The sequence below is a fragment of the Esox lucius genome, chromosome 13 (assembly GCF_011004845.1).
Source record: "Esox lucius isolate fEsoLuc1 chromosome 13, fEsoLuc1.pri, whole genome shotgun sequence".
In the NCBI taxonomy this organism is placed as follows: Eukaryota; Metazoa; Chordata; class Actinopteri; order Esociformes; family Esocidae; genus Esox; species Esox lucius.
In genome coordinates this window covers 36,332,195-36,464,171 of record NC_047581.1, presented here as the reverse complement: position 1 = coordinate 36,464,171, position 131,977 = coordinate 36,332,195, and the positions used below count along the sequence as shown (strand labels likewise).

Genomic DNA, 131,977 nt, shown 5'->3' with positions numbered 1-131,977 from the left:
GGCCTCTACATGCTTTGTTAGTGGGAAAACCTGCAAAATCGGCAGTATATCAAATACTTGTTCTCCCCACTGTACATAAGCTTTATTCAGGAATTGTATATACAGTAATGTAGTGTGTTAAAATACATTAAAGTTAAGATCCATTAAAGTTGCTTCATACATTTATATGTATATATAATTGATAGTTATATGAATATGTATATATAAGCCCTATGATTCTTGAAGAATATGACTTAAAAATGCCTCATGAGCTTTGCTCAACTATATACCCAATCAAAACCCCAAATATAAGCTTATTTTACTCTGCTTGTACATGGTAACACTGTAATTGTTAACACACTTTCAAGCCTCAAAATATGCTTAAAACCATAATGTTGATATCTGAATGGTCAAAATATGGTTAAACTATAATGTTGATATCTGGATGGTCAAAACATGGTTAAACTATAATGTTGATATCTGGATGGTCAAAACATGGTTAAACTATAATGTTGATATCTGGATGGTCAAAACATGGTTAAACTATAATGTTGATATCTGGATGGTATGTCCTTGCTTTTAGAGCTTAAAATTAATTTTAGATTAGTTACACATCTGTAGTCATAACATTTTTCTCCAGACCCATCCCTCATCAATTGACCAAAAAGACTGGTGGATTGATAACATGTTCAAATTGTGTTAAAGATCCCTGCTTAAAACGTAAGTATCACTGAAGGAAGAGGATGCAGAGTTTTAAAAATGTAAATCTGTTAATGCATTATTTGTTGGGTTTATGCAGGGGAGTGGGGAGGGGGCCACTATGTTCTGGCCTGTTCCACTGCTGCCCTTGAGAAGAAAAAGGGTGCAACTGCAAATGGAATGTCTGGTGTCCCTGGGGAATCTCCAGCAGTCAAGCCTATCACAGAATAAACAGGCGTGATTGGAGATGCTTCTGGACTCACGCTAAAGGGTGGTAAAACACTATTGAATGTGGCAGCATGGAGTCTCATGCAGCCAGTCAGCCTAAAGTGTGTGTATGTGTGTTTCGGAGGGAACACCCACAAATTCATGACAGTCACTCTTGTGAGTCTCCTAGCACTCTTCCTGAGGCACATTGGAACTGGTCCATTAGCGCTACTGTAGCCTGGGGGGCTACAGTAGAGAACCAAAAGGTAGGTGATTCTCACGCCTACGCATATTACATAGAGCTACAAACTGCCTGTCTCAGAGTGACCATTAAAGTGCATTTTCAGCAGGATTTTACTTTCCCACGAGGTCAAAGGGAAAAGGCTCTGGAGAAACATAATCAATATTTCCATTAATGTGACTACGTTCAGGCATATACTGTATAAACTAAAGCAATAGAAATGACCGTTGAGCTCTGAAGCGGACAGGGTTTTTCCTCCAACTTCATGACCAATTCTGAATAATGCCACAAACAAACTTGGGTGACTGTGACCTTTCAGCTGCACCCCATGTCAATGATTTCCAACCACCACAGAGGTTTTAGCTCAGCTGGTTGGTAGAGGCAATTTTCCTTGGTTTGAATCCAGTGCGGTCACATTGGCCTTCACATTTCAATCACTCTGCCTCTCAACTTTGGATTGCAGGGAAGAAAGTACAGAGAGAAAAAAAAACATCAGGACATTTCTACGTCTTTGCACTTAAGATGTACTGTTTCTTTTTTGTTGAAGTGGAATTCCTGAAATAAAAATGCAAAGAAAAAAAATATTGTAGTGGCTTTAGCTAAACATATCAATACTTAATAACAGAATGTATTTTGTTTTATTTATTTGCTCACAAGAGAGATGGCTACCCATGGATTGGTTGGAGAAGCCACTTTACCTTCTGTTTGAAGCTTTGCAAAGGGGAGCAGCAGTTGTCTCTAAAACTCAGCCCTGATGGGAACAGTCAGGGATGTGCAGAGAGTGTAGGCAGAAGTGGAGACTTAGCAGTGCCAGTAGGCTCAGAGATGGATGGTGTTTTGACCACAACACTTTTTACTTGTATTCATCTATCAAAAGCTTCACGTATCTTGGCTGTCTCCCCGGTCACAGATGTATTAAACACATGCATATTTCATGTTGCCATTTAATTTGATCCTCTAACACTTCATTCAGAATAATCAAACTCATGCTAATCATGCCGCAAAATCCTAAGCGATTTGACGAACGGCTGCTTATTAAGAACGGTAATGGAAATAAATATCTTAATTTGCATTGACAAAAACGTTCGTATCACTTTTTTTTAAAAATCTTTTTTTCATCGAGTGTTTCATGATCTTGATATGGGAGATTATGTGTGTGAACACGTCTAGCCTGATGCACAGGTCCTTTCACTTGACAAACCGGACCCAGCCCAGGACCACTGTCATCCTGTCAACTGAGACAGACAGTTGGGTCCATAGTCATGCACATGAACAGTACTGTAGTCTATCAGAAGCGTCTTTAAAGATGCCGTCCACAATTTTTGCCCACTGGTTGTAAATGCAGCACTGTTGAGCCAAAAAAAGGTCCCCCGGAAATAGTTTTGATTCGCACCCCATTTGGTCAAAACCACTCGCTTTTTAAATTGGGATATTTGTAGTGGATTTATTGAGCTGAGGTGAGCAGAGGTGAGCAGAGTTTGAGGGCAGTATAGTGCAGCTGCTGTATGTAGTTCATGGACTGGAAGTGGCTTAAGGATTGTCTTATTAGTCACTCTGGGAAAAATGGGCCACAGAGCAAGGAAAGAAACCCTTGAAATCTTGTTCAGGTGGCAAGATTTTTTTGGTCATTATTGTCTCTGTACATCCCCACTACCTGACGGAGGACCATTTGTAAGCGGGTGATCACGTGGGAGGGGTCATGCTTCCTTGCCATGGAGTCATTACATGTAGTACACAACAATGCAGGCCATGGGTGAGGAACCAGCCTATACAGGGCGAATGGCTAGATAACACAGTTGTTTCCACAATTATCTCCTAAAGCAGGATTCAGCAGTTCATACAAAAACAAAGTTATCTTTCTGTAAAAAGCAAAAAGATGGGGTTAAAAGATTTTGCCACTCTAAAATCTTTGGAGCTATGGATGCAACCAGTGACCATCCAGATTTCTAATTGATTATGTTAAGTAGCTGTTCTGTTTACATTTACTTTACGCTTTGTAAAATTGTGACAGTAAGCATGTTTGCCTTTTTTGGCTCCTCGTTCCAAAATGTTCCAAGATATCAATTTTAAGTTACGATGAGGTTAAAGTGTAGATTCTCAACTTTTTATTTGAGAGTATTTGAGGGCATATTGGTTTCACCATTTAGAAATTCACTGGGACTGGGGGTGCATGGCTTGCTAACTAAAGCTGTTGTGGACTGCATTACTTTCTACCAACAATTTCGCTCCACAGTAGCCTCAAGTACCCCTCAGCAAAAGTAGCTAACAACCTGTCTGAGTTTTCTTGCTGGTCAGCCTAACAGTTTGCATTGACTTATACTTTCATCATTCTTGCTTTAGACACTCGCAGTACAATACCCAAGACAAGGCAAGGCAAGTTAATTTGTATAGCACATTACATACACAGGGTCATTCAAAGTGCTTTCCATTACAAAGCATCACATTTAAAACAGCTAAAAGATTATATTTTTTTTTAGAAAAGGCGGAAGAAAACATTAAGGTTTTTAGCTTACATTTTGAAGTGGCCAATGTTGAAGCAAGTCTAAGATATTCTGGAAATTTGTTCCAACTCTGTGCAGCATCGTGACGCTGCCTCATCAGCCTTTGTCCTTACTCTCGGAACGATTAGCAGATCCAGAACCTGATGACCAGAACCACCCTGGAGTAGCTTATGCTATTCCAGTCTCGTTCAGTTTGGGAAGAAAAGAGAGACAAGAATTCTGGAAAATCTGAAAATGAATCGATCTGAAACAGAAAAAAAGCTGTAAAACATCGGTAAAGTCAGACATTTTACAGTGGACAACTAAAGAATACTTACCACAATGAAGACAAAAACCTATCATCTGCAGGAGACTTCAATGGCAGAACTACAGTATGCTACACCGTAAGGTGCAAAGTTATTAACAGTCAGTAATAGCAGGGCCTAAAATGTACCAAAAAGACTCTTATGGACAGATCAGACAAGTATTTACATATACCAGAGTGATGGCAAAAGGAACATTTGGAGAAAAAAACGAACTGGCTTTCCACTTCATCTGTGAAATATGTTGGGAGGATGTTACAGATTGTGCATGTATGGCTGCCACTGAAACGGTCTCACTTGTTTCCTCTAATGAAGTACAAGCAAATGTCTCCAAACATGTTGGATGTCTCTCCATCTCACAGCGAGACAATAACCCCGAACGTACTGAAATAGCAACTAAGACATTTTATAGCCAACAAGTGGAATGTGCTTGTCTAGCTAGGTTAATATGCAATTTAATGTCCATTTGAACATGTCTGTAATTTGGTGAAGATCAGACTTCAATGGGAAATTCACAACAGTTCACCAACAAAATGTCCTAATTACTAATGTTAGTAATGAATAAGTTACGTCATTAAAATACAATGTCTCTTCAATATATTCTATAATATTTGCAGTAGAATCCGGAACTATGACCTTCTTCAGTATTCTTCTGTTTGTAAAATTCCAGCATTTCCAAAGGTCCAGCATTTATAGTGAACATAGTTACAACTTCCCTAAAATAATGGCAAAATCAGAATGCATAAGAATACTGAAATGCAAACCTTTGAAAACAACAGTTGTTTTTGAAAGATCAACATTATTCTTGCCCATGTGGTGTTCGGCTCATGCCTATAGTAATTACAAGCAAGCATGAAAATGTGCTCCTTCCTAAGCTTAAGTTATATTCTTCACAAATCTAACTCCAGAGTGGTGCTTTAATTACATAATGATATGATATGCATGCATGCTGTTATTAATTAACACTGGCTGTCATAACTGTCCCTCCAATAGTTTCTTAGAATGCCAATACTCTACATGAAGTTAGTCAATGAAGCTGAAGTTGTTTTTAAAATGAATTTTCATTATCAAAAAGTTGCCAAGCACTTGGTATCATTTTCCAACTCTGGAACTCCACTACAAAGGTATTTCTAAATTACCATTGACCAACTGCTTAGTAAAATGTTGATCCATGAATCTTCGCAGAATCAGAGGTCTTTGAGGCTTTATGAGTTGATGACAGAATGCAAACCACAGTGGCAAACAAGCTACTGTAGACCCAGATCTGCTGGTGACTGCTGCACTGTTCATTTCTAAAAATGTTTTTGTTATCCAAAACTAATTTCAGGCTGCCACTACATACGCTTGTGAATACTACCAACCTTGATAACTATGGACCTCTAAATTGTCTTTCCTTGCTAAACTTCTCCAGTCATTGTTTAATAAATAGTAGCCTAGATTTTTATCTGACAACTTCATTCAGAAAATATACTAGTCTGATTTTGAATTGGGCACGGTGCTATTACAGCTACTTCATTGGTTGTAAATGATGCAGCCAAAGCCTTGCAAAAAAGTTCAAATGTGTTGCTCTATTTATTGACCTGTCAAAATCAATCAATACAGTGGATAAACTCTGAATTGAAACTGAACTCTTCATTTGTGACAATGAGCACTTGCTTAAAATGTCCTTAGTAATTAGTTCCTTAGAACTCAGGCTACCATAACGGACAGATTCAAATGTACATGCCTTGATGTTCAAAAAATAGTTTCTGTGGGTTAAAGTTTGGATCCTTTCCTGTTCGCTCTAAAATGTAATGATGCCTGTAACTTTGTGAGACTATCCCACCACCCAAATAATTTCTGTCTTCTCAGCATTGAGATTAAATTCTGCAAGGCCCTTTTATGTCCATCGCGCAGCTTTGCGTTTCATTATTGATGCAGACTTTTGCAAACACCAGTGCCCACAGGCACTTTGGTTGGCCCGGATTTCAGATGGGCCAGCTGATGTTTGTATATAAGGCTTCTCAGCAAAGACGTCTGAATAATCTCACCTGATAAATTCTGTGTTTTCTTTCTGGGGTAATTCCTTAAGTATGGAAAACCGGCAATTTTCTTACACTGCTTAACAGTCTCATGCCTTAACTCCAATGTCATTGGGAAAATTGCCATTTGTACTTGCATTTGCATTATTGCACATCTATTGACTTCCCACTTGTACATGCATATACTTAATTCTGGTAAATTCTCTGCCCTCCCCTATTTGCCTTCATTGCTCCTTTAGAATTGCCATTTTGCAGAGTTTTTGCCATCATTGCACATTTATACATTCCACTTAACATACACTATACTTAATACTTGTAATACTACATTTCCTGCCCTCTTTGCACTTCTGGTTTGATGCTAACTGCACTTTGTTGTACTATACTTGTACTGTTCAATGACAATAAAGTTGAATCTAATCTAATAATTTACAGTTGAATTCATTTTCAGCAACTAGAACATGCACTTACAGGACTCACAGTCGTGGAGATAGTGTACCGCCATCCAAAAACTGTTTTTTTGCAGAATGATAATAAGTTGGAAGCCCTGGTGTCTTTAAGGCAGTGTAAATGTCTGAAAAATCACAGTTTCATGGCCAATTGTGATTGCTTTTTCTTAACTGTGTGTGTTCCATGACTGTGTATTTTGTGTGTGTTTTATTACTGTAACAGAGGACTCTATGTAGGAAGAGAGACGGAAACACAGTCCTGGCTGAGACCGTGCAGGCAGCTTTATTCTGTCCCACTGTGTTGTCACCTTATCCAATAATTAAGTTACAATTGAAACAAACAGTAAACCGTAATAGAGCTGAAAGTAAAGTCTTGCTTTTTTGCAGCCGTATTTTCCATGGCGTTACGCTACAACTGCCACCCAGCAGAACAGTCTATTTCAGTTTGCCAACAGTCATAAGCTGTACTAATTTCATTGCATTCGGTACGTGGCTGCATCTCACCTGGTAGGGGATTTGAGTCTCAATGCAATCTAGTTCTTAATCAAAACATTGTGTTTAGGGGATAAGCCCACAGTGATTTGTAAAGTTTAGGAGAAGAAACCTATGACAATCAAATGTGAAATGTGCACGTAGTTCTGTGGAGTAGGAATCAGACAACCGTATGCAGAACACTGGGAGTGTCTATAGGTTCTGGTTTAATGCATAAATCGAACCTATAGCATGGGAGCAAAGAAGCTATGACAGGTGACGTTCAGCCGTCCATAATCTGGGAAATTAAGTCAACTGTCACCCTCTAATGACCATACAGCCACAAAGACGGATGTAAATCACACAGCCATGTGAAGGGTTAAGTGACCTTTCTGGTTGTGTGATTAGAAAGGCCTGTGTTTTCCACATTAATCACGGCGATGGCTGCAGATTAATTAACTTAGAGACATTGCTTTAGAAGGGGGGAAGTCCCTGTGTAAACCCACATCTGTGATTACATCTCCTGGCCTGAAACTCAAACTGACAGCCCTGATCGGATCCTGTCCTGGCTGGCCCAATTCAGCTAAGTCTTCCTGAGGGAAAGCCTGTTGACCCTGGGCTTCCAGTCCTGTTGTCCGTGTGAAGGTGTTGGACCTAGGGCTCTGGCCCGGCCAGACGGTCACGTCAGACTGGACAAAACATGTCAGCACAAGTCGTTTAATTGCTTCTGACTTGGACTGTGTGTTGGAGGTGTGAGTGTAGGGGCTGGCGCTAACCATTTACAGAACATGTTTGTGGCTTAACATCTAATGCTTATGATGGTCAATGTTCATTCCCTGCAATACGGATGGTTAAGAAAATGTTGCATTTATAAAAGGACATTTTACACAATTGCCATTGGGTGGAGATTCATTATTAAAGCAAGTGTTCCTACAAGTCTACTCATTTTGCCATGACCTACGCTTTGTTAATAAGGCAAGAGTCACAATAACTGAGAAAGTCTGCGGTGGCAGTCTCAGAGTGAGGAACACTGGACATGGGACCTGCCTGCCCAGGCAGAGTTGGGCAGAGTAGGATCAGGCCCAGTTCAGAAAGTTAGGCTAGCCAGATATATAAAAACGTACTTTCTGACTTACTAGAATGACAGCTGATGGACACCCATGTGTTAATTACACACGCAGTGTTTGACTGTTAATAGTAAGCAGAGTTCCTGTATACTGGAAATCTGTATTGTGATGTAGTGAGCTCAGAGTCTGTGTGTGTGTCTGGGGTTGTGTTGTCCAGCACAGCTGCCGTGTTAATTCTAACAACTGAGAAAAGGAGCTTTAACCTAGCTGGCTCTTCTTAGAAAGGCCTACTGATTAAGATCGAGTAATCTGCCAGTGAGGAATAACCAGTGACAGGGGCCTTCCCAGGCTAAACCTCAGCAGAATGAGAGGAATAACTGGTGACAGAGGCCTTCCCAGGCTAAACCCTGGCAGAGTGTGAGGATAGCGTGGACACCCAGCCTGTGCCCACAAAGTACCCAGAGATATGAAAGCGATCTGGTTGACTGAAATAGAAGACACAGACTATTCCTTTCTCACCTGTGTTCAGCCTGAAAGCCATGCGAAACATGTCATTCATGTGCGCACACAACGAAATATATCTTTTTTTCCATTTAGGTTGCAATTGCATACAAAAGTTGAATACAATGACAGCATGCAGGGACTGGGCGTGTTTAACTGTTAGATCCGTTGAATGTTCAGCAAAGGTCTGACAACATTGCGTCGTCGCCAACCTGTCGTCTAAGCCAATTCCAAACGTGACATTTAGACAACAGCCTCTAGCAGAGTGCCATTTGTTTTCTCATTCATTGACAAATAAATAAATAATCTCTCTGTTATCAGGGCACATGAGTGCACATTGTAATGGTGTTTTCGCTTGAATGTATGTTTGTGTATCATTTAGTGAATGTATATAGGCTCCCAGGGTCAGACACTGTGATAAGTAATGTTCCCTGTCAGGATAAGTGAGCTGAGAGGATTACAGAGCACCGCAAAATCAGAGAGAGCATTAACACCAACGACAGACGCCATCCGCCAACAGCTTTTAACGCATAGGATTTAAGCAAAGGATAAACAGTCAAGTGTGCGGTTGAAGTAATCCTATGTAAAATGTGTGTGCGTGAGTGTGTGCGCGAGTGTGTGTGTGCGAGTATGCGTGCGAGTGTGTGCGCGAGTGTGTGTATCCCGTTCCAAACTCAGTTGGTGCCTTTCACATTCATTGCAATGGCGTTGACCCAACAAGGTGCCAGAGGAGATCGGGTAGAAGTCAGGGTGCCGTTAGCACGGCGCTTCCAAGTGCCACTGAGGCGTCCTGGCGGTCAGTCAAGCGGGCTTGTTGGACTCTGTATCCATTATTGTCTCAACATCCACTTGAAATGTTTATCAACAAAACTGTGAAAATTCCAGATTCTGGCGAGACTAAAGAGAATTGGAAACCGCGGAAACCGTAAGGAAAGCATTCCCCTACTGCAGCAAACATCCTCTCACGGTGCTTTGATAAGCCCTTGTGCTCCTGACTCATACAAACACAGCAGGGTGCTCAGGTGCCTCATTCTGGACCTCAACAATTCAGCACATTCCTCTCCAGTGTACCGGGGTCTTGGTCCCAACCAGCTGCTTGTGAGAGAGGATGTGACAGAACTGTAATCTAGATTAGATTTCTAACTCTCACTTTCCCCGGCACAGACTAGGAGACTAAGAGGGGACACCCTGATCTCTGTGTGATCACCATCAACGTAATTGTGCATGCTGACCAGCTCCTAATAACAAACAACTGCTTTCTGATGGAGTCATTTATGTCATGCAGAGAGCATACATAGATAAAACATGCGGAACGTTTTATCTGTATAACGTGCAGAGATATTGCAACCCCCTGCCTTGCAGAACTGATGCATTCAAGCATAATCCTGAGTTAAATTTTTTTCAGTACAATTGTGAACGCTTTGAGCCTGCGCTGCTATAGTGAATCATGTAGACCTACTGTGTAAGTGTTGTCATTAACAGCATTTGAAAGTCATTTGCTTTAGGACGGCATTAACATGTATGCACCACATCTGCCACCAGGTGTTTTCTTGAATTCTGACTCTATAATCCAGTTAAGTTGTTGTGGCCAGGGGTTGCAGCCTGCTGACGGAGCCCTGGGATTCCTTCAGAAGGTACAGTAGTTAAAATTGACACAGCTGGGTGGATGTCAATAGATGCTTGACAGAGCGACTTGGTGAGATGTGCATCGGAGGACAAATCTTGAGCTTCAACTCTCCTGAACCTGCTATAGATTTGTTGCCATGAGGCACATTTAACAATATGTTCTCCTCATAGGCACTGGGGATGCTTATCTTTATCTGAACGCACATCTTTTCTGAAATCCCTCTTTTTATGTTATTTATTAAGCTCTATTTATGACTCATCTCACCGCAGAACCCAGTTCTGATGGCGCTTTGCATCTCCAGACGCTGATGTTTATATCTTGATGAGAGTGATGTTTCTTCTGGCAGAACATCCAAAGAGCTTGTTTTCATGGGTGTGCCATCGTTTAGTGACTCCAAAATTCCGCAAAAGTTTTCATTTCTCCAAAAGTGATCATTTTCCCCTCCTCAAACCACCTATCTCACCATGCATAGAAACAAAATGTATACATTCTGCCTCATCAGACTTTGACAATCTGACCTTTCATTGTCGTACTATAAACCAATTTGAAAACTGCACTGCAAATGAATTCACTCCAGTGTAATATACCACCAAGCATACCCAGATCTGTTCCAGCTCATAAGCTTGGACTAATTATCAACTTGGGGAATAAAAATACAATTTCTGTAATTAGCAGAAGATAATAACAAAAGCTCAATCCTAATTGACATGACAGAGGATGCTTTTGTTAAGTAATAGGTTTAGCTCAACAGCGACGTTGTTTGCCCAGTAGTATAGTACATTCGTAAATACATTGTAAGTGGAAAAACTGAAATACTACTTTAAGGTATTAACAGGTGCACATAACAATGTTTGCACAAAGGTCTTGTGAAGGACTCGTAGCAGAGCGGGTTGTGATTTCTCTTGGCCTTCCTGACACTTCCTCTAAAACCCATCCATAAATGTGACTATTGAGCAGGCCCTGCCAGCTGGGTAATTGCAGAGTAAACAAACGGAGCAACAAGCTGCAGTGAAGGTTGCGTCTGCCGCAGCGACGAGCCAAGTCAATGTTGGTTCTGTTCTCCACACTGAGCTAATATGTACACAAGTTACACACCGTTACCAGCATAATAGAACACTGTACATACACTCTACTAGAACTGGAAATCACACTTTGAACAAGAGCTATATTTGATATTATCTGGTGTTACATTCCCATAATATGTGCGAGTACCCAGTGTGGAATTTGTGGTTAGGGCAAGGGGGGATTTTAATACATCTATTCAATCAACAGACTAAAGCATATGCAAAACAGCTGTCTGTATTCATTTAGTTTTTTTGCTTTAGTGCTGAGTGGCCAGATGTGAATAGCCAATCAGAGGACACTGTCTGAAATTCACCAGAAGACATTTAGTGGGTTCTGCTGGCTGGGTCAGAGGACACTGTCTGAAATTCACCAGAAGACATTTAGTGGGTTCTGCTGGCTGGGTCAGAGGACACTGTCTGAAATTCACCAGAAGACATTTAGTGGGTTCTGCTGGCTGGGTCAGAGGACACTGTCTGAAATTCACCAGAAGACATTTAGTGGGTTCTGCTGGCTGGGTCAGAGGACACTGTCTGAAATTCACCAGAAGACATTTAGTGGGTTCTGCTGGCTGGGTCAGAGGACACTGTCTGAAATTCATCAGAAGACATTTAGTGGGTTCTGCTGGCTGGGTCAGAGGACACTGTCTGAAATTCATCAGAAGACATTCAGTAGGTTCTGCTGGCTGGGTCAGAGGACAAGGCGGGGCTTAATTGTTCTGAGGATCCTTTTGTCACAAAAGAAGATTTGCATTCCGTTATATTTTCTGTATGTTTTTGCTAAGACCTGAACTAGTGTTTGTACAGATACCACACTGTAAATGGCAACTTAGTACCTTAATACATTCCATTTTTGTCCAAACAAATCACATGTATTTTCACATAAGGGTCTTGAATATGCTTTTGTACTCATCTTTTCCAGTCTATTGAGGGTGTGCTGAACTCAATCAACAGCTGCATAATAACAAGGGTGATTTACCCCAAACAAAAGCAATGTTGACTAAACGCAAACTACCTCTTGTATTTTTCTATTAGATAGGATTCAATTCAATTCATTTGAACAGATCTGGAATCCCCATTCAAGTCAATGATTTGTCAGGTAGGCAAATCATTTGTCAGGTACTGTATACCTGATTTGTCAGGTCTTCCATTCTAAAATCAAGATGGGTGACTTGGAAAAACCCTTATTGATGACTTTTTCTCTTAGTAAAAGTTTGTTTAATGCCAACATGTCTTTTATACAGACACACATACATACGTACATACAATTTTTATCATAGGTACACTTAAACTGTGAGAGACTGAATCTAAAACAAAAATCCAGAAAATCACATTGTATGATTTTTAAATAATTAATTTGCATTTCATTGCATGACATAAGTATTTGATCACCTACCAACCAGTAAGAATTTCGGCTCTCACAAACCTGTTAGTTTTTCTTTAAGAAGCCCTCCTGTTCTCCACTCATTACCTGTATTAACTGCACCTGTTTGAACTCGTTACCTGTATAAAAGACACCTGTCCACACACTCAATCAAACAGACTCCAACCTCTCCACAATGGCCAAGAGCAGACAGCTGTGTAAGGACATTAGGGATAAAATTGTAGACCTGCACAAGGCTGGGATGGGCTACAGGACAATAGGCAAGCAGCATGGTGAGGAGGCAACAACTGTTGGCGCAATTATTAGATAATAGAAGAAGTTCAAGATGATGGTCAATCTCCCTCGGTCTGGGGCTCCATGCACTATCTCACCTCATGGGGCATCAATGATCATGAGGAAGGTGAGGGATCAGCCCAGAACTACAAAGCAGGACCTGGTCAATGACCTGAAGAGAGCTGGGACCACAGTCTCAAAGAAAACCATTAGTAACACACTACGCCGTCATGGATTAAAATCCTGCAGCGCACACAAGTTCCCCCTGCTCTAGGCCAGCGCATGTCCAGGCCCGTCTGAAGTTTGCCAATGACCATCTGGATGATCCAGAGGAGGAATGGGAGAAGGTCTGATGAGACAAAAATAGAGCTTTTTGGTCTAAACTCCACTTGCCGTGTTTGGAGGAAGAAGGATGAGTACAACCCCAAGAACACCATGCCAACCATGAAGCATGGAGGTGGAAACATCATTCTTTGGGGATGCTTTTCTGCAAAGGGGACAGGACGACTGCACCGTATTGAGGGGAGGATGGATGGGGCCATGTATCGCGAGATCTTGGCCAACAGCCTCCCGCCCTCAATAAGAGCATTGAAGATAGGTCGTGGCTGGGTCTTCCAGCATGACAATGACCCGAAACACACAGCCAGGGCAACTAAGGAATGGCTCCGTAAGAAGCATCTCAAGGTCCTGGAGTGGCCTAGCCAATCTCCAGACCTGTAACCAATAGAAAATCTTTGGAGGGAGCTGAAAGTCTGTATTGCCCAGCAACAGCCCTGAAACCTGAAGGATCTGGAGAAGGTCTGTATGGAGGAGTGGGCCAAAATCCCTGCTGCAGTGTGTGCAAACCTGGTCAAGAACTACAGGAAACGTATGATCTCTGTAATTGCAAACAGAGGTTTCTGTACCAAATATTAAGTTCTGCTTTTCTGATGTATCAAATACTTATGTCATGCAATAAAATGCAAATTAAAAATCATACAATGTGTTTTTTGGATTTTTGTTTTAGATTCAGTCACTCTCAGTTGAAGTGTACCTATGATAAAAATTACAGACTTCTACATGCTTTGTAAGTGGGAAAACCTGCAAAATTGGCAGTGTATCAAATACTTGTTCTCCCCACTGTACATAAAAAAGATACTAATCCATGTTATTTACCAGTCATTCATAAACATCTATCAACAAAAAACACAAAACAATTGAAGAAAAGAAACAAATTGTAAAGAAATATTCACATTAATTGATCACACAGTAAAAATACATCAAAGATCAAGGGTTGTAATCCTTGAGAACAGAGGAAGTTATTATTTTAGTGCATTGTGTAAACTGGACTTCATAAACTTCCCCTTTTCTCACACACACGTAGAGAGAATAATGAAGACTTTTGGAAATCAGGGAATGACATCAATTCCTACATTGCATGTTTGCTCCAGTAACAAAATCAAGGGAGAATAACAGTATTCCCATGTGGGAAGCGGTAGGATAAAGGCCTAACGTTTTTGATTTAATGTAGCCCTGGGTGACAATTAAACTCCTCCAGCCAGTCCAGAGAGAGCAAGATGTGAACTGGGACATGTCTCTTTGAGACGTACTGTATTTGCATCGCATTCCCAAATACGCTATAATAAAAATAAAAATAAAGTGTTGTGTATTAATTCAAATGAAATGAAATCAAGGAAAATATAGACTTTGACCATCTGGCTCCTTTACAAACAATCTTAAGACAGAGGGTTCCTGACATGAAGGACTGTAGTACAATAAAGAAATGTCTTTGTACTTCAGGAAGAATATGGGGTGCAGAGGGAATGTGGATCAGTCAGCCTCCAACAGACCTGATGTAATGTTAATCAGATTTCGATCACCCCATCGGGACCAATTGCTTCTAGATCAAACCAGACAACAAACCTGTGGAGGTAGTCTGCCCCACCAGCATGCCGTGCTGAGCACACTCAGAGCCGATGAGACTGAACACAGCTGAGGTGTAATGCAACTCAATGTCTTGTGGGGATTTTCCTAGGAGTTCCTTGGCATGAGTACTACTCCAGTATGTTCTATTGTAATGTATGAGTTATGGTTTAAATGTTCCAGGTACATTTTAGAATTGTGTGCTGGGGCCTGGGTCAAACAAAAAGATAATTGAGCCCAAATGGTCCCCTTTGTTTGTTTTTTTACAATGGTTCGTGGCAGTTTCTGTTTTGTTTTCTTTTTTGTTAGGCCAAGTTCTTGGAGAATTACTTAATTAATCTTCTGGAATACTTAGGAATGCCAGAGCTATGAGTCATTACATTAGACTTTTGTTTGTATTGGATTGGTATGTTAAACTCGTTTGATGTACTGCACATTTATAGATGAACAATTACAGTATAAATTGAATTTCTTTGAAATATAGAGGCAATTTATATCTCATAATCTTTGATTTAATCTTTTCATTTAATCAACATCAGCCTTATTTTTTTAAATGTCCACGTAGGATCACATATGTCCAGTTTCCAGACTTTTTCACCTCTACTTCCATTATAGAGGATTACTGGTGACTGAATTGTTGCTAAAGTATGTCTAGTTACTCAATCTGGACTGAAATGTTATGGTACGGAAATTATTAATATAATATAGGCATTATGAATCTGATTTATTTAGGTAGATAACAAGATAATAGTTCCACCCAAATATTTTTCTGTAACAAGGACTGAACAAACATCCCTATCTTTTATTTGATTTTTATTCTTACACTGATCACATGAATAACGTAAAAATAATAAATAATAATGTAGTGCTGGACATGGACATACCATTACACTATTCAAGTCACAAGGCCCTGGGGCCTCATTTGTTGTGTATCTCGTATTAACAGAGATATTTGTGGAAAATGTTCTATTTGACCTGTTAAGAGGTGTTGGAGGGTGTGGCCTAGAGTGTTAGCTGCTGTTTCAGCTGCTTCTTCTAGCTCACGTATTGCTGCACCGCGTAGTGTTGAATCCAACCCACTGCTCTCTCAGCAGCAACTTTGTCCTCTAACAATGTATGAAATATTCAAAAATATTCCCGTAAAAAAATTTATAAAAGCTTTCTGGGTCTTGTGTTTTATGTCAGACAGGAATGCATTTTTTAATTCCTCACTTCACTTTAGCGCACATGAAACTTGGGCTACAGCTGCTGACATTCTGAGCTAACTGAGATTTTACAATGATTGCCTTCACCGTTATTTAATGAGCAATCAATACCCATACAACCAATGCAATAGCATGTGTCACCTTTGATGCAGAAAGGCAAATTTTTTGCACAGTCAAAATTTTATAGAAAAGAGAGAGAGAGAGACAGGGAAGGTAGCGAGAGAAGGAGGCAAACACAGAAAGGAGAAGAGAGAGAGACAGGCAGAGAAGGAAGAGGAGAGAGAGACAGACAGAGAAGGGAGAGGAGAGAGAGACAGGCACAGAAGGGAGAGGAGCGACAGACAGACACAGAGGGAGGGGAGAGAGAGACAGACAGAGAAGGGAGAGGAGCGACAGACAGACACAGAGGGAGGGGAGAGAGAGACAGACAGAGAAGGGAGAGGAGCGACAGACAGACACAGAGGGAGGGGAGAGAGAGACAGACAGAGAAGGGAGAGGAACAAGCAGGTAGAGATACAGAGAGATGGAATAGGGGAGAGAAAGAAAGTAAAACACTACACATTGGTGTAAGAAATTACTCTATATTGCGCACCAAAACAAATTATTGTGGAAACAACTTATTTAAATGCAGATTACTCTTTGAAACTGTATACTGCATTGGGTTAAGAAAGTATTTTAGTTTGGACAATAACATGGAACATTTTAATGGAACTACCAAGCCACTGACTAATTAAGATTTTGTGTCTTGATTGTACAGCAAATGGTGTATGCCAATACTTTGGTAACTGATTGACAGACATTTTACTAGATATTCCTCTGGTGGGAGTCAAAGTAAAGGGGCTTAATTTGTTGCATTTTATTTGATGCCAAACATTGGAAATGGCAGGACCCCCCCAAATAACACACCTAAATCAGAAAACCTCAGTAAGTAAAGTCTCTCAAAAAGTAATGTATGGCCCAGTTAAATATGCAAAGCGGAAGAAGATTTGAGCATTCTGACTGTTCTATTTTTGCTAGGGGCTGACGTGCTGTTGAAATGGCTTTAGCCATGCACAGAGACTATATACATCCCCCTAGTAAATATGACAGCAAGGGCAGAGGAAGAGTGAACACAAGTAATTTACTTCCAGATTAGTCATAAGAAAGCTCCACTATAGGGTATCTGAGGATGCTGGGAGGACTAATAAATGGTATTGATCTCCCTTGTCTATGACAACAACAAGCCCCCAGAATTGTCTCAGCAAGAGTGCAGGCAGCATTTTCTCTCCATCGAATTTCTAATGCCAACAAAGCTTTCTGAAAGGAGACAGCCACGCACATTATTTCTATATGGGACAGAACCCGGTCACCAGGGCTTTAATTGTCCCCCCGCAACATAGCTCCAGAGACATCACCAAGGACAAGACCGCAGCTCATCCTTCATGTAGTTTCCTGGGACCGGTAACCTGAATGTAACTGCAACATAACACGTTGAAAATATTCTCCATATATCCATGGCACAGTGGTGGATTGAGAGATGTACGGAAAACACCTATTCATTTCCAGAATATCTGTGGCAGCTGCAGAGTGTGTGAACAACTGAGTCTGGACCACAGAACTCGGTGCGGGACATTCGTTTGGCAAATGACCGAAACAGACCAGAGCTGGTTTGGCCATGTTTAGTCACCAAGGGGTTCAACAGACAGGGACAAATAAAGAACCGGTGTCTTGCAGTAGTCTGTTGACTCACTCTAAATTATTCCAGTGCTCTGTCGTTTCGCTACAGTGCATATTTCAGTCTGAGACTGCTTCAGCTGAAGTGCACGGTAAAAAAAACGACTATTCAGCAGAGAGATCGTCCCTAGACAATCCAAAGTCAGTGCACATTTTCATACGGCCACGTTACCTTTATGTTCTGGCTCTTCAAACGGAAACGTTACCTTTTTGTTCTGGCTCTTCATACGGAAACGTTACCTTTATGTTCTGGCTCTTCATATGGAAACGTTACCTTTATGTTCTGGCTCTTCATACGGAAACGTTACCTTTATGTTCTGGCTCTTCATACGGAAACGTTACCTTTATGTTCTGGCTCTTCATACGGAAACGTTACCTTTATGTTCTGGCTCTTGCATATCTGGTTAAACCCATTGTGTTCTCTAAATGTATTTATGGACCTCACTAAGGAGAAGAAACAAATACTCATGGGTGTTGCTTAGCATTTAGTTTGTGTACACCAACCCTACTCATTGATGTAGTGATAAAAAAGCATGGGATTTTATTTATAAACTATCAACTCCAGGCGTTAAGAAGAACAATCATCATTCACAGTGAAATACTGTCCCAGGCCCTGTATAGAGACCAGTGAAAGGTCTGCCTCTGCTGAACAGAAGTTATTTGTCATTAGAATTCATGCAGGGATGTTTAACAGAAGGGCATTGCTACAGTATGATAGCTCAGAGAACTATTAACTCCTTCTCTACTCATCTTTCCAAGGCCATGTATAGCCATGTATAGCCATGTATAGGTCACAGTGTTCTCTCCCATTGCACCAGCCTGAGGGGGGCGGGGGGGCGGTATAAAAACAAACAGAAAGATCTCAGTGACTCAACCCCACTCACGTTGAGCAAGGGCGAAAAGCCTGGCGTGACGCGATGCACCCTCTTAAGCACATCATTGGAAAGCTCAAGTAGGCCAGTGACTCAGCCTCCACGGGGTCAGTGGCTCGACTGTCCCAGTGGAGAGAGGGGAGCCTGCCAGGGTTGATACCGCAGAGGTGATCCGTCAATACGGTGACCTTCACAAACCTGGGTCAGACAACACTGAAACATGGACGCTACTGAAGAGATGACTCCTCAGAAGTCACTTACAGAGTGTGTGTGTGTGTTTCACATGGATAGGCAGATCATTACACAAACATTGATTTGTCTAAAATACCCAATAATGGATCATTTACATATGTAAAGGTTTAACTGATGGTTTCAGTACCATGATGGAGTTTAAAACCAGACCGGAGAATTTGAAACTAAAAAACATCTTCAGGAAGGCATTTGGAATAGGATAATTGCTTTTTAGTTAGATATTTGAAAATGGCCAATATGTATGTTGCTCTCGATACGAGTGTCTGCTTAATAATTAAAATGTGAATGTAAAATGATTTATTTTTCCATGGCAGGGATTGGTGTTTTATGAGAGACTTTATTATTGCCATTTAAAGAGTTAGGTATAGTGTGGAATATTTTTTCCCCTTTCAGATTCTCTTTTTCTGCATGTTTTATTTTACACTGGATATTTTCAGCTTTTAAACCAAAACCAAAAATAAAAAACGGCTGTTGAAGTAACAAATAACTTATACTTATTTCATTTATCAGAAATACACAACTTTATCAATGCACTGTATTTCCAAATGATAGGGAGCCATTTATAATTTAACATAGTTGGGTCAAGCACATGAAGCAGATCCTCCTGTAGTTTAGTTGGAATAGGAACCAGTAGACAGCTGGCAGGTTTAGAGGCCATTACTATTTAGCAAATGTGTCAAGCAACACAGGGTAAAAACATTAAAATTAAATTGTGTCTCCATTTACCCCAGGTCCTGTCAGTTCTGCATGTACTCAGGACAAAGGGAGGAGTACGCAATCATTTTTTTTATGACAGTCAAATAAGTGAATGGTTTTGAAGTTAGGCCAACTTCTCCTGAAGAATTATGCTTTTTAGTTAGCTTTGTGACTGTAAAGTAAATGGTGGATTATGCTCCTCAGTCATGGGATTGGGACAACTCTATTGTTTACATTGCACCTGAGAATGTCAATCAACTGCATCTAAAGCATCTGAAAGAAAATAGATTTCAATCATTATTATAGGATTATCTACCACTAGACAGTCATTTACACATATTGAAACAGGGCTTCTCAGGGTTGTTAGAGATGTGATTTGTGAATTGTTGATTATAAATGAGTGGAAGAGTGAACAGATGCAACTGGGAAGAAAGAAAAGACTGAAACATTTAGTCACTGGAGTGCCGGTTGAGGCAACTGATTGCCTTTGCCTTGCAGATGTGTGTTTGTGAGCTAACACAGGCTGCCTTTAATCTTACACCAGGAAAATGTTTGAGTGCAAAAGTCTTTGCATTACTGGCGATATGATTAAATGCGTATACAGTATCATCTATCCCTTAGTCAGAGATTTGATTTATGTAGATACTTTGCAGGCAGTGCCTTTACCATATGAATGAGTGTGATCTCACAAACACCATGAGCTCCAAAAAAATACATGGATTCATATTGACCAGGGAACTAAGTACTCAAGATATACATGCACTTCCTGTTTGCCCGCCTGGGTGAGAGAAAAACTACTGTACATTGCAGATTCCTGTATGTATGTATGTACAGTGGGGAGAACAAGTATTTGATACACTGCCGATTTTTGCAGGTTTTCCTACTTACATAGCATGTAGAGGTCTGTAATTAAATCAAAAATCCAGAAAATCACATGGTATGATTTTTTTATCATTAATTTGCATTTTATTGCATGACATAAGTATTTGATCACCTACCAACCAGTAAGAATTCCGGCTCCCACAGACCTGTTAGTTTTTCTTTAAGAAGCCCTCCTGTTCGCCACTCATTAACTGTATTAACTGCCCCTGTTTGAACTCGTTACCTGTATAAAAGACACCTGTCCACACACTCAAACAGACTCCAACCTCTTCACAATGGCCAAGAAAAGAGAGCTGTGTAAGGACATCAGGGATAAAATTGTAGACCTGTACAAGGCTGGGATGGGCTACAGGACAATAGGCAAGCAGCTTGGTGAGGAGGCAACAACTATTATTAGAAAATGGAAGAAGTTCAAGATGACGGTCAATCTCCCTCGGTCTGGGGCTCCATGCACTATCTCACCTCATGGGGCATCAATGATCATGAGGAAGGTGAGGGATCAGCCCAGAACTACAAAGCAGGACCTGGTCAATGACCTGAAGAGAGCTCGGACCACACTCTCAAAGAAAACCATTAGTAACACACTACGCCGTCATGGATTAAAATCCTGCAGCGCACGCAAGGTCCCCCTGCTCAAGCCAGCGCATGTCCAGGCCCGTCTGAAGTTTGCCAATGACCATCTGGATGATCCAGAGGAGTAATGGGAGAAGGTCATGTGGTCTGATGAGACAAAAATATAGCTTTTTGGCCTAAACTCCACTCGCCGTGTTTGGAGGAAGAAGGATGAGTACAACCCCAAGAACACCATCCCAACCGTGAAGCATGGACTGTATGGAGGAGTGGGCCAAAATCCCTGCTGCAGTGTTTGTAAACCTGATCAAGAACTACAGGAAATGTATGATCTCTGTAATTCCAAACAATGGTTTCTGTACCAAATATTAAGTTCTGCTTTTCTGATGTATCAAATACGTATGTCATGCAAAAAATGCAAATTAATTACTTATATATATTATATTATTCATTATATTATTCATATATATATATTATTCATCAGTACTATGGTTCAATTTAAGATGCATACAATACTCCCACAGTGCATGGATTTGCCTCTTATCTGTTGTTTCTTTTCAGTGTACCATAGTCATAATCATATTGCATGAAATGACTCTCTCTTTACTTGACAGGACTAGATTATTCCTGGTACCATTGGCCCACAGTAAATAGCATCATTATTCCATTGCTCATTCAGCCAACTCTGATCAAATAAGGGCAACAATAAACATCTTATTCATCAATTGACGCACCCGCCCCTCTGTGCCAATCAGTGTCATTTGGAAAATGACAAATCTTTATTCACCCAAGTTTAGTCAGAACCATACCAGAGTCCCTGAGGGTGTGTGCCAAATTTCGTAACTCTTGAGTAAGATGAAGAAATGTGGACAATATGAATATTATTGCAATGGTTTGAGTCAGAGGCGTCGCTAGGATCACAATACATTCGAGCTTAACCCACCCTCCCACCCTGCCTGGGACAGAAAGTGCAGAGTTTTGAATGTACCTGCGAAAAATGTCGATGTACACTGTAGCGGCCTACACGTCTACATCGTCATAATGCGCGATTGGAATTATAGATGGATAGATCAGGGGCTATTTTTTTATTATTATTATTTTTGTTCCATTTTATTCATAAAATATTCAGGGCTACAGCCCCGGACGCCCCAGGCCCTAACGATGCCACTGATTTGAGTAAATGCATTTATATCGCAAAACATTTGATGTGAATTTTTAGTTCATTAACATACATTTTCTTTTAATTGTTTATGTGAAAAATAAATATAAAAATAAATGTTTTGTTCCGATAATTTGGTGTCAGAAAACAAGAATTTAAATGTTTTTTACAAAATGTGAAACGCCAAATATAATATCTAAGGTAACACTTAAATCACACATCGGGTCTCAACGAACAAAATATATTAAAGATACAAATCTTTATCGTACATTGGGTAATTTGTTGAGAACACAATATGGCCAATTGAGGGCTGGATTGAAACTCACACCGAAAATGTCAGTGAATCACAGGCTGTTCCAACTAGTGTGGATTTCAGTGAACCTGTTGCACTGTTGCACTTTCATTTGCACCAAAACAGGTATCACTGATTCACAATCGCTTCTGCTTCCTAACTGGACATATTGGTATCCCTGAGGTTTAATTGACTTGGTGTTATACTGTGATGATTACGTGTTCAGTTCGGAAATATTTGTCCACTGACACAATTTTCATAATTTTGGGTCTGTATGCCACCACAATGGATTTGAAATGAAACATCTGAGATGCAGTTGAAGTGCAGACTTTCAGCTGGACTGTGGCAAAGTGAAAAAGTGTTCTGTGGTCAGACAAATCAACATTTGAAGTTCATTTTGGAAAACTGGGACGCCATATGTCATCCGGACTAAAGAGAACAAGGACAACCCAAGTTGTTATCAGCGCTCAGTTCAGAAGCCTGCATCTCTGATGGTATGGGGTTGCATGAGTGCATATGGCATGGGCAGCCTACAAATCTGGAAAGGCACCATCAATGCTGACAGTTATATCCAAGTTCTAGAACAACATATGCTCCCATCCAGACGTTATCTCTTTCAGGGAAGACCTTGCATTTTCCAACATGACAATGACAGACCACATACTGCATCAATCACAATGTCATGGCTGCATAGAAGAAGGATCCGGGTACTGAAATGGCCAGCCTGCAGTCCAGATCTTTCACCCAAAGAAAACATTTGGCGCATCATAAAGAGGAAGGTGCGACAAAGAAGACCTAAGACAGATTAGCAACTAGAAGCCTGTATTAGACAAGAATGGGACAACATTCCTATTCATAAACTTGTCTCCTCAGTCCCCAGACGTTTGCAGTCTGTTATAAAACGTGGCCTTGTCCCAACTTTTTTGAGATGTGTTGATGCCATTAAATTTAATATCAACTTATTTCTTCCTTAAAGTGATACATTTTCTCAGTTTAAACATTTGATATGTCATATATGTTGTATTCTGAATAAAATATTGAAATTTGAAACTTCCACATCATTGCATTCTGTTTTTATTCACAATTGTACAGTGTCCCAACTTCTTTGGAATCGGGTTTGTATTACACTTCTTTGCCTTAAAAAACTTCAGAGTTGTTTTCGCAGTATGTTTTTGGGTAATTGTCCATCTGTTAAATGAAGAGCTGTCAAATCAACTTTGCTGAATCTGAGCAATATATCCCTATACACTCCAGAATTCATTTAGCTGCTTCTGTCTTTGGTCACATCATCAATAAACATTAGAGACCCAGTGCATGCCCATGCCATCCCACTGCCTCCACCGTGTTTTACAGATGATGTGGTATGCTTTGGATCATGAGCTGTTCCAAGCCTTCTACATACTTTTTGCCAGACCACGTAAGCAGAGCCTACCAAGAAGGTCAAATGTCTCTTACTGACTGACTACACCTTGTTAAATAGGGTAGTGGTTAGAGAAGCGGTAAATAGGCTTTATCGAAACCCCTTGGGCAGTAAAATAGCAGGGGTTTCCACGATTCTCTCGTCTTTTCTCTTGACGAAAAAGTCAGTTATAATCAGCTATGTTGATAGTTATTGTAATAATGTCATTCACAAATGATAGAAAAACTGTTTTTGTGCCATGAAATGAAATAGCTCTGGCAGGGAAAAGTTCATCTTCAGTCTTGCTAGCAATCGCTCAATTCTTATGACTATTCCAAGTAGTAAGTTAGTAGATACTAGTAAGCCTATTACTGGCTAATAAGCTGTTCAAAGGCCAGTGGCAAAAAGCCATACTGTTCATAGATGCTATTTGTGGTGGAAGTAAACTTAATAAGAAACGTTAGACAGTTTAACACAATCCTCAATGTGTCTAGCGACTGAACAAATGTATTGCACTGTGGCGTAGTGTTTCAAGACAATACCTTTCACTTGGGAGACCAGGATTTGAAAGTGCAACAACATTTATCACTTCTAATTGCGGGCTGGCTGTACTAGGCTTGCCTGGTCTAATCAGGCCTTTCTTTTCCTGAGGTTTATGAATGGTTTGCACCTTGTGGTGAACCCTCTGCATATGCTATCGAGAAGTCTTCTCTTCTTGGTAGACTGGGGTAATGATATCCCTGCCTCCTGGAGAGTGGCTGGATGGATGTTCTGAAGGTGTTTTTCTTCACCATGTAAAGGATCCTACGATCATCCCCCACTGTTGTCTTCCGTGGACGTCCAGGCCTTTTTGTGTTGCAGAGCTCACCAGTGTGTTCTTTTTATCTTAGAATGTACCAAACTGTTGATTTGGCCACTCCTAATGTTCCTGCTATCTCTCTGATGGATTTTTATGTTTGCAGTGTAAGGATGACCTGTTTCACTTGCATTGAGAGCTCCTTTGACCGCATGTTGGGGGTTCACAGCAACAGCTTACAAATGTGAATGCCACACCTGGACACTGTAACTGCTAAATTGATGAAGAAATAACGAAGGAATAGCCCACACCTGTCCATGAAACAGCTTTTGAGTTAATTGTCCCATTACTTTTGGTCCCTTGAAACCAAGGGGGCTACATATTAAAGAGCTGTAATTCCTCAACCCTTCCTCCAATTTGGATATGAATACCCTCAAATTAAAGCTGACAGACTGCACTTTAAGCCCATATTCATTATGTTACTGTAACTTGAATATATTTTGGTCAACAGCCAAAATAACAATGCTTGTGTCAGTGAAAGGGCCTGTGAACCAAATGTCATGACCTTTCATGACTTAGGTTATTTTCATAGCTGTCTTTATATTGACGTGAAGTGTTTGTTATTATATCTCTGAACAGGGAGGAAAGTTGCTAAACGTTGTGCCACGTTTCCCACTGCTGTTGACTGTTACTGCATGCTCAAGCTCCATAGCAACCTCACCCTGAATCTGGGCTGAATTCAGCCTACAGCTGTATTTGTTTAAATAACCATTATAAAAGCTTATCATGTGCATGCTTAGTACACAATCAAGGGTTTACAGATTCAGAAAACAACCTGTTTTCTGTCAAGATAGGCATGTGTATAAATTCTATGGACTCTTCTTACTAAGTGGGGAAACAAATATATTCCTTGATATCATCAAACCATCCGTTCTATCAATAAAAAATAGTTTTTCTCCAGGTAGTGGCACTAAAATTACTACAAGTTCCTATAAAACAACCTTGGTGATGCCATCGTGTTTGGGAAAGAAATGCAATGATCTAAATTAATTGGGACCTCCTGGAGAAAAACTGATTTATTGAGTAGGTTTGTGTATCGTCTCCACCTACAGTATGTAGCAACGCACAACTGAAGATGTCGACATGTAATTATCTGATCATTAATACAGAGACAAATCCTTAGTTGCCAATGGAGCTTGAGTGGAAGGTGTGGACAGTACCCTGTCAGGAATTTCCATACATTCTACTAACAACTAACATTTTCACAGAAATACCTATTACTGACAATGCACAATCATCAAGACTAATATGAACACAGGAATGTGACTATTCATAAAAGCAAACATGTAGATAAAATGACAGGCTAATGTACCTTGATTCCCAGTATTCAAATTATTTCAGAGGTCCTCAGATTACCACGTGCATAGCACCATCTAGTGGTTCTAGAGTATTATAGCTTGTGGTCCAGCATGTTGTCAGACATTTACTGTAGAATAGCCCTCCCTTTGTTGGTTGAAAACAACACACAAAGGATAAGGGCATTCCCACATCACAGTAAGATTGAGTGCCATGTTGATTCAGGGATAGGAACCAAAACGCCAAGCATTAGGATCCCTGTCCGACCAATGTTATCACATGGATGTTATCACATGGATGTTATCACATGGATGTTATCACATGGGTGTTTATTTATTTCAAACATCACTACTTCCATGGAGAGTAAATTGTCATTTCAGAACGTTGCTTCTTATGCTGATCCCAAGAACTGCCTATTCAGTTCAATATGGTGGAATGGCAGGGTCAGGAATCTTTCACAATCTCTGATTGCTTTCCAACCTCCTCTCAGAATGATGGCAATCGTAAAATATAGATCCAAATATCCTGAAAATTGTATTTGCTGAATAATTAAAACGAACAGGGCAAGTCCCCATTTGAATACATTTCATTTACAAATGCACATATTTAAACTTATGCACATACTCATATAAAGCACATCCTTAAAGTTTCATTACACTGCAGTCCACAACAAGTCCATCAACAGATGCTTATACTGGAACTATATAGTATTTCCAGGCACACATTGGCCCTCATTTATCAAAAGTGCGTACATCAAATTTCCAGCGTACACCTGGCGTACACCCAAAACCACGGTGACTTTGAGATTTATCAATATGGACGTTGGCCTACGGCACTCTCAAATTCTACGCCAGCTCAGGAGGTGGTGTACGCACGTTTTGAGTTAGTGCGGAAATGCGCATGTTGAGTTATATGTTCTCATCATTTATGTTATATTATGTTGTTTAATTATGATACTGACTGTTGTATACCCAAAATTATGCAAGAGTTAATTGTGCGCATGTGTGAAGAGACGGGACTTTTATTTTGACCTGTCTCAAGTAAAAAATGTGTAGCCGTATACTCAGCCCCTGCTGCAGTTCCCTCGTGCACTGATGTTATGCCAGTGCAGAGATGTAAACTGAAAATAAAACAGTATTAATAGTTATATTTGGAGTGATCTTTGGTGGATGGATGACAACAAAATATTGCACATGGACATGGCGGAGAGAAATGAAACCTTAACAGCGCAGAAAAGAAAATCCTAACGCACTGACAAACTAAAAGATGTGATATATTATGACCTACTGTAAAAATGACCTACTGTGTTTATTTTTGTGCAACATGGACTTCAAGGTTTCATTTGTGTGACTTTACCAAAGCATTTGACTTATATGTATTCCTTCAGATGCGAGTCTGTGCGCTTCACATGACGTTTCAGGGTTAGGCCCGGCAGTTGCGCATGGACTGGGTTCAGTAATAAAAGGCTTTGAATTACCAAAATATAATATAAAAATGACTTTCTTCTTCTTTTAGACAATAATAGAAATAATAATAATAACGACATTCTTCTTCTAAATAACAATAAACGTCATTGATAAATATCATGAAATAATAAGACGAATATTACAAATTGTCATGCAGTTATTAATGTGAATGAATGGTACTCCACATCACATCATCATCTTTTATTCCGCTTTTTAAACTGCCAAATGAAACAATTTTATTTCTTTCTACCTCCCTGGTGATCGTCTCAATCTCCACGTCAGAGAAGTTTCTCTTTTTTGCCGTCTTCCGTGTGTCCATGGCGTAAAATGAGGGCGTGGGGGAAGCGGAGACTTGAATATATAGGGGCGTGTTATTCTAATGACGATCGTTTTCATCCGCGGCATTTATCAAGGGAAGGTATTGCGTACACCTGGATTTTAAAGGTACGCACAGTTTCATAAATCAGGCGATGAGAGGAGTGTAAGCAAAATCTTACGCCAACATATACGCCCGTTTCTACGCAAGAATGATAAATGAGGGTCATTATGTCTCTTAATAAGCAACAGTATATGGACAATTGGCTTCACTACTGTCACTTCAGAAACAAGTGTGTTAGCATTTTAACTGCATGCACAAGAGAGGTGTTATTGTGTAGTCTTGATTCTGGGCTTTCCATTTGGAGTCCAGGAAGACCAAAGAAGTGCCAGTGCTGGCAATCATGATGCAGATAAATCATAATAAAACATTCATCATTCATCATCATCTTCTTCCGCTTATCCGGGGCCGGGTCGCGGGGGCAGCAGTCTAAGCAGGGATGCCCAGACTTCCCTCTCCCCAGACACTTCCTCCAGCTCTTCCGGGGGGACACCGAGGCGTTCCCAGGCCAGCCGGGAGACATAGTCCCTCCAGCGTGTCCTAGGTCTTCCCCGGGGTCTCCTCCCGGTGGGACGGGACCGGAACACCTTCCCAGGAAGGCGTTCCGGAGGCATCCGAAACAGATGCCCAAGCCACCTCAGCTGACCCCTCTCGATGTGGAGGAGCAGCGGCTCTACTCTGAGCTCCTCCCGGGTGACCAAGCTTCTCACCCTATCTCTAAGGGATCGCCCAGCCACCCTGCGGAGAAAGCTCATTTCGGCCGCCTGTATCCGGGATCTTGTCCTTTCGGTCATGACCCAAAGCTCATGACCATAGGTGAGATTAGGAACGTAGATTGACCGGTAAATCGAGAGCTTCGCCTTGCGGCTCAGCTCTTTCTTCACCACGACAGACCGATACATCAACCGCATTACTGCAGAAGCTGCACCGATCCGTCTGTCAATCTCCCGTTCCTTCCTTCCCTCACTCGTGAACAGGACCCCTAGATACTTAAACTCCTCCACTTGAGGCAGGCACTCTCCACCAACCTGAAGTGGGCAAGCCACCCTTTTCCGACTGAGGACCATGGCCTCGGATTTGGAGGTACTGATTTTCATCCCCACCGCTTCACACTCGGCTGCAAACCGTCCAAGTGCATGCTGAAGGTCCTGGCTTGAAGGGGCCAACACGACAACATCATCCTCAAAGAGCAGAGACGAAATCGTGTGGTCCCCAAACCTGACACCCTCCGGCCCCTGGCTGCGCCTAGAAATTCTGTCCATAAAAATTACGAACAGAACCGGTGACAAAGGGCAGCCCTGCCGGAGTCCAACATGCACAGGGAACAAGTCTGACTTACTGCCGGCAATGCGGACCAAGCTCCTGCTTCGGTCGTACAGGGACCTGACAGCCCTTAGCAACACTGGACCAGCTCTATACCCTCCACAGGATGCCGCGAGGGACACAGTCGAATGCCTTCTCCAAATCCACAAAACACATGTGGATTGGTTGGGCAAACTCCCATGAACCCTCCATCACCCTGTAGAGGGTATAAAGCTGGTCCAGTGTTCCACGGCCTGGACGAAAACCACACTGTTCCTCCTGAATCCGAGGTTCTACTATCGGCCGTATTCTCCTCTCCAGAACCCTGGCATAGACTTTCCCAGGGAGGCTGAGAAGTGTGATCCCCCTATAGTTGGAACACACCCTCCGGTCCCCCTTCTTAAAAAGAGGGACCACCACCCCGGTCTGCCATCCCAGAGGCACTGTCCCCGACTGCCACGCGATGTTGCACAGGCGTGTCAGCCAAGACAGCCCCACAACATCCAGAGACTTGAGGTACTCAGGGCGGATCTCATCCACCCCCGGTGCCTTGCCACCGAGGAGTTTCTTAACCACCTCTGTGACTTCAGCCCGGGTGATGGACGAGTCCACCTCTGAGCCCTCATCCTCTGCTTCCTCAATGGAAGACGTGACGGCGGGATTGAGGAGATCCTCGAAGTACTCCTTCCACCGCCCGACGACATCCCCAGTTGAGGTCAACAGCTGCCCACCTCTACTGTAAACAGCGTTGGTAGGGCACTGTTTCCCTCTCCTGAGGCGCCGGATGGTTTGCCAGAATCTCTTCGAGGCCAGCCGATAGTCCTTTTCCATGGCCTCACCGAACTCCTCCCAGGCCCGAGTTCTTGCCTCCACGACCACCCGGGCTGCAGTCCGCTTGGCCTGTCGGTACCCGTCAGCTGCCTCAGGAGTCCCACAAGCCAACCAGGCCTGATAGGACTCCTTCTTCAGCTTGACGGCATCCCTTACTTCCGGTGTCCACCACCGGGTTCGGGGATTGCCGCCTCGACAGGCACTGGAGACCTTACGGCCACAGCTCCGAGCGGCCGCTTCGACAATGGCGGTGGAGAACATGGTCCACTCGGACTCAATATCTCCAGCCTCCCTCGGGATCCAGTCGAAGCTCTTCCGGAGGTGGGAGTTAAAGATCTCTCTGACAAGAGACTCTGCCAGACGTTCCCAGCAGACCCTTACAGTACGCTTGGGCCTGCCGAGTCTGTCCAGCTTCCTCCCCCGCCATCGGATCCAACTCACAACCAGGTGGTGATCAGTTGACAGCTCCGCCCCTCTCTTCACCCGAGTGTCCAAGACATACGGCCGCAGGTCAGATGAAACGACAACAAAGTCGATCATCGACCTGCGGCCTAGGGTGTCCTGGTGCCACGTGCACTGATGGACACCCTTATGCTTGAACATGGTGTTAGTTATGGACAAACTGTGACTAGCACAGAAGTCCAAGAACTGAACACCGCTCGGGTTCAGATCAGGGGGGCCATTCCTCCCAATCACGCCCCTCCAGGTGTCACTGTCGTTGCCCACGTGGGCGTTGAAGTCCCCCAGTAGAACGATAGAGTCCCCAGTCGGAGCACTTTCCAGCACCCCTCCCAGAGACTCCAAGAAGGTCGGGTACTCTGCACTGCCGTTCGGCCCGTAGGCACAAACAACAGTGAGAGACCTATCCCCGACCCGTAGGCGCAGGGAAACGACCCTCTCGTTCACCGGGGTAAACTCCAACACATGGCGGCAGAGCTGGGGAGCTATAAGCAAACCCACACCAGCCCGCCGCCTCTCACCATGGGCAACTCCAGAGTGGTGAGGAGTCCATCCTCACGTCACAGGGCACAAAATATTTTCCATCATTAAGGGGTTTTTGAACCGCTCTTAGTCTGACCCGTCGCCTAGGACCTGTTTGCCTTGGGAGACCCTACCAGGGGCATATAGCCCCAGACAACATAGCTCCTAGGGTCACTCGGGTACTCAAACCCCTCCACCACGTTAAGGTGGCAGTTCAAGGAGGGGCATAATAAAACACTTCAGCAAAACATTTGGCATGTCAATGGCCCTCATTTATCATTCTTGCGTAGAAACGGGCGTATATGTTGGCGTAAGATTTTGCTTACACTCCTCTCATCGCCTGATTTATGAAACTGTGCGTACCTTTAAAATCCAGGTGTACGCAATACCTTCCCTTGATAAATGCCGCGGATGAAAACGATCGTCATTAGAATAACACGCCCCTATATATTCAAGTCTCCGCTTCCCCCACGCCCTCATTTTACGCCATGGACACACGGAAGACGGCAAAAAAGAGAAACTTCTCTGACGTGGGGATTGAGACGATCACCAGGGAGGTAGAAAGAAATAAAATTGTTTCATTTGGCAGTTTAAAAAGCGGAATAAAAGATGATGATGTGATGTGGAGTACCATTCATTCACATTAATAACTGCATGACAATTTGTAATATTCGTCTTATTATTTCATGATATTTATCAATGACGTTTATTGTTATTTAGAAGAAGAATGTCGTTATTATTATTATTTCTATTATTGTCTAAAAGAAGAAGAATGTCATTTTTATTATTTTGTCAGTCTGAATTATATTTTGGTAATTCAAAGCCTTTTATTACTGAACCCAGTCCATGCGCAACTGCCGGGCCTAACCCTGAAACGTCATGTAAAGCGCACAGACTCGCATCTGAAGGAATACATATAAGTCAAATGCTTTGGTAAAGTCACACAAATGAAACCTTGAAGTCCATGTTGCACAAAAATAAACACTGAAGTTTGTAATTATGTTGTTGTTGTTTTTACAGTAGGTCATAATATATCACATCTTTTAGTTTGTCAGTGCGTTAGGATTTTCTTTTCTGCGCTGTTAAGGTTTCATTTCTCTCCGCCATGTCCATGTGCAATATTTTGTTGTCATCCATCCACCAAAGATCACTCCAAATATAACTATTAATACTGTTTTATTTTCAGTTTACATCTCTGCACTGGCATAACATCAGTGCACGAGGGAACTGCAGCAGGGGCTGAGTATACGGCTACACATTTTTTACTTGAGACAGGTCAAAATAAAAGTCCCGTCTCTTCACACATGCGCACAATTAACTCTTGCACAATTTTGGGTATACAACAGTCAGTATCATAATTAAACAACATAATATAACATAAATGATGAGAACATATAACTCAACATGCGAATTTCCGCACTAACTCAAAACGTGCGTACACCACCTCCTGAGCTGGCGTAGGATTTGAGAGTGCTGTACGCCAACGTCCATATTGATAAATCTCAAAGTCACCGTGGTTTTGGGTGTACGCCAGGTGTACGCTGGAAATTTGGTGTACGCACTTTTGATAAATGAGGGCCAATATGTTTGGTAAATTAAGAAGAAAAAATACCTCTATGTTAGATGTCAAATTCTCACCATAATTCTCACCATAATGATGAACTTAAGGAGGTACAGTGGATATAAAAATTCTACACACCCTGTGAAAATGCCTGGTTTTTGTGATGTAAAAGAATGAGACTAAGATAAACCATGTCAGAACTTTTTCCAGTTTTAATGTGACCTATAATGTGAACAATTCAATTAAAAAACAAACTGAAAGGAAGAAAAATTTGAAATTAAAACCTTACAATAACCTGGTTGCATAAGGGTGCACACACTTAAACTAATAATTTGTTGAAGCACCATTTGATTTTATTACAGCAGTCAGTCTTTTTGGGTAGGAGTCTTGACATGGCAACTTGACATGGCAATATTTGCCCACTTTTCTTAGCAAAAGTGGGCAAATCTGTCAGATTGAGAGGACATCTCCTGTCCACAGCCCTCTTCAGATCACCCCACAGATGTTCAATTGGATTCTGGCTGGGCCATTCCAAAACGTTAATCTTTTTCTGGTGAAGACATGCTTTTGTGGATTTGGATCGTTGGGTCGTTGTCTAACGGACGCCTGAAGGTTTTGTGCCAAAATTGCCTGGTATTTGGAGCTGTTCATAATTGAGTGCCATCTTTTTATATCCACTGTATGTGTATTTGTGTCAACCTGCAACTACACAGGCTGGACTGCAAAGTCCAAAACACTAGCTAGCCTAAACAGCACAGTAGCCAAAAACATATTAAACAGAGCCTGCATTGTTCGGGAAAATGTATTATGGACAAATGAGACAAATATTAACATGTACCTGAGAGATGGCAAGTGTGGAGAAAAAAGGAACAGGTATAACTTATCTGTGAAATTAGGTGGTGGGGGTGTTACGTGTACATTTCTGTAAAAGATCATCTTCCCACTCACAGATTTTCCGAATTTCTCCAAATGTTGAAATATTTATTGTATTGATACCAAAGTTTTTTCAGGAAAATATCATACTACTCACTGAAATTTTTTTTGTTTGAGAAATTATTTTAAGTATTCAACCTTTTATGTTTGAGCCCAAAGTAATACTGAGTATTATTCTGCTGGCCTCTTTTGTCCCAGTGTTTGTGACTGAACCACCAAAGACATCGGGCAAAAACAAGATTCATGGCAAAGTAGCAAGGCAGATACATCGTTCACTAACATGAATTCTCATCTTTGCCAAAATTCTCAAGTTTGAAATAATTCCATTTATTTTATACCTCAGAATACCAGCATACCAACTCTTTTAACCACTGTGATTGTTGTGAATGCTCAGTTATGAAAGCCACCTGACATTTACTCCAGAGAGGTTTCTGTTTTTCACCATAAATATTTGAATATGTTAATGAATGATTTGGCCTAAAAAGGTCATGCCTGCATCTTTACTTGGCGCAGATAGAAGAGAACTGGCCAGGTTTCTTCCAAGGTTCCTGTCATACTACTGAGTTTTTCACAAGCACCACACTTTCAGCATCTTATTGCTCCTTTGAGTTTTAGGTTGGAAATCCGTATAAGCACTACTCAAGTAAAAAGGCCTTTATAAAATAAGGGTCTAAATTAGGCTGAATTAAACTTCATATGTAAACACAGTTATTATGCTAAATGTAATGTTAATCCTCCGTGGCTTTCTAATCTTTTTCCCCACCAAAAAGACTGTCAGAATGAAACAAGCCTAAAGAGGGAAGAATGTCAGTAGCAACTCGATTTTCCAGTAAAAAATAAACATAATGCCAAACAACTTGGAACTACAACATGGTTTGTAAAGAAATATCAAACAAATATTGTATTTTCAAGTCAGTATGTAATGTTCGGCCTGTTCCTGTTTTTTGTAAATGAAAATTCCTGTCTGGTGTTTGTGGAAATACCTAAAAGAGGAAGAATGATGTTCAAAACCTGAAAGGGAATTGAGCATACTAATTATGAAACTGGTTCATGGGTTGTGTTACTTTGACAGTCTGACCTCAATTCCTATGGCTCCACATATAGTTTTTGACAGGTATGCAGTAGACAGACCATTGTGTTTCAATAGATGCATTTATTTAATGTTAATTTACACTTTAAAATACATAAAATTACATGAACTATATTACAAAGATTGAAGCAACAATTAACTCATTGAATTCATCACCTGATTTAAAACAAAGTATGTGTGCTGACGTCAAGTGTCAATGCTCCGGTAACAAACATTATCCGTCAAGGATGGTGAATTTGCGTCCCGTCCTGAAATAGTTCTCAATCTCCTCCAGCGACCTGTTCCTGGTCTCCGGGACACACACGGCAGTAAATATAATGTTCACCACACACACCACGGAGAAGAACAGGAACGGCACAAACAGTCCATAGGCCTCCTGTAGAAAACATGTTCAACATCTCATTACAAAAGCCTAATTCTTTTTGTTCCACAGACAACCCCTTTGTATCAGAACAGAGGGTCGTGATTAGGATATTGTTAGGGGTTGATGAAACCCAAAGGGAATAAGGGGGGGGGGGGGGACATTTAAAATTGACAAACGACAAAAACCTTTTCCAAAATTGTTTGGCATTTTAAATATCAGTCACACAGTGCTCAGACAGAAAGGTGACTCACCACCACATGCATGAAGACATGAGTGAGGACAAAGGCAGTCAGCCAGCTGACCACCACACACAGGCCTGACGTGATCCCTCGTGCTCCCAGTGGTAAGATCTCAGACATCAGAAGCCAAGTGATTGGGCCCCATCCCATAGCATAACCTGAATGTGATCAGAGGAACGCGGGAAAACAAGGATTTCAGAGGGCCGTGGTTAGGTCACCTCAGAGGGGCTGGTATATTCATTGAAGCCTATTGCATTTCCTCATTGAAAAGTAAAAGATTTGGATTTACCAAATATAAAGACCATGGTGCTTATTAAAGGGATCAGGGTGATGGCGTGGAAGGCAGATGCCCCTGCGGGGTCTTGGGTCAGCATAGTGCCAGTCAGGTTGCCGGAGGGGCAGTGGCTGTTGTGCGAGTACATGTTCATCGTAAGAGTAGAGAGAAACATCAGGAAACCTACGAAGGAGTAGACAGATCAACAAATGGAGCCTTTGGAGGAGCTGTAAATCTGACTTGGGACAGAGTTCACTGCAAACACACCCACCTGAGGCATAGAGGAGGGCCTTCCGTCCGGCCTTGTCCATCAAAGTGGCAGCGATTCCCACTGACATCAGTCGAATTATTCCCACCAGCGCTGCGTCATATTTAGGTTCCTGGATAAAAGTGAGTGCATATTTTTTGGGATACTGGCCAAAGTAAAACAGATGTCCTTGATTCTTTCCAGATAACAGTATTGAGGTAAAGGCGCCATTTGCTGTTGAGATAAGAGTTAACTGTTTTTTTTTTAAAGCATTTCACAGCCGGTTTGAGAAACTATATTAGATGAGTAAATAGAGCGTCTCAGTGGTGCAAAAAGCCCCTGTAGTTGGTGGACAAAACAGACGTACCAGGAAAACATCTGTCTTGAGGAAGATGGGCTCCAAAAACACCAGGATGGGAGTTATGCCAGTCATCTGCTGAAGGAACCTCATCAAGGTTGAGATCAGGATGGGCTTGTAATAGAATGGTATTTTCAAATCGGACCACTGGATCTTCCCCTTGGGGAAAAGAGAAACTCCAGATGCATTTCAATGGAACATCTCCGGTAAGTCTGCCGGGGGCATTCGGACAAAAGTGCCGGCAACGTACCTGAGACGAGATGCTGAACTCGATTCTGCTGAACTCTGTCGTGAATTCCGAGTTCGGGCCCCGCAGCCACTCCAGGGCCTTGAGGGCCTTGTCCCGCTGGCCACAGCTGACCAGGTAGCGCGGCGAGTCGGGCATGAAGCACAGCAGCAGCAACATGAGCAGGGCCGGGAACTCCCCCACCACAGCCAGCCACCGCCATGGAAGCACCAGCCCTGCGCCAAACACAGCGGACGTGAACACGGCACACGGCACCACCATGTGGCTACCTGCAGTGTGCGCTGGCCGTGAAAGACACCAAAGAGAGGCTCGTTCTCACCCAGGACGTAGAGTGACAGGGCTCCGAAAACAGCAGTGACTTGAGGGCAGGACCCCAATGCTCCCCTCACTTTCGGGTGGGAGATCTCAGAGATGTACACCTGAATCAGCCAACAGAACGCATCAATGGGTTGTCACTCATGGGAGGCTCGGTGGTAATCCTGTTGTCTACAGGATGTCAGAAGCATCGCTGTACATGAGGTCCACTTATTTCCTAATGACATATTCTTGTGTCTTATCTTAGTGTCTTACTGGTCTAATTCTTGGATATTGGCTGAAGCTTCTAAAGAGCACACATTGCGATCTGTAGCAGACCTACAGGGATGGAAGCAGCAGTCATCCCCCCAGCGATTCCAGTCAGAAACCTGCCCAGGTGGAGCATCCATGTAACTTGTGCTGCTCCCATCACAATGTACCTGAAAGAGGTCGAAGGAGTGCATAAACCAACCTGTGTAATCTTGACTAATATGTCAAGGGTTTTGTTCTTGTGACGGAGGGACTGCAGCTCTGACGATTGCAGATTACGTTCTTTGCATGTTTTTCTGCCCCTCCCATCACATTTTATGACCCATTTCCACAAAATGTGTATTTTTCCTTGTGATTTTATCTGCATAATCTACATTACAGGTGTGTCTCTACTTCACATTTTACAATGACAAATTTAAATATGCCATTACATGTAATCTACATGTACGTTTTTGGTCGTGTTTGTGTTGTGCTTATTGTTTTAGTTCCAAATATCAACAGAAACGTTGTTGCCTACAATATGTATAGTAAGTCTGTATAGTAAGTACAAATAGAGATCTGTTTGAAATGTTTGTTTACATAGCGGTCTAACTAGTGGTAGATAACATTTAGAGACAGTACACACTGAGTTAACACAAAGTTTACATACATACTAAACAAACCACTGGGGACCATAAAACTATAAGCTAATGACACTATGATCGGTTGAGGTACAAAAATAAGTGGTTTTACAACTGATGGACACATTCGCGGGTTAGGTATGGCCAGTGATTATCTTTCCTGCACACTTATTGACACTCACTTGGATGCATACAACCTCGATACAGGGCCAGTGTCAGTCAATGAAGCTCTCTGCAGGCCTAACAATGTGAGGTTGTGGGAGATGATGGTTCCCAGGAATTTGAAAGTAATCGCCAAACATACTGTCTGGAAGGTGGAGGTGTGGGGGATGGGGGTCAACTACCACAGTCACATTTGAAGGTGTTAAGTTCTGGTGATATAAGTAAATATTGCCACGGGTCAGGATGCCATCAGGATTCATCTGGAGATGTTGATTGTTTTCAGTGGTAGTGCATCTACTGAGTGGCCTCTTGACAATCGTCCTGATGTTTTCCTCAAGCGTGAGGTTGTGGGAGACGATGGTAATATACGGCGAAAGCTTAGAGATCACTAGTGTCATTGTTGCTTTAAAAAATAAAATATATGTATAACCTCTCCGTTTTCTTTCTGTAAATACCTGGAAAATGTATAATCGCCATCTTGAAAATGTATAGCAATAAATGAAGCGTACATACCCAACTGTTGAAGGGACTGCCGACACCATGATGCTTATCTTCCGTCCAATCAGGTCGTTCAGAAGCATGGCGCCAAGGCCTCCTGCTGCAGCCCCCAATGTGAAAATAGACTGATAAAAAAGTAACTGTAGTTATACAGGCACATGGTTTAAACCAACCAAGGAATACATTATCATTTAGGGATTATCTTATTGGCTATCATAAGGTTCAGTCAATTAATGAGGCACACTGAGGGAAGGATCATGTCTTTGTGTCGTTCATCTCTCTGTCTCACTCACCCCAAACCAGGCTATCTGTTCTGTGTTCATCTTTAGTTGAGGATTATCACTGTTTTTGAGTTGAGGGATTACTGGGGAGGGGTACACCAAGGAATAGCCGAAACTGAAATTTCCCAGAACAGCAGAAAACACTGCGAGGTATAGCTTGGCATTGCTGCAAATAAAAACAAAGTCATTGTGAATTCACGTAAAACCACACAACTAAATTCAAAACATATTATAAAGAGACAGCATGCACTTGGTATTTATCCACTGAATTTAGAGCAATAAAGAGGTATTGTCTGTAGGAACTAAAGGCTGATGTTTCGGTGTGGCTAAAAAGTTTAGGAACTTTTAGAGGTCAGCCCTGAAAACCAGGGAAAACATTTCCTCTGATAAAAAAATTAAACATGCTTGGGATTTTATATTTTTATATATTAGAGATGTATTCCAGGATTTTTGGCCACTTGAAAAAGTTTCATTGTCAAGCCAAAACTGGTTCCAACAAAAAACAAAAATCTGCTGTATTTAATAAAAAAACACCTTTCCTCAATCACATCACATTTGGGGAGTGTATTAATTTTAGTAATGAATACAACCGCTCAAAGATAAATAAATCTAATTTCAATCCGTTTCTCACTCATAAATTTCCATGCACCCTGTTAGATTGTATGATACTGAAAATGAATCATGTTTCCTAGTTCTAAAATATGTTTGATAGAGAAGTTCAAATCCTGGTCAAGCGTTAATCAAAATTTTAATTTAATATTGCTCACTCACAGAACCATGACTAACTAAGGATCAAAATGGCCACTCTGTTTAGGAATATGCACTAACAGGGTGGCAATATTTTTAGAGAATAAATTAAATGAATTGCAGATTATCTATGGGGCTCAGGTCAGGCGAGTTGGCTGGCCAATCAAGCACAGTAATACCATAGGCAGCAAACCAGTTACCAGTCATTTTGGTACTGTGGGCAGGTGCCCATGTCCTGCTGGAAAAGGAAATCAGCATCTCCATAAAGCTTGTCAGCAGATGGAAGAATTAAGTGCGCTAATATGCCTTTGTAGACGGCTGCATTGATTCTGTACTTGATAAAACACAGTGAACCAACAACAGCAGATGACATGGCACCCCAAATCATCACTGACTGTGGAAACTTCACACTGGACTTCAAGCAACTTGGATTCTGTGCCTCTCCACTCTTCCTCCAGACTCTGGGACCTTGATTTCCAAATGAAATGCAAAATGTACTTTCATCTGAAGAGAGGACATGGGACCATTGAGCAATGGTCCAGTTCTTTTTCTCCTTCGCCCAGATAAGACGCTTCTGATGTTTTCTCTGGTTCGGGGGTGGCTTGACACTAGGCATGCGACACTTGTAGCCCATTTCCTGGACACGTCTGTACATGGTGGCTCTTGATGCACTGACTCCAGCCTCAGTCCACTCCTTGTGAAGCTCCCCCAACTTTTTGAACCGGCTTTGCTTGACAATCCTCTCAAGGCTGTGGTCATCTCTGTTGCTAGTCCACATTTTCCTTTCCCACTTTTCCCTTCCAGTCAACGTGCCATGAATATGCTTGAACAAAGCACTCTGCGAACAGCCAGCCCATTCAGCAATGACCTTCTGTGGCTTACCCTCCTCATGGAGAATGTCAATGAGTGTCTTCTGGACCACTATCAAGTCAGCAGTCCTCCCCATGATTGTGGTTGTGTGTACTAAGCCAGACTGAGAGATTGAAGGCTCTGGGAGATAATTAGCTGATTAGAGCTCTTCTCAGGTCGACAATTCTGTATTGTAAATCTTTTATTCTATTATTTTGAGATACTGGATTTTTGGTTTCCGTGAGCTGTAAGCCGTAATCATCAAGGCTTGAAATGTTTCACTTTATGTGTAATGAATCTAGAATATATGAAGGTGTCACTTTTTGATTTGAATTATGGAAAAACTGTTCCATGATATTCTACTTTTTTGGAAGCACTTGTAGATGTGTTGACCAAATAAAATGTAAATATTTTACTCAATATTAATATTTTAATAATTCAAAAGGATAAATTAAAAGGCATTTAATGTATTTGAAAATTTAAATCTAGACTAATAGGGACATTGTTAATGCTTCAGATTGTTATGTGTATGTCAGAGTAGAAATATCTCATGGTGAAACATCAACTGACAGTTATTATGATTGAAATGCCTGAAGTTTCTGGTGGTCAAACATCACCCTTCTCTGATAGCATATAAGAAAAGTTGAAAATATATTTCTTTGTTGACATCCAAAAGGCACCGTGTGGTAGGAATGACCCTATTGAGTTAAACAACTGTGCAACACTTGTGTTAAAGAAGCTTTGGTTTATAAAATGTTTTATTCAATTCAGTAAACTTCTTAATTGTCTTTTTTTATAGTTAGTCAATTTCTTAACTGTCTTTTTTTGGGAGTGTGAGGCCCAAGATATATGGGATATTGTAATCTATTTCCATAAGTGCGTTTTTGGGTAGGTTCTTCATTTTGGTTTCAGTTTGTTGTAGGTGGGGGCTGCATTTGAGCCTGTTGCACTCCATCTGTACTTGAAATGATGAATAACCTGTTTTGCCTGAAGAGAAGCATTTTCAATGGTAGGCAGAATTCTGAATATATAGAAAGCTTAACATCGACAGAACATAATAAATATGCTATTAGAAAGTTCTGGATTGACAAAAAGCATACCATTGGTATCATGTAAAGTTTTTCTATTTAAATTACATTGGTATCCGGTTTAAAATAGAAATTAGGCATTTGTGATAATTCACAAGTCAACAATCAGCTATTTTTCTATGATGACTGGCATAGCCTATGGTCTGTGCTTGTGATTTAGCAAGGACCTACATTACACTAGCTATTTTTTTTTTAAATCCCAGGAGCTTCCTAAATTTTCTATATTTGTGATATAGAAAACATCTTCTATAAAATACAAAATCAATGAACATGATTAACTTGAAATATTGAAAATAATGTTGCCCACCAAACATATGAAATAAGTCATTTTGATGTCATCTTTCTCTTAGATAGCCTCTATTTACTTATACTACCCAGAAACAGATCTGTCCAAATTCAAAGTGAAAACTGGAACAACTGTTTTAAATTACTGGCAAAAGATTACCTGATTAGTCAAAGACAATTGATTATTGAAAAATGACCCAATTCAAGCTGCTGGCATACATTGCGATTTAGGAATGTATTAAAAATAATGAAAGGTTGCCTACCTCGTACGTGATGTGTGTTTGACTAGTTCTGTTTTCTCATCCATTTTTATTGATAAAATGTGTCCAATGAAGTGCAAAACTAATTCTTACCCTATTTTCATTTTTTTTTTTACTTTAAGTGAAACAGTTTTGCAATAAGAGGAATTCCATTGGTTCATCAGAAGGAGAACAGAAACTCCTGTACTTCTCAGTCAGTGTTAGGCTATACTTGTCATTGTCAACCATGTTATATTTCCTTGGTTGAGCAACATCTTTTTTTTGTTACTCAGATATGTGCACATTCTGATTCTGAAGACAGGGGAATCCAGTGGGGAATGATACATGCACCCCAAGCACATTCAAGGCACATATGGTAAAGTATGCTATATTTGCCGTGGCCAGTCTGGTGAAATGCTCAGGTGAGTCAAATTATGTCTGAATACACAACTACCCCTTTTCCAATCCTGTTTAGAAATGGGACGCTGAGTAGAATGTTAAGAAAAACAGAATGCAATGATGAGCACATCTTTTAAACCCTATTTACAATATAATATAGTAACATCAAATTTAGAAATATTATAGTTTTTTGGGAAAAACATACAAGGAATTTGTTGCCATTAACATGTTTCAAAAAAGCTGGGACAGAGGCACCGAAAGACAGGAAATCTGTAATGTTAAAAAAAACTTAACCTGCTGGAATATCACACAACAAATTACTGTAGGTCAATTGGCAACAGATCAGTAACATGACTGGGTATAAAAGATCATCCCAGAGAGAATGGGTCTGTCAGAAGTGAGAATGGGGAGGGGTTCACCACTCTGTGAAAGACTGTTCAGGCAAATAGTGCCAGGATTCAAGAATAACATATCGCAGTGTAAAATTGTAAAGCGTTTTGGGATCTCATCATCTACAGTATACAATATAATTATAAGATTCATTGAATCTGGATTAATCTCTATACACAAGAGACAAGGCTGAAAACAAATATTGGATGGCCGTGATCTTCGGGTCCTCAGGTGGCACTGCATTAAAAACAGACACGATTCTGTAGTGGACATCACTGCCTGGGGTCAGAAACACTTTGGAAAAATATTGTCTGTGAACAAAGTGAGTTGCTGCATCCAGAAATGCAAGTTAAAACTCTACCATGCAAAGAACAAAACCAAATGTAAACAGCATCCAGAAATGCAAGTTAAAACTCTACCATGCAAAGAAGAAACCAGACATAAACAGCATCCAGAAATGCAAGTTAAAACACTACCATGCAAAGAAGAAAACCAAATGTAAACAGCATCTAGAAATGCAAGTTAAAACTCTACCATGCAAAGAAGAAACCAGACATAAACAGCATCCAGAAATGCCAGCATCTTCTCTGGGCCCGAGCTCATGTTAGATGGACTGAGGGGAAGTGGAAAACTGTCCTGTTGTCTGACAAATCAAAATGTGAGATTCTTTTTGGGAATCATGGACACTGAGTCCTCTGGGCTGAAAAGTAGAGGGACCATCCGGCTTCTTAGCAGCGCACAGGTCAAAAGCCAGCATCCTTGATGGTATGGGGGGGGGGGGGCATTAGTGCACATGGCATGGGTGACTTGCACATCTGTGAAGGCACCATTAATGCTGACAAATATTCATAGGTTTTGGAGCTTTTTCATGGAAGGCCTTGCTTATTTCAGCAGGACAATGCCAAACCACATTCTGCTAGTATCACAACAGCATGGCTTAGTAGTAAAAGATACCGGGTGCTGAACTGGCCTGCCTGCAGTCCAGACCTGTCACCCACTGAAAACATTTGGCGCATTATGAAATGAAAAATACGACAAAAGATTCCACTTTCAAAACTACAAATCTCCTCCATTCCGAAACACTTGCTGAGTGTTGTTAAAAGAAGAGGTGATCAAATTCAAAATGGGCATGTATTTTTTCAAAACAATAAGATTTCTCAGTTCCAACATTTGATATGTTGTCTTTGTACAATTTTCAAATAAACACAGGGATTAAATGATTTACACATCATTGCATTCTGTTTATATTTGCATTTTAAGCAGCGTCCCAACTACCAGCAATATTATCAAAACCACTGTGGTTTAAAACCCACTTCCCGTATTGCCAGTAGAGTGGGCGCTTCCAGGCATCTCATTGACCCCAATATAGGAAGTGGATTAGTTATTATCAAGGAAGCAAAAGTAAAACACCATGACAACCCAGAGATCATGGGGAACTTTAACCACCTTGGTGCCCTGGTTCACTATGGTTAGTGAGCACCCCTGTCCTTCAATATACTGTTATATACATGTTCAGAAGGCCACGTTATGAACCATAACCACTATATGAACCATAACCACTATATGAACCATAACCACTATATGAACCATAGCCACTATATGAACCATAACCACTATATGAACCATTGCCACGTTATGAACCATAAACACTATATGAACCATAGCCATTATATGAACCATAGCCACTATATGAACCATAGCCACTATATGAACCATAGCCACTATATGAACCATAGCCACTAGGCAGAGTTGCAAAGGAAAAGACATACCTCAGACCGGCCAATAAAAAGAAAAGATTAAGTTGGGTTAAAGAACACAGACACTGGACAGAGGAAGAACTCTGCCTAGAAGACCATTATCCCACTCGCCTCCTCACTGTTGACGTTGAGACTGGTGTTTTGCGGGTACTATTTAATGAAGCTGCCAGTTGACCTGTGAGTGACCGTTTCTCAAACTAGACACTCTAATGTATTTGTCCTCTTGCTCAGTTGTGCACTGGAGCCTCCCACACCTCTTTTTATTCAGGTTAGAGTCAGTTTGCGGTCTTCTGTGAAGGTAGTGGTACACAACATTGTACGAGATCTTCAGTTTCTTGGCAATTTCTTTCATTCTTCATTGTTATTGTTGTAATCTGGCTAAAAACGGAATTCGCATTTTACCTTATGGGTTGTGTAAACTACAGTGCCTTTGGAAATAGGTTTCTAAACCATTGCTTTTTACTTCAATATGATTGGGCTACATCTCTACATTACACACTAAAGGTATTCAGTCATTCCAATAAATCCAATAAACCTTTATCTTCCAGAATCTGACTTTTTATCTGAACATAACCCAAAATCAAATGAAACTTAAGCCTGTTCTGTTATTTGTGTTTTATTCATGTTTTTAATTGCTTTAAAACATTGTTGAAAAATAAATGGCAACTACTCAAAAAGGGTATTGACATTGTTGTATATAAAAATGAAGATATCCGTAGCTTTTCGCGCATAAACTAAATCTTCAGTATTCTGATGATTTGCTCAACAACTAACATTGTCAAAATTGTGCAGAAATCCCCGGCACGCGAATGCAAGTTTGCAATAGTGAACACCGCATAGAAATAAGATTTACCCGCGCGAACGTAACCTACATTTGTTATGACCACGAGTTATGGATATTCATAACGCAAATGAAAGAAATAAACTGTGATTATAAACCTGCACACTTAGCTTAAAGTAAATGACGTCAGCAGCCAATGATAACCAAGGAACACCATTTTCAGAGATGCAAAGCAAGCAGAAACTCATGGCCTACCTCTATGGACCGAGTTGATGTGGCCGCGTCAAAAGCAAATAATCATCCTTTGGCAGAGTGCTTCCCAACACACATTTTCTCCTCAAATGTCGTGGTAAATTCCATATAATGTTTCATCTTGAAGGCAGCACCAATTATAGCTATCAAACAAATAGGTGCCTAATCTATTAAACAATTCCTGTAAAATAAATTCGGTGATACTTGTCCTGGCTGTGTTGTTTGGTGCATTTGAAAAATAAACCTTGAAACTTGAAAAAGATATAACACCAGGTAGGCCTATTGCCTATCATTGTTCTGAGAAATATGCAGATAACTAAATAACATTTTATATGACTCAGCTAATATTATCGAAGATATACTCTGTTTTTACCAGCCAGCCAACCAACCAAAACCGGATAAATTTAAACTAGTGCTTCCTGCACTAAACTGGTTATGCATGTCCACCTTTGCGCACATGATGATCACATAAACAACTGATTATTTTGGTTTTAAATAATAAACTCAAACATACAACCTCTATTTCACGCACCTATTATTTTTCAATTGAAGTAATCCAAAAGTTATCATCATTTTTTGTGGGTAACGTAACTGATTACAGTTACTGTTTATTTGTAACGGATTACTTGTAATCAGTTCCTCCCCAGCTCTGCTTGGGTATGTATCTAGACAGACTCTCATCTACTATAGCGTAGAGTAATGCAAGTCTGAATTTCCAATATTCTTAATTGGAATAGGAAACTCAATCTCCTTTGCCTTGTGGGAAAAATAATTTGTGCTGCAGATATCCTGCAATTCATGTTTGCAAGTACAGCAGCTTATTGTTTCAATAATCACTTCTCCGACTATTCCAAAGCTAGGCTGTCCTCAACTAATTTTATTCATTCATCCATCAGAAGCGCTAGCGGACTACCTGGTGAGGAAAAGCTCTAGCAAAGATTCCTCTGTGAAGCGCGCGGCCGCGTGCTGTCATCGGGCTAGGCGGGTAGATGCCCCACATGTAGGAGCCGTAGACAAGCCAATATCTGACCGCCAAACACCTTGTTATCGCAGAATGCGTCGGTGAAAAACGATATAAACCGTGAGGGATCGTATGACAAACGTCTGTACTTCTATATAGACCTGAATAATACCATTGGACGCATGTATAGAAATCGTGGATCATTGGGAGGAAATTACATTGAAACCATGAGTTGCAGATGGGGGACGGAGCTGTGGGTACGTAGAACCGCGAAAGCACGACCGTGTGATAACGGCGCAAATGTTTTCGTTAATGAAACCATTTCCATCTTTCGCTGTTATCTTATGGACAATATATGATCTGTTGAGATTTAAGCTATATGTGTATGTCTTTGCAAGGTAGCGAGCTCAATGCTCCTGCTGCCATGATGCCACTCTGCGCGTGCATGCAGCCTTTATTATTGGAGGTATGTGGTGGATTGTATGTCCTACTGGACCGACTCGCTACAGTCTCTGCTTTTACTGTCATGGGTGGATATTTCTGTCTTTAACCTCAATATCAATCCTACAACGTTGTCTACGTGAGACGCTATGGTTGTTTACGTTATCCTATTAGCCTATTAGGCTACAATCACTAATCCACTGCAAACGGGGTCCATACTGTGCAGATAGAGAAGCTAAAGAGATTGTAGGTAGCGGCTCTTGTGGACATGTTCGTTCGATACATTGTCGCGAAAGCGGTAATTTAACGGTATTTGGAATAGTGTTTTACAATTGTCTTCTTTATTTCACCTTCTAATTTAAACTAAACCTACAATTATTATTTAGACTATAACAGCAAGGACCAACAGATTGAAAGGATTTATCCAGACACGACGTTTTCCTCTCACAAAAGGCTTATTTCAAAGCACGTTGTAGGGTGACGTTCGACATAACGCATTAAACATTTGCTCCGATTAGGGAATTCGTTTTTTTTTTATGGAATTGGAATACAGACCTGTAGTTGTTCTGGAGTAATTGTATTGTTTGAAGCGGCCTAGATGTGGCATTCTACACCATGTGCACAATGAGCTATTGTGGATATGCAAAAGTAACCCGCCACCACATTGTTCAATTAAGTGAAGAGCATAGGCCTACTTTATGGGCTAGTTAGTAATCCACCGCAACTAGTAAATGCCGGTGTTCTTCTGTGCTTACGGTATCTGTAGGGTATGTAGCGGAAAGTAGCATCAGAGTTATTCTAAGCATAATGCAACAAGGCCTATGTTGCTGCAATTCCTGTTGTAGACTACTCTGTTTAAACCATGATTGCTTAGATTTCGCTTATAAACATTGCCACATCCATGCAAAATAAATAAATCATCTTTAGAAAGAAAATGCATGGGTCAGAGTTCGTGTAACCTGGTCTAGCTTTTTGATTGTGAGTTTGATTTTTTTTCTTCTTTTTTTTTCTGTCTCCTCATACAGGACCAGTTTGACAACTTGGAAAAACACACCCACTGGGGCATTGAGTTTGTGGAGAGGTATACAAAATTTGTTAAGGAAAGATCTGAAATTGAAATCAGCTATGCAAAGCAAATAAGGTAAGACTGGGAAAACATTGCCTTCTTCCCTTCGAATCTTCATACTGTATGAGAACACTAGTACTGTATGTTTAGTTGATTTGAGTAATGTGATAAAAGACTACAAAGCCTGCGTTGACAACTGAGCCTATGTCATGCCACAATGAATTGCAAGTCAGGAGTTGGATGCAAAGACTGACAATTAACTCTGGCATCCACGTTTTTACACACATTTCCATACGCATGTTCCAGTTCAAGACGGGTCAGTACACAAATAAATATTGTATCAGTTGTTGCTCTGCTGTATTGTCCAGTCAGTTGGTTGTTAAAATATTGTTTCTCAGTGATAAAGTCTAGTCGCATTAAGTTTAAAAAACCAAAAACCTTTACTGTATGAATTACAGCCTGTTTTGAACTGATGGTCAGGTGAATTTAGCCCCACCTGATGTTGGTGGTTCATGCAGAGCCAAAGCGAGAGATGAACAAAGGCCCGGGCCTTTAATTCAGCACAATCGGAAGTGTAGGTCGCTTAGGCAACGCATTACCATGGTTACTAGGTTATCCATGGCAATGACCCACATTTGTTTTCCTCCAATGGCCTTGCCAGATTTCCAGTGTACAGTACAGGAGTTGTTGCCGGACGGTGATGGTGTCTGACAGAGTAGTCCCCGGGGACAGTGGATGACTTGCATCGCTGTCTGCCGTTCACTCACCAAGAAACACATCGTAGGTTGGCCCTGCATGAATAGTCACCCCATTTGGACATGACATCTGTAGTGCTGATATCAGCTCTGGACCGGACAATGGGTGGGTTTTGTTCTCCAGCCAGTATCATTAGCGGCGTCATTTTAGATGGCATATGAGTTTTTGTGACTTTTCGTTAGCAACCGTAGCACATTTAATACCGCTAGTTTATTGTATACATGGTTGGTGTGATCTATTGATTTAGGCAATAATAGACTGAGTGCATCACCCATAAGGGACAATTTTGATGTCCTTAATAAATGAATCAAAAAGACCCCAAGAAACAATCAATCAGGGGAGTAAATAGCCCTTAGGAGACAAAGCAGTCATTTTCCAAGTGCTAACATGAATATTGGGCTTGTGGGATTTACTCCGTGTGCTGTAGTGTCAGCATCCAGATTTGTCATGTGGCTGCGAGCGGACAAAAAAGGCAGCTGGTGTGCGGCACTCTGCCTAGCAACACACCAGAACCCTTGGTGTGGAGCGGAGCGCCGTGAGCGGAGGCCACCAGTGATTCGGAGGAGAAATGTTATTTTTACTGCAGTGTATGTTTCATGGTAGTGTCTGCATCTGCCACCCAGTAGATGGGAATTATACTCCGTCATTACGGCACACTTGGGTGTGGTATGTGGCCGACATACAGTGGACCGAGTTACTGTGTACCTTCCTGTACATGAGACTGGATCACTCCTACAGACCGTGAACAATGGCTGTGACCAGTCTAAGTAGGCAGACAGGCACCAGGGTTTTTAGTAGCTATTTGATTAATCATTTGAATGGGCCAAATGAGCGACCAATGATTGGTCACTTCCATTCGGGCTGATTTCTGTGTCTTGGAAATCGTATTTCGTGCATGACAGTGTCTGGGATTTAAGGCGAATGATGCAATGAATGACAAAAACATCCAATCAGCAGCCAGTACCGCGGGTTGATAAGCTTGTTGATAAGAGACGTCAAAGGGAAATGGCCACAATTGTGCGAGCTAACAGGCGGGCCACAAGTGGTGCAACACGACATTGGTGTGCAGGACCCCATCTCTGAAAGCACAGCTCGTCAGTCTTTGTAATGGCTGGGCTAGTGCAGCAGGAGGACACAGAGGCTTCCCCTCATACAAATCACAAGGAAAGCCTCCAGTGGACAGGAGCATCTCCGGCATGGGAGAAATCCTCGACACGTGCCACAAATCCCAGTTCGGAACGTAACGCCAAACCCCGACAGTTTATAATTCATTAAATAATTATCCTGAACCTGAAGTGTTACGATACCTACGGTTTTCACCGATTGGATGAAACATCTTTAAGAAATGACCAGCGGACGCTGCTTCTTCCTTGCTTATGCTCTTTCCTGTCCTGTCACTTGTTTTCTCTTGTTTATTATGGTGTTTATATGGATGCAGTATCTTAATTTGAGCCACTATCACACAGCAGGAAAAGTCTCATATGATTCATATGATTTCTAATTAATGGAGAAAATAGTCTTTAGGGCAAATCAAGACTGGAACACTTGAGTGGAAATCCAGAAGCATTCAAAGTCTTTTTTTAAGTTAGAATTTTTCTTTCTTTCAAATGAAGATACAGCATTAGTCCAGATGTAGTCCTACACAAGGGCTGAGGCCACAGACATATTTCTCAAAGGCTGCCAGTTCCAGTGTGCTGTATGTTTTCTGTACCTGTACTGAAAGCTGTACCCATTCTCCAACAGAAACCTCTCGAAAAAATATCAGCTAAAGAAAAACTCAAGAGAGGAAGATGAATACAAGTGAGTGGAAATTAAGTCTAGATTAATCTCCAGTCCTTAGTGGGTAACAATAGCTTTTTTGAATTCATGAATTTCATTGTTTGCAGGAAAACAGTCTGTATCTGCTTAATGCTCAGAGCTCACTGTGTAGCTTTGGTCAAGGATATTTCCAGAAGGATTTATATGTAAAGTTTTACCTACCTGGTCTGTGTATATATAGTCTGAAATGTAATGTTACTTTAAGAATCAGAAATGTCTGTGTAGCCTTTTCCTGATGAGACCTTTATCTGTGTCTGTTATTAACCCCTTTAGTAACAAATGTATGTTTAATCCTTTGTTTGGTTAGGAAATTATATGTTTTTATATTGACAGGACTATTTTCTCTTGAAACATTTTTTCCCCATTATTTCTAATGAAATTATACAAATACTGGATATTCCCTTATTATATCGAAAACTCTTAGACAACTTATTTAATGTACTCATTTAATGTACTTCTGTAGAAGTTTGACATTCTTGTTTTTTTCTATAATAAAGCTGGTGTTATTAGAATGATGTGAAATAGGTGAGTGTTTGTAATCTCTTCTTGTTACCAGGTATACATCCTGTCGAGCATTCCTGATGACTCTGAATGAGTTGAATGACTATGCAGGACAACACGAGGTCATCGCTGAGAATCTCACTACTCATATCATCTGTGAGCTGACACGCTACATCCAAGACCTGAAAGCAGAGAGAAAATCGGTAAAACATGGTATTTTGGCACATCCCCCATTTTGTAACTAGACTATCCGGAGGTGATTGATATTTCCTACATTATCTGAACCAAATCACGAGGTCAACTAGTTTGGTAAAAACAACAAACCAAGAGTCACAGAATCAAATCTACAAAAATGTGCAAATGGAATTACTAGACAGAGGCAGAATGGAATTGGAATGGAGTTGGTAACTTTCGTTCCTCTGTCCCACAGAGCTAGGGACCAAGCTGAGAATCTGTCATGTCATGTTGCCTATCCTTTTACACTGCATCCCATCCAGTACATCCCAAGGATGAACTGGGTCAAGTATCCGGGTCACTGTGTTAGAAGGTTGCCCCCTCTCCCATCATGCCTCTGTAGTAGTCTCCACTATGGATGGTGCTGTGGCCATGGCCTCTGTTTGGAACTGGTGGCTGGAACTAATATGACAGCGTATATATGGCTGATCTTTTCTTCTTCCCCCTACGCCACACACACACACCATTTTATAAGGCTTTATTTCAGGCCCTTTGTCTTACAGCATGCTCAGTGCAAGCAAGATTAATTTCTTTTGAAACTGTATTTAGTTTATCCTTTAGCCTGGTTTTGCCAAAAAGCTTTATTGTGGAGAAATGTAATTGCTCTCAAATTCATAGATAAGGCTCAAAGGTCAGTGTGATCATATCATTTAATTATGTTTGGAGGCTGACGTTTGTTTACATTTGTGTTGTTCAACTTAAAATAAATAAAATAAGCTCACGTTGGGGTCTGATGGGGTTGGTCTAAGCTAATGAGGCATCCATATTATATTCTGAAAGAATTTCCTCCAATTAACTGAAGATTCTGAAACCGGGGTTGTCCTACAGAACAGGCCAGGTGTACTCAAGCCAGCCAGCTTCAGTTACCTTCAAATCGCAGTTCTAGGCTTCATCCCACTATGAGGGTATGTTCCAATGAACGATATGAAGTCAAGGCTGCATGGGGATAAGCAGCACCTAAGTAGAGAGATGGGTGCACGTCGTTATGTGTGTTGCACTTCTTTAATGAGAGTGGAAGCAGGCCTAGTTCATACGGGTCAAAACGACAGCGGGCAACTGCACACTGACTGATCTACTCAGTGATTTAAGTTGCATCATCTATACATTTGCATTGGTACGGATAGATCGGTGAGTTTCAGTACCGTGATACTCTGAGGTTTTGGTTGGAGGCAGGGTATGAGGGGGAGGAGCCAAGTCATTTCATTTAGGATGAGTGGTGTTCATGTGGATGTGAGGAAAGATTAGTGGATGTGGACCGAAGCTAAGACCTCACAGAAAATCACGTTTTCATCAAAGGGCAAAGGATTGCATCTCAAAAGAATAACCAGCATTTAAACATGATATTGTCCTCTGGATTTGTGCATACTCAGCTATTTCAGAGGATTCCGTGCTATAGAAATGTAGCTGTCTAAAAGGTGAGCCAGTTTATCTACGGTCGAACTCCGACTCAACCACAGTTACCTCAGTAACTGATTCAGCAGATTTGTGCGATAACGCTCAGGCATTACACGTTAGCTGACAGCCAAACTGCCGTATAACAAAAACAGAAGTCCCTTTCAGTCATATGTGACACACTGTGAGTGTTCTTGCAGTTTCCTGTATGTGCTGTGTAATAAACCAGTCAAGATTCACATCAGGTAATCACATTCTTTAGTTTAGTTCTGTCTGTTTTTTTCCCATGCCAAAGCTAAGGGCCCAATGTATTATGTGTCTTTGTGTTGGGGATATTGAGCATTTTGGCTGGCAAATTTCATTCATAAATAATATTGTAAGAGATGTCATCAGATAAGTTGATGTCTCTTGACAATATTTTTAATAATACACTTAAAATGAAACTAATGAAATATTTGGGGGTGCTCCAATAACAATGTTGGGCCAGCATTTTTGTGTGACTTGCTGAGAAAACATTATTATGTTGTGCTAGTGGCATTGATGTGGCATGTTAATATCCAACATGTGTGTTTCTTGAACATCCTCTAGTGGGTGCTGTGTCTCAAATCTTTAGGTGTCTGGTATTATGTGCATTCTGTCTGGAGAGGCTTATTCATTTCACTGGTGGTTTTTGTTAAGTGGAATCTTAGGAAGTACTTAGGCCTTTTGTACTTTCTGACAGGTAAGTGTGGAAAATTCGACTAGAGGGGTTATGCTGAAAAAGAAGCTGCAGCTTAGACCAATGAACCAACCAAGGCCACTACAGTTAGTTCTCTCAGAAAAATATACCAACGTCACCCACATACTTGAATTGCTAGCTCATAGAGCCTGGTAAGAGCACATATATTTTGAAGTGATGTTCAAGTAGCTTATGCGTGTGACCAAACAAATCAGCAGAGACACCAAATACAAAATAAAAAGATATATATTGATCATGTGGTCTTGTCAAATTTGCTCTATTCTTTCTGCTGGCCCATCCAGAAGATAACCTCATCTAAAGTTTTTGTTGGTGAAAGCCTGTGGACATTTTCTAGAAATAGGAATTTGTCGTCTTTGCTGTTTGTCAATGAGTAACTCCCACTGAGGTCAAAAGCATTGTTCATATTTCAGTGCAGCACACAAAATCAATGTGTCAGTCTGGCATTGTCATGATGGTGTTTTGAAACGTGTTTCCAGCACTCGGCATCCCAGTGCTTGTTTGCAGTGAAAGCTAAGCAGGGTCAGGGCTGGTCTGTCCCAGGATGGGAGAACACTGGCTGCTTAAAGTGGTGCTTCAAAACACATTGAAAATTACAGGTTGAGAAATATTTTGTGTTGTTGTTTTCTTTCAGGTATTTCATGCTTTGAATTTAATGAAACAATATTTTCATTTTACAATTTTGTGTTGGTTGCCTCTACATATATGCCTGTTACTGTTAACTAGCTAGTTTAGGCAATACTGCACCTAAAATCAATTTGGGTAATTATTTTTTTTTTTTTTACAGCGTACTTAACTGTAAAGTGTTGAAGTTACAAATTATTCTACTTTTATTCATAAAGCGGTGTATATTTTAACACGTTTGTTTTTACATGTCTGTTTTTATTCAGCATTTCCATGATGGACGCAGAGCTCAGCAGCACATTGAGAACTCTTGGAAACAACTGGAATCTGTGAGTGCCCTTTTGTTTAGGGGGGAGGCAGTGTCTCACTGTAGCTGAGAACCAGCGCTTTCATGTCCTGCTGCCTCAGTGCCTGTTCATCTAATAGAATGTTATTTTTTAAAGTATTGTGGAGATCCTAAATATAAACCATGCAGGCACCCAGAATGAGTACCAGCACATATTTCAGTGCTAGTCAAGCAGCGGAGAGGAATCATTCAAGGTGTATGTTGCACGACGGAACCGTTCCATCTTGACGTGCGAATTGCCTCTCCTTAGAGTAAACGGAGGTTCGAGAGGGACTGCAAGGAAGCAGACCGAGCCCAGCAGTACTTCGACAAGATCGACGCTGACATCAATGTGACTAAAGCGGATGTAGAAAAGGTCAGTTATTGACTGATGTCGACGTGTTCACTCCGATCCCCCAGTGGCTTGACCTCATCACGTGTGTGTGCGTGCGTGCGTGTGTGCGTGCGTGTGTGTGTCGGGGGGACGTAGGTACTGTGTGCGTGTGTGTGTCGGTGGAGCTTAGGTACTGTGTGCGTGTGGGTGTCTATGTGGCTGCTCTTAGTCACTGCTCACCTACCCCCCATTGAGCTGTTAGCCTGGTGTGCGCGGCAGCAGCTTCACAGTCAAGAGACTGCTGTTGGAAGAGGAGTGGGAGCCATAAAGAACCACTGCATCACTGACTCCTGGCAGACATTGTGCTTCACAGAGCTTTAACTATGGGGATTTTTCATTGCTCCCCTAAATTCAGTGCCTCACATGCTACTCAAGCTGTGTGACTGTACCAGTGTGCCTTTGATCAGTATTGATTTCCCTAAACAGTGCTTTTTACGACATGTTTATACAGTGTATTAGGTGTCATATTTGTCCAGTGTAGGAACAGCTCCAGTAGGTCATTGTACTGTATAGTAGGGTTAGCAGGCTGTCATCCGGCAACAGCCCTCAGCTCAGGAAGGTTGACGCCCATGTTGCCCTGCCTGTCATGGACAACCTGCCTGGGATGTCAAATCATGGCCTGTAATTCAGATCTTACAGTTATCTGATTAGTCAATGGGCAAAACTGGACTGAAGTCCACGGTTTAGAGTTTAAATAACCACTGGGGTTGAATGGAACTGTTTCTGGTGGTATATGGACACTGCATGTAGCTGTAACAAGATAAAAAACAGTTTGTAAACCTCAGGAAATTGATGTCATGCAGTAAGGAATTGTAGAAAGCTTAAATGGACTAACATAAACAGAATAGATTATCACTAGATGTTAATATCATTTTGTGTGTCAGTTACTGATGTACAAAATATCTGAAAATATATTCGATATAGCTTAAGCCTTTTTGTAGTATATACAAATAAATGTTCACATAAATAGGACATGTAAAATCTGTCTGTAGTGCTCTGAAACTAACTCAGTGTTTTTGTTTTCTAACATGTCTTAAAGCGATGCTCTCTCAAGGTAGGTTTATAAGGTGTCTTTATGTTTGTAAGGATCTATGTTCAGTGTACCATCATATTCATATGGCTGCCTGTTTGGATCCCCAAAGATCTCCCACAACGTTAAAGGGACAATGTTAGGGTTTGGAATGGGTTCTTACAATAAGGAAATGCTGGGCTCTTAAAAATTCAGTTAGACTGCAGTCAATAGAAACAATTAAACATAATAAATGGGTAGTTCAGACATTTTTGCATATAGCCTTATTTATACTCTTTATGTGCTTCCAATTGATTGCCCAAAGGCTTTTTAAAAATGTATTATTGTTATAGTCTAAACATGCCATTGACTATGGTGCAATTTATACAATTTGTCTAAGCTTGTTTCCAAAACATTTGGGACGCTGCGTAAAATGCAAATAAAACAGAATGCAATGATGTGCAAATCATTTCATCCATATATTTAATTGAAAATAGTAAAAAGACAACTTTAAGTGTTAAACCAGAGAAATTTTATTGTTTTTGAAAAAATACAGGCCCTTTTTGAATTTGATACCAGCAACACGTTTCAAATAAGTTGTAACAGGGACATGTTTATTACTGTGTTGCATCTCCTCTTTTAACAATACTCCTTAAGTGTCTTGGAACTGAGGAGACCAATTGTGATATGTTTTTCCGTTCTTGCTTGATAGAGGATTTCAGCTTCTCAATAGTTGATGGTCTAATTTGTTGTATTTTTCGTTTCATAATGCATAATTCAATGGGTGACAGGTCTGTGCTGCAGGCAGGCCAGTTTAGCACCCAGACAGGTTTACTACGGAACCATGCTGTTGTAATACGTGCAGAATGTGGTTTGGCATTGTCTTGCTGAAATTAGCAAGGCCTTCCCTGAAAGAGACCCTGAATGACAGCATATATTGCTACAAAACCTGTATATATTGTTCACCATTAATGGTGCCTTTACAGATGTGCAAGTCACCCATGCCATGTGCACTAATCACCCCCATATTGTCACTTCTACTGGCTTCTGAATTGTGTGCTTATTACAAGCCAGATGGTCCCTTTCCTCTTTAGCCCGGAGGACACGGCGTCCATGATTCCCCAAAATAATTCAGCTTTTGATTTGTCAGACCACAGGACAGTCCACTTCGCCTTAGTCCATCTTATATGAGCTCCGGCCCGGAGAACACCGCAGCGTTTCTGGATCTTGTTTGTATCAGGTTTCTTCCTTGCATAGTAGAGTTTTAATTTGCATTTGTGGATTCGGTGACATATTGTGTTCACAGACAATGGATTTCGGCAGTGTTTCTGAGCCCACGCAGTGATTTCCACGAATCAATCAATCAAATGTATTTATAAAGCCCTTTTTACATCAGCAGTTGTCACAAAGTACTTTTAAAAAACACCCAGCCTTAAACCCCAAGGAGCAAACAATATTAGTGTTGAATTTCAGTTGCTAGGAAAAACTAGAGGAACCAGGCTCAGAGGGGTGACCAGTCCTCTTCTAGCTGTGACGGGTGAACATATTAAGAGTACAAACTGTAATAATTAATAAATGCATGTGGGCTGAGTCCAGAGTCTATTTAAACTTAGTCCAGGTCAGAAGCATGATCAGATGGATGAGGAGAGGGACAACACGGGGGAGGGGGAGGTGTCAGCACAGTGGCAGCTGAAATCGTCAGGTATTGTCTTGATCTGCAACACACTCCGGAGGTACTCCGGAGGTGTGGGCCAAGACCTCATGTCCTCCTAAGTTTAAAACGGCAGAGTACAGGGAACATTTTGAAAATGCGTTCCTTAGATCTACAAGGATTTGTAGTGGAGAAGGGGAACTGACCATACTTCCCAAGCACAATAATACAGCAGCGCAAGACCTTGGGGCTGCATACAGAGATTTCTTGGGATTCTCTGAATCTTTTAATGATATTATTTACCTGAGATGATGAGATCCCCAAACTCTTTGTAATTTAAGTTGAGTAATGTTATTTTTACATTATTATTATTATTATTATTATTATTATTATTATAGTCCTTCACAGAGTGGTGAACCCCTCCCCTCTCTGGAATGCTCTTTTTTTACCCAATCATGTAACTGACCTGTTGCCAATTATCCTAATTAATTGTGAGATGTTCCACCAGGTGCTTTTTTTTTTAGCATTACCCAACTTCTCAAGGCTTTTTTTCAAACATGTTGCTGGCAACAAATTCATAGTGGGCACATCTTTTTATAAATTTATATAAATTTAAATAAAAATTTTGAAATTTGTTGTCTTTGTACTATTTTCTATTGAATATAGGGTTAAAATGATTTGCACATCTCTGCATTCTGTTTTATTTCCATCTTACACAGCATCACAACTTTTATGGAAACAGAGTTGTATTAAATTTGCTCTAAAACATTCCAGTACAACTCCTATTTCATCCCAATTGTATTAATCCTTTGTCCCATTAATCCTTATTTTCATATTTTTGTTGTCGTTATAAACAGCATCATGCAGAGACATTTTCCAGAGTAAGATTTAATACTCTGTGGTGTTTTAGAGCGGTTATAACATGGTTATACACATTTTAATAATGTATATTAACCACCAGTCCCAGGGACCAAGCCTATCTTCCCGTCGTTGTTTTCCAATTCTTTCTCTTAATATAAAAACAAAATCAAAATGCTTTGTTGGATCACCTACCAGCACAAAACATGGGAAAATATGGCCACATGTAAACACAAGTAATACCTAATAACAAACAGCAAATATACACAAATAAATGTGTCATTGCTTAAATGAAGTATAATGTCATGCATACAAAATGTTCCCTCTAAGTTTTGTTTGTTTACTTTAAGTCCTGTGATTCTTTGGATAAAATCCTCAAGTGTCTGCTGAAATATTATCCAGATGTTGTCCTGTTAATGTACAGTTTTTCTGAGTGGTTGTTGATCATGTGCATGCACAGTGTTCCCCCTTTTGTCTTTTTCTTTTGTTAATGTTCTGGTTGTTTGTTCTGCTCAATGTTTCCGTCGTTTGATCACTGTAAATAAGTATTGAGGTGAGTCATTATATGACACTAACAAACCAAAGCCTGTGACTTGCTAAGACGATGAAATAAACCTTCCTGTCGCTATTGGAAAGTCTCACACAAAGTAACACATCACAGTAAAGCAGAGTAGTAAACAGCAGCATAGCACAGCTTTGACATGTTATTTAACACTAGGTTCATTGGTATTTGTGTTATAACATCTTTAATATATGCTGTTAACGTTCTCTCAACATCTCTCTAAGAGTCAAGGAAATACACAGGATTATAGTTTCCTGTCCCTAATGTATCTGTGGCCTAAGCACTTCCCTCTGACATGTTTCCGTGTCTTGTTCAATGTAGCCGAGGAGGTTTAAAGCCTTTGAAATATTAATTGAATCTTTGTTGAGATCCTGGAATGTCAGATGCCCAAACTTGACCTCATAAGAAGTGTGGGTTGTTTCAGAGCTTCTCTCATGTGATCAATTGAACATAAAATGTTGTGTGAATGAAGTCCCCACCCACTGGGCATAGACATTATTTCAGCATTTGATTAAATTAACTAATGCAAATAGAACATGTTTACTACATTATACAATAGCATAAAAAAAAGGTTAGAAAAAAACCCCAGTTACGTTAAAGACTTTTGGTCATTCCAATCAGTTCGCCATATTGATTCATGGCCATCACATGTAATACTTTTGCATTCAACCAGTTTTAGCCCAGTGGGTAGTATTTTTGGTCGTAGGCCACGCTTGGCTTGTTTCCTACAACACGCTGTGTGTACCAACCACAGGGAGTGTATTGCTTGAAAAAAATTGTTAAAGCTGTTGTTGTTGTTTTAAAAAAATTTAAGTGAAGTATACCATTCACAAATCTTTCTTTTCCTTTGCTGTGATCGATGTTGTGCTTGTTAACACAAAATGTATCGCGTCAGTGAATCTACATAGTGATCTTCACAGGTCTTCGCAGGATTCACAGTCCCACCTGTCGGTGTGCGCATGGCAGCATCTTTAAAGGTGTTTCTGAACTCCCTCTCGGTGTACAGGCCAGACAGCATCTTTAAAGGTGTTTCTGAACTCCCTCTCGGTGTACAGGCCAGACAGCATCTTTAAAGGTGTTTCTGAACTCCCTCTCGGTGTACAGGCCAGACAGCATCTTTAAAGGTGTTTCTGAACTCCCTCTCGGTGTACAGGCCAGACAGCATCTTTAAAGGTGTTTCTGAACTCCCTCTCGGTGTACAGGCCAGACAGCATCTTTAAAGGTGTTTCTGAACTCCCTCTCGGTGTACAGGCCAGACAGCATCTTTAAAGGTGTTTCTGAACTCCCTCTCGGTGTACAGGCCAGACAGCATCTTTAAAGGTGTTTCTGAACTCCCTCTCGGTGTACAGGCCAGACAGCATCTTTAAAGGTGTTTCTGAACTCCCTCTCGGTGTACAGGCCAGACAGCAGGCGCAGATGAAACACCAGGTGGCAGAGGACAGCAAGAATGAATACATCTCCTACCTGCAGAAGTTCAACAAGGAACAGAATGAGCATTATTACACCCTCATACCTCACATCTTTCAGGTACTACGGCACTTTCACACATCCTTCACCAAAACACTTGCATCCGCCCTATTCAGTCTCCGTGACAGGCGTGCATCTGATTAAGGCGTTCGCCCTCTTCTTTGCAGAAAATACAGGAGATGGAAGAGAAGCGGATTGAGAGAGTGGGAGAGTCTATGAAGACGTACGCGGAGGTCGACAGAAAAGTGTTACCTATTGTCGGCAAATGTTTAGATGGCATGACCAACGCTGCAGCCTCCATCCAGCCAAAGATGGTAAGTAGTCCTACTGCCTGTGGTACAGTACGGTTCTGTTACATAGTCATTAACCTTGAAGGGCATTCCTAAAGCATGGGGTTTTCGGGTTGAGGACGGCTGTATAAGGGAAACGGGTTCTTGTTTCCCTGTGGTCTCCGTGGAGGGTGAACAGGAACACATTTTGTGAAAATTCTGTTACATGTTTTAGTGAATTTATATGACTGGACATATATGCCGAAAGAGCAAAAATAATCTACTCTATTTGCTAAAGCAGTAAGGGGTTAGCGGCCCACTCAATAAAGGGAGGAGATTAATTATTCACACCGACAAAAGGCTGACATCGGTGCTTTGTTAATGGCTGTCCCACTTTCGCGGTAATGAGATGTGATTGTTGCTAGGTATTGGCCCATAGATGTCATGGCAGATAGTTACTGTTTTAGGTTGTAGCGTCCTGTGTATACAAAATTATCCTATATTCTTAATCATTTATCACTGACTTACTGCATTACTTTTGCATCGCTAACCCACCCAGACAAAACTTGTTCTAGATCAGCACTTTAACTCTGTGGCCCCTTCCTTGGTGGGTTTGAAAAACCATGTCTTCGCTATAATTTTGTCTTCCTGAAGCAGATGAGAGACTTTAAAATTATGTAGTTTTGACATTGGCTTCCGGGAGGAACACTTGCACTTTAAAGTGCAAATTAGTTTCTGCAATTTGGTTCAGTAAGTTGCCCTCAGGCTGAAATACTTCTGGTGAATATTCATAATTCTGTCTATTATACATGAATGAACTTATTTCCCCCGACAGGACACAAAGCAAGTGGTGGAATCCTACAAGTCTGGCTTTGAGCCACCTGGCGACGTAGAGTTCGAGGACTATAGCATGTCGATGAGACGGACCGTGTCAGAGTCCAGCTACCTGAACTCGCGTGGGGAGGGCAAGCCCAGTCGCAGCAACAGTCGGGGAAAACTGTGGCCTTTCATAAAGAGAAACAAGGTAAGGGCCAAACAACACATTCACCAACACTGTCCACTGTCTCCTGTAGAGTACCGTATCCAGCCCAGGATCTCCTTCTACAGGGCACCGCAATGTGGAACCGCAATGTGGAACCCTCTGACAGAAACGTCCATGTTTTCACACTTAACCCGGCCCGCTGGGCAACGGGAGAGGGGAGGGATTCTTTTTTTACATCTTGAAGAAATTATGAAGGTTATCTTGTGCCTTGGTTACTGCATCCTTGGTTACCAGTTACTGCACGCCTTTATTCTGAAATAAGTTATGTTTTTCAAATTACTTTTGGAATCCTAATGTTACTGATAGAAAAGTGTGTGACAAAGCATACACCACAAACATGTCAATGTCCGCTTCTTCTTGGTTTTTTATAATTGGATTAATCTCAATAATATTATTGATCATGTTAGTAAAAGGCTCACTCACAATGCAAAATTCAAGGAGATATTCCACTTGTTAGCTAAATTACTGCAACACCAGTGTTCATTCAAACCAACAGTCCCCTTACAGTCCACTCACTGTACGCATTTTTACTTTTGGACGACCTGGTTATAAAATAAGCTTTAAAAATTAAATAGATGTTTGAATCTTTATAAAACAAAAAAAGCTATTTAGGTGACACAGTGATTTCCTACACTATTTGCTGCTTTTGGGGCAACATTTAAATAATAGTGTAGGTACCCTTTAAGGCCTGAAGTGGTAAGATTATCCAGCATTCAACAAGTCCTTTTGGCCAGCCTTAACAGTCAGCCTGCAAGCTTGCAGCTGCAGAGCAACATAATTTTTTTGTAAACAATTAACAAGCTATTAAATAGATATGCCAACTGACAGCATAGCATTCTTTGAAGAAAATACTGTGCATCAGATGTGACCTTTCAGACGCTGGTCACATGGCTAGTTTGAAGGATCCAATTCCATGTGTGTTTTGTCTGTTCAGACTTAAGTAAAAAAAAGTGTTCAACTCTTGTTAAGCACAATGTTCACTTGTCCTCATGCAGTAACATCTCATGCACTGTTCTCCTAACCAATGCTGTCTTGTGTTGTTAACCGGATTCTTTCTGTTGTCCTTCCATCATTTTATTACTTTCCCCTTTTTTCATTCTTGTTGTCTTGTTTCATACCACTCCGTGACCCTTACCCATAGCTTATGTCTTTGTTAGCTTCCCCGCGTCAGCCACCTCCTCCCCCCCCCACTTCCCCCTCACCTGGAGCCGTGTCCAATGGCCCCCAGTCTCCTCAGCAGCCCAAGGAACCCCTCTCCCACCGACTCAACGAGTTCATGACTTCCAAACATAAAATGCACTGCTTAAGGAGTCTGAAGCGCGGGGTAAGTTGTTCTTGAACGGACAGATTGACTGAATGTGATGCAGTGGCTAGGGACCAGTTCCTGTTTCAGGCTCCTGCTGCTGTTGCTCATTCCGTTTCAACGCCGTCCAACCCGGTCCACGGCCCCCGGAAAGGCTTTTGGAAGGGGTGTGCACTCTGCTGTCGTGTCCAGACTGCACACGTTTGTTGTTCAGCGTTAGTTAGAACTGCAGATGCTGCCAGTGGTGAATGGTTCAAACTGTCACATATCCTGATAATATCCTAATTATATCCTAATATCCACAACCCTCCATTGCTGCATGTGCTTGTACGGTTTCATAACTGTGTCTCAAAGTTTGACATTTTGTCTTTTTCGTCCCGTCATCTCCCTTCCTTGGAAAGCTTTCCCTCAAACTGGTAAGCACGACTGTTTCCATCAAATCTCTTTAGATGGTTGAAGACTAGAGGGTTTTGTAATGCACCCACGGCAGCTCATGTCAGATTTTATGGTTGTAACAACGTAAAGTCAAAAACATGTGAAGCGTTGAACGATGTTCAGTCATCGCTCTGTGGCATTAGGTTTCTTTTAATGGGATTATGTTCTGATGTACGACTGCGTGTTGATTTTATTTTTGGTGGCTTATTTTTACATAGGGTTCTGGCCCAGAAGATTGTAGTCACCTACCTCCCGAACAAAGGAGGAAGAAACTCCATGCCAAAATCATTGACATTAACAAGGAAATACAAAAAGAAATTGACCAGAGGTACAGCAAATTTAAAGTCTGTTTCTGAATCATTATAACGTGTTTCAAACTAACCGGTTTATTTATTCGTGGGACTATTATTGAATAATGTTCATTTAAAATCTGTCAATTTTGTATTGAAGGGATGCTCTGACCAAAATGAGGGAGGTGTATATCAAGAACCCACACATGGGTGACCCAAACAGTCTGGATCCAAGATTAGAGGAGATTAACCAAAATATTGACAAGCTACAACTGGATGCAAGGAAACACGAAGTAAGTCGAGCTGTTATAGGGCATCCAGGTTATTCACACCGTAGTCTTTCCCCTCATCTGCCTCTCATTCCAGTTTGTTTCTAGATCTAATTGGTAGGGCGTAGAATTCTGCTCTCCTTTAAAAAGGTTGATGTATCACTAATTACCAATGAAGTTAAAGTGTACGGCTATGACGTGTGTCTCCAGGCCTGGCTTTTAGAGGTGGAGACCAGGTTAACAGAACAGGGGGATCCACAACGACGCCAGAGCGGATTTTATGACTCCCAGGCTACCACACCTGTCAACAACAACTGTGCTCCAGTTAACCGAGAGAGGTACAACCACTTATTCGACTAGATAGGGCTAGAATTAGTTGACGAGCAAGCACCACAACTCAAGTGGCTTTTGATTAACATGTATTTTAGGCTTGTCGTTCAGTTTTTAGAAATGACGTATGCCTCAGGGCGATGTGTTGTAGACTGCCTCGGACTGGATTATGTGGGTTTGCTTGTACAGTATTCATGTTTTGGGTCTGTTGATCTTGGTTAGCCCGGACGGCAGCTACACAGAGGATCACAGCACAGAGCATCACCTCAAATCTCGGAGTACCGAGTTCGACGATGACTTTGACGATGATGACCCTCTCCCAACCATTGGAACCTGTAAATCCCTCTACCCTTTCGAAGGTAAGCGTGTGTTTCTAAGATTGGCAGGGTGTTTTTCTTTCCAGAAATGCTCTACAAAAATACCAACAAACATGGACGGGTCTTCCTTCATGGTAACCAGTTGGGTAAAAACATTTCCATGCAGGTTAAAAGTGAAAATGTCCACTATGTGGTTACAATACGTGGTTTATCGTTAGATGTTTTACTCACAAACACGGTGCTTTGTATCTCTTCAGGAGTGTTAAACCATCCACAGTGGGCCCAGGGTTGGGATTCGGGGGAAATGAATATTTTAGTCCACTCGCCTTGTTCACTTCCCAGGTCAGAATGAAGGCACCATTTCCATGGCCGAGGGGGAGCTGCTGTATGTGATCGAGGAGGACAAGGGGGACGGGTGGACTCGAGTGCGACGGAACCAAGACGAAGAGGGATATGTACCCACTTCTTACATCAAGGTCTTTTTCGACACGAATGCCAAAGGTGCTATGACATACATATAATTGTCCTTCTGAGAGAGAGAGACACAATGGGTGGACAAACAAAAAAACTAACGTCCTGACATTTTAACTCCCCTGAACTCTGGTGTTTTATCCGAAAACATCCCAGAATAATTCGAGAAGGAACAGAGTGCCGGACTGCGTTTCCATTTGTACTTGTGTTTTTATGTTCTGTCATCTTGCTCCCATTCAAGTTTTTGGAGAAGTATTTTTATTTTGTGGGTTCAAAGGGGTGTGGATGTATAATCGGAGCCGACTCAAACCCACATTTGATGCCACTTACAACTTGCTTTTAAGGCCAATATTAATAACCAGTGTACATTTCTTCATTTATTTGACCAGCAAATATAGGCTGTATGTACAGTACGGTTTCTCCTATTGGAAAGCACTACACCTGAACATATCAGTTCCTAGTGGGAATAGCTATTATTGCATGCTTAAAGAGACCCTATTTTTATGCAAGTTAGGTTCTTCCAGCCTCCAATGCATTGCATGCACAGTGCATGGTATAGGTGACTGCGCTTGAGTAGCAGCCATGTTTGCCAGTGGATGACTGTGAAGCCTGCAAAGGGGAGAGGCGTACTAAATCAGTTGTCGCATGTGGACATGTTTCAAAGTTTTAAAGTGGACTTGCATTTTTACACCGCAGCAAAAGCAATGTGACATTTAGAAAAGGACACACTTGCATGCTATCTTGATTAGCAGCGACACAATAGTAGCGTTTTGTCTTTGCCAAGTTGTTGTTGACCCTTTCCAAAATCTTGGGGTTCACTGAAGAGCCTGAACTACTGAATATCGTGCTAAGTTTTCAGTGGTGTTCTCAAAAGGCTGACCTTCATTTCATTCTGTGATACATGGTAATGCAAACACCATCATTCCATCGTGAATCATTTATTTTGTCCCTGCTTTGTTTCTTTATTTGACATGAAGTAGTTCTGCATGCCACAACCAAATAATAAGTCCAAGTTAGCCAGATGACATGAATAAAATAGTATTACAACTAGATGGTGTTCCTCTGTTTTGAAAAGTAACAAATGCAGCCTCAGGTTTTCTGTACTATGATTTTCTATTGATGGTCAGAAACATGCTCTTGTGCCGCATAGCCAGGACGTTTTCGCAAACTGTCAGAATGATTGTCCAAAGATCAAGGAATGTCATGGAATTACTTTCCTCTTGTCTTAATGCCTCTAACATGTCTTGTGTGATTTTTGTTTGTTTGCTTTTTTGTTTGCTTTTTTCTTATTGCAGATTCCTAAAAGTCTTTGGCACGCACAGGGACTGCAGGGCACAGGTCCTTGCCAAAAGCGCCCTCCTCTTAGAACTGTAGTCAGAGAGACGACAGACTAGAGGGACGAGTTGCAAAGCAGGTCCAATTTGCGACCCAGTGCAGAAATCCAGTGGGTTTCTTTTGAACGGAGCAAAAACAACACATTGTTGGGCAACCACCATTTCGAGTCATTTTCCTACTGATTGTTTTTGCAAGCTTGCTTCTTGTTTTTCTAACTGGGGATGAGTATTTTCATGTTGTGGCTGCCTGTTGTTCTTCTGTACCTGGCCCTTAGGGGCGGTACCTGTTTAAGGGGGGGGGAGTCTGAGACAGCCTTGTTACACACTGAGGACTCGTAAACCTGCATTTAATCTAGCATTATGACAAACACCACGCCAAAATACCCATGCAAAACACCAACACCAATAGGCCGGAATTCAATTGGTTAATTCTTGTGGCAAAGAAAAGTAGGCGTTCTGTCTGCGCCACTTAGAAAGCATGTTTACATTTCTGTCAGTCGGACGAAACAGAAGCAAATAAATCTTTGCACTGGAACAGTGATTCTGCTATTCCAGATGAATTCAATTCCAGGCCTTATTTAGCACAGTAATGTGTCACGGTTACTGTCCACACGTGTATGTATATTGGGGTATATAGCTTACATATACTATATACTGATCATACATAAATAACACTGATTGTTGGCTTGAAACATCTCTGCACTCATTTGTTTTAGAAGCACTTTGAACACTGAGCTTTAGTTTGGACACCAGGGCAAACGAGTGCATTGTGTTCTCTGACTTAGGAGTCAGTGCAGCTTTGCTGATAAACATACAACCTGAATGGAGACGACAGCCCTCTTTCCACACTCGTTTGCTCTCTCTTGTTGCCTTGCAATCCGCACGTGAGTGACAGCTCCTCTCTCTGGCTACACCCCCACACACAGGCAGTAGCCATGGCGATTGTCTCACAACTCTCTTTCTCCGTCTCTCACCCTGTTTTCTTTTCCTGTCTTTCTCGCTACTTGTGGTGGCAGTAGCTTCTCTCCGGTTGGCGCTGTGTTTCTCTACGCATGCATGCTTGCCCTGTCTTCTTGCCTGTGCCGGTCCTAAAGGGAAGGGGGCAGACTGGATCTCTGTTACGTTACCTCATCACATGTGATACCCCGCCTCGTCTCTCTCCTGCCCTGTGTTTGTGCCTGTGGTTTTGTAATTTCAAAAGGTTTTTTTTTCTTTACTTGTTTTGTCAGTGCATGACCAGTTTGTTTTCTCCTTGAATTCTTGATATGTTCATGCAGTTTCATTATCTTCCAGAAAGATACTGACAGTTTTATATTTCTGCTGGTTATTTTTAAGTTTGAAAGCTTTCATTTATATTAACTGAGGTACAGTATATGGGACCTGCTGCTCTTTACATTAGCTGGTGACCACCTCCAACTGACAAACTTTAGTATTTGTATGTCCGTTGATAAAGAGATACATATTACCGAACTTAAGTCTCAGTGTATTCTGTAAGTATTTTGTGCTTTGAATTCACTGTGTACTGTCCCTTTGAAAACATACCGGTACACAGTACATAACTGATGTGAAAGCAACCTTTGTTTGTTGACTGTTGATAGTAAGGATGTAATTACTCTGCTGTGTGATGTGATAACTATGCTAAAGCTTGGAATCATGTCCTTATTTTCATTTTATTTTATAGTAAAATAATGCCTGTTTATTTATTTTAAGAACAATAGTTTTTGTTATTCCACGTTGGGATTTGTTTCTCTTGGAAATTTGATCTGAAGTCTAATATACTATGTTGGAAATAAATGAGATAATGAAGTGGAATTCAGAAATGTATTATATTCTGCAGAGATCCATACAACAGACACACTACTAACGTCTCCATTCTTGTCAGTGAGGTTCCTCATAAAAACAACATTTGTCTCTCCAGATAAGTCTTTTTTTTTTATTCACACTGTCATAACGGACACACTACACACTGTCATAACGGACACACTACACACTGTCATGACTCTGCCGACTAGGTGTCATAACCGTCTCAGCAAATGTGTATGAGTTACTGGTTCTGTCACACAGAAAGAGAGAGTGAGTATGGGAGGGCCGGCTTGCATACTAGCATTCTTGCTTAATCTTTAGACAGATTTCTCACCACATCTAATTTCCTCAACATGCCCGTCACATAGTAGGAAATAATAACACTGGAAGTTCTCATGACATGACCCTTCTTTCACTGACTGACTCATTTTTACACCATCCTCCACTGACCTGTGCGTTCCTTTTTACCCCTCTTTCAAACACACTTCAAACAGCAATGGTTTGGTATACGGTAGGGCCCGGGGTTCAGGGTTTGGTATACGGTAGGGCCCGGGTTTCAGGGTTTGGTATACGGTAGGGCCCAGGGCTTAGGGTTTGGTATACGGTAGGGCCCGGGGTTCAGGGTTTGGTATACGGTAGGGCCCAGGGTTCAGGGTTTGGTATACGGTAGGGCCCAGGGTTCAGGGTTTGGTATACGGTAGGGCCCGGGGTTCAGGGTTTGGTATACGGTAGGGCCCGGGGCTTAGGGTTTGGTATACGGTAGGGCCCAGGGCTTAGGGTTTGGTATACGGTAGGGCCCAGGGCTTAGGGTTTGGTATACGGTAGGGCCCAGGGCTTAGGGTTTGGTATACGGTAGGGCCCAGGGTTCAGGGTTTGGTATACGGTAGGGCCCTGAGCTTAGGGTTTGGTATACGGTAGGGCCCAGGGTTCAGGGTTTGGTATACGGTAGGGCCCTGGGCTTAGGGTTTGGTATACGGTAGGGCCCTGGGCTTAGGGTTTGGTATTCGGTAGGGCCCTGGGCTTAGGGTTTGGTATACGGTAGGGCCCAGGGCTTAGGGTTTGGTATACGGTAGGGCCCAGGGTTCAGGGTTTGGTATACGGTAGGGCCCTGGGCTTAGGGTTTGGTATACGGTAGGGCCCAGGGCTTAGGGTTTGGTATACGGTAGGGCCCAGGGCTTAGGGTTTGGTATACGGTAGCCTCAGAAATCTGAACAGATAGGGGTGGAGTGTGCGTAAGCGATTTGTTCAGCAGGTGAATACTGCTAGGCCGTGATCAAGTTTGATCTCCCTACATCACTTCCTTCATTTGTTCTTGATTTGATTTTGAGGTTTTTGAATCCAGTGAGCCTTGGGACTGGGAGCTAAGGAATTCAAAACATGTTTAGTCATTATCTTACTGTCTGGGTTTAGCAGCAGCCCTGGCTTTCTGTTCTGAGAAGTGTGTTGTTTCATGCATCCCAGCCCTCTTACATCCTGTGCTACACCTGCCCCTCCCTCTTGTCCATTATTAGCCTTTTTCAGTCCTACATGGATCATTAACTAAAAGACTAGACAGCAGCCTGCCTGTGTTACTAATGCATCACGAAGACACAGAGCATGAATGAGCCATGATAAAACAAGCTGTGCTGTTTGACCTTGCCGAGTTTAACACTCAAGCAGATGCAGCCGTGGGGCAAGACTAAACTGAATGTATGTTGTTGGTAATTTGGGGATTAAATGTATGGACATATTGTACTCATGTTCCTAAGTATGCGCCCTAGATAACACAATGGTGCTGTAACTGGTGTCTTGGCTGAGGAATGTGAGGCTGCACCACCACCAGGTCATTCTCCCCAGAGGAACAGGGACCCTTGCCCTTGGGAGCCAGGAATTCCTGTTTGGCTCCTTGCTCTAGAAATTCTGTCTCTGCTCTTGATTGTGTCTCCAACCCCCTCTATTTGAAAGGGATCATTTACAACCAGTCATATTTTTAAGACCGTCTAGAATAAAATCAAATGTTTACAGCTGTGATGATCTTTGCTTTAAATTAAGTGCATCCGAGACAATGGAATGAAGCATTCTAATTCTTTTGGGATGTTCACACGTGTGGGAACAATATATTCTGGTCACTGATAGACTATAGTGTTCGTATTAACGCTGAATGCTTAGGCCCCTATGAGTTTATGCTTTGGAGACTTGTCTCTGTGCACTTGGTACAAATGGCCAAGAGCCTTGCATTAAGACCAGCCTCACTCCCACGGACTAGTTGTCATATTACCATGGTTACCGGCTGAAAATACCTTTGTGTTAATAACAATGAATGGAACGAATCCAAGATGGAGCCGAGATTTTATTGCACCGAGTACAAAACATTTGATCTTATTATTACCAGTCAAATTATGTTTTTTTACCATTTGGATATCATATAAATTACATACAATATCTTTTTCCCACAAACATATTTTAAATTGCATTGTAAACAATGAGCTCAGGACAATTATGAATGATTACAAATATATCAAGCTACGGTTGACATAAACATGTTTTTTCCTTAAGTCTTGTCTCCATCCCTTTCTGAAAAAACTGGTGCAATCTGTTCCCCTGTGAAAACCGCAGTAAATCTTGACCCAGCCTATGTGTATTTGCAGACACATGGTTATAATGTAAGCCTCCTTCACCAGTGAGTGGTTAATAGGTTCACAAGTTCTCTCCTTCAAGTTGCAAACTTAAAATTAAATCTGGATTACTGTTGGAAAATAGCAATGCAGCATTTCCTGTCTGAGAGGAAGCAGGAAGTGACTGGAGGATGGCGATACTACTCCCTGGGCCCTAAGAACAATACGAAGTCTCCCTCACACAGGAAACGGATCTGCGTCAAAGGCAGCCTGACAGAGTTTTATGAAGGCCGACGGCACATACCCTAAGGATGCAGGATAAATCACTGTTTTCACTCCCTCAGACTTCTGCAAAACAAATCCCTCTAGAAATAATGGTTGTGAACAACTGTACGGTTATTCAAGCCTCAGTCTTTATGGTGTACTAAATTACTGACATGTTCTATGAAGGCATGGACACGTAATAACTTATTTCTCACTACCGTACTATAGCGCTACTTTTATTGGTGGACAACTTTAAATATACCATTCCCGAGGAGATCAATACTCCATTGTGGAGAATGTGTATAATAATGTATATATTGTAATGTGCAGAAGGTCGGTTACATACGAAGTTGTAGGACATCATATTCAGCCCTGTTCTTACCATCTTTCTGAACAGTATTATATGGTCACACTAGGATAATTTACGCCTGGTCAACTCTAATATAATTCTACAGTATACTAGTCTTCATAAACTCAAATATTGTATAAATCATGCCGCTACATAACCCACATGGATGCTTGACAGCACGTAGTTCTTTTGAAGATGTCATTCGTGAAGCATTTTGAGTGGGATAGAGGGTGTTTGTGCTTCCCTATCAGTTGGAAACACACACAGGAATTCCGGCTTTGGAATGGCCATCCAGTTCCCGGCCTCTACAGGAAGGTGTGCATAAAAAGCACTTTCAGAAGAGGCAGGCATTCTTGTGGATTCGACAGCGAAGGAACAGAAGAAAAATAGATTCTCGTAAATGGTGGGAGATCGAGACGATGGCGAAACAGGCCTAAAGGCCAGTCGGTGAAAGCAGGTGGTGTGCCAACCGGGGAGTCTGGACGGTTGGCATTTTATTCTCCATTCCTTGGTAAGTTGGGAGGACAATAATGAATTATATTCTATATCTTGTATTTTTGTTTACCACAGAAATACTAACATTACGTATTATAACCTCGCAGTTGTGTGATACGCGAAAATGTAAATAGACTTAATAAAATAACAAGCATTAGGCTTTATTATTTGTCATTTGATTTTGCTTATTTTAAAAACATAAATATATTCAATTAATCTCTGGTATTCAATAGCAAACGTTTGCTTTTTAAAGAAATTGTTGGAGCAAGGGAAGTCTCCAAACACTATGTTTGTGGATACAGTCCGCTGCAAATTCCCTAAGTTTTTGCGACACTGGGTTGAATTCAAAACAGGCCCAAGTATTGATGGTAATTGTAATATTCTAAAAACAGCCTGTGCATGATCACATGAATTTACTCATAATATTCAACATCGTATCCTTTATCTAACAACTGCAATGTGCCATCCATGCATAGGCCAGTTTACATTTTGTTTTGCCATTCAAAATGCGGCACGCTTATTCATAATTGTTAACGGTCAGGTCCTTTAACAAAATGTGTAGGCTAATATATTTTTCCTCTCATGTTTCAGATCGCCCTGAAAAAATGGAAAATATAATATCTCAACCTCTACCTCAAAGCCAAATGTATCCGAGGAATAATTAATGGGATTGAGGACTGTTGGCTTCTCGTACCCAGAGCAAGGACACAAGACACAAGTTTCTGCCTGCTTCACGGTCCATTATTACTTTTGGTACGCGCTAGGCCAGTCTCAAACTCGTACCGTGAGTAATAATGCACTGTGGCTGTCAAAGCCAACGGTCAGCCAACAGTGACGGACAACACCTCCCCAATCCTGTATCATGTAAAGAAACCCAAGAAAGCAGGAACGCAAACTTTTTGCCATTTTACTATAGCCTAAACATAAGGTGTATTGTTTAATTGCTTACTATAAATACATTGTTACATGTTGTAGCCTGTAGGCTGTAGGTCTACAGTGTTGGTGATAAATCCCAAAAGGTCGTGGGGTGAGGGCCACACTGACTGCTTTATTCAAAGAATTATCCTAGTCTGTATATTTGAAAGTTATAACTATGTTGCTTGCAAAAATACATTACCTGTACCTATGTCTGACGGTTGACCTATGGGCTATTTATGTCGGATCTTGTTTTGATAGCCTACAATAAAAGCGAAATTAGGCTGTACAAACGTATTCTCCTGAATTTTTTATCTAACATTTTTCTCAAATATTACACATCGAAATTTACCTAAAGTTTAATTAAATATAATCTTGATTGATTGGAAATAAATGAATAGGAATTATGTACATCGATGAAAGGACATTTAAATGGAATTAACCCGCAACTTTTCAGAAAGCCCCTCGAGGATCCTCTCTACCTGTTTAAAAGTTGACACGGCACAAGGGCGAAAGCCTGGACTACACTATGGAGGCAGACTAAGCCTAAACCGTGACACATTGACAACTGTTAGCCCAAATCGAGCTCTACAAGGGACCCTGATTAATTCCGACGTCACTTAGTTACATTTGTGTTGCTAGCAACAAGTAGACTGTCTTGTGTCGTGTGCATCTGGACGTTATTCCTTCATAATAATGAATTCTGGGAAAGAAATGGAAACTCATCGATCAAATGACAATGTAACTATGAAAACTAGTGACGTTTACAAAGTGGACGAACATCTTCCTACACGTTTCAATAACCCCGACTGTTTTCGTGGCTACAGGTCAGTGGTATGGTTCTGATCCCGGAACGCGGTTTCGCACGAAGGTTTTCCTGCTATGTCACCAATTAGCTATGCTGCTTCCAGCTAGTAAATATATCCATATCTGTATGCGCTACAGGGCCTTCTGCAAGAAACATGGAAGTTGGGAGTTTTACTATAATAATGCTCAATAATATGTGAAACTTTTTTTTTATCTGCCCTGAAACCAAACATTTCTACGGTTTGTTGACTGACTGAGAAATGTCATTGGGAGCTGCACTCAGGGTAGCCAGATTTGATTGACAGTATAGGCCTACCATAAAATCACAGACGAAATCCGAACTCCACTAAAAACGAGCAAAATTATATTCCTGATAGCAAGCAAGTTTGTTTATATAGGACAATTCATACATAGAAGCAATTCAGTGTGCTTTACAATGGAAAATTTAAAAATGCAATACAATCAAACAGTCAGATTGTTACAGTTCTCTAACCACCCTCCAGGGGGACTCTCCACCCCGGTATCTCAATCCTTGCCCTCCTGCGCTTGGATGAACCCGTCTGTCCCTTCGTGCTATGTAACCGTATGTTTAAGCCACCTATTCCAAGACAATTTTCTCACCTATACTGTCAATAAATAAATACACCATGCTGGAAACCCCCCATCTGGCAAAACTGGCTTCACTGACTGCCTTGTGCTCCAGTTAGGAGAAAGCAAAAAAAAGAAAAAACACTTCCATGGACTTATAATGTAGCTCATAGTAGGTTTGATTGCAGATTTAGTTACAACAGCAACAATTCAGTAGCCTAAAACCAGACAGATATTCATAATACACTAACCTTTAAACCTTTTATATTACAGGGACATCACCAGACTTGCAAAGGAGTCAGAATTGACAAGCAGATATCTTAGTGCAAGTTATGCAAGTAGTTGTGCAAACTCATCAGACCAAAACAAATAGAATAACATTTTAAAATTGGATCAAAAGACCCGGGGCTTGGCCTACGCCAGAAAGTCTCAGGGCTGAAACCCTGGACGCCCAGGCCTAACAATGGCCTGTATTACAATGTGCTACCAAAATTTGTAACAGTTTTGTAATGTCATGACTGTTAATACCATGAATTTACACTACCAAATGATATTCAATATACAGCTCCGTAAACAATTAAGAGACCACTGCGCCTTTTCCTTTTCATTTGCAAAAAAGCTGAAAAGGAAAGTTTTGTGTGAGGAACAGAAGCGTTCAATTTGCAGTGGTCTCCTAATTTTAACCTTTCTGTTCCTCACTCAAAACCTTCCTTTTCAACTGTTTTGGAAAGGAAAGAAGAATTTTTGGCCGAGCTGTAAATGTAAGGTTATGGTATGGCTAAAAACATCCCCTATCATTGGATTTCAACTTGTAACCATTGTTGTTAAGGTCAGGGATGTTTCCACCTGTCCACCATCTCCAACAATGATGCACTACCAAATATCCACATCCCGACCACAAAACGCTACCAAAAAAACACAAAATTATACCTTTACAGGCCTCACCACTGACTCTAGCAGCCTGTCTGTACTCCAACGCTACCTTACCCAGATTAACGTATCTTGCGAATTTGGTTCGATCTATATAAAATAATTAAATATGCCCTCTGAGACTAGTCTCAATATTTTAATACTACAGCCTGACCATTTAAAGACCCAGTCATGGTTCTGTTTTTCCTGTGCTTGGAATCTGACAGAACACAGTTGATAAAACAGTAGAAAAGTGAAATTAGTTTATTTCACTTTAAAGTTTCATTCTTTTTACTGAATGCAGCCCAATAAAAATTAGAATTCCAATCCCAATCTCTGCCAGTAACAGCCTGCTTTTATTTTCTCCTTTCTGCTTAAACCACTCCCAATAAGGATACATTTTGATATATATTATAGTAGTAAAGACACTACTAGCAATTCTTCAATGTTGATATCAAAACACTGCATTTTGCTAGTACAATATATGCATTCAATGTTATTGATAATCAATGCAATGAGCCAATGCTTGTTTTATTTTAGTACCAAGAAAAACCACCCATTCTACCAGACATCAAACCAAATATATGGAAACAAGAGACCAACCGTTCATGAAATGCCGGTAAGAAAGATGCCATAATTAGCATAGCCATGAAAAACATTATACAATAATATGTTTGGGACTGATCTGTTTGTGTTTCATTTTTCCTTTCCCATCAGACATCTTTTCATGGGAGTTACCGGAGGTTTTCAGAACACATGCTGAAAAGTGGGATGTTCAGAGACAATGGTTTCAACACATCCATTGAGAAGAGCAAAATCGCAGGACACAACACTATCCCCATGTTTCAAGACAGAATCAACTTCCATAATGCGTTTGTCAGTGGGAACTGTCCGAAGAATTGAAAGCATTGCAAAACAGGACCTAACAGTTCTTCATTATTACACTTGTGCCTCACACTCTCTTTGCTTTTTAGAGGATTCATTCTTTTCATGAATATTGAACACCAGCCAGAGGTTTTATTGACCCTACCATTGGGGATTTATTCAAAATAAACCTATTCTCAGTTACTACAGGACTTGAGTCTTTCATAATTGGTCAGATGTCATTTATGTCCTTCCACAATGGGTAAACAGAATCCTTACCTCAGGATCACTTTTGGCCACAAGGTGGTGATCTAGTAACATCTTACTGAGCATATTTCTGGCACACAATTCAAAGACGCTGATGATAGTTTAGGTTTTGCCTCTCTTGAGATTGAGACTGACGAAAGCTTAAGAATTGATCCAACTCACAGAACCTATAAAACAGAACATTTCATACATTTTTCGAAATGTAGAAGATATACCATCTATGATTTAATTGATCCTACTAGTTATTTTTAACCGTCCTGAATTAAATGAATAAAAAAAAACTGGGTCATGAAAAATCACATGTATGAAAATATTGTCTTACTGTGGTTGCTAGGAAACTGGTGAACCAAGATAAGTATCAGGGAAAAAAAATCAGTGGTGAATTAACTTGTTCGATTTTAAGACATTCGATTTGATGCTTCACTGTGGATCAGTGAAGTTCTGCCCATTCTGCCTTAGCCCTCGTTTTAGCACTACATGAACTGTGGCTTTGCTGCGATGACCACCTAACAGATCTGGGGAGCCCATGCACCGCTGATAACACGTGTTATTTTAAAATGTATAATCAATATTATTGACACAGTTTGTCTGCAATACAATGTAGCCCATTCCGTAAGTAGATTGGATTTTTGTGTCTGTAATACCAAACAGTCTGAGACTAACCTTATCAATGCATGCGTATCTGGTCCTAATGTTTATGTCTGGGAACATTCCAGCCATCTCAAATCTAACAGTTGCGTTGTCTGTAGCTGTGTGTAGCACAGAGGAGAAAGTGTCCAAAAGGCCCTGGCACGGTCACAGACACGGTCACAGACATGGTCACAGACACACTCCCCTCTGTTTTGGTGCGCAAGGCTCTTATTCTCTCCAGGGAGACTAGAGCCATTTTCAGCTCAGTAATGACTGTCAGAAATCTGACATGCTGGAATTGGCAGTGCAGTTGGTGACAGTGAATGGAATCAAAATGACATCTGGTTGGTTCTGTCAGAGCTATCAGACGTGAAGTACAAGGCTGTGGTCTGTTCTTTCCCTTTATTTTTTTTTCTCCATATTTTTAGGGGCTAAAGGTGTCGCTAGGAACTGTGGTTAACAGATGTTTTGGATTGCTTCAAATCTGATTCCCAGAGAAGCATGTTGTTGTATTTTGTCCAGGTAAACAAGTGTAACCAATATCTTTTACACGTCACATTCTGTATAGGATTATAAACAGGCTATTTATTACTGGCTGTTCATGGTGCTTCGTGTTAACAAAGTACAGTCGGTGTAAGTGTTCACCACTGGACGATGTTTGTTGAAGTCTTTATCGGATGTCTGTGCACTGAGCTTCAGGAATAATAGCTCAGAGAGGCCCGCTAGATTGTCAGACAGAACTGTCTTCTCCAATATTCCGTAAACTGGTCTCTGTGTATTGGGCTTTGTCTGTGCATTTCCAGAGCTTGTCATTATTTTATTGGACTTAAAATGAATGTTTTGATTCTCACTGAGAGTAGCATTTTATTTTGGCTTTAAGTCAACCTTGAAACACATTAGTATATTTAAAATATATAAAAGAGAAAAAAGGGTCTTCCTATTTTTATTCTATTTGAATGTTCCCAATTAATGTATTTGTCTTCAATACCATTTTAGATTACAGGTTTTTTGCTGACTCTTTATAATAGTTCATAATGGTATGATTCCAAGACATACAGTAACTCACTCGGGTGTCAATCACAGCAAAAGTCAGAATATTTAAATTTGGAATATTTAGCTGGTGTTCTTATCCCTCACTTAAACAAGTAGGATTGCTCAAGGGCATAACAACTTCAGCTTGTTAGCTCAGGGATTCAAACGGGCAAACTTTCGGCTACTGGCCGAACACACTAACCACTACTGCAGCCCTATTATAGTGAATGGTACAACATGTAGTCTAATGTGGTGTTATGCTGTGTGGTGAGTGAGGTTTTGGATGTAAACCATGCTGTTAATAAAGATTTCATCTGGTTGGATGGAAGGTTTGCCAGCTTCTAGCGCACTAAATGCTGATGAATTGGGTCAAGGTCTGGGCACCCAAAACAGTCACAGCTGCATTAATCTTGATTGCAGTCTGGCGCCAAGCAACCGACAAAACAAGTCTTAGGCAACAAATCTGCTTTCAATTCAATTTTAGAAGCTGCAGGTGCAATGAAGGCCCTACCTGGCCTGCAGGAATCCCTCGTTTTCCCTTATATGCTGCAGAAACATTCAGCCCCATGGATGCCGATGAGTGCAGTTCTATATGTTTCTACATATAGAAACAAAACCAATACTTAAAAGAGTTAAGAGGTTTCATAGACTTTGACACAAAACTGGAACTGCTCTCTTCGGTTTGGTTGGAGAGCTCTATATCCACACCTGGAGTTTGTGGTGCTACAACAGCGCTTTGATGAAAAAACAGAAGAAGTAAATAATCAAGGCGAGTAACGTTTTCGTTTTGCTATCATTTACTGTCAGTCTCCGGGGTTGTCACCACAGTTGTTATCATTTGGGTTTGCATAACTTGTCCCCCTTAATAATATGACAGATATGATGGAACCATTCGTCATTCCAGATCATTCCGTTTTATGACCACATCGGTGAAGTAGCGTTTGCTAGTTGCATTCCCCGTGGGCGCAGCGGGTGAGGTAACTGCAGTGTCATAAAGAGGTGACACAGAATGGGACATGGAGGAATGCATTGTGGCGTCTCAGACACCTCAGGTTTCATCATAATCTTGCATCTGGTTGACCTCCCTTGTGACCTCCTGTCAGATCTGTGCACCCCCACACTCACTGCGCTTGCACCCAGAATGGAGCCAATTTACCGCAGGCTGCCCTGACATTCAACAACCACAGTGAACCACAGTAGCCCACTATCACAGCGCGATGGCGGTGAATGTTCTGCAGCCTATTTAACATTTTCGGGACATCATTTGTTTTGTTTTATGGTTGAAATATTCATTTTGACAGCCAATATTGTTTAGGCCTACTCCGTGTGTGTGTGTGTGTGTGAGTTTGTAATAACGGAGCAGATGGAGTTGTCTGCTTGTTCTCCATGCACAGTTGATCCACAAATCTAATCCTGACACCGTTACTGCTCCATATCAGTACTTACATTGTTTTCTAGTGAAAATAAGGATAGACGAAACACAGCCAATTCCTTGGGAAGGGACAGTGCTACCTTACCTGAGGGTGCATGGAAAGTGCAAATTGCGTTTTTACTGTTACTGTGGCCTCGTTGGTTATTAGAGAAAGAGGATTGGTGTACATTAAAAAAAGGATACTTTTGTGCTTGACGGTCAAATCAAACACAAAGGGTTGCAAAATATGCTACTGAGCTGCATTTTGTATGTATCTGTGTACTCTAAATGTGGGCCTACTGGCATATTTTTTATCAACCATCCTGCTGCTTTGGTTGAAGATCTTACTTTCAGAACATTATGACCTTTGACAAATGGGCCTACCATTTGTGGAAGCTCATATGCTCACTTCAAGATGGTAAATATAGCCTAGTATTTCAGTCCACTCAATATAAAAGATATGGGTAGTCCAAAATACATTTTAGGTTTCATTGATTTCAAGGACAGAGCAAAGTCAAGAGAGACTTCATATGTGTATAGACCTGTAAAGGCGCTGTTTTTCTGAACCTCAAGCCGTAGTTTTAAGCAATGAGAGATTATGGGCATGATAAGTCATTGAATTAAGCTTGACACAATGTATTAGGGTATTAACTAACAACTGTACGAAGGACACTAGGTAAGACGTGATGACCCATTACTGATGGGTCCCAAACACCCTGTCCATACCACCTGTTAGGAACTGTGTATGTGATTGTCATAGGACTCTCTGAATAGACCCTTGGGTCATAGGTTGGAATATGCCATAAAAAGATATTTTATAGGATAAACCGTTCTTATAATGGACTGTGTAATGGCTGGCTATGACCACTGACCGCCTCCTATGTGTCCTGCCATAAAAGACTGGGTTAACTTTGTAGTCATTGGAGAACATGTAAGAACTACGGAAGATCAACATCTTGGATTCATGCTAAATAAATAAAGATTATCCCCTGACTGCGGTTTAATGATTCTGTTCATGGATCAAAAGTGGAAAGAAGCTAACAGCAAGGTAGCTGCATCCCCCAGTGTTAGTGTTGAAACACCTCACACCATTATCTGCTTCATCTCCCATCCAATAAACCAGCATGTGTATTAGGTTTTCCTTTCGATTAGGTTTGCAAATTGCTAGCATTCTAAAACCTTACGATCCATTTCTCTCCCTCTTGTGGTTTATGTTCTTTTGTGTCATTTATGTTGCCTTGCTGCTACTCTCTCCTTTAATTTCATGTCGGTTACTTCGTCAAGGCACATATTACTGTATGTTCATACTAATATATAGAAGTAAAAAAGCTTTTACAGAACACCTGAACTAGCTTATGCTTCTAACTGAACTTTGACATTACAGTGTCATAGGTCACGGCTTAAACATTACACAGCATTGGCTGGAATAGGCTACAATTATAACATGATGAGGAGTGCCTATAGAAAGTTAAAATGTTTCCATTTTGTCATTTTAGCGCTTCAGCGTTTCAAGCATTTAAATCATATATTTACAACACGTTTTACCCTTTAAAGGGGAGTTTTTTAAGTACAAAAGTATATGTACTGAAACTGAAAACTGGAGAAGTGTGAGTTCATACTTGTTGGAAGCACCTTTGGTAATAATTATAGCTGTGATATTGGGGTCTAAACCAACTTTGCACACCTGGATTTGGCAATATGTTTACCATTGGGGGATATCAATGGACAGCAATCTTCAAATCATGCCACACATTTTTGATTAGATTTAGGTTGAGGCTAAGATTGGGCCACTCAAATACATTTATATGATTATTCTCTTATGCTGGGTCATCAACTTCGGAGGGACGGTCTGATTCGATAGGGTTTTGGTGGTGCCTCTCACGAATAATGAATCATACTGGCCAAACGTCGAGGGATAACTTAACCTAACCTTTGAAATCTTTTTATACCAATCCCCTGGTCTGTTCCCTTTGACAACCTTGTCTCTTAGGCCTTCTGATAGCCCTTTGGTGCTCATTTTTGGATGTTCACTTTGAAATGCTGAATTTTTCCAGAAATCCTGTGAATCATTACAATTCGACACATGTGGAGGCCAATCATGTGGTGTTTGATATTAGACATGACAGGCCACACCAAAGTTTATTTAGTGTTGATACAGGGACTATGGAGACTTAAGTGGAGCTAATCAGTCATACAAGCTTGCCTCCTCTGTCAGAAATGACCACTAATTTAGCCATTTTCAATATTTACTTTCCAGATGCTTAACAGACTCATAATATTCTACTTTAGGATTTAAAGTTAACGACTGACTCTCTTGAGATATGGAAATGGCACCAAAATATTGAAACAATAGGCCTATAGGAAATGGCATTCTACGTGAACTGATAGACTTCTGTTTAAATGTACGGTACATATGTAGCCAAGTAGTATTCTTATTTATATCGAAGTAGACAATAAAGGGTTATAAACATACTAACCACTTAAGTAAAATAAAACATCCTAAAATGACCAGCTGTGTAAACTGATTATAATCCTCTTTTTCCTGTGACTATTTTTTTGTGGACATTCTCCTTCCTGTCATGGCATTGAATCCGGCTATTCAGCGTTTGTGTTACAAGAGCGTTACTACAGGACCACAGCCCTGCGTTATACTATCTCCTAATAGGAATGTAATCAGATTCCATTATTACGTTTGCGTAACCAAAAAGTTATGTTACTGATTGCAATTTTGGATAACATTTAGAAAAAGCCTACTCAAGCCTGATGTCACTTTATTTAGGTTTAAACATGTGAAAGGGGCTCTGCAAGCTGCATTATGCAAATACGAGAATGAAACTAGATGTTGATAGTCAGACATTTTCTCAACATTATATATGCTTTTTATTTAATCTTTATTTAACCACCAGTGGGACTAATCATCAACATATTTTATAATCTGTGGCCCAAAAAGCCATGGTGCCATTATTTCATGGGAGAGGAGAAATAGTGATAAAGTATCTCACCAAAGTAGGCCAGAAACATGAGAAAGAAAAATACCTTTTGTGTACCTTTATAATCTCTGGGTTTGTTTTTTTAACACCATAGGTGCCATATTCCTGTTCATTCACTTCATAGACATTAAATGAACAGAACAAACAAGCTACCATGGGAAAACATGCCTTTTTTCATACCTTAGTTTGTATCATGCTGAATTAGCTTTGAATGAAACCCATCAACAAATGCTGTAGCACAGCACTTATTATATCAGTGAGGGGAGATTGTCCCAAGTCTTAGTCTTGAACTAAGAACAGTGCTTGTCATCTAGGTTGTTCAAGCAGAACTTTGTCTCTTGATGCCTGATTATAGAGGCTGAGACAGGGTACGCGTTCAACCATGCCAGGGTCGTCTCCATGTGCCTGCAGTGTTCTTAGTTGAACATTTCTTGGCTTCTGTAAAAGAAAATGAAAGAGGACTGAGCAGTATTTGTCTCCTTTATCTTGAAAGCCTTTTAAATATTCATGACTGTGTTCCCTCCCGCAAGGATTCGTTTGCCAATGTTGCCCTCCTTCTATTGATGTATTCTGAGTGAACATACGGCCAAAAGACAGATCAGAGTTTACAATTAAATTTTAGGCCCAACCTCCCCTTTTCTTCATTTGGAAATTGGAAGCATTGTTGCTATTCTAATAAACTAGCTCAATGGCTATTCTGGATGGCCAATCTTGTAAAAACAGATGCATAAACACACTTGAATAACAATATTCTGTAGTCTCAGCTGTCAATCTGTTATACACTGGGGAGAACAAGTATTTGATACACTGCCGATTTTGCAGGTTTTCCTACTTACAAAGCATGTAGAGGTCTGTCATTTTTATCATAGGTACACTTCAACTGTGAGAGACGGAATCTAAAACAAAAATCCAGAAAATCACAGGACAGAATCACAGAATTACAGGACAATAGGCAAGCAGCTTTATGAGAAGGGAACAACTGTTGGCGCAATTATTAGAAAATGGAAGAAGTTCAAGATGACGGTCAATCTCCCTCAGTCTGGGGCTCCATGCAAGATCTCACCTCGTGGGGCATCAATGATCATGAGGAAGGTGAGGGATCAGCCCAGAACTACATGGCAGGACCTGGTCAATTACCTGAAGAGAGCTGGGACCACAGTCTCAAAGAAAACCATTAGTAACACACTATGCTGTCATAAAATCCTGCAGCACACGCAAGGTCCCCCAGCTCAAGCCAGCGCATGTCCAGGCCCATCTGAAGTTTGCCAATGACCATCTGGATGATCCAGAGGAGGAATGGGAGAAGGTCATGTGGTCTGATGAGACAAAAATAGAGCTTTTTGGTCTAAACTCTACTCGCCTTGTTTTGAGGAAGAAGAAGGATGAGTACAACCCCAAGAACACCATCCCAACCGTGAAGCATGGAGGTGGAAACATAATTTTTTGGGGATGCTTTTCTGCAAAGGGGACAGGACAACTGCACCGTATTGAGGGGAGGATGGATGGGGCCATGTATCGCGAAATCTTGGCCAACAACCTCCTTCCCTCAGTAAGAGTATTGAAGATAGGTCGTGGCTGGGTCTTCCAGCATGACAACGACCCGAAACACACAGCCAGGGCAACTAAGGAGTGGCTTCGTGAGAAGCATCTCAAGGTCCTGGAGTGGCCTAGCCAGTCTCCAGACCTGAACCCAATAGAAAATCATTGGAGGGAGCTGAAAGTCTGTATTGCCCAGCAACAGCCCCGAAACCTGAAGGATCTGGAGAAGGTCTGTATGGAGGAGTGGGCCAAAATCCCTGCTGCAGTGTGTGCAAACCTGGTCAAGAACTACAGGAAACGTATGATGTCTGTAAGTGCAAACAAAGGTTTCTGTACCAAATATTAAGTTCTGCTTTTCTGATGTATCAAAAACATATGTCATGCAATAAATTGCAAATTAATTACTTAAAAATCAATGTGATTTTCTGGATTTTTGTTTTAGATTCCATCACTCACAGTTGAAGAGTACCTATGCTTCTACATGTTTTGTAAGTGGGAAAACCTGCAAAATTGGCAGTGTATCAAATACTTGTTCTCCCCACTGTATATCCAAGGGGTACAGTGTATTTTGATGGTGTTTCTATACGGGAGTAGAAGTTTGGCTCTGGACAGAACGCTGTTGGTCTCCCTGTCACACTTTGATATGTTTGGTCTTTTGGAGAACATTGTGGATGAGCTCCAGTATGTGCCTGGACTCAGCTGAGAGTTGGGCAGTGTGCCACTCCAGGGCCCAGGCACAGATGGGGTCTGCATTTCCAATGCCATATGTCAGAGTCTCAGCCCCTTTGGTATGTGTAGGTTGGCACTCAGTATCACTGGTGAGGAAAACAAAGAAAAGAAGGAAAAACACCAACAAAAGGATGAGAAGATCTCATGTGTGTTCTGTTTGTCATACTGGTAGTCAAGAGACAAACACACCCATCTTCTCATCTTCTCAACCACACCAACATTTTGGAGTTGCATACTGTAGATTTCATGAGACTTTTCTGGTCTTTCGATGTAGTCATGTTTTGTTATTGGTTTTGTTTGAACTATTCTGTCTATACATCAATTTTCTCAGTCCAGGCTATAATTCTGTGTGATGCGTTACATCAAAGGAATTTAGCAGATGCTCTTACCCAGAGCAGCTTACAGTACTGAGTGCGTTAATGTTTGACCCCCCCCCCCCCCCCCCCCACAGAAAAATGCTAGCTTCTCAAATGCCCTACTTCCACAAAAGCCCTTCTTTGATAAAGAGTTGAGTTCAGTTCAGTCCATTTCCATTCATGTTTTAATTTAAGTTGTAAGTTCATAATTAGAATGTATTCTCTGTTGCTCTAGGAGGTTTCTAAATAGCCTATCAAAAGGTCTAATGAGTTGCTGCTTTTTTCCTGTCGCTCAGCAGAACTGTCCTGACAAGTCCTGTTTTCAAGAAATTAATTAACAAAAATTATTATTATTGTAAGTGAAAATGTACCAATGGTTTTAAATAGTAAATTTGACATATTGTACATTACATACATTTTGGACAGTAGACCTTAATGTTTTTGGTGGAAATTCTGGTGTCCACTAGAGAGACTTAAAAAAATATGAAAGTACATAAATACTTTTTAATATGTTGTCAACACATTAAGAATCCAGGCATAAGCTATATAAGTGGTTACTGAAGACCCCACATCCCAATTATATGTCAGTAAAATCAGTCGGGATGTTAAGTTAACATTAAGAATAGTATTATACACTAGGTATAATTTAGGAATGCTATTGTGCATCAGCCCTCTGTCTATTGAAATGCAAGTTACTCATTTGTCTGACAATAACACCCATTTTAGATATTAGGTCTTGCCAGGTTTCTTAACTTGAAGTTACCATACAAGTAAAGAAACCAAATGATCATGCACAGTGGCCCAAACCTCTATGGGGCCCCAAATGATTTTGTTCATTTTTTATCATACTCACTCAGATTTCATATTAACATAGCAGAAGTCTTGGTAAAATTAAAAAGGGGAATTCAATTTAAAATGACAATAGGTTCTCTCTACCACACAGAGTTGCAGAAAACCTGCTTTACTACTGTTGTGTAACACTTTGCTACAAAGTGGGGCCAACCAAATCTTGCTTTGTTCCCCAAAAGTCTAGAGCCGGCCTTGTGAGGGCATATACATTCTATAGGTCACTTGTTATATGTTGGTACAGTAGCTTTCACAGCTATATGGACAACATGGCCCAGTTCTGTGACATGACTTCAGCAGTTTCACCATACTTAGCATCCTGCCTTTGACAGCGTGTCTTTGTAGTCTCAGCGCATTGATTCTTACATCATTGGTACAGCTCAGTACTGTACATTCTCATTTGAACTACCTTTTGATATACAATTTCACAGAAATTCGAGAAAATCCTAGAAGTTCCATTTCATATTGAATTGCAGTTTTTCTTCTGATCTTTCAGGGAAGCCTCATACTAACAATGAATTACAGGGAATTTTCCATAAATCCTCTTTGTCAGTGGCTTTTCTCTTGCAGCAGATATAATTTCTTTGCTTGTCTAGAAGGCTCCTTGACCCCCTCAGCCTTTGAATCACAGGGAGGTTTGTGGAAGAGGTAAAAATAGACCTAGCCAATGATCTTTTTTTCCTGTAAGCCATTATCAGTAGTCTTTGTGGCACTGGGGCACAGAGGTGTTCCTTAGCCCTCCGCCACATTGAAAAACAGCAACGTGGTGTGTGATGACAAGCATTGCAGATAGTACACCTCTAACAGTTGAACCTAAACATGGGGGGAGAAATAAGAGATTCATTTATTTTATAATAACTAATGTGCATAACTTTAAATGGAACATAGCAGATTCCACACACTTAGGCTTACATATCCATTGGTAAATTATGTAAATGGTTGAAGATTTAAGATACTTAGAAATGATAGAATATCAAGGATGAATAAATGCCATTCCAGGCTATAAGAGGATGAAGAGGATGTAAACTCAATAGAGAATTGATGTTGGAAGGATTGGAGGAGCTAAGAGGCATTTCCGCAGGCAAGAGATTTACTCTGTATTTGGGACTTGTGATTAGTGCTCCTGACCTTCATTGGTAGCTATTTCAAAGGCAATGCATTGTAGAATGGTCTATATTACATATTTAACCGTGACACCTTACTTAAAGGGGATATACAACAGCAACCGAAGCGGTCTTTACATTTGATGCTGTCTTTTTGCATAAACATCCACGTCTACAGATTATACTGTAGAGTAAAAGTCCTAATGTGTATGTATTTAGACTGTGGGTAATCTGACAAGCTGATAAACCTAGAGCAGAAGCTATTTTGCAAGGACATTTTTAAAATTCAAAAGATGGTAGACTGAGCCTTGTGACAAATACTTTAAATTGGATTGAAATCAGTATTAAGCCTATTAAATAATGGATGATTGGCTATGGTCTAAATAGCGGAGTGACCGGATTTGTTCCTGAAGGGACACAATTGTTTCTAGGCCTGTTTTGATTGAATTACTCAGCTGAATTACTCAACTTTATATCTAGAACACTTAATAACAGGGAAAAGGTACAGCATTAATGAAGGGATCCTCACAAAGTGTAAGACTATTGCAAATCGCCAGGGAATAGCTTGTGGAATAGGCTGCAGGCTACACTACCCATGAGAACATTTCAAAGAAAACACAAATGTATGATTCGTTTTTACTGTAAATATAGGTTAATTTCAACAAACTATTCACCAAAACCCAGTTACAAGGATTGAGGATTGTGAGGTGAGAAATATCTGGTAAGGCAATCAGGGCAAAAGCGATGGAGGAGCATGTTATCCTGTGGCTGAACATTTGCCCTCTGAAAATCTGATTGATTCTCTCTGTGGGGAGATAGAAAATTCAAGAGCTTCCTTAAGTGGATTATGTAGCGCACTCTGATGTGTGCTATTAAAACACAACTGCTAGCAGAATATGGGTTATGTACTGGCATTTTAAAGATATGGTACATCAAATTTACAAATCTGTTCACTCAGCATGAAGCAGCTATAGAATTAATAATCATATGAGCTTCAGCTAGGAATCCCCTTTTGCTGTCTTATGAAAACAACATTTTATGTTAATAATATCTCCCTATACGACAGTACCTGTTCATGTCTTTGTTTTAATTTTATTTAAAAAGTACATGTATTTGTGTTTATCTAAACACAACAGTTAATTTTACACTATACAGTACAGCATTCCTCCGAGAGAGTTGGATAGTATCAGCAATGACATTTCACCAACCAAAAGTTTCGATCAAAAGAACCATTCTCTTACAACAGCTTTGCTGTGTGGCATCCAGCACCGCGGAGCTACAGAGGCTTGGGTTTTAATTCAATGGCTTTGCCATTCTTCATCATCATTATTCTCAGAGTGAAACCAATCATTTTCTCACCGTCGGGAAGAGCTAATAAAGGGTGTCAGGGGTTGTGGCTGAAGCCCAGTCAACGACCTACAGGGCCGGGACAAGGTTATTACAGTCTGTTGCCATGGAGAGGGAATTTCGGGTCCAAATGAGGCTTCTGTCATGGGTTGTAGGGTACTTTGGTTCGTTGTTTTCCTTTGCCCCCTTTGGTACACAATCACGTATGTCATTTGGCTATCGCAACGATATTTGTAGCATGACCTATTCCGTACCTGTTCTTACTCTCGGTGTATATACGTCCTTTACATTACATAGCATGTACATGATATTTGTATTATTTGTAGCATGTACAGTATCCTGATATAGGTAACGTTACACGTGTTTTAAAAGAGCTGATGTCGTCATTTGACCTGCACATTCGGCAGTCATCATACCCACTATGTCTGATACCATTCTGATAGATTGATGTCCCTGAGATCGACCCATCTATGCTCCATTTATCATTCCCATAACTCGGAAAAAAACTGTGTGTTATAGCTGCAATGAAATTGCAGAAATAGGTCACATCTAGGCAATTCATCACATTCAGATATTTCATTTCTAGGACTGACAGTGGTAGAACAAAGATGTTGTTTATTGATATGAATGTTATTGCAGATACAACACATATGCAAGCTCAACATATTAAGATGTCACAATTGATCTTTCTAAGAAACAGACAGTAGACCTCTGAGAGTCAAACTGAAACTAGAATCTGTGGACACATCACTGGCTCATTGACACATTGTTTGGCACGTCCTCTCGTGATGGGTATATATATATATATATTTTCTTTTGCCAGACAGAAATATATGAGCTAGACAAATTCTTTCAATACAATCAATACAAAGACAGGCTATCACAGTAAATATCAATACCAACATTAAGAACACATATCAAACCCAATGACGATAAGAAAATAAAATGCCTGCCCCCTAAGTGTTGCACTACAGCATCATAACATTGCAAAATACATCCATAGAAGGGAACCGTTTTGGTAGGTAAAAATGCCCATGCAAAATTAAGATAGAAAAAGAGAAAATCCACAGTACCATCACAAAGAAATTAAACAGGGTGCTTTCCAACAGTCTAATCATTAAATGTATTTTGTCTGTGTTCCCAAATTTACAGGAGTTTGTAACGGACTCAAGTTTTGGCTGGATTCTTTATACTGAACAATTAGGCTTTGTTCATCAATCACAATCAGATCCTACAAAGTCTGTCAAGGTGATCCAATACAATTGAGAGGTTGCGTTACATCGCTTCCTGAGATGTTGTATTGCGCAGTAAAAACAGAAGACATGTTTCAAGGTGCCAGTACAGCATTTCCAATTTGATATGTTGCTACAAACACAGGAGAATAACTGGATTTATATTCTACACAGAGAAGCATGGCTTAGCGTGATCACTAGGTCTCTGCTTTTACACCAGCAGGAAAAGAATATTATATGGAAAGATTACTGCTACATTTTTTAAAATGATTTTAGTACCCTCCCAATTTTGTGATGTTTGTGAATTTGCCATTACGGACTCATTACAACTCCAGCTGGTTCTGGAAAGATCAAGATGTGTCCCATTTCTGCAACATTTGACCCTCTTTGCCATCTGATCATGTAATAATAATTAATGAATATATTATATATAGATCGATTTTTGTTCTGTCCAGATTCTTTGAGTACTTTACAATGTAAAGGGGAAACTTGAACCACAACTAGCGTACCACCCACGCTGGGGATTGTCATGATTGTGTTTGTGTCCCAGTTTGGTATAAAACAGGTTGATAAACAAGACCCAACATGAAATCTTCAATCATTCAATTTTACATTACAATATAGTAAGTTTTACTATTCGTTTGTGATCAAATAAAAAAGTCAATTATTTCCATAAAAACACAATCATTATAAGATTTTGATATCATCTAAAAAAAGAAAGGCATGACCTATTCCGTACCTGTTCTTACTCTCGGTCCATATACTTCCTTTACATGACATACTGTATCATCACATAACTTCTTGTTACAGAACAACTTACAGGATACTTCTCTACTCCTAGTTACATATCTCGCATAAATCCGTCAACCACACCTGGGTTCAAATGCTCTTGAATTTATCTGGCTCTCCTGTCGCAATGGAACCAACATATTGCTAAACTGACAACCCCACCCCTCTGGCCCTCGAGGCAGAAGAAGCAGCAACTGGTGTACTTGAAAGTTATCCAATAGTATTTGAACCCAGGTCTGGAAGGAGAGGTTTACTGCGCGGCCATCTAACGCTCCTGCTCTGAACGAATGACGTGGAACAAAGTGACATTGTACAGAACCTGGTGACCGTTATTCCATGCGTATAGTGCTCGGTCTTTGGGATTATAGTCCAGCATGGAGATGTGAGAGTACTTATTCTGGAACGGTATGTCGATGTACTCGTAGGTGGACGAGTTGGTGCTGAAGGCGTAGTACACCTTGGTTCCGCCCGAGTAGCCATTGGTGACATACAGCGTGCCGCAGATCATGAAGGCCTCCCCCGCGCTCCTTTTGGGGTGGTTAGTGGTCCAGCTCTTGATGATCTGCAGGGTGTTTGGGTTCAGCTTGCTGATGACAATGTTCCCTGCGTTTTGATTGGTGGCGTAGACGGCCCACAGGCCACCCTCGTCCACCATGAGGTCGATGTCAGAGTGGCCACCCCATGAGTAGTGGTACATGTTGTTGTAGCCGGCGTAATCCAGCTGCCGGGACTTGCTGATGACGGAGGTCTTGAAGTCAAACTTGATGATGGTGTGGCTCTGGAACTTGTTGAAGTAGATGGAGCCATTGTAGACCACCTGACCGGTGCCCGACCACGGATGAGGAAGCCGGTGAGATGTGAAGTTGTCCGAATTCATGAAGTCATAGAGGGACTTGTACTCCCGTACGAATCGGTTGTTGTGGTAGCCGTCCATGTACCACACCTAGATGGAAAAACAGGTGCGTTAAAAGGTTCATCCCGTAATGGGACACCATGGTGATGCCTTTGGTCTTGCTTTTGGAACTCTGAGATGAAATGAAGGAAATCAAAGGTTTCACGGAAAAGTGATCATCGGTAAGTCAGAGCATTGACCCTCTTCAATCTCCGAGGGCAACTGCAGATGAGTAGTCATCTCTCCGATCTGTCAGAAAGTCTGTGCCTGAAAGCCATTTTCTTTAAAGTGCTTATCTATCATGTAAAGCAGATCCAATCAAGTCATGTACATGGAGACATTGTATCCACTCACCTATGCCAGTTAGCATTCCTAAAATGGGAAGTTCACTCATTTTACATGATCGGGTTTTGGGACCAAAACGAATCTGATTATATGAGTTTGTTTGAAGTGTTATGGAGTGTTTTTTTAAATAACATTTTCATTGTAGTTAGAGGCAAGTGATGACTCAGCACAATTCATCTTCACTACCCATTTCCGGTGTAATAAAAACAAAAACATGTTGAGGTTCAACAACAAACCCAGAAAGGGTGAACAACAATACAATACAAGCTTTGTGCAAAATATTCCACTTTTTTCCAATCCTGTCATGCGTGTTTCATCAGACACAATTTCAAAGGCCAATCCCCTCTAAAATTACTTATTGTTCTGCAATAAAAACCAAGATACAGAATGTAGCCATTTCCTATATTAAGATTTGAAATCTATTGTGGTGCTAAGATTCTTTCCCAACCAGTGTGCTAATTTCAGACAGTGAGGCATGAAAACACTTACTGACGCTAGAATCCATTATCGTCAATTAAATCCCTGATGAACACATTTCCATCTCATATTTGTGTAGCCATAAAGTGTCCTCATAATTGCATCATTGGTAATGTTGTTTGCAGATGGCAAAAAACAGGACTGGGATTGCAAAACCAGACATACCCGGTTGTCGTCCTCAGGTGCCAGTGGGTCAGTCATCCAGGACCCAAACCTTGATCCAGACGTCTTGATGGTGATTGGATCGCTGATACCTGTCAACTTCCCACATGCTGCAAGAGCCAAAGACACAATGCAAGATACTACATTTATCTCTGGATTACCCATGTTTGGAAAGCATAGGGGGGGAAACAGCGTGCGTGTGTTCTGTGTTTGGTTGCGTGCGTAGAGATTCCTACTAGAGGTGATACCTAATTATTTAAATGAAAAAGGTACTTACGAGATTATTTGTTCGTGTTGTCAAATCCAGTCAAGGATTTCTTCAGGTTTTGACAATACTAACACGGCATGGCTTTAGCTGGTGTTTGTGACTGGAAAGGAGCTAAGTGGTGGGAGCATTAGACCAGAAACTGAAAGACTGTCAGACTGAATCCCTGAGCTGACAAGGTGGAAAATCTGTTATTGTAAGGCACTTGGCCCAAAATGCTGCTGTATATCGCTCTGGATAGCAGAATCTGCTAAATGACTAAAACAAGAACTTGTGTGCCAGAACACACGTTCTGCTTTAGCTATTTACCTCTCTACTTCAGAAAGTATTTCTCTAGGTTGGCTCACTCCTGGCCGTGTAGCCTTTTCTGTGCAACACTGCCCTTTCAAAGTCATGTAACATTTATGAATAAACCACTCACTTACTCTCCTCTTTAGAATGCTATACTGAAAACAGGGACAGCAGGTGCAATTTTAAAGTTTGAGTTAATTTACACTTACGCCTTGCCCTAACTTAACTTCCAATGTAAATAGGGTAACACTATATTTTAAGTCCCAAAAGTTTCTGTAGATGCTCTAAAGGTTATCTAACCCTAACCCAAAACCTCATTCTTAACCAAACCCTAACAAGAAGTTGGTTGTCAACAGATAGTTTTACCATCAACAGAAGATCTACAGATGGAAAATAAAGTGTAACTCTGAAAAAATGTGGGGTATGAAAATTAATCAATTAGTGTTTTCTTTCATACATGTTGGCTTACCATAGATATTGGAGTTAGAGTGGAGTGTCTGAAACAAAATCAGATAATCCCCTGACATTGAAGTGAGCCATTCCTTAATCTTTAAGTACTTGCCAGCTCCTTGTCTCTGCTGGGTGAATGTATGGTATCTGTAAAGCAACACTCTGCGTCCAAGTCAAAGCTCAAAATGATGACGTGACTCGTTATAATCACACATTGGCACAAAGGAAACAAACTTGGATGCCTGTAATATCCATTAAGCGTAATTACCTGCCATTGGATACATTCCATGTATCTACTAGTTTTCCAAATATAAAAAAAAAAAATGAGTAATGTATATTGAACTATTTGTTCAGCCTTTCACTTACTGTCAGCTTTTCATATCATCAATCCAAAAAACTTGGCCTCAGATAACCTTTGTAACTATATGCATGGGGAACCCATGTTGTAAGCCCTCATGTCCATCTACCTTGACCTTGTATACAATCCTGTAAACCACTGCAAAAAGGAGATTAATGAGAGAAATAATCTGTCAGTAAATTGTAGACGGCCAACACTACAACAGTGTTAAGCTTTTGGCCAAGAAGTGGACATAAGTTCACAGCTCATTCCTGGCACACATAACATAAACAGTTTCAACTTAATAGGATTGCATTAGCAAAACGTAATCCAAATCACTAACAACCATAAATCCTAAAATGTTTAATACTGTCTAACTTCACATGAGAACAGTGTTTGCAAAATTTTTTTTATCAGCAATACTAAACATTGACGACATATGCAGAAATAGATACAGTAGGAGTAAAAATGGATAGTGAAGGCATGCGTTTGCCAAATACGAGAGATTAACGGGCTACGTTCAAGCTACAATAATTCAGCCGAGGTGGAACATGAAAGTGCGTTAAATACATAGATCTGTTGGTGTGATAAGAATGACTTCTCGAAATCTGATTGGGTCCCTTGCACAAGGAAACAGAAGGGGTGTTCTGGTGTCCTCTGAGCCTACCTAATTTTTGCATGCATGCTCGGAGCCTCTCCTCAAGATTTGACAATCTGTTTTGCAGCTCCTCGTAGTCATAGGCTCCGATCTCCTCCTGGAGTTCATTTAGCACAGACGTCAGATTCTGGAGCTCCTCTTTAAACTGCAATACCAATTTTGCATCGGCTTTGTACTCCTCCAACACTGGTATCAATGGCCTAAGTTCCTCCATTTTCGCTTTTATTGCCTGAAAGGTTAAAATAGGCTTGGTTCAGTGTCATGTGAGCACACGCGTGTTCCACACCTGTCTAGCCCTGCTCTATCTCCCTATGGTGAGTGCAGAGTGTGCCTGGGACATTCAACAGTATGTGACATCATCGTGAACATTAAGCGGCATGAAACAAGTCCTCGGTACACCAAAAACAATTGGGAAAATATTTTATTTTCACCTTTTAAAATGCAACATCTTAGGGTTACATGCTTTCATGTCACATACAACAAAGTTTCTGTTATTTTTAATCTGTTGTAACCAAGTAGGCATTGACAAAACTAAACGATATGTGGAATCCAAAAAAAAAAAAGATATGTTCATGATTTTGTGTTTATTTTATAAAACAGAACTAAATCTATTCATGGAATGCATCCACAGTAACATGCAGAAATGCAAAGAGCAGTGGTCAGTGGTCAAGGTTGGTGGTCAGTGGGTGAAATAGGTGCTAGTTTTCAAATAAACTGCATGGTGCAAATAGTCAGTGGTCAAGTTCAGGGACAGAACACTGGGATAGAACTGCCTCTTCAGTCTCTGCAGCTTTGAAATAATTTCCTAAAGTTAGCCCTGCAAGCAAGAAAACGAGATACCGTTGAGTGTTGTATAATCTAACTCACTGTAGCCTATCTAATATACACACATAAACGTGCAGGGGTCATCAGTCCCAGTGTGGCTCATGACAGACACAAAGCATAACCAATGCATTGGTGAGGATTGGTGGGGAGCATATACTGTACACACACACAAACATCCAGGCACAAGCGTTTTAGTGGGTTTCATTCAAACCAGAGGTTGTTAGTAACCTTCTCAGAGTAGTAGTGCTACTCTAGGATCGGCTCTTACTCGATCCTTACTTGGGAAGAACTTGATCCTAGATCTGCCCTCCTATTCTGAGAGGTGTGATCAATACAGAAGCAGAGCTGGCTGTTTGTCCCAGTGTGTTCTATGTACGAGCAATGCTGACATACCCTGTATTGCCTGGCAAGGTTCTGCTTGTGGCTCTCCTCCACCTGTTTGAACTTGGTCTCCAGACCTCGCAGCTGCACCTCCATTCTCTCCACGTACTGCAGGTCTCTTTGGGTTCTCTGATCCAACACCTGGATAGACTGGGTCATGTTTTGGACCTAAAACAGAGGAGATCACTTAATTTATGCTCACTCTTTCAATCAAAAAAAAAACAAGATATTGAATAAATACATATTGAATAAATGCAGATATATTGATTTTGGCCATCAACGCTCCATCAAAAAGGTTGATGCATACTGTAGTTACAAGCAGACACAGTATGGAGCATTGACCGAAAAAAAAAACAGACACCAAGTAAACTGTAGTGCTCAGCCAGACAGTGCTGGGCATACTTAAATCTAAAGCAGAAACACTCATGTCTGAACGCAAATGACCCCAAACCCATGATGGGGTCGGAGAGCCCTAAAGTGGACTGCCGGTCGGTCGGGGTCAAATAAAATAAAATGACCACAGGAGGTATTTACTGGCACTGCACTGCAGGGTAAACAAGCGTTATTAACAAGAAGCCATAGAGTTGACCCAGGTCCTCTGGCCACACGCTACACAAAGGTTACTTTTTCAAGCAGTTGCCGGAGCTGTTTGGTCCTGGCGTCCCGTGAGCACATGGTCTGTTGAGGAGCCACCACAGTGCAGACACAGCGGCCCTCTGTGTCCTGAGCGGAGCTGTACACCTGCCACGACTCCTCTGGGTTGGCTGGCAGCACCTAGAACGCAGAGGACGAGAGGCAGAACAGCCAGACAGACAGGGAGGGAGGCAGACAGACAGGCAAAACAGCACAGACACGGGGAGGAAGAGACAGACAGGGAGAGAGATGGATGGATGAGCAGAAAGGGGTTAATAGTTATGTGGATGAAGATGTAATGTGACAGTCTTACAATAGTTAAACCACACTGTACTGGGAGACCTTTAACATTCACATCGTTCCCTCCAGTACAGTTCCAAAAACTGGAGGACATGTGACAAAGCCAGTCCAGCTCAGTTTGGGTCGGCCCTGCTCACTGCTCACCTTTGCTCATTAATGTGTGTTTAAAACAGATGACATTACTATTCTTCTTCTTTTTTTCCCTCAAACACATTAGCTTACTCACAAAATGTTGTAATTATATAATTTCAGGTTTGGACAAAAATCACGAACTCTGCAGAGAATGTGTGAAGCAGAATAATTTCACCACAGGGATTTACATAACCTTTTTCCAAGATGATGGTGTATGATTACGTAAAATGCCATCTGGAGTGTTGAACATTGCCGTATGCTCCGCCCTAATCTTCGGCAATCAAATAGACTGTCCATATTCTAATGGCTGGCAAAAGGAGATGACCTCAAATCAGGGAAAAGTCTTTGAAAACCTGTGACACAAATAGCTTTGCCGGATTGTTGTGATCTTAAGTCATAACCTAGTACATGTAAAGGCTTAACACAGACAACAAGAATTCAATTTATGCCTAGACAATCATCCTAACAGTCTCACCCTCCTACAATGGGGTATCCAAAGCATGCAGATATTATATGCAAAGGCCGACCCAGGAATCAAACCCACTACCCTATCTGTGAAGTCACTAGGCTCCACATACTGAGCTACAGAGGACAAAGCATATTTACCATTTAGCCTTCGGAGATTAAACTGAATACAGAGGCTGGTGTATTGGTTCAAACTTATCACTACATAGCAGAACTCAGAGTCATAGAATATGGTCTATAACATGGTTTCAGTGCAACTTTGGGAATATACAAGGTATATCCAGTATATCAGAATGACTACTTTGGCTATTTGTTTATAATGTAGCCAAATTCTAATCTTTCTGTTTAAAAACATAGCCACAGAACGTTTCAGAACTGTCAGTGGACCACATTTCCACAGCCAGCATCTTGTGGACTATGGTTCCATATTAGCGTAATGTTTTTTGGTGAAGAACAAGTTAGGACAAGGTATGAGGGAGGGTTAGTGTGGTGTAATGGTGAGTTAGTGCAGTGCTGTTGCTAATGTGAGCTAACAATCTATCCTCAGCATTGCTTGATGGATCAGATTATATTTTGAGATTTCCAGGATCCAGTCAACATTTTCCTCACAATGTTAAATACAATTACATTTGAACTATGACTGCAGTTGCTACTTATTCCAGTAGAAATATGAGAAATAAACATCCCCCACATTTAACAAGTTTTTACAGTGCCAAGAGCCACCCATGCAGTACAAGGACAAAATCACTGGTCAAGAGGTTGCCTAGAATGGCTGAGCCAATGAAATGAACTCTTCAGACATGCATGTGGGTCAAGGTGCAATGCATGATGGGATTGAGATCAGACTATAAACTCGAATTGTTCAGTTGATCCTTCTTAAACATTAATCAAAACCACATACCTGTATACCTATGCTATTACTTTGTCAAGCTGAAATTCATATTTTTAATACACTTCCTCACAACCGTTCTTGTTATTATTCTGCTGCTCGGACATGGGCCTTTTCTCAAACGTGCCCCTCGTGCCCTCTCTTCTCACCTCCAGCTCTCATCCAATGGGTTTTTGAGAAGGACATTAGAGAAGTGAGCAGTATGGTTTATACAGAACAGTCTTTTTTTCTGAGCAAAGGAGATTGTGAGGAATGGTTGGTAGTATTTTAAGTGTATTTCAACAAGTATGGATTTCAGTGAACAAAGAATGTCACAGTGCAAACTGGACAAACATAGGTACAAATGTAAGCAGTTGTTTTTTCACGTTTGAAAAACAGACTGAAAACGACTCGATATAGTCAGACTCCAACCTGCCTACAAGTAGTCGAGATCCTTGGCTAAAAGTTGCCTATAATTAAACATTCTGACTGTTTGGGCTTTTTACAACTACACAACTACAGTTAGAAACGGGGGAAAAACGATAAACTGCCGTAGTCAAATTTTCAAAGAGACTACGCTCAGCAGTTGTCTATATTATTCTAATGTCTTTAGGCTACTGTATCAGCGGTCACTCACGCCGGTGCTCCGGTCCGCCGTGCCTCCAGCGGTTACAGAGAGCTTGGTGGTGTTGAGTCCAACCAAGGAAGGTAAAGTCTGCGACATCCAATTAGTGATCATAGCCATAGTGCTGAGCACCACTCCAATCTTGAGTAAAGCCACCGACATATCTGCGCCTCCTTCGTAGTACCCAAATCTTCATTGTACACATTCCATTGAATAACTAACCAAGCAATTCATATTGCCAGCCATTTGGTGCAACGGCAGTGGTGCAACAAAGGTGAGTTTCGGTCTGAACATCTTCGGATAACAGATGGAGATTTCCGCAGTCTTCATCAGACACTGTGATGATGCCTCAATGCAGTTGTTTGACAATGTGAAGCCGTTCTCCCGCAATCATTGCACGTCGAGTTCAGAAGAGCACTGGGATTCATACGCCTCTCCCATTCGCTGACTACACCCGCCCACCGATATAAAAAAAAAAAACTGAAATCCATGGTATTAAAGCTTTCCAGACACATCAAGACAGAATTTTGCACCTCACCAACACATACTTGTGTGACTGAATCTCGCTAAACATGAAACAATTTAAAAGCAATAGAGTCTAAAACAAAATTAAAGGAACATACCAATCAGTATTCTTATACTGGACCCTTATTTGTGTAAGTTTGCCCACTTAATAACAGTGGCGTCTGAGACATTGAATTCGTTCAAGCACAGGAACACCATCAGCAACAAGTCTGCATAAGTGCTATAGAAAGAAAAGTAGCCAAATTCCTGTTTAATCCAATAATGATGTGTCGGATATTGATTCAATTATTTAAAGGAAACGCGTGTAGACAATGCTAAATATAATTTGTCCTATTTGTTTCACAGTATAACTGATTAATCATCGAGGTTTTAATTGAAACAACTTCAGATTAAAAATGTTCAACGCTCGCGGGGAAGCCAAGGCACATGCAGGGATCATCTGCACTGAAAAGCGCTGTCCGTTTTCTTAATCGGCCAGGTGTAGCGATATCTAGGGATATTTCGCCACCTTGTCGTTACACTTGGTATTGCAGGCACCAGCTTACCCGTAGCCACGAGCTCGCCACTGCCTACCATAGCAGCATCAGCTGGGGCAAAGAATTGCGTTTTACTGTAATTCGAGAGCAGGATAATGGGTCGGGTTCAGCCTATCACGTTGATGGTTAATTAGGTATGTGATCAAGTGTTTTAGAGCAACAAAAAAGCTTGAGCCCGTGGTAAGATATTTGTGGAAGTCAGAGGGAGGGGCCGTGGCATGCATCTCTAAACAGAGGACCAAGAGCATGGAAAGCAAAGGGATAAGAGCATGTTAATGGAGACCAGCGTAACAAATCTAAACGAGTTTTTGTCGTCATCGCCATTAACCAAAACTCCAATCTTTTGGAATTGTTTTGAATTTCAGTGCAATAACAGCAACCTATTTTTGCTATGTTTAAACATTTCTGCAAGCATTTTCTATCTGTTGTATTCATATAAAGAGAGAATACGTTGACTTTTGTTACGCTACAGCTGCGTTTAAATTGAAAGCCCGATTATAATACGGTCTCCACTAACTGAGCTTTTGACCAATCACATCCTATATTTTCACACTGGATAATTATAAAGCTGATATTACTGCTTAAAATATATTTTTTTAAATAGATATATGTATTTGGGTTGCGTGTCTGGGCTTTAATCACATCCATGCAATGGTTTGAAAAAAATTCTAATCAAGCCTTTTCTCTTGTCGTACACTGCGGCCGCTTTATTAGGTACACCTATAATGTATTGGTTGAACTCCCTTTTGCCTGCATTTGATTCGAGGTTCAACACGTTGTGCCTTCAGAGATGCACACCACCGTTGTAAAGTGTAGTTATTTGAGTATTAGTGGTCCTTCCTGTCAACTTGAACGAGTGTGGACATTCTCAGCTGACCTCATTAACAAGGTGTTGTTGCCCACAACTGCCGCTTTCTGGAAGTTCTTATTGCGAGCACCATTCTCTATAAACCTAGGAGACTGTGAGGCTTGAAATTATTTTCTGAGATGCTTGAACCATCACGCCTAGCACCACAATAAAACCACTGTTAAAGTCACTCAGATCATTGACCTTCCCAACTGTATTGTTTGTTCTAACAACCAAACACTTGGACCATGTCTGCATGACTTATATACTGAGTTGCAGCCACACTATTCGATTTTTTTTATATGATTAAGTGACTGTGAATGTATTTCTCATTGCCCAATGGCATTCTCTCACATTCGGATTACCATTTTTAATATATATTTATCAACATACGTCTCTTAAATGGTTTATATATCTGAAAATAGCATCAGCCATCTATGGAGGTTAAAGTGTCCTACTTCTGTCATTGTGGAATTAATAATTAACTGATTTCACGATTTTCCGCCCGCAGTTTCTTTAGGGTTTAAACATAATATCTTCAGACATGTGGATAGCAGACATGAATGTCAGGGATCTCGTACTGGGCTGAGAGTTCAAAAATATTGACAAAAAGTATCTTAGTTATTTTTACTATAGCCACGCAGGAAGATAGCTCGGAGGATGCGCATTGATAGCGCTTATCAATTTTACGAGGACGGAATCCCTTTACCGTCTATAGCCATTCTCATAAGATATTGAAATACCAATCCCTACAACGTTACAATCTGTTGGATACGTCTGTAATCATGTTTTAAGTATCTTAAATGGGAAGTAAAATGGCGTTAATAAACCTACTTGGGTGAGTTCGGTGCCCATTAAGACAAGGAGGGTGAGACTCAGAAGCTTGCTTGTTGGCTGCATCTCTTGCCTCCGATAGCACCAGATCCAGTGCTTTCACATGCAGATTGTCTTTTTCCTCTGGAAGGCTTCTTCCTCTTTTAATCGTCGTCTTGCAATCTTCGTTGTAGCGCACAACAATAATATTAAGGTAGAATAAATAAGAAATCTGGTGTGAGGAGCCTTCACTGCATGATGTTCAGTGCATGACAGTGAGGATCCCCGTCGTCTTGTCCTTCTTCTGTCAGCCACCTCGCATGTGAAACGTGGAAAAAAACATTGGCATGGTAATAAAACCCCTAAAACCTGCGCAAATCACTCGACCAACCTATAATGAAAAGTTATCTCCTCGATATTTGAAGGCAGGTGCGCGAGGGAGAATGCGGGAGGGAACAAGCCGTGGTGCTGAAACCGGATGTGACAGAAACGGGCGTGGGAACTTCAACAATGTTTTGGCAGGGGTGGGGTTGGGGGGCTGTTCCTAGTCCTCAATGCAAAAATGCGATTTTACGTCTGCTGAGCTGAGATAAAGCCTTAAATAAATGGCCATATAGTTTAGAGCTATTTAGTACATTTATTACATTATTTTAGTTTTATGTATACGCAGATGCCCAGCTTACATGGACATATAATATAATTTTTTGTAGCAGAAATAAAATACAAATATTAGCTTGTTCTCAACCTCTCTTGAACACATACATAGTCACAGTAATTAAGTTCTTAATATATGGCATTACATTTACCTGCTGGAGGCTGGGATTGAGAAACCCTTTTCAAGATCTTCTTTGAATACATTGCCCTCTGTAATTATTGGGACAGTAATGCATTGTTACTTTATTTGACACAATATTAGAAAAATTCAGATTGACAAATGAATACAAAGCATAGATGCTCAGCTGTTATTTTAGGGTATTTGTGTACATATAGGTTTCACCAGTCAGAAATTAATAGAAATTTATAACAAACATGGATTTACATTTAATTTACCCATTTACTGTATCAATTAATCGAGATGCAGGGAGATGATTACAATTTGACATCCATGTACAGAGCTACCTGAAAATAAGTGAATCCCTTGGCAATTACATATTTTTTCCGTATTCACCATTACATCTTTATTTATTCCTTTTATCTGACATAACAAGTTTATAAACCAATTGCATATTTAGGTTGAGAGGAAATCTTGCATGTAGTAAAAAACAAAAATGGAATTAGTGCAGGTGCAAAAATAACTTATCCCCAAGTTGCATTGATTAAATCAATTTAGTAAGTAGAATCAGGTAGGCAAATAACTGGTTACCAAATCAACCAATCAAAGGAGGGATCATTTGGAAAGAGTTTGGGTGGGACTCCAATAAATAGAAACAAGAAACCTGGAAGGTTCTGGAAGTACATTCTCCAGACAGATGAGTCGAAAATTAACCTGTTTGTTCACAATCCAAAACACTATGCTTGGCCACAACCAAACAATGCTTACCACCAAAATAACCTTATTCCAACAGTCAAGCATGGTGGTCGGAATGGCAAGATATGGGGTTGGACCTGGTTGATTGTATGTTGTCAAAGGAAGCATACATTCTGAGGTACAGCAGGAGGTTCTTGAAAAGCAAGTAAGGCAAAGAGTCAAAGAGCTAAAGCTGGGCCAAAAATGGGTCTTCCAACAAGACAATGACGAAAAAAAGCTTTCAAAAAAATCTACCAAAGTCTTCACCTAAATCCAATTCAGGTGCTGTGGCTGGGCCTGAAGCAGGCAGTACATGCCTGACACCCCTCAAACCTAACATCATTGGCTGAGTTCTGAAAGGAGGAGTGGGCAAAACAATAGATTGATTAGTGGCTGTAGGAGACATTTACTGCATGTAGTTATAGCTGCTAATGGTGCCACAACCTATTTAATGAATGTGTTCACATAGTTTTGAACACACAAAATACTTTTTTTGGTCAAATAAACTACTTTTGTTCAATAAATAATGAAAATATATAATGATTTTGTTTGTGTCTTTATGTAGAATATCTTTATTACGCATTTGGGTCTAGATAAGGATTTAAGAGTGATTTTAATATGTTAGTAGTACAGCTATTTAATTTATAGTTGGGAGTGAAAATATATAATGATTTTTTTTGTGTCTTTATTTAGAATATCTTTATTACGCATTTGGGTTTAGATAAGGATTTTATGAGTGATTTTAATATGTTAGTAGTACAGCTATTTAGTTTATAGTTGGGAGTGAAAATATATAATGATTTTTTTGTGTCTTTATTTAGAATATCTTTATTACGCATTTGGGTTTAGATAAGGATTTTATGAGTGATTTTAATATGTTAGTAATACAGCTATTTAATTTATAGTTGGGAGTGGTTTTGATGTGATGAGCATAGCGTTATTTGTCCCTATGGGACAGTGGGAACTGTTCAGGTGGCAGGATGTTGTTGTCATGGATGTCCTGTACTGCACTGTACATTAGGTCTCTTACATTTTTAGTTACTCAGCTGACTCCCTTATTCAGTACCACTCAGTGTTACAGTACTGGGTCCACAGATTTCTGACCCGGTCCCACATGTTAACTGAACCCATACCAATGTCATTATAAGCACTACACTCTGTGAACTGAGCAGGACAGGTCTCCTGATATCGACTGAGCAAATTTTGAACTCCACAGCGATCTGAAAATGTCTACTGACTATGTGCGTCCCTTCGCAGCTACAGTTTACCATTAGTCACATTAAAACGTTCAACGGGTCAGTGCGCCATTTCACAAAGCATGTGTTCATCCAGAATGTTCCAGGGTCACAACCGAGTTGTGGCCCAGTTTACTTGGCCTGTGCAGTCCCCAGGCAACAACAAATCAACCTTATAGAGTATAAAATGTGTGCTTTTTAAATGAAGGAACAAATGGAATTGAATACACTCTGTCTGATAAGGAACCAAGTAAACTCAACATTCCACAAGCTCTCAGTTGTATGAGAACACGGGATGTGTTGCATATGGAGTGGTTGTAACTTCCCATCAGGACCCTTGAGGTAAATGTACATGTTTGTTGAAGACCTCTTTCGGATGTATTTTCTGTCGCAACTGGCAACACACCAGGAGAATCCTTGATAAGCAGTTTGCAGACCATTATTAGATGTGTCTTCTGCATACAAAATGAACCAGTGCTCATGAAAGAATATTGAAATATCTAATTTGTTTGTGTGTTACACATTTACAAACTGCAGTTTAACGGCAATGTTTGGTCGCATAATTGTCGAATGAAATGACCTGCTATACAACAATTGCTGTGGCCGGATTCACTTTCAAATCCATACAATGACGATGACATCCGAAGATGAGTACAGTAAGCAGGTCTCCAGCAATTTAGTGAGGTAGTGAGATTAGACAGAATTGGCTTCATAATATAAAAGAGAAACAAAATAGTCTATGTACAGCCAAGATGATTTTGCAAGAGAGGAAGAGATAAGGCCCTCGCCTAACATCAATGAGTGACAAGCTGCAGTCTACATGTAATGGTTTATAGTTACCAGTAAAATAACTAATGGGAGTAAGTGCTCATCTTCAGCAGCCTCCCTCCTCTTCTCAGCAGTAAATCACTAACTAGCCACAGCAGCTCCTGGTAGAATGGTCCCTGTGCTTCATGCAACAGTTTCTGCTTATGCCAAGTATTGATAATTATTCCCATGAATGTGTCATTGATAACGTAGTTATTTAGCAGTATGGAAAAGATGACGTTAATGTGAGATCCGGATCGTTGTGTAGCAGAAAATGTTTACGTTTCCCACTTAGAAAAAAAAAAAAAAAACCCAAAACATCAAGGTTCAGCTTTTGAAGCTACATCACCATACATTCCAAGATCTGAGATGACATTTTTCTGGGGTTTTGTTTTCATTGGAAAGAAAAACAAGTTCTCTTCTCCTGCTCTTGATTCAATTTACCAAGACTGTAGCTGAACGAATTAGTACACCAGGAGAGAGGCGCTGCTGAAAATTTTTATTGTGTTTGTTTTATAGTGAAACTATGAATTAACTAGAAGAAAATATAAATTGGCCTGTGTATAGCCGTGGTACAGAGGAAAAGTGAGTGGGGACATAGCACAAAAACACATGCCTCTGCAAAGGTGACATGGCTCCAATGCAGACCCCTGTAAAATGTACCCACATCAGTAACAACAGTGTTATCTCTGGAGCTACATGGGAGGTTTGCTATAAGGAAACTATGATGTGGAAATGGATTCTGCGAAAGTCCCTTTTGTCCAGAGTTCAAATTCTTCATGCAACATATCAATGGCTGAATCAATAAGGCACAATAGTTTTGTCTTTTTTTCTTTTTTTCCTTTTTACATTAACTCCCTACAGAGTTGGGGATCAGTGCCAAAGGGGATGAGTTATAGAATCCAATCTACGTCCAGGGCAGCCAGCAAGCTACGACTGCTAGGCACACACACAAGAACACAACACACTTCAAGATCTTAAAACAAAGAGGGGTGTTTCTACTGTAAAACATGGCGTTATGGTATATATACCCCAGATAGCACATGTCTTGCCAATGTCGGTAAGACGTGTATTATCTGGGACAGTATTTACTTCATATAGTGATCAGATCAAATTACATTTTCCTATTTTGTCGTGTCTTACAATGGTTTGTATTTTTCTTTTGTAAAATACATTAGTATTTCTCTTAATTAAAATATATTTTAAGTCAGAGATTATCACTTTTCTTTTAGCCGGACCGCAAAATCAGACCAGGCCAAGAAGAGCGAATGTGCCCGTCTGCAGCGTAGTGGTAAGAGTGACAGTCTGCCAGCATGCAGGAGAAAAACTAAAACTTCACTGGCTACAAGCCTCAGTAGCTACATAAGCCAAATGTAAAACAGTTTATGTTATTGCGATGGACCAACTGCTGCAACCAAGCGTGCCGCACAAGCCCTGAAAAGTGAAGCCAAAACATCTCGATCGCCCCCTGGTGAGTGGTCCCAGTATAGGTCATAAACCCCGCCCTCCCCATGTTATTCAATGGGACGCGAGACCAACTAAACAATTAAATTACCCTTCAAATATCTTTTTTCCAAAGCTGGTTTCTGTCATTTACTGTAGTTTGTATCACGCTAATGTAAATTCAAGAGTTTGTTTTTAAAATAAGTTGGTTTTTAGTTAGTTATTTAATGCTCTAAAAACGGTGGTGTGACGTCGTGATTCACAGCTTTGATTGACAGCTATCTGAGCCAAGGAGCCACTGAAATGCCATCCTCCTTCGGAGGACTGAGGAGATTGGAGCTTTACATTTAATCTCTAAATTTCTATAATTGATATAATTTCACACAGACATAATGGGTTGTTCTGCAGTACATTGTGCTAACCGATCTGGCATTTCCAATCGATCTTTGAATTTTTTTCGGTAAGTTAAATTTATAAGCTATTTAATTAGTAAATAAATGTAATGGGCTAGCTAACGTTAGCTAAAAGACAACAAGCCTCGTTAATAGCCATGTTAATAGCTAGCAGGTGATCGTTAGCTAGAAGTTACCAATTATTTTTGTATTAGGCCTATTCTAAATTAAGGTTAAACATGATGTAAGTTAGGCTATAACATATCGTCTAGGTTTAACAAGCAAAGGTTGTACTGTACTTGGACTTGCGATTGATTACGGTATGCACATTCTGCGAGGAAGAGTGAGGGCGGGGCATAGGGGTGGGGCTGTTGATTTCGCGGCTTTATGGCTTTACTTCCTGCTTGCTACTGCGCATAACTACTGTGCAGAACTGGTCCCAAGATCGCTATCTGCGCAGACGCAAGTCCAAGATGTCAGCGCCGTATCGGGACACTGGCGGCTTCAGTTTTCACCAATGGAAAAGAGCGAAAGGGCGTCGTCCATTTTTTTTACAGTCTATGGCTGCAACCGACAAAACATCATACATCGTCATGCAATACACTGCTCTCTCACCCAGGAATGTTTAGGGTGAAGGTAACGAAACATATTTATCTCTCCCACTAATCCGCTTGATTGAACTTTGTGGGGAAAAAAGTCAACTACGCGAAAAGCTAGCAAAAAAAAACCATTATGTTTATTGGCTTGCCTAGTTTTTCTTTCTTGTTTGGTTTTCAGTTTAACAGTTGCCAGAAATCTTTATTTGTTCTATTGAATCCATTTAAAAGAACCTACAAATATACCAACAAGAGTATTTGAACTATTTTGTTTTAGAGCTAGCACCACCCGATTGATGCTCCTAGGCTATGCTGTACTGCATCTTATTTCTGGGGAGAGAAGTGCACAAACTATCAGGCTAGCGGGGAATAGGCAATTCGTAAAATATTTAAGCTGTGCGCCATTTGTTCTCTCCTAATTGCAACAGCAGAATGATTCCCGGGCTGTGGTTCCTTATTGAATAGATATACACTTACCTAAAGGATTATTAGGAACACCAGACTACTGTGTTTGACCCCCTTTTGCCTTCAGAACTGCCTTAATTCTACGTGGCATTGATTCAACAAGGGGCTGAAAGCATTCTTTAGAAATGTTGGCCCATATTGATAGAATAGCATCTTGCAGTTGATGGAGATTTGTGGGATGCACATCCAGGGCACGAAGCTCCCATTCCACCACATCCCAAAGATGCTCTATTGGGTTGAGATCTGGTGACTGTGGGGGCCATTTCAGTACAGTGAACTCATTTTCATGTTCAAGAAACCAATTTGAAATGATTCGAGCTTTGTGACATTTGGTGCATTATCCTGCTGGAAGTAGCCATCAGAGGATGGGTACATGGTGGTCATAAAGGGTTGGACATGGTCAGAAACAGTGCTCAGGTAGGCCGTGGCATTTAAACGATGCCCAATTGGCATTAAGGGGCCTAAAGTGTGCCAAGAAAACATCCCCCACACCATTACACCACCACCACCAGCCTGCACAGTGGTAACAAGGCATGATGGATCCATGTTCTCATTCTGTTTACGCCAAATTCTGACTCTACCATCTGAATGTCTCAACAGAAATTGAGACTCATCAGACCAGGCAACATTCTTCCAGTCTTCAACTGTCCAATTTTGGTGAGCTCGGTGGGGTCTTCTGCTGTTGTAGCCCATCCGCCTCAAGGTTGTGCGTGTTGTGGCTTCACAAATGCTTTGCTGCATACCTTGGTTGTAACGAGTGGTTATTTCAGTCAAAGTTGCTCTTCCATCAGCTTGAATCCGTCGGCCCATTCTCTTCTGACCTCTAGCATCAACAAGGCATTTTCGCCCACAGGACTGCCGCATACTGGATGTTTTTCCCTTTTCACACCATTCTTTGTAAACCCTAGAAATGGTTGTGCGTGAAAATCCCAGTAACTGAGCAGATTGTGAAATACTCAGACTGGCCCGTCTGGCACCAACAACCACACCACGCTCAAAATTGCTTAAATCACCTTTCTTTCCCATTCTGACATTCAGTTTGGTGTTCAGGAGATTGTCTTGACCAGGACCAAACTGCCATGTGATTGGTTGATTAGATAATTGCATTAATGAGAAATTGAACAGGTGTTCCTAATAATCCTTTAGGTGAGTGTAGATAAGACAGTTGTTTTTGACAACAGGTGAATTAAATGATCTATGCTGTACTCACCTCTCAGGCCTTGGTCATTCTGGGTCCTCAAGTACATGGCAAGCTACTGTGTCCACATTTTTTAAAGAAATAAAATGAGCTAAATGCAAATATTATATATATATATCAAACAGCTGTAAACAATATATAATGAGGAACAATATATATTGAGCCTTTAGGAGTCCAGACTTTATTTTTCAGGTTGGAACTGTGAAATGGAACAAAAAAAGAACTAAATAATTTAACATTTATTTTGGTTCCAATTCCCTTACATAAAATTGTAAATAAGTAAAATTCTCCTTCAGTGCCTAGTACAACAACCTCCATTAATTCAGTCAGGTTTTACTTGATCTTGCATCGTTGACCAATTACAAACCTGACTACATCTGATATTTCAAATACTTTCACACAGCAAGACAAAAACAATTGTTCTATGGAAATAATGTATTTTCCCTTCCACTCCCTGCAATTTACCATTTCTGAATAACTCATTAGGCTGTTATTAGTGTTCATAGCTGCTCAGACCCTACACTGGGACCAGTGCCTCGTGTTCCTGTCTCTCTGCCTAGACATATTTTGTTTCTATTGAAATTGTACTGAATAGACTTTTCCCTGGGCAACGAAGAAGTGTCAAAGTCAAAAATGAAAATACTTTGTAAAATAGAAAAATACTGCTTGTGTTCATTAAGCGTGTTATAAAAGAGCTTTGAGGAATTGGTCATGTCTCTTCATTTAGAGGTGCAATCTCAGGTACAGTACTAATTAATGATAACTACGCAAATGTATTTTGTTTTTAAATTAATTCACATGGTGAAAATAACATTTCTAAGGATAAGGAATTGGAATCCTTCCATCCACAGCTCTTTCCATGAATTTGAGAGTCGTATTTATTTATTTATTTTATTGAAAAGTGGGGAGGATACATATAGCCTAATGACATAAGCCCTCTCATAATTTATTTAACTTGTACCCTGACAGACGAAAAACAAGCCATGCCCTGAAGCTGTCTGAACCTGTTGTTGTTTGCATTGTGGTAAATGTATAAGACTGATATAGAGACTTTCTCCCTATTCTACACTTCCTTGCCTCCTAGAAATATTGATTCTGAGGATAATGATGTCTGCATCGGCAATAGAAAACAAGTTGGAACTGGTCGAAACAGACCTGTTTTGATGTTTGTCACGTATGACATGGTTTTTGTTCTCCGTTCTGTCCTATAATGGTCAGTCTCCCTGGCAGAACGGGGAGACGGAGGTACTTTGGCATGCATGTGTGGTTAATGCAGTCGTTTTCTCCACATAGTTATGAAATAAATGTTGCAATAGAGGTCTTGGGACAATCTTTTCCAGTGAAATTAGAATCATTTCCACAACAGATGCATCAACCACATTGAACTGATATTGATTCATGTTTCCCCCAGAAAATAAAAACATGCATACTTCAAAATAACGGTTTGTTTTCCCACCAATGTGTGCAGGAAGTGGATAGTACCCTTCCCATCTTTGATAGGAAACACCTATTAAAACCTTAGCTGAACCATTTTAGAGGTGTATTAATAGGGATTGTGCAGCACAGGAAGTTTAAGGGCTGAAACACAATTCATCTAAATAATTTGCGGATCTTCCTGCCAAATTGTTTGACAAATCCTTAAAACAGTCATTTCTGACGCATACATTTCCTTCCATTTAATTTATACACTAAAAATGGAACTGAGTGGGAAAAAACATCTTAAAGTAAATAAATTACACAGCACTTTAACCCTAACCATCAAAGCTGAAAGCTGAGTCATTCTAAAGTAGCTTGGTGGTTTTCACATCTGGGTAACATATCATTCTGCCATGTTATTGCATCCCAGCTGTAATACTCTTGTTTGGCCCTCCACTAATCATTTTGACTGACTGCCTATCATCCAAAAACTCCCCTATCACTTCCTTGTGACCTCAAAGCCAATGGAGAAAATGGGTCTGGCATGATACAAATTAATTTACATCTGGATTCATTTACATCTGGATTAATCTGGCAACAGTTGTTTTTTTCTGTAGACCATGAAGCTTGTACTCTGTAGCATTTGATAGGCTTTAAGCTCGCTGTTCAAATGATGAAGCTTCACCGTAATGTTGGCCAGGGAAGACATGCACATTTTCTGCTTCATTGCCCCTTTAATCTAACCACACAACACAGCATAATTGAAAAGAAGTGCCATTCAAAGGGTTTCCTTGAAGGTTTACAGTACAATATGTTGGTGTTTGATATGCACGATGCCGAATGTCTTTGGAGTTTCAAGCAAAGCGGAATGATTTAATTGCATGAGAGTCTTCTCAGTAGTCAGGGTGTTTCCAGATGAGCTGAGTAGACTCTATTCTGCCCCTTGCAGAGTATAATTGGCAGAAACACACTGGGATATTTTAACACGCATGCAGAAAATGTGTTGCGCAAATCCCTTTCAAAGTTTTATTGGGAAATTTCTGGCGTTGGGAGTTCTTCTAATCTAGCTCCAGGTCCTGCCTGACAGTAGTGTGAACACTGATTGGAGAACTGGTATATTTGAGCTCAAACTATTGTACTATTTTTAGCACAATGATACAACTTCACCTAGTACTTTAGGTGTTTCAGTGCAAGGATTTTGTTTTAGTTCCCAAAACAGAGGTTGTTGAACGAAAACTGTTTGAAGTATTTATCAAACTGCCTTTAAACAAGGACTTTGCTGGACTTAATTTGATTAAATATTACTTTGCTTTTTGTTTGTACTGTCAGTCTCAGAAGTGTTCACGGGAAATTATGGCTATTTAGTCTTTCCTCACAGTTGAGCTCACCACTCGTTTCGAGACGATTTGCAGATTACCTTCATGTGCCACTACAATATACAACCAAGAAACAGGAGATATTCTGAATAGAGTTTCAAAGCAATAAACAATGTGTCCCCATTCCAAAATTGCATAACCCGTTGTATTCGTTTCTTGGCAAAGAGAGTCATGAGCACTGGAATAGATCATTTTTCTCCTTTTGAAAAGACACCATTTGCGTTTGTTGAGCCTTGTCAATATCTGTACCGAGAAGTAGGTAGCTGCACAATGAATCAAACAGCAGTACCCATTTAAAAGGGCAGGCAGAGAGAACCAAGATACTTTACAGTGAATGACGATGCTAAAATCAACCCAGCATGCCACACTATTAATGCTAATCTGGCCTTTGGCTTGGCCAGCCACTTTGAACCTGAAGCGTTAAATCAGGAAAACCTATCATTTATTCAAGGGCCTTGGCTGTCTTTTTCCGAGTACATTTGCTCTTCATGATCTGTACAGTCTGCTGGCTTAAGGTTGATGTGTAACGTGATAACTCATCTTTTACCCCAGGACCATTGTTTCACCACCTTCGTCGCTGAACATCTGTTGTTTTTATTTCTTTATTTGTACCTGGATTTACTGTGTATAGAGAAGTAAACTAAAATTTGGGCCTCTTTCACAGCTGAGCCATGTACTACAACACATTTGTTTCCTCCCTTTTCAGCACTCCATGGTTCTGTTTGCCGTTGTCTCTCGTGTGTCTACATCCCTCTGTAACCCTCTCAGATGTGAGGCATCAGTGCTGATGATCATCTAATCAACCCTTCCTGCATAAAACACCTCTTTTGGGTGTTACGAGAGAGCATGGTTATGCTGTGTGTGGGCGCGCGCTGTTTAAACCCTATTAATCAGTTTTGAACTGTCCTTGGAGAATGGCTGGGTAAGATACCCTAGGTCAGTGTTTCTCAACCCTGCTCCTGGACGCTCCCCTGCCCTCCATGTTTTAGATCTCTCCCTGCCCTAACATACCTGATGTAGCTCATGAAGGACTTGATAATGAGCTGATCATTTGAATCAGGTGTGACAGAGCAGGGAGAGATCTAAAACATGCAGGGCAGGGGGGCAGCCCAGGAGCAGGGGTTGAGAAACACAGGCATAGGGTTTACATATTCCTGTACATAACCTAGATCAGAAGTGAGTGGCTGTCCCCACAGGGTTTAGCTTGTGACTGGCAGGGTAGCGGTGTAGGGAAGACCGCTCACCCAGCCATTCTCCTTACCTGATATGCTAAGCCTCTTTGTTTGTTCCCCTTGTTGTTGTTTATTCCTAAGTGTTGTACAGAAATTAGAACTCCATGGGACCCTTTTTTTACTACTTTGTCTGAGTTTTACTGTGTTGTCAGTTGGTGCTGACTCCCCCGTTCTTTTCCAGCCCAGTGGGTTTTTGGACAGGCAGTGGTGTTCCTCTCCACTAATGAGCCATAGGTGGGACGTAACAACGTTATAGGCACCAAAACATTTAACTTTAAGTCACCCTGAATGTCAATCTATGACTGTGCGACATGGTATACAAAAGCAGTTTTACCCAGTTCTGAGTTAGCCTGTGGTATCTCCATGACAAACCAGTCTTGAGAGAGAATTTGATAACTGAACATTTCAGGTTAGATAGTCAGGTCGTTTCTGCACGACAGCCTTATATAAAAACGTCAGCCAGTGTCAAGGTTAGAGAGCCTCATCCAACTGAATGGAAATGACAATGATGTGTGTGAAAATTAACACCAGTGATAAAACGCAAGGCTGAATGATAGGCCTCATCCAGAGATTTTAATACAGAAGCTGATGCATGCATATACCACATCACCATAACACAGCAGGCCTAATCAAAACAGCTTTTTCAATAAAATTGAGTGATCTACTGTATGAAATGTCTTCGACAGGTCATCATACAGAGCAACAGAGCTTCATTTCTCATTCTTTAACAATAGCATTAACACCAGTGATATGCCCAGGTCTAAAATAAGAAATCTGTTCAAAATGCAATTTTCTGATAAGAAGGAACGCATATGTTTATTTACTAATCACTCCAGAATTGTGTCTGATGTGATTGTGTATTTGGAATGAACGTGAACAGTCTAACTGAACAGCAACATTCTCAGATCCGTTAAGTGAGAATGTTTGAGGTAATGTCTTATTGAAGAGCATGCATTTTGTTGTGCTGGAACAGAGGAGTAGCTGCAGATCCATGGCATGTTGTTTATTGAAGCTATCTTAAATGGTTGTCAGCACACAGTCTAAAGACGGCGCAGATGTATACAAGATAGCGTTGTCCTGGTAGGGGTGGATGAGGGAGTCACTGGCATTGCTGAAGTATACAGAGAATAAGGCCAGCACAAGAATCAAACCCTAAGAACTCCAACTAAAACAGCCAGTGATTTAAATAGCAAGCCCCTCAAATTTTACACACTGTACATGGTCAGAGTCACCGTTTGCACTAGGCTAGGCAGTTCACAAAGAATCAAAGGTTGTTGAGTCTATTGATTGGGCTGAGGTGGTTCACATACTTGAAGGCTATGGCCAGGTCCAGCTTTCCAATCTTAGGGGGTTTCAGAAATGTCTAATGAGAGGTTGACCAGGCAGGGCATCGTGGCTGTGATAACTTAGGAAGACACCTTTAGAAAATATGGGTCCAGGTCATTGATTTGGGTCCAAATTGCATGTAAGTGTCCTGACTGCATGAAAGAGGAAGCCGGGGAAAGCTCTCTATCAAACAGGAGTGGCCGTGCCGGAAGCTAGACCAAACAAACAGTACATAGAAATTTTTTGCCAGCCTTAACAAAGTGACTATTGAAGCTCTCAATCATTTTAGCTTTGCCAATGGTGATAATGTTTTCAACTTTTAGTGCTGCAATCAGCTGAAATGAGGCATATGCCATAGTGTCTCACAAATTGTTTAGGTTAGAACCACAGGCAGCAAATGCTTCTTTGTAAAAACCTGCCTTGCTTTCCAAATTGACTGAGTGCGCTGGTTCGTAGTTTCCCTAAAGAGCTTTCAGTCAGAGCTGCTTTTGGAGGCTATTGCTTTAAGCCAGTGCAGGTGTTTTCACTGGATCAGCTCAACCAATTCAGTGATAAACCAAGACAGCAATTTCTGGATCTCATTTTCCAGCATGTAGTGTTTATTAAGGACAGGGAAGAAAGCATTTTTAAAATCGGGCCAGATGTCCTCAACAGGGGAAGCCTATTTTATGCCAGTGTACAGAAACCAGGTCATGTAGGAAGGTCAGCTCATGATGTGTCTGTAACGTTCTCAGGAGAATTGCTGGACTCCGGCACAGAGTTTCTTAAACAAAAGCTGGGTAATCCAAGAAAATGCGAGAACATCCAGGAACATGAGACGCAAACATCACATGAAACAATGACAAAAAAGAAATATTAGGGCAGGAGGAACAAAAATGGGAACATAACGAGGGGGAAAACGAGGCACAGGTGACAGGACTTAAAAAAACCCAATAAACACAAAAAACAACATAGAAACAGAGAAACTAGAACAGAAGTACATAGAATATAGAAATATAACAGCCGGCACGACGCAGACCGTGACTGGCCATTACAGTCTCTGCTAACATTCGCGCATACTGTGAGAGAAAGGCGGTTGACCGAGTTACTGTTGCAGACCCGGGCAATGACACAATGACCACTGAAGTCTGTACAGGAAACTGCAGATGTCTTCTTAGTAGACATGAAGATTATATCATTGTGAATGTTGTTGTTCCTAGACAGCTTTATATGTTGTCTCTACATTTTGGGAGAGATTTAGGGCATCCAGCTGTTGCTGAAAAGGAGAAGGGGTAATGAGCATGTCCCAGTTTAAATTGCCTGATTACTTGGACTGCGACTGAAGTGGCATCCAATCCCCTATAAAGTCTCTACTTTTGATGAGGGCTTAAATTGCTTGAATCCATTAGTGCAGTGTGCAGAAATTGCAGGAGAGATGGACTTAAACTGCCATTATTTCTGAAGAATGACTAAACTGCAATTAATTCCTTTTTACGTGGCACTTGGCAGCAGACAACGTGTTTCCTTTCAAAGGTCAAGCATTATGTGGGATGCACCGCTTCTGATATGAATGGTGTGAAAAATAATGGAGAGAGAGAAAATGACAGAATGGAGGGTGAGATGAATGAAAAATACTGTACAGTGGGATTAGTAAATTGGGTAAGGACATTTTTGACAAAAACTACTAGTTGAAGGAAATAATGTAATAATAGTATACTTAAATGCATTCTTAAAAGGTGTAGGGGTGGAAAGGTAAACGTCTGTTTATGACTTTTCATTACCTCACCTTGATAGGAGCAATGACAGTGATATTGTTAAAGTGTTTTGTGAGTTGTGGAAAACATTGGGAGGAGACTGTTCCTTCCTACAGAATCCTATCAGATGGGCCCCCAAGTGTCAGATCAGTTGAAAGCACTCCACTGCAGCACATCTACAGTGCATTCCAGTTACCCAGGTGCTCAACACTTGACATTGCTACAGGCCTTTGCTCTTGAGAGGTCCAGCTCGATTACCAAGGGCTTTGCCTCAAATGCCACTTTGCAATTGGCTAGGGCATCTGTTGCAAATATCCCCTATGCTTTAAAATAGCTGGGAAAGAAAGGGATTATTCCTTCACAGAAGGAAACAATGCTACGTACACGCCCGTATACAGTGTGGACACGCTACCTACACAGTGTGAACACGCTACCTACACAGTGTGGACACGCTACCTACACAGTGTGGACACGCTACCTACACGGTGTGGACACGCTACCTACACGGTGTGAACATGCTACCTACACAGTGTGAACACGCTACCTACACGGTGTGGACACGCTACCTACACGGTGTGGACACGCTACCTACACGGTGTGGACACGCTACCTACACGGTGTGGATGCACTACCTACACAGTGTGGACACGCTACCTACACGGTGTGAACACGCTACCTACACAGTGTGGACACGCTACCTACACGTTGTGGACACGCTACCTACACGGTTAGACACGCTACCTACACAGTGTGGACACGCTACCTACACGGTGTGGATGCACTACCTACACGGTGTGGACACGCTACCTACACAGTGTGGACACGCTACCTACACGGTGTGGACACGCTACCTACACGGTGTGGATGCACTACCTACACGGTGTGGACACGCTACCTACATGATGTGGACACGCTACCGACATGATGTGGACACGCTACCTACATGATGTGGACGCGCTACCTACATGATGTGGACACGCTACCTACATGATGTGGACGCGCTACCTACATGATGTGGACACGCTACCTACATGATGTGGACACGCTACCTACATGATGTGGCATATGGAAAATAAGGGGCAAGTGTCATCTAAAACCGTACATACTTTCTCAACTAGGAGTAAACTGGGCAGAAACTTTCCACTACGAAGGAGTAACCTGGTGTGATAGGTGCTCTTGGTTCAGCTGCCGTAGTCTCTTGGTTTACATGTCCACAGGACTGGCTCTGGGATAGATTGGTGTTGAGGGACCAATCAAAAAGAGATCTTTAGGCTGTCAATAACTCCCTTTAAAGAAGTAAATGTCGAGCTGTAAATTATAGCACCTGGAAGGATTTTTTGAAATGTGGAATGTCGTAATTGTGCTGTGAGTTACGATGTTTGAGTGCAAATTCAAAGTAGTGTCCTACCTTGCTCCCTCCCTCAGGAACTGAAGGTTATAGACCTGACATAAAGTTTTACTATTAAATTAGAAGGATTTACCAGGGACATAGCTAGGAAGGCAGCTGAACCCAGTGATGTGAATTAGGCTATTCTTGACGGAATTGTTACCAGAAAATATGTAGCCTGCATTTTAAGCTGTCTTTCAAAGGCACGTATGGTAAAAAGCTTGTTTGTGATGGAAAGGGGCAGTGTCTTTTGAGACAAACTGCAAATAGTATTTGGCAGAGGGAATAAAACATTCTGATTCTCTGTAAACTATAGTGTAATAATGATCAATTTGTTTGTAAAGTTATTTCTGGCATCATACAATTGCATAAAACACAATACAGTCACCCATATGCATAAGGGTAAAATGGAATGTGTGCCTTAATTTGACACCACATACCACTGTAGTTCCTCTCTTATATATATATACTCAAATATTTTTGCAATAGACACTGGCTACTCTCCAACACTGTAACTGAGTGGGTCCAGCCTGTGTTCACCGTAAACACACTCCAGAAGTTTCACAGAATTCTCCAAACCTCCACGCTTTGGTTCCCAAGACCAACCCATCGGCGCCAGGGGGACGTGTGACAGTGTGATATGTGACAGGCTGTGATTGAGGTGTGAGTGGGGGAAGGGAATGGGCTTGTGACAGGAAGTTAAAGTGTGTTGTGCCAATTCCATGTCCTTACCAGGCAGACCATCTGTTTGGCTCCCGAGCCGTAGGACCGAAGTCACCCGGGGCCCCACCCACTCACACACAGCACGGCCAGTCACAAGTAGCCACACCCTCAGTCCCTCACACATGGGCAATAACCCTGGATTGAACTGCGTTACTTAGCTTCAAGCCTGTGTTGTGAAGTATTTTTATTTTACGCACCGCGTGAAACGTACAACAATGATCTTACTACTCAACAGCGGCTACTGTTTGTCCCTGTGTTCTCGGGCGACCAACACATTCAGCGCGTGTGTTTCTAGTTTACATTTAACCGTGGTTGAGACCGGTGTCACCCTCTCTGGCCGACATACAGCAGATAACGCGTTGTGTGCTGGTTCCAACACGCTCACATCCAGGGAGTCCGCTCATTGTCCCTCACCATGGGGTTGTGAGTAGTGGATGGATCAGGAGCGTTCCTCCATCGTTTACCGGGTCAGAACGGGCCGCGTATGAACCTCGGAGCCTTGACTAACAGGGAGTCCAGTATTGCTCTCCTGGCGGGAGCATGTTTGTGTAATGGAGTTGAGAATGTGCCTCAAGCTCACCACAGCTAACTCGAGGCCAAACAGCCGGAGCCTTTGGTACAGCTCAAATGGGTGGAACGTCGTCACGGTGGGTGGTCGTGTTGTGAAGCAGAGTGAGCCTTCGCCGGTGTGCGGCCAGGCGAACTGTCGGTGGAGGATGACAACGGGTTGTAAGAGAATAGTTTCATAGTAAAATATGGTTTTTCCATCAAGTTATTCTGTCATCGCTTACAATACCTGCCTTTATTTCAGTGTGATTATCAAGACATCGCTGCATACAGTGAAACAATGTTCAGCCATTCTGGCAACAAGGCTCCATGTAGAAGTCCCCACCCAGTAGTGACTAAATCTGATAACTGTTCCATGTTGTTTCCAGACAGACAATATTATTGCCGGACCATAATTCAGTCTTCCTCAAGCACAGCCCACGGTACTGCTGTGGTGCTCTTTTATAGATTGAGCTGTCACTGTTCTGCGTGTTAATGCGTCTGCTCATTTATTATGAAATATGGCAAGGTTTCGGGACTAGCCAACCACCATGGTTCATTAATTCTAGTTTGAGTTATATAAATGTGATTTACTTCCAAAATCGGGACCTAATAAATGAGTCATGAGGGGAGACCATGGCGCCTCCTGATAACATGTACAGGTATTTATAGAGCCCAGACTGGGCAGGTATGTCACGTTATTTTAAGAGAAGGGGAAAATTCTATGAAATATTAACTTCATGAAATGTTCGGTTATAATTAACTTGGATCGTGGAAGAGGGTAAGGAGTAGGTATGATCGTCCCAATGGGTGTTCGCTTGAATAAAACAGTTTTCTTTAACAAAGCTGCGTAATGTCCCACTTATTACCAACAAATGCCTGCCTGCCTGTCTGTGTGTGTGTGTGTGTGTGTGTGTGAGAGCATCAGAAGTAAAGGTGTCGGAGTGTTAGGGTTTGGGTCTGTGCGTGTGTCTGTTGATGGGGGGGGGGGGGGGGGGGGGTGGTAAGATGGTTGTTTATGTGTGTGTTGGTGCACAGTTTGTCTATACAGTGGCTCTGTATAGACACCCTGTGTTACAACAACATACAGTGTTACAACAACACCCTGTGTTACAACAACATACAGTGTTACAACAACACCCTGTGTTACAACAACATAAAGTGTTACAACAACATACAGTGTTACAACAACATTAAATCAAATTGGATTTAATTTGCAGTTTTTGCCCGCTGATCAACATAAAAAAGTCCATAATGTCTAATCGAAAATCTACAAATAATCAGAAAAATCCACACTTTTCCCCAAACAAGTTTCACTTATAAGGAAGATAGAGAACCGGCCTTAAAATTGGGTAGTTATGATTATTTAGCATTTTGCTCTCAGAACTACAGCCCCCACCTACTACTGTAAAATCGACAGTGCCTGATATCGACAGTGCCAGCTGACATAAACGTAATTAACATCAGCAATGCTAGCGTGCAGAGGTGGACGCTGCTGCCATGCATATAAAATGCTTCTTGAACTAAAAACATCTTATCACATCAGCAATGTGTTTAGTCAGTAATTACAGTACACATGCCACAGAGGTCCAGTGCACTGGTATAGTCATATTTAACATTGGTGTCCACAGAATGCAGGGTAAAGCTGATTGAGATAAAAGCTATAATTTTTTTCTAAAGCGGTGTTTGTCATTATCGCTGTTCTGACACACTATCTGTCACTAAAGTTTTCACTGGCACAGGTTTATCTATTATTTATGAGTGTTGTTCCTGCTAACTAAAAAGTAACTTTTAGTTTGCATGATACAGTACATGGTTCACATCATAAAGTCTTCGAACTGTAGACCCTGCCGATATCTCTAACTTTTCAAAAAAGTATGAAGTGCCGTGAATGAACTCCTTTTCTACATGTTGAGAACCTTTTGTATTTACGCATCTCATTTATCAGCTACTTTCTGGTTAAAATAAACAACACAAGAAGAGTATCAGTATGCTGGACCCACCATCAGCCTGTTTATTTAATCCCCACAGCTGTTGCAGGTGAAAACTGCCTTAAACATTTCAGTTCTTCAGAGAAATCATGCACTCAAATCACCTGTCATGTAAAAAAAAAACCTTCACACAACTCACCTGTCATGTAATAAAAAACTACACATCTCACCTGTCATGTAAAAAACACTGCTATTCAATAGCCCAAACTATAATCATTCCAATACTAAAACTGTCAGTCAATCAATCAAATTTATTTATAAAGCCCTTTTTACAACAGCAGTTGTCACAAAGTGCTTTACAGAGACACCCGGCCTTAAACCCCAAGGAGCAAACAACAGTGGTGTTGAATTTCAGTGGCTAGGAAAAACTCCCTAAGAAGGCTGAGTTTTAGGAAGAAACCTAGAGAGGACCCAGGCTCAGAGGGGTTACCATTCCTCTTCTGGCTGTGCCGGGTGAGATATTAAGAGTCCAATTGGAATAATGAATACATTTCTCTGGGCTAAATCCAGAGGCTATTTGATTTTAGACTAGGTCAGAAGTATGACCAGGTGGACAAGGACCAGGACCAGGTAACCCGCAGGTGTGGACCAGGACCTCATCTCCTCCTAAAATTTTAAACTGGAGGAAACTGAGAACAGCACAGTTATCAATGTGTAAAAACTCATAAGCTTACTTACTCATTAAACAAGCAATGCAGGATGATGCATAAATGCATGAATGAAAAGGGCCACAGGTAAGCTCAAATGTGTTCGGAACAATGGATGACAACATTAGAAAGAGAGTTTGCGGTAATGTAAGAGTAAGGTTGAGAGGAGGTGGACGAGGGAGAGGAAAAGCAATGATCCCTAATGAGATTTGTGACACTGTACTTGACCATGTTCTTGTGCATGCTATGACAACGAGGGAGCCGAGAGTACAGATAAATCGAATCCATTTCTCAGTTGCATCAATTGCCTGGACTTTCATAAATCAAAATAGGTAACTTACTGTAAACCCATCTGACTGCAATAGTGACCACCCTGTTTTCTGTACTTTGATTCTATATGCATTAGCATAAGCAGGATAGACTTGAATTCATATTATATGAATATGCATGGTAGCCACACATTGTTTCTTCTTTTTTTAGTATTGAGAGACACCCGTTGATGGCGGTAGCCCATCATCATTTCTGAAACCCAAGAATTAGCGTTTTTGAGCATGTTTTAGAAAAAACCTTATATATTTAGAAAGATCCAGGAAGAAATAATTATTTTAGACAATAGCATTTTAAAAAGCTTTAGAGACATTCATGAAATACATCCTGAGATGTAGGTGAACTAATATTTTTTTATGAGCATAACACAATACCTGTGTAAAAAAAAAACTCATTTTCTGGGGCAACTTTTCAAGTGTTGCTGAATTACAGTGCTATATTCCACAAATATTAACAAAGATGTATTTTCTGTACAATTTTTAGTTTGAAGTCTATAATACCATGCAAAGTACATCATTCATAGGGGAAATGCAATTTATGGAGCAATTTATATTTAACAATTCATGAATACCTTTTTATAATAGTTCTCTTAGCAGTGTGCAATGAGTTTTAAGTAGTGTCATTGTTTTGTGACGCTTTTGTGTGGCATCTGAGGGCAAAGTTTCATTATGTGACATACAATATGGTCACATGACTTGGCCTCGAGTGCGTTTTCAGACACGTATTTTGCAACTTGAGACTTGACTTGGTAAAAAGAGAAAACGCTTGCAACTTGACTTCGACTTGATGCCTGTGACTTTTGACCAGGGGTGCAGAATTGTGGGGGTGGTCATGACCCCCCCAATATTACAGACAGGAAATGAGTGAAAATCCTGGGATCCATTGACCCTGACCCCCCCCCACAATAAATACAACAAACCTACACTGTTGCTTGTGACTTAACTTGGACTTGAGCTGTATGACTCAAGAGACTTTTCCGGGCCCTTCCTCTTATTGTCTCCCTGCTGGCGCTGCCCAACGCTCACAGAATGAGCATTTAGTGTTCTCTGCACGCATCCATTAAGTGGGGGTGGGCAGGACCACACAACAATACATTAGTGTAGTTAGTCGTTTCTTAATGTCAGTCAAACTAGGCCTAACAATTCAGACGTGATTGAGAACTCTTCATCATGGCATCTGGATGGGTTTGGAAAATAGTTAGATTTGGATTTGAGGTCTATGTCATGCTGGGGAGGAAATTGACAGCAGTCAGCAAAACTCAGATTACTGATGCGATAACCACAGCGTCTAACTCTGTGAGACACTGGAAATCCCACAGAGACAGATAAGATTGAAATTAAGTTGGTGTTGTGCCTAGCTAGCTAATTAACAATTTATGTCAGAATGAGATACTATTAAAAATAACATTAGCAAAATGGGGAAAAGGGAAACCAAATTCTATTCAAAGACTTTCCTGGTGATTAGTTTAGCAACAGTCTGACTCATGGAGAGTTATACAGTACGTTCCTCAATTCCCATTTAGCAATGAGAGTCCCATCTCATTTCATTAGCTAAGTATTTCCTGTAATATTTTCGAATTTACTAGCATGCAATGGCTCTCCCTAGTATATATTTTTAAAAGTAGACAGTATTTTGTTTGGTTTTTAACATCCTTACATATATGGAGGAATTTTAGGGACTTTATTAAATAAATATATACACCATGAAATAATTAAATGAAAAAGGAAATATATCATATCAATGATAAATAAAATAATGAATAAAAACATTTCTACATTTAATGATTTATTTCACAATTTCATATTTTATTATTTATTTATTTAATGGTTGCAGTCATTGTGAAATCTGTCATTATTGAATCAGAATATGAAATTATTGAATTCACTCGTAAAAGTTGGAAACGTGAGCTCTGTTTTTTGATTGGTGCATCGACTTAATTCTGAGGCGCTTAGGCATCAACAGGACTGCACTGGATGACTTGGGGAGGAAAACCTTTAGAGATAAAATCACAATTCTGGGGTCAACAATCCATACATAAATTTGAGTTTAACACTCCGTACGTAAATTTGCGATCTGTGAACACAAAAATTACACATTCAAATAACACAAATAACAAAGATTTACAAACACATGAAAAATATTTGTGGATCTCAATTCTACACATTTTAATTCTACGCATATGGATTGCATTTTGCACAATTCTGCAAGTACAGATTTAAATTCCAATAATATTAGCTTCCTGTAAGCTCATTCAAGAATTCAACAACAAAAAAAGATTTGATCATCTCCACTGTATAACAGTTTTTCTTAACCATTGCCTTGAAGACTTGAAACCAAAAAAGGAATTGTGACTTGACTCGATCTGAACTGTTGAACTTGGGACTGACTTGAGATTTGCTTAGGACTTGCAAAAATGTGACTTGGTCCCATGTCTGGTTTTGATTGTAATGTTTCAATTTGTCTGAGAATTCTGGGGTTTGGTCAATATTGTGTGTTGGGAAGTGTCTTTATAAAATAGGCTCTGCTATGGAAGTAAAAGTCGTACTGTTTTGGACTATATTAAAGTCCTTATAAATCAGATGCTTGAACTGTTTGTTGTAACAGCATGTGTCTGGTCATGAAGTCAGAAGTACCATTTTATTTTGAAGTATTTTTACATTTTTCTCCCTTTCATGTTTTTTTTCATGTCTCTTTCTTGCTATCTAAGGATTCCAGCTGTCTTGTCTGATGTAATGAGCACAGTCCTGGGCCTGTCATCCATGGCTCTTCAGTTAACTGCTAATTGAATCTCGAACAAGATGATATGATGGCAGATTGCTAACCATTTTCATTAAAGAAAAGGAGTTCTTCGCTTTTTTTTTCCTGCTAAGGATTTGGCCATAACTAGTCTTTATTAGTAATTGGGTAAGAAAATACAAGTTGTGTATCTCTACAACAACATTGGTTAAAAATACCAAAATTGGTTTAGACCAGCTGATCCTATGAATATACCCAGTCATAGATGATGCCTTACAATATTATACTTGTCTAGAAAAACAGATCAGACTACCTGACAGAGCTGTACACCTAGGGTAAGTACATGGCACTTTCAAAATCCTAACCTTTGCTACTCCTTACTCTTTGTCTCTAATACATTTCTCAAAAGTCACTAGAAAGGAGAGTTTAAAAGCTCAATTCCAAAAACCAATCTTCCAAATCACATCTTCCTATGATGCTGACTGTTAATCACAGAGAAAACATTAGAATGTCTGTCTCTGGCCTCCATTGATGTGTCCCCTGAAGGCCAAACTTATTTCATTAACAACAGATGGTTGACTGAAAGTCATATCTCATAAACACTATTCAGACTGTTTAAACTGAAACTATATCAGAGTTTAAACCTTTTTTTTTTTTTTATCTCAGTGGCTATACACAAAATAACACATTCTATTTTTCAAAAAAGAAAATATTAGGAAACTCAATTTCATTGCTCTCTGTTGAAGTGTGCAGTGGGTGTATAACTGATTACTGCAGGAAAAGTAATATGTCTGTTTCACCTGCTTCAGAAACAATGCAGAGCACCTGATGAATTCTAAAACCAACTTATTGCACTGGTGTTCTCTGAGCTGACACAATCAACAGTGAATTGAGCAGATGCTCCTCTGTACGCTATAGACTCACGCTTTGCCATTGACTTTTGTGTGGATCAATACTTCTGAGGAAAAAACTAATGTGGCAGCAAGAGCCATTATATAAATAATAGCCCTCGTGCTACAGATGGCGAGCACACACTCTTGGCAACCGACTGGGCCTCATGCCAGTGATAAGATGCATTAACATGCATGGCTGCCTCGAACAGCAAGACACCGGGACAAAGAGGAGGGATCTGTGGATGAGAAAAGAACACAAAACAGAGAGATAAGGATGAGTGGAGAGGAGAAAAAGGAGAGTGGAGAGGAAAGAAGGAGTAGAGAGGAAACAAAGAGGAGAAAGAATAGAGAAGGATGAATGGAGACTAAACAAAGGGATGACTAGGGAGGAGAGGAAACAGAGTAGGACTGGAGAGGAAAGAATAGGAGGTGGCTGATAGAGATGTGGGAAAGGAAGGTGGAGGGGCGGGGGGTGAGGTATAAGAGAAAAGAGGAAATGAACAAGCTTTTGGGGTAGCTGGAGGAAAGGAGAGGTGGGGAAGAATGAGCTGTAAGGAGAACAGGCATTGGTTCTAGCAGAGGAGAGGTTAAGCACGTGCTTTAGAAGAGGCCAGGTGGAGAGGAGAGGCAGGAGGTGTAGGGAGAAAGGTGTAAGAATGGAGAGGAGAGGCAGGAGGTGTAGGAGGAGAGTTATGACGGAGTAGAGCTTTAGATGAGCGGTGCAGAGAAACTTCAAGGAGAGAGTTGCTAAGACCAGGGCTGGATTTCAAGAACTATATCACATTGTAAGTGCTCCTCTATATGCAGTTTACAAAAGTGTAAATGTGGTTTGATTGGAAAATCTTGAAAATTGCTCACCTCAAGAATTTAACAAATAAAACTGTGTCAATGTATACGATATCTGCTGTACGCTGTAATCCTGTATAATATATAATAATAACTTGCCTCATTATAATGCAAACACACAAGAGTTAATGTGTGCGATAAAAAAAAACACTGTTAATTCCTTTTTTCTTTTTTGAGCATCCATTGTCAATGCGTGTCTTGAGTGGGATCTGTCTGGAGTGCGGTACCCAAAGTTATTGGTTTTTAAAAGCATACTGGTATTTTGGTGCTTGACTTGTCTGGAGGCGACAGTAGACAATAATTTTGTGAATCGTGTTTACTCTGCAATAGTTTATGTATCATGCCAAACTCGTTAGTAGGCTTCACATGTTAGTACAATGGGTGCATTTTTCCAACCTCTGTAATATGCACATTTCAGGAAATGTGTTCAATCCAGTTCGAAGAATTAGTCAAACCATGCTAATAAGCCCACCTCCAATCTCGTCTGGCCTCCTTGGAGGAACTTGCCTATTAAAAAAAGGTTTTCTATTGGATGTTAGTTTTCGAATAAACCTCCATTCACAGGCTTGTTGAAGGCGGGCTTAGAATGGTTTCTTCGAACTGGATAGAACATATTTCCAGGAAGTTTTTAGTTCCTGGAAATATCAGAAAAGAAGCAAAGAAAAGAAAGAAAAATGTAATTCAGTTTTGGAAGAACTGTACTCTTTTCACTCACCGTCTTCACAATCTGATCCTATTGGGTGCGTTAACACTAGAACCGACAGGCCTTTTTGACCCTCAGTATCTGCCAGAGCCAAATGCAGTTTCACGTCATTAGCATACGATTCGTCCCAATAGGCTTGGAGATTCTCCTCCACAGCATCACCATCCAGCCAGAGCAGCAGTTCTTTTACTGGGTTGTCGTCAAACTATATAGAAGAGTCTAGAAAAATTATAAATTACAAAATGTGTTTGTTTTAAATGGTTAATGAATTTGAAAAATACAAGAATGTGTTTGTATTGAAGGTCTTATCATACGTAAATACAATTAAGAATAGAATACGAAGAACGATTATTTCTAAGAACACAGGCTATAGTATTTTCATTTGTTTATTAAGCCCTACAAATGTACAAAATGAAAATTACACAACACTTAAAATATTCAAAGATAAATCCATTAGAATTTTTCTTTCATTTTGATGACGTACAATAATGTTTCCATGTTTCTAAAAAGCGAGAAGAAGAACCACATTTTAGATACATGATGCTGCGAAACACACAAAACACACAAGCACAAAACCCCTCAAAGTCAGGTTCTCAAGATCATATCCTGAACTGCATTAATACTCTAGAATATGGGAGCAATGTAACAGATTGGACTTCATACAGGCCTCCCGTACCCCTTGTCCCCTTCCTCCCTTTTTTGTTTTAAAAACTATCCATGGACTTGGGGTCCAAAGGGAAGGTTTGATGGGACCCACTGGGAAGGGTCGATGGGACCCACGGTTCCCGAGCTACAAGGTTTTCAGAAAGTAAGAAAAATATTCTCAAATTCTCTTTGAGATGGCACATAATGTTTTCTAAGCGGTGGGGTCTTCCAAGACTGCACTTCTGTTGCTCCACTTCCCATGTATGTACACACATCAAGGGTGTGTGGAAATCTAACTGGGTAAATTCTGCCCTAATATACAGGGACATTTTGGACCGGGGACATGTATGGAAAACTAGGCCTTTTACTAAAGAAAAAAAACCCAGCACTTCCCGACATGGGGCCCAGAGTCTGTTAAACCCCATCTGGTGGTTCCTGTCAGAAGATGTGGCCAAAGACATTACGTGTGTACTACACTGGGAAAAGACAAGCGTACGGCCAATGTAAATGATTTAGGAGTTCGTGCTTTTCAAATGGACAGCACAGAGAAGCAAGGGAGTGACACTAATCAACATGGTAACAGCAAATAGGCCAAGCCCTGTTCTGTGAGCTACAAATCATACTACTTTGCTGTTCAAATACATGAAATGGGCAATGTAATGCCCCACTGGCATCGTAAAACAACTAACCCTAACACCATCCAATTGCAATGGGGTGCAATACTTCCCAATTGTGCAAAAGATGTAGACCTTTTAGTCTCTCAGCATGGGTGTTGACTTTTTTTAAAGAATCAATGAGATGCCCTTTCAATAAGCTCTAAAACAAAGCATTTAAAGCTTGTGCAATCGAGGAGTATATCCAGCCCATTCACTGCTAAAAATAATTAATGGGATGGTTCATCCAAAATTAATATTTTTCTCAAAGTTTACTAACCAAAAGATGTTACAGAAGACTGAGTAATTTTTAAACAATCCATTATTAAGCTCTGTTCCAGTCTGTAATCTGCGTTATTAGCATTGTACAAATTAATGAATGCAAACATTTCGTATCTCTATCGCAAAGGTGCATTGCAAGCAGAAAGCTACTCCAAAACACTTCAAACTACATTCAGTAATCTGTCACGGTAGCATAGGTTTTTTTTTTAACTGTACACTGACGAAACTGCCGGCAGAATTGGCTAAATCCAAATAAGCACTAGCGAACTCTTTAATATAGCCACCATACACAGCTTCTGTTCTTCGGCAGTGATGTCATCGAGGTTTGAACTTTAACCTCAACAAGCTATGTGAAGATAGGTTGCTTCACATAGCTTTTTAAAATTGATGCTAGTTTACAGTTATGTAAATTATTGCTATATTTTGGCTTTATACATTTCTTAATTCTTACTACGTAGATGTTCTGTGCCATGTCACAAGAATTTCATTGTGCAGGATGACACTGTGTTATCCGGTGCCCTTGATAAATTACATTTGAACTTCTGGATTTTCTTTGTAAGTATCAATGTTGACTTCTGCCTGTTCGTTTGCCTGCTCGTGGATCTTGTGTTAATTAAATTCTACCCACTCTACAATTGGGAAATACCTCTGCCTCTCCCAAGTCGTATTGTGGGAGAATCAATGGAACAACTTTGCCAACAAGACATAACATTTTTGGGAGAAACATTTTACTTAGTGACCCACATTCTCTTAGAAGAGGACTGAAGGCGAATGCAATTAATCACAAATAAAGTTCAGCTGTTCCAGTAGGATTTTCCTGACATTTTCTTAATGGCAAAGCCATGGTCCTCAGAGAGCTTCCAAAGCATCAGAGGGATCTCATTGTTGAAAGATGTCAGTCAGGAGAAGGGTATAAAATAATTTCCAAAGCATTAGATATACAATGGAACACAGTGAAGACAGTCATCATCAAGTGGAGAAAATATGGCACAACAGAGACATTACCAAGAACTGGACGTCACTCCAAAATGTATGAAAAACGAGAAGAAAACTGGTCAGTGAGGCTTCCAAGAGGCCTACAGCCACATTAAAGGAACTGCAGGTATTTCTGGCAAGTACTAGTTGTGTGCTACATGTGACAACAATCTCCCATATTTGTCATATGAATGGGCTGTGGGGTAGGGTGGCAAGACGGAAGCCATATCTTACAAAGAAAAACATCGAAGCCCTGCTGAAGTTTGCAAAAACAAACATCAAGTCTCCCAAAAGCACATGGGAAAATGTGTTATGGTCTGATGAAACCCAAGGTTTAACTTTTTGTCCATAATTCCAAAAGGTATGTTTGGCACAAAAACAACATTGCACATCACCCAAAGAACACCATACCCACAGTGAAGCATGGTGGTGGCAGCATCATGCTTTGGGGCTGTTTTTCTTCAGCTGGAACCAGGGCCTTAGTCAGGGTGGATGGAATTATGAACAGTTCCAAATACCAGGCAATTTTGGCACAAATCCTTCAGGCGTCCGTTAGAAAGCTGAAGATGAAGTTCACCTTTCAGCACAACAACGACCCAAAGCACAAATCCAAATCCACCAAAGCATGTCTTCATCAGAAGAAGATTAACGTTTTGGAATGGCCCAGCCAGAGCCCAGACCTGAATCCAATTGTGGGGTGATCTGAAGAGGCCTGTGCACAGGAGATGTCCTCACAATCCGACAGATTTGGAGTGTTTTTGCAAAGAAGAGTGGGCAAATATTGCCACGTCAAGATGTGCTATGCTAATAGACTCCTACCCAAAAAGTCTGAGTGCTGTAATAAAATCAAAAGGTGCTTCAACAAAGTATTAGTTTAAGGGTGTGCACACTTAGGCAACCAGGTTATTGTGAGTTTTTTTATTTAAAATGTTTCCCGTTCAAAGATTTCAGTTAGTTTTTCAATTGAATTGTTCATGTTATAGGTCACAGTAAAGGTGGAAAATGTTCTGACATGATTTATGTTTGTCTCATTCTTTTACATCACAAGAACCTGGCATTTTAACAGGGGTGTGTAGACTTTTTATATCCACTATATGTATTTTCCTTTCTCAAGCAAATAAAGTGTGACTGTCCAAGGTGAATATTAAAGAGGAAATAGGTAACTTGCTTTCTAGCTAGTGAATACTAACTTTTGTTTACTGTGTATACACTTACTCTTCCCAAACAAACGCGTGGATCGATACAATTGTGAACAAAACTGACTGTTAAACACAGGAGGTACCTATTTATTTGAGATGGGAATTATATTGTGAAAATTTTAACTTTATTTTGGGAAATACAACATCGTCATGTTCTTTGAGGTAAACACCCACCACTTAATTTGGAATGTTTAGAGTAGTTTTTCGCTAGCAATGCAGCTTTGCGAAAGGGGTACGTATTCATGAATTTGTATGATGCTAATAACTAAAAATAATGCTTTTAAAAACCAACTACTTTTGGTACCCCACTCCAGACAGCTCCCACTCAAGACACGCACTGACTATGGATGGCTCTGAGGCTCAAAAAAGAAAAAAGGAATTAACAGTGATTTTTTTTATCGCACACGTTAACTTTTTCAATGACTCTCTTAAAAAATGACAATGTGCCTGAATGACCAACTGGGGGTAAGGAGACTGTCACCGAAATATGATTTTTGGACGAACTATCACTTTAAGGGAACACTGATCAAAATCCTGGCCACAGGAAGTAGTATAGATTGAAGTAGTATAGCTAGCTACAGTTAGAAACCAGCCGTCTCGTATAATGGTTGAAATGAAGATTGTGTACCAAGTTGTCAAAGGAGAGAGTAATTAAATTATGCCTTTGGGTATTCAAGTAGCCTTTCCTTAGACTTTTATTCAAGTAGTCTACATTTGGGAATCATTTAATAAAGGCTCAAGTATTTGGTTGTAGTCAATAGGGCCGGCCCTAGGCATTACCAACATAAGCAGCCGCTTAGGGCCCACGACTGCCAGGGGGCCCTAGACTGCTAGTGAGCCCCGGACCACTAGAGGAGAGGATGACAGCAAATCAAATTTTGTTGAGGGCCCCCAAAAGGCCTGGTGGCCAACCATCAATCAGGAAAGCTACTGTTTACAGGCCCCCACCTGATCCCCATTACAATCATATTCCAGTCTAAATTTCAAAGGACGGTACCTTGAAAAGCTTAGGTACTCTCCAAAAATTGCAATCTCCACATAGAAAAAAGCACTCTCCAGATAAAAGTGGCTGATAAGTGTTTTATTCAGTAGCCCAACATCAGTTATGGTTTTTGATGCCTTGAAGAAGAGCGCAGTGGTAGGAGATGGGAACTATGGGTAAGAGACCAACAACCTTCTATTTAGATTTAAATGGGCTACAAATAAATGCTGCCATTTTCTTGTATTAATTTGGGGGCCATCATTCATGGACCCCCTGGTCTTTTGAACTGACTTGGAAAAAGACAACTCCTGCACTTATTTAATTCCAAGCACTCTTCATGGTTCAGAATAAAACACAGAATGCACTGCTTTTTAAACAGAAAAGGTTTTTGTAGTTATGGCAAAATTTGAACCCATATACTATATACTAGGAACTCGTATTGTTAAGATCAATCCGTTAAGTTAAAAACCCTATCTCCTAGAAGCGTCTAACTAATTACTACAGCAGTGTAATGCAATTTCTGTGATAGAGTAGGCCTACTGCAACATATGCTGAAGGCAATAGAAATTACAATCAATGCAGTGTGATTTATTTCCAGAGATTTATATGCAGATAATTTTACCTTTGTGTCATTAATTTGCCAGACAGTGGGAACTGAGGGGTAATTGCTGTTTTAATGAAAACAACTAATGAGCAGGTTGCTCTCCACCATAAATACCATAGAAAGATAACTCAGTTGAATAAAATATGATTTGTTGTCCACTGGGTGGATTGTGTACAATCCATATTCTCTCTGTTGTTGGTCAGTGGTCAGTTAAAACACTGCAGCCACAAAAAGGATTTCAAATAGTCACAGTCAATGGATTTATACATGTTGGACCTCTTCTGGATAGTTGATGGTACTGCATCCATTTACTCTATCATTTCCCCTCAAATCGTTTGAATGGATCTTTTTACTGCTTGTGTCCACTGAATGTATTTTTCTTTTCTTTCTTTGTGTACAGAATTGGGTTTTTCACACAATCCAACATGCTAAATGTTTAGTCAATAGGCAGTGGCAGAATAAGGGAGCTTTTTGTCCTTGTTTGTCATGTTTTTCAAAGGATGACTCAGTAATTCT

General features: G+C 40.7%; 4 protein-coding genes and 1 long non-coding RNA gene across 13 annotated transcripts; 3 read left to right on the top strand and 2 right to left on the bottom strand.

Moving 5' to 3' along the window:
- Positions 1-34,465: 34,465 nt before the first annotated feature.
- slc2a6 (solute carrier family 2 member 6) lies at positions 34,466-47,119 on the bottom strand. 2 transcript variants are annotated; one of them, XM_010877115.5, is made up of 11 exons: positions 47,013-47,119; positions 38,281-38,434; positions 38,003-38,112; positions 36,781-36,877; positions 36,463-36,562; positions 36,147-36,358; positions 35,906-36,055; positions 35,563-35,671; positions 35,307-35,474; positions 35,030-35,175; positions 34,466-34,790 (listed from the first exon to the last, which is right to left on the bottom strand). In XM_010877115.5, exons 2-11 carry the CDS (start codon positions 38,308-38,310, stop codon positions 34,629-34,631), a joined length of 1,284 nt encoding a protein of 427 aa, XP_010875417.1. In that variant the 5' UTR covers positions 38,311-38,434; positions 47,013-47,119; the 3' UTR covers positions 34,466-34,628. The 2 variants fall into 2 exon arrangements, with proteins under 2 accessions (XP_010875417.1, XP_010875415.1); XM_010877113.3 differs by lacking the exon at positions 47,013-47,119 and adding an exon at positions 41,501-41,604.
- On the top strand, positions 46,020-67,716 carry fnbp1a (formin binding protein 1a). Of its 7 annotated transcripts, XM_034296537.1 has the most exons (18): positions 46,020-46,273; positions 47,483-47,598; positions 50,023-50,079; positions 50,654-50,801; positions 53,851-53,913; positions 54,181-54,285; positions 55,343-55,357; positions 59,782-59,910; positions 60,018-60,164; positions 60,955-61,143; positions 62,303-62,485; positions 62,866-62,880; positions 63,118-63,227; positions 63,350-63,482; positions 63,669-63,796; positions 64,011-64,147; positions 64,448-64,606; positions 65,872-67,716. In XM_034296537.1, exons 1-18 carry the CDS (start codon positions 46,199-46,201, stop codon positions 65,877-65,879), a joined length of 1,917 nt encoding a protein of 638 aa, XP_034152428.1. In that variant the 5' UTR covers positions 46,020-46,198; the 3' UTR covers positions 65,880-67,716. The 7 variants fall into 7 exon arrangements, with proteins under 7 accessions (XP_034152428.1, XP_034152427.1, XP_034152429.1 ...); XM_034296536.1 differs by having other exon boundaries at positions 64,448-67,716; XM_034296539.1 differs by lacking the exon at positions 46,020-46,273 and adding an exon at positions 46,426-46,482 and having other exon boundaries at positions 64,448-67,716.
- A 3,565-nt stretch (positions 67,717-71,281) lies between these two features.
- LOC109616495 lies at positions 71,282-72,619 on the top strand. Its single transcript, XR_002197630.2, has 2 exons — positions 71,282-71,431; positions 72,007-72,619. It is a non-coding gene; the product is annotated as an uncharacterized LOC109616495 (long non-coding RNA).
- Positions 72,620-72,985: 366 nt separating this feature from the next.
- Positions 72,986-75,706, top strand: c13h9orf116 (linkage group 13 C9orf116 homolog). Its single transcript, NM_001303909.1, is given in 3 exon segments — positions 72,986-73,157; positions 75,175-75,253; positions 75,352-75,706. Coding segments are annotated over 3 exon segments (396 nt in total). The 5' UTR covers positions 72,986-73,026; the 3' UTR covers positions 75,538-75,706.
- A 12,636-nt stretch (positions 75,707-88,342) lies between these two features.
- LOC105014643 (noelin) lies at positions 88,343-101,085 on the bottom strand. 2 transcript variants are annotated; one of them, XM_010877118.4, is made up of 6 exons: positions 100,618-101,085; positions 95,477-95,626; positions 94,865-95,020; positions 93,656-93,875; positions 91,649-91,755; positions 88,343-90,712 (listed from the first exon to the last, which is right to left on the bottom strand). In XM_010877118.4, the coding sequence occupies exons 1-6, from the start codon at positions 100,681-100,683 to the stop codon at positions 90,035-90,037; spliced, it is 1,377 nt and encodes a 458-aa protein (XP_010875420.1). In that variant the 5' UTR covers positions 100,684-101,085; the 3' UTR covers positions 88,343-90,034. The 2 variants fall into 2 exon arrangements, with proteins under 2 accessions (XP_010875420.1, XP_010875419.1); XM_010877117.4 differs by lacking the exon at positions 100,618-101,085 and adding an exon at positions 97,888-98,635.
- Positions 101,086-131,977: the final 30,892 nt, after the last annotated feature.

Bases quoted from the DNA above. Each gene is read 5' to 3' on its own strand.
- slc2a6 (XM_010877113.3), bottom strand. From the start codon at position 41,544: ATGGATGAGAAAACAGAACTAGTCAAACACACATCACGTACGAG. The intron at 36,359-36,462 runs GTGAGAACGAGC...TGTTTGGCGCAG, and splicing joins CCTGTCACTCTACGTCCTGG to GGCTGGTGCTTCCATGGCGG. The intron at 34,791-35,029 runs GTGAGTCACCTT...TGTTTTCTACAG, and splicing joins ATGTCTTCATGCATGTGGTG to GAGGCCTATGGACTGTTTGT.
- fnbp1a (XM_034296536.1), top strand. From the start codon at position 46,199: ATGTATAGAAATCGTGGATCATTGGGAGGAAATTACATTGAAACCATG. The intron at 50,802-53,850 runs GTAAAACATGGT...GTTTTTATTCAG, and splicing joins TGAAAGCAGAGAGAAAATCG to CATTTCCATGATGGACGCAG. The intron at 53,914-54,180 runs GTGAGTGCCCTT...GCCTCTCCTTAG, and splicing joins CTTGGAAACAACTGGAATCT to AGTAAACGGAGGTTCGAGAG.
- LOC105014643 (XM_010877117.4), bottom strand. From the start codon at position 98,037: ATGTCGGTGGCTTTACTCAAGATTGGAGTGGTGCTCAGCACTATGGCT. The intron at 95,627-97,887 runs GTGAGTGACCGC...TCTGCGTTCTAG, and splicing joins CGGCGGACCGGAGCACCGGC to GTGCTGCCAGCCAACCCAGA. The intron at 93,876-94,864 runs GTATGTCAGCAT...TTAACCTTTCAG, and splicing joins ACCTTGCCAGGCAATACAGG to GCAATAAAAGCGAAAATGGA.